The sequence below is a fragment of the Oncorhynchus keta genome, chromosome 25 (genome assembly GCF_023373465.1).
Source record: "Oncorhynchus keta strain PuntledgeMale-10-30-2019 chromosome 25, Oket_V2, whole genome shotgun sequence".
Lineage (NCBI taxonomy): Eukaryota > Metazoa > Chordata > Actinopteri > Salmoniformes > Salmonidae > Oncorhynchus > Oncorhynchus keta.
Window position 1 is genome coordinate 28,290,655 of NC_068445.1, and position 144,179 is coordinate 28,434,833.

General features: G+C 42.3%; 6 protein-coding genes and 1 non-coding gene across 16 annotated transcripts; 1 reads left to right on the plus strand and 6 right to left on the minus strand.

Moving 5' to 3' along the window:
* Window positions 1–947: 947 nt before the first annotated feature.
* On the minus strand, window positions 948–10,789 carry LOC118358485 (cytotoxic granule associated RNA binding protein TIA1-like). 2 transcript variants are annotated; one of them, XM_052479064.1, is made up of 12 exons: window positions 10,622–10,789; window positions 10,462–10,517; window positions 9,440–9,536; window positions 8,898–8,996; window positions 7,647–7,701; window positions 5,660–5,747; window positions 5,430–5,505; window positions 5,175–5,283; window positions 4,854–4,949; window positions 4,681–4,765; window positions 4,421–4,562; window positions 948–4,294 (listed from the first exon to the last, which is right to left on the minus strand). In XM_052479064.1, exons 2-12 carry the CDS (start codon window positions 10,497–10,499, stop codon window positions 4,139–4,141), a joined length of 1,041 nt encoding a protein of 346 aa, XP_052335024.1. In that variant the 5' UTR covers window positions 10,500–10,517; window positions 10,622–10,789; the 3' UTR covers window positions 948–4,138. The 2 variants fall into 2 exon arrangements, with proteins under 2 accessions (XP_052335024.1, XP_035592263.1); XM_035736370.2 differs by having other exon boundaries at window positions 948–4,297; window positions 10,622–10,787.
* Window positions 10,790–11,169: 380 nt separating this feature from the next.
* LOC118358486 (prominin-2-like) lies at window positions 11,170–29,639 on the minus strand. The gene is made up of 24 exons (XM_035736373.2): window positions 29,524–29,639; window positions 28,935–29,188; window positions 28,560–28,606; window positions 27,818–28,029; window positions 27,567–27,687; window positions 27,359–27,422; window positions 27,193–27,282; window positions 25,625–25,809; window positions 25,328–25,396; window positions 25,135–25,198; window positions 18,055–18,205; window positions 16,521–16,679; window positions 16,097–16,220; window positions 15,797–15,936; window positions 15,515–15,599; window positions 15,173–15,319; window positions 14,846–14,917; window positions 14,667–14,756; window positions 14,423–14,476; window positions 14,210–14,290; window positions 13,887–13,955; window positions 13,146–13,235; window positions 12,857–12,963; window positions 11,170–12,460 (listed from the first exon to the last, which is right to left on the minus strand). The coding sequence occupies exons 2-24, from the start codon at window positions 29,161–29,163 to the stop codon at window positions 12,310–12,312; spliced, it is 2,601 nt and encodes an 866-aa protein (XP_035592266.1). The 5' UTR covers window positions 29,164–29,188; window positions 29,524–29,639; the 3' UTR covers window positions 11,170–12,309.
* trnag-ccc (transfer RNA glycine (anticodon CCC)) lies at window positions 11,879–11,949 on the minus strand. The gene has a single exon. It is a non-coding gene; the product is annotated as a tRNA-Gly (tRNA).
* A 7,053-nt stretch (window positions 29,640–36,692) lies between the features above and the next one.
* Window positions 36,693–58,683, plus strand: LOC118358487 (transmembrane protein 150A-like). 4 transcript variants are annotated; one of them, XM_035736375.2, is made up of 8 exons: window positions 36,693–36,848; window positions 38,417–38,669; window positions 38,910–38,957; window positions 39,122–39,208; window positions 48,218–48,285; window positions 51,463–51,590; window positions 56,015–56,192; window positions 57,366–58,683. In XM_035736375.2, the coding sequence occupies exons 2-8, from the start codon at window positions 38,605–38,607 to the stop codon at window positions 57,662–57,664; spliced, it is 873 nt and encodes a 290-aa protein (XP_035592268.1). In that variant the 5' UTR covers window positions 36,693–36,848; window positions 38,417–38,604; the 3' UTR covers window positions 57,665–58,683. The 4 variants fall into 4 exon arrangements, with proteins under 4 accessions (XP_035592268.1, XP_035592270.1, XP_035592267.1 ...); XM_035736377.2 differs by having other exon boundaries at window positions 36,716–36,848; window positions 38,421–38,669; XM_035736374.2 differs by having other exon boundaries at window positions 36,734–36,876.
* Window positions 58,684–69,420: 10,737 nt separating this feature from the next.
* On the minus strand, window positions 69,421–81,339 carry rnf181 (ring finger protein 181). 3 transcript variants are annotated; one of them, XM_035736378.1, is made up of 7 exons: window positions 81,049–81,339; window positions 78,932–79,075; window positions 73,588–73,688; window positions 72,918–73,051; window positions 72,574–72,689; window positions 70,155–70,229; window positions 69,421–69,919 (listed from the first exon to the last, which is right to left on the minus strand). In XM_035736378.1, exons 1-7 carry the CDS (start codon window positions 81,049–81,051, stop codon window positions 69,860–69,862), a joined length of 633 nt encoding a protein of 210 aa, XP_035592271.1. In that variant the 5' UTR covers window positions 81,052–81,339; the 3' UTR covers window positions 69,421–69,859. The 3 variants fall into 3 exon arrangements, with proteins under 3 accessions (XP_035592271.1, XP_035592272.1, XP_035592274.1); XM_035736379.2 differs by lacking the exons at window positions 78,932–79,075; window positions 81,049–81,339 and adding an exon at window positions 73,997–74,151; XM_035736381.1 differs by lacking the exons at window positions 78,932–79,075; window positions 81,049–81,339 and adding an exon at window positions 73,812–73,990.
* Window positions 81,340–86,716: 5,377 nt separating this feature from the next.
* On the minus strand, window positions 86,717–91,224 carry LOC118358490 (vesicle-associated membrane protein 8-like). The gene is made up of 3 exons (XM_035736382.2): window positions 90,935–91,224; window positions 88,427–88,582; window positions 86,717–88,048 (listed from the first exon to the last, which is right to left on the minus strand). Exons 1-3 carry the CDS (start codon window positions 90,947–90,949, stop codon window positions 87,860–87,862), a joined length of 360 nt encoding a protein of 119 aa, XP_035592275.1. The 5' UTR covers window positions 90,950–91,224; the 3' UTR covers window positions 86,717–87,859.
* A 1,096-nt stretch (window positions 91,225–92,320) lies between these two features.
* LOC118358491 (condensin complex subunit 2-like) lies at window positions 92,321–115,526 on the minus strand. 4 transcript variants are annotated; one of them, XM_035736386.2, is made up of 18 exons: window positions 115,390–115,526; window positions 113,500–113,686; window positions 113,302–113,392; window positions 111,774–111,866; window positions 111,364–111,481; window positions 111,054–111,193; window positions 107,542–107,731; window positions 105,251–105,333; window positions 104,804–105,006; window positions 101,519–101,664; window positions 101,151–101,257; window positions 97,963–98,082; window positions 97,172–97,276; window positions 96,846–96,989; window positions 96,511–96,621; window positions 93,713–93,789; window positions 93,365–93,440; window positions 92,321–92,863 (listed from the first exon to the last, which is right to left on the minus strand). In XM_035736386.2, exons 2-18 carry the CDS (start codon window positions 113,679–113,681, stop codon window positions 92,804–92,806), a joined length of 2,046 nt encoding a protein of 681 aa, XP_035592279.1. In that variant the 5' UTR covers window positions 113,682–113,686; window positions 115,390–115,526; the 3' UTR covers window positions 92,321–92,803. The 4 variants fall into 4 exon arrangements, with proteins under 4 accessions (XP_035592279.1, XP_035592276.1, XP_035592278.1 ...); XM_035736383.2 differs by having other exon boundaries at window positions 93,713–93,792; window positions 111,054–111,196; XM_035736385.2 differs by lacking the exon at window positions 115,390–115,526 and having other exon boundaries at window positions 93,713–93,792.
* Between the last annotated feature and the right edge of the window lie 28,653 nt (window positions 115,527–144,179).

The window sequence follows — 144,179 nt, forward strand, 5'->3', positions numbered from 1 at the left end:
TGGGCCTCTGTATGCCTATTCCATTAAAAATCTGCTATTTCCAGCTACAATAGTCATTTACAACATTAATGTCTACACTGTATTTCTGATCAATTTGATGTTATTTTAATGGACAAAAACACATCAATAGGATCTCACTAGTTCATGCTTGGCTCTGCCCACCTCCTTGCATGTTCTGCCTACTATGATTAATTTACTCCCACATCAGGCTCTGGTCTATCTTGGGTTAGTTATAAAAAATATTTGGTACAACCAAGTATGCTCCTGAACAAGGCAGTTAACCCACTGTTCCTAGGCTGTCATTGTAAATAACAATTTGTTCTTAACTGACTTGCCAAGTTAAATAAAAAATTGTAGGCAGAACAAGCAAGGTGAGCAAGCAAGTTCCTATTGTCATGTACTTGTATATTTTCTTTTGGGAACGCTTTCTGTGTTCCTGTTGAATAACTAAATTTGCCCCTTGCACTCCTTGTAAACAATATTTTCAGAAACAACGGGTTATGTCTACAAAACTTCGTGCACTCTGTTAGAAACACATTTTAGTTGAGAACAGAAACCTGAAATCGGGATTTTCGTCGCTGACTAAATAAGCACGTCGTCAGCCCAGTTCCGTCTTGCTCCATTCTCTCCCACTGCCAGAACTGGGCTTCCTCCAATGATGCATATAAACCCAAATCAATGGCTCTCTTTCCTAACCATGTTTAGTGAGATGAATATACATTTCAACCTGATGCTTCAGATTTATACATCTGGTGAAACACATATCCTTGTTCTGTGGTACAACTACAAGAACCACAACAAAGGAAGCACATATTGAAGTTGTTTGTTGCCCCTTACACCCCTCAATGTGTGATTTGGTTGTAATGATCGTATCACACTTCAATCTCTATAATAAAACACATTTTTATAGGCACTTGGGATACTTGTTTGAATATTTTCCACTCTACTAATCACACAGGACAGAATTGTTTTTGCACATCAGCAATTTAATTGGACAAAGCAAGAACACATTGGTTATTACAGTAGCAGAAACATTATCAAACCCCAGAGTAAAACAGTTTTCAAAACGAAAGTTTTGAAAATGTCTGTAGGCACTGCCTAATCTTTAATGATATTGTGTCCATTAAAAGCAATTAACTCTAAGGCAACACAATGGGTCTGGTCCCTCTGGTATTAAAACATGTTCAAGGGGAAACAGCGCACATTTCAGATTCATTCAGGTTTTTCCATAAAAAAATACTGATCTTACTTCATAGAAAATGGCAGAAAACTCAATTTATGCACAGAATTACTATTCAAAGTAAAAATTGTATTCATTTTTGCACTGCATAGCAATGCTGTCTTTTCCCTTCCTGGATGCACATGTATCACTATGCCAGTTACCATGGATATGCATTTGATAATGCTGCTACTAATAATGTTTAATTTATTCAGTTATCGAAACAAAGAAAGCAAACAAGCTCCCTTAGTGAACATTTGGATTTTCCTTCATACAGCTTGAAATCAAGGTATGGTTATTTACACATTCAACAAATGTTGAGGCCATACAAAATATATAAAGGGGAAAGGTGGAATGCAAAAAGAAACCTCTTGGAAATCAAATTTGTAAAAACAAGAGAATACTGTGCAATATTTGTCTGCCCCTACAGAAAGAAAGCAGTGGCATCTATCCCTGCAATTGGCTGAATTGAAAACAAAATGCAAGAAAAAAATAATAATAAAGTTACCCATATTATTACTTCAAACCCCCAAAAAAGTGAAGGAGCCATTACTTTTGACATGATTCATTGCATCAAACTCTAAATGGATTATTATTCTTAAATCAAAAGCGATTTATTTAGACTTTAAGTCCTTATGAAAATGGGTTTGAGACACTGTAAACATACCAAAAATGGCGCAAATCCTAAAGTCTCTCCTTAAGTGATATTAATTTAAAATGGTACAGCACTGGCCATGTACAGTCCGTCTAACAAGGGCAGCATAATACGTGTGGCTTATTCCAGTCCTCCATGGCTCCCCTTAACCTCCTATGAAATCAGTTTCATGAGCCTAAGCAGAGGTAAACTTCCCCTTCAAATTTCATGTACCAACAAGTCTTAGAGGCAGGGATATAACACAGATCCAGTAGCATGTTGACTACACCCCCCGTGGATCCCATACTGGCCTGGTTTGCTAGCATACTCCCATTCAATCGCTGTGTAACTTCCATAACCCCACCATTACTGTGGGCACTCACACCTGTCCACCCAGCACTGGCCAGTAAGTGACTGCAAACAGGGGGGGGAAGGGATGAAAGAAAAACACCAGCAGGTTAAAGAGGCGAAAGCAAGACAGGCTTAATACCAAACGGCACCCTATTCCCTTTATAGTGTACTACTTTTGTCCAGGGCCCTGAAAAAGTAGTGCACTACATAGGGGAGCCATTTTGGACTCAAGCAGACTGCACACACAACAAAAACTGTGCCAGCTGAGGACAGAACGTGCAAGCCCACGAGGGTCAGGGTATGTCAGGGGATCAGCACAAAACTAAGACAGCAGAGAATATGGTAGGGAGAGAGAGAGAAAGGGATTTGATATTAAAAAGGGAAACAGAGCGAAGGATGGTATTTGTGAGTGTGGGCATGCAGACAGAGCATAGGCTCAGTGTATTAAATTAGTCATGATCAACTGGTTTAGCTTTACATAAAATATGTTTGCATGCGTCTTGACTCCTTGTATCCAACCCGAAGTTGCTGAAATGGGTCAATGAAAGGCTGAAGTGGGACTAGCTGCGTTTAAATTTGGCTTTGAAGTTGAATTTTAAACTTCTTCCCTGAATCCTGTAACACTGCAAATGAATAACAAAAATGTGACTGTTTCATGCCAAAACCCCATTCATGACTTGTTTTTCCTGATCAAATCTTTAGCAACATCCAGTATGAAACAAATACCTGAAGGGAAAAGTTAACATTTGAACGGTCAGTACATCTGGTATTGGCAACATTGACTGATGAGTTCAACGTAGTAAGAGTTGGGGAGCCTGTAGCTCAGACAGATTGACTTTAGGATTTAAAACAGTTTCAGAACAGCCCTTGTCAGGAGTTGTCAACTATAATTCCCAGGCATTATTACTTTGTAGCCTAATATTTCCTCATAAGAATATTTGCATGGACTCACAAAATTTTGGTGGGATGTTTACATACATTCTAGTTAAGTAACTCTGCAATTTCTATTTCCAAAACAGTAAGATTTAGGATTTCAGAAAATTATTCCAAGTTACTCAATTTTTTGGTTCTCTAGATTAGAGAAAAACAAGAACTAAAAAAAACTGTGGTAAACTCATTATCAATGTTTCTCCTGTTGTAAGAGCAGTTAACAGGATTTGTCAAACCCAATTCTACCAATTTGAGACAAGCAAATGACCAGTCATATGTCAAATGTAGCTATAATCTACCAACACAAATTCATACATCCCATTTCAAGTAGCAATGTCTTAACTCAGGAGAAAAAAAAACATATTCAACAAATTAAGGGCAAATTAAAGTTCCGAGTAAAAACAAGTGTGCATGAAGTAACAAAAGATGACATGGCACTTAAAATAATAATAACGTGGATGCGACACGTGCACACTAAGATGTATCCCTCTGCACTGGGAAGAGCTTCAGAGGGCAGGGCAGCAGGTCCCTTTCTGTGTATTCAACAATCCCAGTTTCCTCACTGTCTAGGACGATGTAGTTCATTGAGCGGACACTCACATCTGGCGACAAGTCCAATTAGACCCAGAATAGTGGCCATTTTGAAAGGCCAAAAAGGACATTAATTAATGCTCTTTATATATATAAAAAAAGAAAAAGGATCAAACTCAGATGGGGGAAAAAAGGATGAAATTGCTGTTATGTTGACCAATAAATCACAAATTAAATATTCGATTATATCTTTTTTTAAATGCGTTTTTTTTGTCTTTGTCCTCATAAGCTGGATATGGTGGCGAGAGTGAAGGTTGGAGGACATCTTTGGCTCCCTCCTTCCCCTGGCCAGAGCTGCAGGCGACTGGGCTGGAGCCAAGCTGTCCTTGGGAAGCCCAGCCAAAGACACTCAGACATTCAGCTGCAGCCTTGTTGCTGGAGGGGAGGGGAGCCCTGCAGATGTCCTTGTGCACTTACTGAAAACCCTGCTGGTTCCAGGCCTGGGCCTGGCCGTAAACGCCATAGGTGGGTACCTGCCACCCATTGGGGACATACTGGCCAATCTGCTGGGCATTGCCGTACCACTGGGCATACTGGCCATAGGGCTGGGCTGCAAAGCCCACTTTGTTCTGCTGCAGGGGAGAGAGGACAACAGTGTAAGAGTGTGTGCCTGTGTATGCATGCGTGCGTAAGCTGTGCATAAGCTGTGCATAAGCTATGCCGATGAGTGGAAGCCTCTGGCTCTTGCTTCATACCTGGGGAACTTGCTGAACCTGCTGCATAGAGCTAATCATGTCCGGAGTCTCTTTACCCCAGTAACACTTCACCATATGTCCCTCTATCGAAGTACCATTCACAGACACAATTGCATGGGCTGCTCCCTCGTGAGAGTTAAACCTGAACAGAGAGGAGTCAAAATATGGTGCTAGGTACTGAGAAACATTGGCAGAAAATTCTATTTCAATGATACTAAGTCTTTGTCAGAGGTTTATCAATTTTTCATCTCATGGCATACCTCACAAAGGAATATCCTTTGTCTGGGAACACACGGATTTCCATGATTTGTCCAAAGGGGGTGAAGGTCTGTCTCATCAATTGTTCTAGAAAACAGGAGGGAGGCATGTCAAAGACCCCTCTCTCTCACACACACACAACAGAAAGTAAACAGTTGAATGACAGACTACCAACCTGTTAGACCGGTGCTGACTCCCCCACAGTACACAGTGCAGTTACTGGGGCTTGACTGGTTCACTACCTCATCAAAGGCCAGGTGCTTGGTGTTGGCTATTGGGAACAGGAGAATGAAAGTTAATACATTACCATTCAACAAAATAAGAAGATCTTAGGGGCTCCATTGATCACACAATGGAGTAAAATGTATGACATTGTCCTCTGAACTCAACCAGTGTTAGAGGATAAAATAGAGAATATAGTTGTAAGATAAAAACCTAACATTTCTTCTCAATGACAAATGCGCTGGAAACCAATGACTATCTTGCCTGGACTCACTTTCATAGGTGGTTTTAGGGGCTGGGGGTTTTCTAGTGGCCCAGTTGGTCCTGATCTGTCTGCCACCTAGCCATTGGCCACCCATCTGCTGAATGGCATTCTCTGCATCCTGTGGGTAGTAAAAGAGATTCATCATATGACCCATCTACATACCCAAATACCAAATGATAATGTTGACTACATTTACAGGAAACTCTTCCATTATGAGTTATTATGACCCCCCCATAAGTGATTACGTCCATCTGTAACACTTACCCACTTGTTGAAGAAAGAGACAAAACCATAGCCTTTAGATTTCCCTGTGGCAATATCTTTGACCACACGAGCATCCCTGAGGAGAAACACACCATTCACTCAATAAGGAGTAATGTGACCATGTAAACAAATTACTGACTGATATCACACCAATTACTCTTCAGGACTTAAGCTATCCAATGTAACCCTGTGATAGAGCAGATAGACATTAATGTTTGTAAGGTACATACGATATCCTCCCAAAGGGGCCGAAGGCAGCTTTGACATCATCTGTTGTGATTTCGGGGCTGAGATCTCCAACAAAGACATGGAAATGATCTGTTGGGAGGACATGAGACAACAATTGTGACTCCTTGCTGGATGCAGCACATTGTGAAGAAATTGAGAGATGAGCAATGCCATGTTAACAGAATGATGCAGACTGATTTTTCCCTTTAAAATGTAAACTCAGCAAAAAAAGAAAATGTCCTTTTTTCAGGACCCTGTCTTTCAAAGACAATTTGTAAAAATCCAAATAACTTCACAGATCTTCATTGTAGAGGGTTTAAACACTGTTTCCCATGCTTGTTCAATGAACCATAATCAATTAATGAACACCACCTGTGGTGGTGGTGGGGGGGGGCAGGGTCCCTGCTCATCTGCAAGAACGTGCCTTAGGCACCCTACAAGGAGACATGAGAACTGCAGATGTGGCCAGGGCAATAAATTGCAATGTCCGTACTGTGAGACGTCTAAGACAGTGCTACAGGGAGACGGGACGGACAGCTGGTTGTCCTCGCAGTGGCAGACCACGTGTAACACCTGCACAGGATCGGTATATCCGAACACCACACCTGCGGGACAGGTACAGGATGGCAACAACTGCCCAAGTTACTCCAGGAAGGCACAATCCCTCCATCAGTGCTCAGACTGTGCGAAATAGGCTGAGAGAGGCTGGACTGAGGGCTTGTAAGCCTGTTGTAAGGCCTGTCATCACCAGACATCACCGGCAACAACATTGCCTATGGGCACAAACCCACCGTCGCTGGACCAGACAGGACTGGCAAAAAGTGCTCTTCACTGACGAGTTGCAGTTGTCTCACCGGGGTGATGGTCGGATTCGCGTTTATCTTTGAAGGAACGAGCATTACACCGAGGCCTGTACTCTGGAGCGGTTTGGAGTTGGAGGGTCCGTCATAGTCTGGGGCGGTGTGTCACAGCATCATCGGACTGAGCTTGTTGTCATTGCAGGCAATCTCAACGATGTGCATTACAGGGAAGACATCCTCCTCCCTCATGTGGTACCCATCCTGACATGACCCTCCAGCATGACAATGCCACCGGCCATACTGCTTGTTCTGTGCGTGATATTCTGCAAGACAGGAATGTCAGTATTCTGCCCGGACCTCAATTCCATTGAGCACTTCTGGGACCTGTTGGATCGGAGCGTGAGGGCTATGGCCATTCCCCCCCAGAAGTGTCTGGGAACTTGCAGGTGCCTTGGTGGAGAGTGGGGTAAAAGCTCACAGCAAGAACTGGCAGATCTGGTGCAGTCCACAAGGAGGAGATGCACTGCAGTACTTAATGCAGCTGGTGGCCTCACCAGATACTTACTGTTACTTTTGATCCCCCCTTTGTTCAGGCTCACATTATTCTATTTCTGTTAGTCACATATCTGTGGAACTTGTTCAGTTTGTCTCAGTTGTTGAATCTTATGTTCATACAAATATTTACATGTTAAGTTCTCTGAAAATAAATGCAATTGACAGTGAGAGGATGTTTCTTTTTTTGATGAGTTGACTGCAAAGTTAAAACCATACAACTCTATGCACAATGACTACATTTAACAATGATCACTGAACATTTTTCTAAAACACATTTACTTGAACAGTGCAGAAAGTAAGTAACAGAATGACAGAACAAACCACACAAATTGTAATTATCTTACCAAATGTTGCATCTGCACTGTTCAAGTAAATGTGTTTAGTAAAATCTTCAGCGGAAATTGTTCGAAGTAGTCCTTGTGCATAGAATTGTATGGTTTGTTTAACTTTGCAATAATTGTCTTTAGTTATACATATTTTAAAGTGAAAATTCTGAGTCTCTGCATCATTCTGTTACAGTGGAGTTGCCCATATAGAGATGTATTTGTATATCTATGGTGTGGAAGACCACATTTACAGAGAGAACCTCACTATTTTCCTATGGAACTAACTGATAAGGGAGCTGGGCACTTACTGCTTGTGTCTTTCTTCTGACTGCTTGGTGTTGTGGCCCAGTTGACTTTAACCTCCTAGAGAGAAAGAATTACCATATTAGAGACATTTCCCTCAGATTACAGACCAAAGAATTTGAAAACAAATCCAATTTTGATAAACACCCATATTTTCATTTAATTTCACTTTTCTTCATGATCTATTTCACTTGCTTTGGCAATGTAAACATATGTTTCCCATGCCAATAAAACCCCTTAAATTGAGAGTGCGATAGTGAGCAGGCTAGATGTTTATATAATTTAGATACAGTGGGCTATATTACTACCTCAATTTCTGTGGTGCAGTCTGTGAGAAACAAATGAGCCACCTGACCAAACGCAGAGTGAATCTCAATGCCGTGACAAGCAGAGAACAGAACATGGAAGAACTGTGCACTCCATAAACAAGTGGACTATAAACTACTGAGTAAAAGGTCCAAGTAACAAAGGACTTACAAACCAGTGACATTATCAACTTGTATTACTCCTCAAATGGTCCTTCATTACCTGCTGATAAAATAATTGGCACTGAATATATATTTCTCCTGAGGTTAGACCCTATATGTATTGTGAAGCTGTGAGTCTGGAAAAGGTAGTGAAATTGTTTTAGATTTATCACAACCGGCAGTGATCGGGAGTCCCATAGGGCGGCGCACAATTGGCCCAGCGTCATCCGGGTTAGGGGAGGATTTGGCTGAGGTAGGCCGTTATTGTAAATAAGAATTTGTTCATAACTGGCTTCCCTAGTTTATATTTAAAAATATATATATATATATATTTGAAGAAGAAAAAAGTATACCGATTGTTTTCTTTTACAAAACCAGCGATGGGACATTTTAATCTCTAATATATAGTCAATCAACCACTAAGACAGAAATGCACTTGATGTCCATACAACAGAACTAACCTAGCCCATATTTGGAGCAATAGGATCATATATATTATACACGAACATGCCTGGTAGTCAGCATTGGAACAAACTGTGGTGGTTAGGCCTATATTTGGAATCAGATCACATCTTTCAGTCTCATTTAATCTGGGGAATCAAAGTACTTACCTGTGGACGGAAAGTCGGAATAAGCCATTCTCACAAAGCAAATCAATTCATGACTTTGCCATTTCAACATTGTTGAGAAACTCACTGCCTGACACAGCTAATCCTCAGTTTTTGCCTACTGGTTGCTCAAAACCATAACTCACCCATCCCAACTCAACTTGTAGATACGATAGCTTACCTTACCCATAATTTTACGTCCATTCATGGCAGACAGCGAAGCAGCAGCATGCCTGTGTTCATAGAACTCCACAAAGCAGTATGGATCATTGCCTGCAGTCTGTAAGATAACAAGAGTTACAATGAGTATGTTTACATGCACACTAATAACACCATATTAAACTGATCATGGCAGTAGGCAGATTATGCAAGTCATAAACACATTACTCTGCTTATCTTAAATCAGCATAAGGTCAAAACCAAGTAAGCAAACCAGTATTTTTTTTAGCAATCTTTCAAATCATTAGGACATGTAAACACCTTAAATTCAGGATTCCTGCTGTGTTTGATCTGCGTATGTGCTTGCACCAGCCGAGCAAGCCTCCCTCTTTAGAGCGAGTGTGTTCAGCACAATTGAATACAAGAGTCTTACAAGTTTTCACATGCAAATATGCTTCCCAAAAAGAACATGAACATAATCAAGCAACTAACATATTAATCCAACTACCCACAATAATTACATTATTGTGTGCATGTAATTCTCTTGGGTCCAGGAATACTCACATCAAAAATCATTTTACAGCTCTTGCAGGGGCCGATCTGTGTGAAAACCTGTAGGATGAGGGGCTCAGTGACATCCCTAGACAGGTTCCCTACATACCTGGAGGGAAAAAACAAGCACGTGACTAGGAAGTTCTAAGCAAGTTTAGCTACTTCTTCCAGGGAAGCAAAATGTAGGGTACACTGCTGCACTTACAATTATCCAGAACAGTAGAGTTACTTCAGTGAGACAACTAACCTTATCTAGCCCTTGCGTTTGACGCAGATTTCGTTTAAAGCAACTTCTGGCCGTCCCCCCAAAAATCTGACTCTCGTTTACGTGGCTATCATTCCCAGCAGCCGGTAGAAAGGCATGCATTGCATGACGCTTGGAGTTGGGCCTCGCGCAGTCCCTTGCTTGTTGGAATGTGTGGATGTAAGCTAGTTAGCCAGCTAGCTATCATATTAAACTCAATAAATCCAGAACATAATTTTGGTTACCGATTAAATGTAATACTGGGCAAATTGTCTGACGCCAGGGCACAAATTAGTGGATGACACGCCTGTCTCTGCATATTTGCCACGAAAGTAAGGTTGTTAGCTGAAAGTTAGCCAATGATTGCTGCTTTGACAAGACGGTAACGTTAAAAGTAACAGTAGTAGCTCATTTCTGTTATGGACATATGAATAAAAACAATATCAAGTAACTAGCTAGTAGTTAGCTGGTTAGAACGGTATATATATATATATATAGCTAGTCTGTTGAGACGTAGGTAGCTAACGTTAGCTGGTTAGCTAACTATAACTAGTTTTCGTTTCGGTGAAAGCGAACGAGCAGCTAGCGAGCCAACTGTGTTCTGACAAATCTCGAGCCATAAGACTGGCCCGATTGAGTTACACCATCTACATCAATAATGGTCACACATTGACAGATAACAAGACATTAGTACATGGACATTTTTAAATGCTGGAACACACTTTATTATAGACACATGTAAAAGTAGCTAGCTACTGCTAGCCAGCCCGCGTTAATGTTAGTTACTTACAGGGTTTTGGGCTGTTCGTCGTCCATCATCATCATCATGTTTTCGTATGTCGCGCCCTGTGAGAGTAATCAGTGTATGGTATTTTGAGGGATACACACGCACTTTCTGATACAGTTCATGCAGACTTACAGGAGTATTTATAAAAAGGGGCACAAATCACCTCAGTCGCTGACTGTGGAAACCAGCCGTGATCAGCTTGTATGAACAATGGGTGCACAGCCGAAGTGGAAGATGGCGGAAAATAAGAGCGGATGTCCACGGTCGCATGCGCAATGAATGGACCAAATAATGTGTAACACACTTCAGCTGCAGGCGTCAGTAAAACCACTATTTCGAAACCATATCTGCTTGTAATCTTGCGTTTTATAATGACGACCTTTTAAGTGACATTACCAAGACACTGGTGATGAACAAATCCCGACATTGTCTGGGACAAAACTTGGTTGATGCCTTACAAATATTGTGCACTTTAAAATTCTACATAAGATATACGATATATCCATGTAATTATATGTGGCAATTGATGATATCTGCGTTTTCTGTGAAAAATGTGAAAATCTGACACACTTGTTCTATGAAAGTAAATCTGTGATAGATTTTTGGGAAAGCATTGCAGAATAGTTATTTACCATTTTGAACACCACCCATGTTTTTGACATGAAGGATATAATATGTTACTATTGCAATAATAACAAGACCATTGAAATGATTGTGATTTTTTTTATTGTTGTTGCCAAATACTTTATACACAAACAAAAATTCCAGAATTCTATACCAAAATTGAATTGAATTGAGACATTATCCCTAGTGAATAAGAAATATAATATAATCTTCCTGAATCATTATAATGCATTTTTTTCCCGAGTGAATACAATTGCACTATAATTGTTTTTTAAATTTATTTATATATTATTATTATTTTATTTAATATTTTCTTGTTTATACCTGTGTTGTGTTTTGTTAGACATGTTTGATGTAGCGATGTAAATAGTTTATTTTGTATTGTAAATAAAAAAAATATTTAAAAAATGGTGATGAACAAAAAATAACACACGTCTTGGAAACTCACGTGACTGATCACAACCAGCAACATTGTAGCTAACGTTAGCGTCAGAGATAGGGGTTGACAATGCAATAATTCTACAATAATAATTTCGTCGGTGCTTATATTTGTCTTATTACACACAAATATACAAGTGTGAATTGGGAATGTGTTTTTTTGCAAATCCAAACTTCCCTTGAGTGGGGCCAGGGTGGGTTTAGTAGTTGGACCTTTGGAAATCTTTGGTTCGCTCTCAAGTGAGATGAAAGCATCAAAATACATAGGTGACGGTGGATGTATTACTCAATATATAATTTGGTTTCTTCACAATACTTTTTGATTTGGAATTTGGCGAGAACAAATAAATAAAATTCGTGCGCCGCCCGGGAATCGAACCCGGGTCGAAAGAATGGGAATCTTCCATGATACCATTACACCAGCGGCGCTGATGACATAAGAGATAAATATAGTGATAATACTAATACGTTTTTTATTCATTATAACAATTTAGTAGAAAAAAACTAATAGGAACGAATAAACCAATTTATCAGATTTACATAGGCCTTCGCTTTTGATTAAATAGGCATGTGCTTCAGATGAATTATAGAGGCTGGTTTGCCCAGTTTAAATAAGAATAGATACCCGAGACCACATAGCGATAGATACCACAACTAACGTTGTCAGGATGTCAGAAGTTGTTACACAAATTATTTCTATAATCGACAAGATTAGATTCCATATGGGGTAACCCCACCATTTTGCTTTCAACATAGTATCATATTTTTTTGCATTTAATTTCAAGTGTCTTAGTCTTCACATTTCTTGCATTTGATGTATTCAGAAACCATGCTCATCTCATGGACTTCTTCTAAGCTCATGTAGTTGTTGGATGCAGCTTTCTCTGTATGGCAGTTCATATTCTCTGTCTTCTTCTCAGGCAAGATGAATGTATCCTTACTGCAGATATAAACAGCAATATATGATTAAAACGACAGTGCTATGTTGAACTACATTTATAGAGCAAGGGCGTATTATATTTTAGTAGCAGAGCTGACGAGTGACCCACGTGACTACACCGCGCGGTAAAGCTGGCGTCAACCATACTAGTATTAGAGCACAACGTATGAGCAAACATGGTTAGAGATTTGTCTCATGACGCAATTCAGTGGGAGACAATAAAGACAGTAGATAATTGCTAGGCGCACATGCCATGCAGTCAGGTTAACATGGACACTACTCATACATTGAGCTGAAAGGAGTACCACAAAACTAGAATAAGTTATATTCTAGTTCTATTCATTCTAGTTATATGAGGAGAACGTTGTATCAGTGTTCTGAGCAAGGTTCTCTCACCTAATGAAGGTGGGCTCTGGCTTCAATCGCCTGGCTGTATAGATGCTGAAGATCACTCCAGGGACCAGGAATGCACAACACCATCCCAGACACAGCCAGAATGCATTCTTCATGCAGAGAGAAACAAAAACACAGAGATGAAGAGAGACAGACAGACAGAGATGAGTAACATGCTCAGATTGATTGGAAGAGAAAGACAGAAAAAGAAAGGAAGAGAGGCAGCAGGAGAGAGAGAGTGAGATCAGATGGCATGGTATGTTTGGGATATAGTAATAGAGAAAACGCTCACCAATGGATCAACCACATTGAGACAGACTGCTGTATACACATTGTCCAGTGACACAGCAAGCCAATGGCAATCCAGGACATTATATAAGATCTGTACATGGGAAAATACAGTATCAATTATCGAGTAGGTCTAGTCTATGTTCTCCATGGAGACTAATGTGCATAGAAAAAGGATGTAATATATGCTGATGTTTTGTGTCCTGTATGTAGGCTACTGTACATATGTACATTGACAGTTATTGTATGGTTATGAAAGGAGCTATGATAACCAATCCATCAAAGCAATATGTTTCTTGTCATGTCACTTACTCAATGTACCCTCTTTAAAACCAAACACATGGGATGTCCTCACGTCTATTGACACCCTACCAGCATGACATTATGAAACAATATTCCACTGTTTCAAGAATCATGGTATAGAAACAATTGTCCCTTTGACCTTACTATTGCAAACACTTTGGGGAGAGATTATTCTGTAGTGGTATCCAAATGTAATGCTCAGAGGCAGCAACATGGTGCCTGCCAGTGAAATTATTTCTGTATGACATTTGTTGTGCTAGTAATAATTGCACAGTCCTGTACATCAACACCATAACAATGATGTACATTTTGAAAACATGGCCATAATAAAACAGTGACATGAGCAATTACCTACCCAAAGTAGCCATTCTGATTTACACGTTGTTGCTAAGTGCTATTATTATCTCTGTGTAATTCTATGGCATACTAGTACAGTACTTGCCGCATGGCGGACCCAATCTAGGTACCGAAGCAGGGATTGTTCTCCTTTCTCCATGATACACTGAGACACCTGCAGAGAAAAACCTCACCTCAGTCTAGAACCATTATAACTATGACCCCTGAAAAGTTTTGGCAGTGTCATTCATCATAACAGCAGCTCTACATTTAGCTCTGGTCCAGGGCGTTACATGTGGTAACGTGCCACACAAAACGTTCTGGACCAGAGCTATTCTATGTTCAACTTTCCTGTATACAATTAATTGTAATGTAGTCCTTGACCAAGTGCATAGAGAATAATGGAAAACAATTTCATTTTGGTCTTACATTTCCCACAATGTAAGGAAGCTGGTTGTGGAGTGCCACTTCTGTCTGGGTCAAACTTTCCAGAGCTTTGTCTACATTAGCCTAGAGTGAGATGAATTCGTTTTTAAGGGATTGATCACCACACTCAAATAATCACATTAAAACACACACAGACACAACTCAGTGGTTATTTTATCTCAAAGGGATCATCCACAGATAGTGACAGTACTCTACCTTGTAGACTGTGCTGATAGTCTTCAAGGCACTCACAATTTGGCTCATTTTTGCCTGAGTAGTGAAAACATTCAAATTTGAGGCAATAAAATACTTTGTAATGTTAGGACTGAGCGAATCTAAATAGTTCTGGGAAAAAAATCTACTTAGAGCTACAATTTCTATGTGCTTATTTTGGGGTGGAACATTATCACTTATAAATGCTTGTGGTTGGGATGACAATAAATGTCCAAATAAAACTCACTGCATTTGTCTGCTGTAGCTTAACGATGGTGTTCAGATATCTGGTTGTTTCTGCCTCTTTTTTCAATTCTTCCTTAATTTCACCATTTGCCTGATGTGAAGAAAATAATCATGCATTGCAATTTACATGGTCCATTGTGTTCTGAGGTTTATTTGTTACCTAAACCAAGACAGACTTACAGGAACTTCTGCCTTCTTATCCAGTTCATTGGCAAATACTCCAAGGTCTGTCTTCACAACTGGTGTGCTTAGCTACAGAGACAATAAATTGATAAATGGACAACATAAATATGGAGCTTTCTGACACACACATGCACACGCACGCACGCACGCGCGCACGCACACGCACACGCACACACACACACACACACACACACACACACACACACACACACACACACACACACACACACACACACACACACACACACACACACACACACACACACACACACACACACACACACACACACACACACACACACAATTTGCTGCTCCTGTGTATACCAGTAGTAATTGCTCATGGTAGTTGATGCTGTCTATTCCACACTGTTTAAAGCTCAGTAGGCCCTGTCTGCCATTGTCAGGTAGCAGTTTCAAGCCTTCCAGGTTGACTGACATATTCTGAGCAGTCTCATTGAATCCATCCAAGTACTACAACAAATGAGAGGAGAAACATCCAGGCACATATTCAATACCTGGCACAGACAGTATCATTATTATATGCCATTTCAAAATGTAAATATACTGTAATCAAAGGTTCAGTAGTAACAGTACCTTAGTCACACAGGGTGATATTTGAAAGAACAGAAAACAAATTAAATATGAAGATGACAAATTGAGCAACACCTTGCTGGCATTGAGGAAGTCCTCCAGATCAAAGTGCTGCTCCATGTGCATGCTGTGGAACAATGACTGTCCACTCTTACAGCCACTGAAACAAAGAGCACAGACAGAGAAAAGTATGACCAAACCCAGAAACAGAGGGTACAAAAGCTGTTATCCAGTTTAACGGTCTGAGACAATGTGATAGTGACTGAGCATCATTGTGAGGGGCAGTAGCTGCCCCATTGCGAGGGGCAGTAGCACATAAAAGGACAGATGCTCATTGAGCAACAATTGAGAGCTCACTGGTATATTGCTGAGGTGCTGGGCTGAATCTGTTGGGTCTCAGAGTTGGTCTCTTGACTGATATTGGGGCTTTGACTGGTGTTGAAGCTTTGACTGATGTTGTTTAGGCTGCCAAAAATATTATTCTGCTGGTCTAAGAACTGTGATAGAAATGACAACGGGGGAGAGAATCATTTTAATGAGTTGTGTATGTATTCATTTAAGTTAAATAAGTATAAGGTTTTTAAAATAGCTTTTTACACACAGATTATTCCCTATGCACATATATTTCCCATTTGCTCCATAGGGGCCCTCACTGACCCCAAAGAGCTGTCCATGGGTCCAGCTCCGGCAGCCCAGGGTGTGGGCATTCCCCCCGAAAAACAACACGATAAAGACCAAGAGGATGAAAAGCCAGGAAAACACGAAGCTCGCTACTGCAGCTCTGTGGAATGATGACAGAAAACAACATAATTAAAGAAAAACACAGTCAATACCATCAGTAGAAAACAGGTCCATGTCAGAAGAGGACAGGACTGGATCTGTAACCTGTGAGAAGATACAGGTATTCTTAAAACATCTCAGATAAGGACATTTTATCTAGGATCAGTTCTTGCTTTAACACCACAATGAATATGATTACATGGACAGGGTGGGCTTCATTTGATCCTAGATCAGCACTCCTGCTCTTTGGCGTTTTATGAATACTGGCCATGATATGCTAAATCGGGTATACTTCCCTTACGCTCTATACAGGCCAATTGCTGTGTGTTCCAGTCGAGCATCTTGGTATGTGGAGTAAATCGTAGGGTAGAAGAACACAGGCAGTCCCAGAGAGAGAGCAACCACCATCAGAACCACTATGACCAGCATCACCACGCAGAGTGTCAATGACACTGCCCACCTGTAGAGTGTGCCAGAGAACATACTGGCGTCAATCCACCTCAATGTCTTTCCGCAAAAAGTATGTCAACATGTCGTTATCTTATAAATAATGGAAAAATATGTGACCCTATAGGGGAAGACAAGGGGGACAGATGCATACAGAAGTCTGTGGGTAAACGCTATCAAATTTGTTTTTGTATGTCTTGAGATACTGTAAGTGACAGAGATAATCAAAATACTGTATCAGTCAGATGGAAAATAGTTTACAATACACTGATATGTGCCTAAGCTACTGACTGCTAAGGGAACCATGCCTGTAATGTGGTAGACAGGTTCATTATGCTTCTGTATGTGTATGGTATGACACCTTAGTATTAAAGTTCCAATGCAGCTGTTTTTTGTTCTCAATATCAAATACTTTCTGGATAACAATTAAGTACGTTATTGTAATTGTTTTCAATTAAATTGGTCAAAAATAAACAAAAATAGCTCCTTCTTAGCAAAAAGCTATATCTCTAGCAATAATTTTGCTAGGACTGTCAGGGAGTGGTTTAAGTGAGGGACCTAATTGGAGGATCTGAATGGGAGGAGCCTAATAGAGATATGTATCCTGAAAACAAGCTGTTATTGGCAGAGAGGCTTGAAACTCTCTTAGTTATTTGTCTATTCACTTCCTACCTCCTGGTGATGTCACCAAGCTGTCCAAATACCTACCCATGCAAAATAATCTTACATTTCAGGCGGCCTTTTCAAACAGCTCTTACACTAAAACAACATAACCATAATTTCACAATTTCAAAGCATTATTTCAACCTCATAGTGTGGAAATAAATATAAAACACAGGAAATTTGTATTTGACGGCTCTGGGCCTTTAACAAGTGACTAATCTTGATTAATCCAGAACAAAAATCTTACGTAATTGGTCAGATGCTCAATTAAATTGTGGGCCCATTCGGAGCGATAGTACGAGGTTAGGAACCGGAACAAAGAGCTCCACCCTTTCTCTCTGAACGTTACAGGCAAGTCTATGGGCCAGATTACCCTTAACTTTCAGATATTCGCAAGATGCTAACATCACATTGTGATTTGTCTGAATAACCAGTGATGAAAAACCAAAGCACTGGAACTAATGCTGCTGATCTCATGCATCCCGTTGTAACAGTACAAATCTATGGCACAATTTATGTTTACGTAGTCTGTCCACAAGAGATTAACAACTGACAGCATTGATATGATTTTATGACTCTGGTGATAAATGTTCCATGATAGTCATAGGCTGTATCACAAATGGCACCTTATCCCCTACATAGTGCAGAACTTGTGGGCCCTGGTCAAAAGTAGTTTACTATATAGACAATAGGGTACAATAGGGTACAAATTTGCAAAATGTTACCTGACAAAGTCGTAGTAATCTACTGGGTCTGCAAAGCGTCTCACAGTGGTTTTACAGTCAGACACAGCCTCAATGAGAGACTCCAGCGAGGGGAACTTATGGCTGGTGTTCAGCAACTCTTCTTGGGATTCATTCAGCACTGACATGAGAGCTACGTTAACCAGACACAGAGGGCAGAAGGATTCATAAATAGAGTAATGACAAGGAGAGAAGGAAAGCGAGAGAGAGACAGAGAGAGATAGAGAGAAAGAAAGAGAGACAGAGAGAGAGCGAGACAGAGAGAGACACACAGAGAGAGAGAGATTCTTCACATAGCCCATTCTCATTTTTTTATTTTTTATTTTTTTATTTCACCTTTATTTAACCAGGTAGGCTAGTTGAGAACAGGTTCTCATTTGCAACTGCGACCTGGCCAAGATAAAGCATAGCAGTGTGAACAGACAACACAGAGTTACACATGGAGTAAACAATTAACAAGTCAATAACACAGAGAAAAAAGGGGAGTCTATATACAATCTGTGCAAAAGGCATGAGGAGGTAGGCGAATAATTACAATATTGCAGATTAACACTGGAGTGATAAATGATCAGATGATCATGTACAGGTAGAGATATTGGTGTGCAAAAGAGCAGAAAAGTAAATAAATAAAAACTGTGGGGATGAGGTAGGTGAAAATGGGTGTGCTATTTACCAATAGATTATGTACAGCTGCAGAGATCGATTAGCTGCTCAGCTAGCTGATGTTTGAAGTTGGTGAGGGAGATAAAAGTCTCCAACTTCAGCGATTTTTGCAATTCGTTCCAGTCACAGGCAACAGAGTACTGGAACGAAAGGCGGCCGAATGAGGTGTTGGCTTTAGGGATGATCAATGAGATACACCTGCTGGAGCGCGTGCTACGGATGGGTGTTGCCATCGTGACCAGTGAGCTGAGATAAGGCGGAGCTTTGCCTAGCATGGCCTTGTAGATGACCTGAAGCCAGTGGGTCTGGCGACGAATATGTAGCGAGGGCCAGCCGACTAGAGCATACAAGTCGCAGTGGTGGGTAGTATAAGGTGCTTTAGCGACAAAACGGTTGGCACTGTGATAAACTGCATCCAGTTTGCTGAGTAGAGTGTTGGAAGCAATTTTGTAGATGACGTCGCCGAAGTCGAGGATCGGTAGGATAGTCAGTTTTACTAGGGTAAGCTTGGCAGCGTGAGTGAAGGAGGCTTTCTTGCGGAATAGAAAGCCGATTCTTGATTTGATTTTAGATTGGAGATGTTTGATATGGGTCTGGAAGGAGAGTTTGCAGTCTAGCCAGACACCTAGGTACTTATAGGTGTCCACATATTCAAGGTCGGAACCATCCAGTGTGGTGATGCTAGTCGGGCATGCGGGTGCAGGCAGCGATCGGTTGAAAAGCATGCATTTGGTTTTACTAGCGTTTAAGAGCAGTTGGAGGCCACGGAAGGAGTGTTGTATGGCATTGAAGCTCGATTGGAGGTTAGATAGCACAGTGTCCAATGACGGGCCGAAAGTGTATACAATGGTGTCGTCTGCGTAGAGGTGGATCAGGGAATCGCCCGCAGCAAGAGCAACATCATTGATATATACAGAGAAAAGAGTCAGCCCGAGAATTGAACCCTGTGGCACCCCCATAGAGACTGCCAGAGGACCGGACAACATGCCCTCCGATTTGACACACTGAACTCTGTCTGCAAAGTAATTGGTGAACCAGGCAAGGCAGTCATCCGAAAAACCGAGGCTACTGAGTCTGCCGATAAGAATATGGTGATTGACAGAGTCGAAAGCCTTGGCAAGGTCGATGAAGACGGCTGCACAGTACTGTCTTTTATCGATGGCGGTTATGATGTCGTTTAGTACCTTGAGTGTGGCTGAGGTGCACCCGTGACCGGCTCGGAAACCAGATTGCATAGCGGAGAAGGTACGGTGGGATTCGAGATGGTCAGTGACCTGTTTGTTGACTTGGCTTTCGAAGACCTTAGATAGGCAGGGCAGGATGGATATAGGTCTGTAACAGTTTGGGTCCAGGGTGTCTCCCCCTTTGAAGAGGGGGATGACTGCGGCAGCTTTCCAATCCTTGGGGATCTCAGACGATATGAAAGAGAGGTTGAACAGGCTGGTAATAGGGGTTGCGACAATGACGGCGGATAGTTTCAGAAATAGAGGGTCCAGATTGTCAAGCCCAGCTCCAGGTTTTGCAGCTCTTTCAGAACATCTGCTATCTGGATTTGGGTAAAGGAGAACCTGGAGAGGCTTGGGCGAGGAGCTGCGGGGGGGCCGGAGCTGTTGGCCGAGGTAGGAGTAGCCAGGCGGAAGGCATGGCCAGCTGTTGAGAAATGCTTGTTGAAGTTTTCGATAATCATGGATTTGTCGGTGGTGACCGTGTTCCCTAGCCTCAGTGCAGTGGGCAGCTGGGAGGAGGTGCTCTTGTTCTCCATGGACTTCACAGTGTCCCAGAACTTTTTGGAGTTGGAGCTACAGGATGCAAACTTCTGCCTGAAGAAGCTGGCCTTAGCTTTCCTGACTGACTGCGTGTATTGGTTCCTGACTTCCCTGAACAGTTGCATATCGCGGGGACTGTTCGATGCTATTGCAGTCCGCCACAGGATGTTTTTGTGCTGGTCGAGGGCAGTCAGGTCTGGAGTGAACCAAGGGCTGTATCTGTTCTTAGTTCTGCATTTTTGAACGGAGCATGCTTATCTAAAATGGTGAGGAAGTTACTCTTAAAGAATGACCAGGCATCCTCAACTGACGGGATGAGGTCAATGTCCTTCCAGGATACCCGGGCCAGGTCGATTAGAAAGGCCTGCTCACAGAAGTGTTTTAGGGAGCGTTTGACAGTGATGAGGGGTGGTCGTTTGACTGCGGCACCGTAGCGGATACAGGCAATGAGGCAGTGGTCGCTGAGATCCTGGTTGAAGACAGCGGAGGTGTATTTGGAGGGCCAGTTGGTCAGGATGACGTCTATGAGGGTGCCCTTGCTTACAGAGTTAGGGTTGTACCTGGTGGGTTCCTTGATGATTTGTGTGAGATTGAGGGCATCTAGCTTAGATTGTAGGACTGCCGGGGTGTTAAGCATATCCCAGTTTAGGTCACCTAACAGAACAAACTCTGAAGCTAGATGGGGGGGCAATCAATTCACAAATGGTGTCCAGGGCACAGCTGGGAGCTGAGGGCGGTCGGTAGCAGGCGGCAACAGTGAGAGACTTATTTCTGGTGAGAGTCATTTTCAGAATTAGTAGTTCGAACTGTTTGGGTATGGACCTGGAAAGTATGACATTACTTTGCAGGCTATCTCTGCAGTAGACTGCAACTCCTCCCCCTTTAGCAGTTCTATCTTGACGGAAGATGTTGTAGTTGGGTATGGAAATCTCAGAATTTTTGGTGGCCTTCCTGAGCCAGGATTCAGACACGGCAAGGACATCAGGGTTAGCAGAGTGTGCTAAAGCAGTGAGGAGTTAGTAACACTTCGCTGCACCTGCTATAACATCTACTAGACTGTGTACGCAACCAATAAACTTTGATTTGAGAGAGAGAGAGGTTTTGATAAATTGCACATTTATGCCTTGCAGCCATTTACTTGGTCATTAGACATAATAAAGTATCGCAAATCAATCAAATTAAATCAAACCAAACCAAATCAAATTGTATTTGTCACATACACATGGTTAGCAGATGTTAATGCGAGTGTAGCGAAATGCTTGCGCTTCTAGTTCCGACAATGCAGTGATAACCAACAAGTAATCTAAGTAACAATAAGGGGATAAAGAATATGTACATAAGGATATATGAATGAGTGATGGTACAGGGCAGCATACAGTAGATGGTATAGAGTACAGTATATACATATGAGATGAGTATGAAGACAAAGTAAACAAAGTGGCATAGTTAAAGTGGCTAGTGATACATGTATTACATAAGGATGCAGTCGATGACATAGAGTACAGTATATACGTATGCATATGAGAAGAATAATGTAGGGTAAGTAACATTATATAAGGTAGCATTGTTTAAAGTGGCTAGTGATATATTTACATAATTTCCCATCAATTCCCATTATTAAAGTTGCTGGAGTTGGGTCAGTGTCAATGACAGTGTGTTGGCAGCAGCCACTCAATGTTAGTGGTGGCTGTTTAACAGTCTGATGGCCTTGAGATAGAAGCTGTTTTTCAGTCTCTCGGTCCCAGCTTTGATGCACCTGTACTGACCTCGCCTTCTGGATGATAGCGGGGTGAACAGGCAGTGGCTCGGGTGGTTGATGTCCTTGATGATCTTTATGGCCTTCCTGTAACATCGGGTGGTGTAGGTGTCCTGGAGGGCAGGTAGTTTGCCCCCGGTGATGCGTTGTGCAGACCTCACTACCCTCTGGAGAGCCTTACGGTTGAGGGCGGAGCAGTTGCCGTACCAGGCGGTGATACAGCCCGCCATGATGCTCTCGATTGTGCATCTGTAGAAGTTTGTGAGTGCTTTTGGTGACAAGCCGAATTTCTTCAGCCTCCTGAGGTTGAAGAGGCGCTGCTGCGCCTTCTTCACGATGCTGTCAGTGTGAGTGGACCAATTCAGTTTGTCTGTGATGTGTATGCCGAGGAACTTAAAACTTGTTACCCTCTCCACTACTGTTCCATCGATGTGGATAGAGGGGTGTTCCCTCTGCTGTTTCCTGAAGTCCACAATCATCTCCTTAGTTTTGTTGACGTTGAGTGTGAGGTTATTTTCCTGACACCACACTCCGAGGGCCCTCACCTCCTCCCTGTAGGCCATCTCGTCGTTGTTGGTAATCAAGCCTACCACTGTTGTGTCGTCCGCAAACTTGATGATTGAGTTGGAGGCGTGCGTGGCCACGCAGTCGTGGGTGAACAGGGAGTACAGGAGAGGGCTCAGAACGCACCCTTGTGGGGCCACCGTGTTGAGGATCAGCGGGGAGGAGATGTTGTTGCCTACCCTCACCACCTGGGGGCGGCCCGTCAGGAAGTCCAGTACCCAGTTGCACAGGGCGGGGTCGAGACCCAGGGTCTCGAGCTTGATGACGAGCTTGGAGGGTACTATGGTGTTGAATGCCGAGCTGTAGTCAATGAACAGCATTCTCACATAGGTATTCCTCTTGTCCAGGTGGGTTAGGGCAGTGTGCAGTGTGGTTGAGATTGCATCGTCTGTGGACCTATTTGGGCGGTAAGCAAATTGGAGTGGGTCTAGGGTGTCAGGTAGGGTGGAGGTGATATGGTCCTTGACTAGTCTCTCAAAGCACTTCATGATGACGGAAGTGAGTGCTACGGGGCGGTAGTCGTTTAGCTCAGTTACCTTAGCTTTCTTGGGAACAGGAACAATGGTGGCCCTCTTGGAGCATGTGGGAACAGCAGACTGGTATAGGGATTGATTGAATATGTCCGTAAACACACCGGCCAGCTGGTCTGCGCAAACTCTGAGGGCGAGGCTGGGGATGCCGTCTGGGCCTGCAGCCTTGCGAGGGTTAACACGTTTAAATGTCTTACTCACCTCGGCTGCAGTGAAGGAGAGACCGCATGTTTTCGTAGCAGGCCGTGGCAGTGGCACTGTATTGTCCTCAAAGTGGGCAAAAAAGTTATTTAGTCTGCCTGGGAGCAAGACATCCTGGTCCGTGACTGGGCTGGGTTTCTTCTTGTAGTCCGTGATTGACTGTAGACCCTGCCACATGCCTCTTGTGTCTGAGCCGTTGAATTGAGATTCTACTTTGTCTCTGTACTGACGCTTAGCTTGTTTAATAGCCTTGCGGAGGGAATAGCTGCACTGTTTGTATTCGGTCATGTTACCAGACACCTTGCCCTGATTAAAAGCAGTGGTTCTCGCTTTCAGTTTCACGCCTGCCATCAATCCACGGTTTCTGGTTAGGGAATGTTTTTATCGTTGCTATGGGAACGACATCTTCAACGCACGTTCTAATGAACTCGCACACCGAGCGCATTCGTCAATATTTTTATCTGACGCAATGTGTCCCAGTCCACGTGATGGAAGCAGTCTTGGAGTGTGGAGTCAGCTTGGTCGGACCAGCGTTGGACAGACCTCAGCGTGGGAGCCTCTTGTTTAAGTTTCTGTCTGTAGGCAGGGATCAACAAAATGGAGTCGTGGTCAGCTTTTCCGAAAGGGGGCGGGGCAGGGCCTTATATGCGTCGCGGAAGTTAGAGTAACAATGATCCAAGGTTTTACCACCCCTGGTTGCGCAATCGATATGCTGATCAAATTTAGGGAGTCTTGTTTTCAGAATAGCTTTGTTAAAATCCCCAGCTACAATGAATGCAGCCTCCGGATAAATGGTTTCCAGTTTGCAAAGAGTTAAATAAAGTTCGTTCAGAGCCATCGATGTGTCTGCTTGGGGGGGGATATATACGGCTGTGATTATAATCAAAGAGAATTCTCTTGGTAGATAATGCGGTCTACATTTGATTGTGAGGAATTCTAAATCAGGTGAACAGAAGGATTTGAGTTCCTGTATGTTTCTTTCATCACACCATGTCTCGTTAGGCATGAGGCATACGCCCCCGCCACTCTTCTTACCAGAAAGATGTTTGTTTCTGTCGGCGCGATGCGTGGAGAAACCCGTTGGCTGCACCGCCCCGGATAGTGTCTTCCCAGTGAGCCATGTTTCCGTGAAGCAGGGAACGTTACAGTCTCTGATGTCCCTCTGGAATGCTACCCTTGCTCGGATTTCATCAACCTTGTTGTCAAGAGACTGGACATTGGCAAGAAGAATGCTAGGGAGTGGTGCGCGATGTGCCCGTGTCCGGAGTATGCATGGAATCAATTCCGTTGACCTGTTTGTAAGGCAGAACACAGGATCCGCGTCGCGGAAAACATATTCTTGGTCGTACTGATGGTGAGTTGACGCTGATCTTATATTCAGTAGTTCTTCTCGAATGTATGTAATGAAACCTAAGATGACCTGGGGTACTAATGTAAGAAATAACACGTAAAAAAACAAAAAACTGCATAGTTTCCTAGGAACGCGAAGCGAGGCGGCCATCTCTGTCGGCGCGAGGCGGCCATCTCTGTCGGCGCCGGAAGTCAATCAGATGAAGAACAAGAAGGCCGTCTTAAAATTCACCTGCTATTGTGGGAGCCACTTGCTCTGAGCACTTTTGTGGAATGGCATGGAAGGTTAGGTTCCCCTAGAAGACAGCCGATAAAAACATTATTTCAGTTTGATTTTCTCCAGTTCAATGCAACAACATATCAAGAATAGTTTTGCAAACATTTCCATTCTGATGTGATTAAATTAATCCTGTTTGTATGCCCACCTGTTCAATGAGGCCTGCGAGGCTGGATGCAGGAGGCATATCATTCAACTTGTCATCCACACTGGGGATCTACAATGACAAGCACAGAAGAGACACTGCAACATTATTCAGCACCAGACATATTATACAACATACACTGTGAAAATGTTATTTAAAAAAAAATCGATCTCCATCATATCCTTGGTTTTGACAGACAAGAAAACAACATTGGAGAAAGACACATTGAATTCCCTGTTCAAATGAGCCCTGTTCAAAAACTACTACACTAAATATAAAAAAGGGTACCATTTTTCATACCAGGTAGTAGTTAGCAACAGTAGTCAGGTTGCTAGGGTTGGGGACGTCACAGGTGGGGCATTTCCCCAGACTCTCCACTCGGCTCTGTAGTCCCTGGATGCCGTTCTGCAGGGTTGTGTGATTGGCCTGCAGGTCTGTCCTGGTCGTCTGATACAGCTGCAGGTTCTCAAAGGTTCCAATAGCATCTGTGTCCATACAAACAAACACACAGGCCCATTGGGAAGGAAATGAAAGTGAGATCCTGTACTTGAATAAAACATGAGAAACAATGTCTGATTAAGTACTGGGTGGCAGATACTGATTTTGACTGGTGGCCATGGCCTGTTTTTCGTAAAGTGTCTCAGAGCAGATCTAGGATCAGGTTCCCCCTCTTATTCATTATGATCTAAAAAAACAACAACATGATCCTAGATCAGCACTCCTACTCTAAGGTGCTTTATGAATACAGACCCTGGTTTTTGTGTCTGTTGAGAAGAGATGACTCAGGACTTTGTTTTGTGTATGTAATCGCATATCTTCTCTGGATGAGAGACAATGAATAGCTTTGTCTAACTGTGATCATGGTAGCTAAAGTATGCCAGAGTGCAAGCCAATGGCACTCCCTGGATTGTACTAACTCATCACTACAAAACATCTAACAGGTTTACATATGAACTGAATTTACCAATCATATCTGTCACAATAGTTGACAAGGTGTATTGCCTTGTCTTAAGTTAGGCGTAAGACAACGCATTTCAGCAAAATATTTAGCATTTGAATAGGATATGAATGGGTGTGTGTATGTCCGTGTGTGTGTGTGTGTGTGTGTGTGTGTGTGTGTGTGTGTGTGTGTGTGTGTGTGTGTGTGTGTGTGTGTGTGTGTGTGTGTGTGTGTGTGTGTGTGTGTGTGTGTGTGTGTGTGTGTGTGTGTATGTCCCGTATGTCCATGGGCATGTGTGTATACTTTCTTACAGGAATAAATGGTGACAAGAACAAGACAAGCTGCCACACTGATGTCCTGATGGTAGAGTTATGATGATAATGATGACTGAGTGTTGTTCACCTCTACCTTCCTGCTATGGAAAGACCTCCAAGCAAGAACTCCTCCAGCAACTACCATCAGGAGCAGGAAAAGGACAGTTTACCTGCTCCCCGAGGCAGAATTTTGTCACACTCTAGGTATATTGTCACGCTCTAGGCCCATCCAACTACGTCATCCCCATACTGTTATTTATTTTATTTATTTAGCTCCTTTGCACCCCAGTATCTCTACTTGCACACTCATCTTCTGCACATCTATCACTCCAGTGTTTAATTGCTATATTGTAATTATTTCGCCATGGCCTATTTATTGCCTTACCTCCCTTATCCTACCTCATGCACACACTATATATAGACCTTTTCTATTGTATTATTGACTGTACAGTATGTTTGTTTATTCCATGTGTTACTCTGTGTTGTTTGTGTCTCACTGCTTTGCTTTATCTTGGCCAGGTCGCAGTGGTAAATGAGAACTTGTTCTCAACTAGCCTACCGGGTTAAATAAAGGTGAAATAATATATATTTTTAAATATTGTAGCGAAACACACCTTCGATGGAGACAGATAAGTCTATGAGATATTCTTCGACATCAGTGTTGAAAGAGGAGATGATTGTTGCACCAATGATGTTGTCAGCATCTGTAAAGTACAGATTGTAAACATACTTACATTTTTTTTTTTAAATTGGCAACATTTTATTACCAACTTTATTTACCATTCATTTCCTTTGAGATTTCTGCTTTGGGAATGGAGTACTGTTCCATAATGACCTTAATTTTCTGTACAGAAAAAAGTAAGCAAAGCGAGTGCATTAGGGCTACAACTGTATATTTCCAAAATGCTAATTCCCAGAACAAACCAACTATCAAAAACGAATTCCAGGAAGACAGAGTGTTATGATGTGTTATGGTGGCCGGCCAGACCTGTGTAATGGAAGTTAGAGAGTCTTCAATGATCCTGGCGCTGGTCTCTACATGATACAGGCCTGGGTGCATGTTCTCACTGACTCGACTGTTCACGGTGAAAGCCAAGATCACCCCTGTCCTAAATACACATACCAAGGAAGAAATCACACGGCACACAATATCCACCTATACACTGTCATACACAGTAAGTATACAACTTCATACGTGTGCATGTGTGTGTGCATACGTGCGTGTGTATACTTTCTTACAGGAGTAAAATGGTGACAAGAACTAAACAAGCTGCCACACCGATGTCCTGATGGTAGAGGGATGCTAATGATGATGACTGAGTGTTGTTCACCTCTACCTTCCTGCTATGGAAAGACCTCCAAGCAAGAACTCCACCGGCAACTGGCATCACGAGCAGGTAAAGTACAGCCAAGAGCAAACACACTATGTATCCAGCCTCATACCGAATCAGCTGTTGAGAGTTGCGGAAACAAAACCGCCAAGATTACATCATAAGCAACAACCCTTTCAAATAGCAAATACTTCATAAAGTTCAGAATGGTGTTATCCATTGACGAAAATCTGATTGAGATAATAATCCCTTAGAGTAAGAGGTAGCCTAGCGGTTAAGCAGTTGGGCCAGCAACCAAAAGGTTCCTGGTTCAAATCCCTGAGCTCTGTAGCTGAAACATCTGTCGATGTGCCCTTGAACAAGGCACCTAACTGGAAGTCTCTCTGGATAAGAGTGTCTGCTAAAAAAACATGTATTACATAATGTTACCCCCACTGTAGGAGGAGGAAATCAGCTGCACAAACCAGTAATGTTACCAGTGTGGGACAGAGGATCTGAAATGATCTGTCGAGCTGATATGATTGTAAAGGCATAGCAGAATATCTTGTCCATGAATGTATAATATGCAACATATAAATCAGGAATATTTCTGGAACAGAAAGACATAAGGCCAGGGAACACCATAGAGACAGACCATAGGAAGCACATACCTGTGGAATATCTAGTTGTTCAGTCTTTAAAGCTGTAGAGATGATATCTGAAAATAGAAATCATACAGGTTTTGTTTTTGCACTAAGCCAAGGGAAACTGGTAGTTTTTAAGACATCTAACTATTGTTATATTGATTCTGTGTCACAACACTTCTTCTAAGTAGTATCATTTCAGGGTCAATAAAGGGAAGTAGCAGATGTTAACATCATATGGCTCTTCAGTATGTAGGACAGCTATTAGAATGCTTACAATAAGTCACTCACAGTGCAACGAACTCACAGTGTGTTCTAAGAATGTGGGCTTTCAAAATGTTGCTCCAATTCCCTGTGCAACAGACAGTGTAAGGTTAAGCCTCATTAATGTTCCTAGCTTACCTTCCGGGAAAGGATTTGGCTGTACTGAGTCAAGGAAAAGTTTGGCAAAGTTATACAAGGGCTTCAGGCAACCACCATCGCTTTCCACCCGCCAAGTCTGAGTTTGGGTCAAGGAGAGGAAAGGTTGTGTGTCACTGCTGCTGCTGAGGCAGTGGTAAGTGCAGTCTACAGCACCCAATAGGGACATGAACACCCACAGCCAACTGCCATGAGAGAGCCTCGGCCCCATGGTTCATCAGGCACTTGATGTCCTGCTGAGAGTCACAGATTCACAAACATATGATGATCATAATAATGATGATGACAGTGACAATGTGTCGAATGATTATGATGATAATATTAGCAGCAGTAGTAGTAGAAGTAGTAGTAGTAGTAGTAGTAGAAGTAGTTTTTGTTTAAATCAGGATTATGTTTTTAATTAGTTAATGTAATTATTCTAAGCTTTAGTGTTTGTATAGTGGTGCAGCAGTTCACAAATCTGATGATATACCAAGACCAAAAAATTGCAATCTTAATTTAGACTAATAGAATTATCTAACGAAAAGTCCCTTATTATCAGTCAATTGGCATAACTGAAATCTAGTATTACCTTCAATTGAATGAAGAGCGAGGTTCCTCCATAAACATGGAAACAGTGCGTCCTCTAAGTTTCTCTGATTGTGTTGTGGTTGTAATTGTGTTCGATGAGCTTGACATTAAAACAGCATACCTTCAGTAGGAAGGGTTTGAGAACCAGTTATACAGGGTGTTCTTTGTTTATTACATGACCAGGCCATATCTGAGTTCATTCATTGGGCCAATAAATCCATAGACATTATAATGCAGTATATACAGTACACCCATAGCATGGAATACTACGTGGATTCGGAGGTGGGGTGCCCTATATGATTGATTGAATTGATTATACTTTTCTTTATTAAATACATACATGTACATAAGGGGCGCTCCACATACAATTTAAGAGAATCATCAAGGATAACACGATAAAGCTTGAAAGCTTACTCTTCCTGGGGTCCAGCAAAATTAAGGCAGTTTATACAGTTTTACAAACATTACAATACATTCACAGATTTCACATCACACTGTGTGCCCTCAGGCCCCTACTCCACCACTACCACATATCTACAGTACAAAATCCATGTGTATGTGTGTGTATAGTGCGTATGTTATTGTGTGTGTGTATTGTGCGTATGTTATTGTGTGTGTGTAGTGCGTATGTTATTGTGTGTGTGTATAGTGCGTATGTTATTGTGTGTGTGTATAGTGTGTATGTTATTGTGTGTGTGTATAGTGTGTATGTTATTGTGTGTGTGTATAGTGCGTATGTTATTGTGTGTGTGTATAGTGTGTATGTTATTGTGTGTGTGTATAGTGCGTATGTTATTGTGTGTGTGTATAGTGTGTATGTTATTGTGTGTGTGTATAGTGTGTATGTTATTGTGTGTGTGTATAGTGTGTATGTTATTGTGTGTGTGTATAGTGTGTATGTTATTGTGTGTGTGTATAGTGTGTATGTTATTGTGTGTGTGTATAGTGTGTATGTTATTGTGTGTGTGTATAGTGTGTATGTTATTGTGTGTGTGTATAGTGTGTATGTTATTGTGTGTGTGTATAGTGTGTATGTTATTGTGTGTGTGTATAGTGTGTATGTTATTGTGTGTGTGTATAGTGTGTATGTTATTGTGTGTGTGTATAGTGCGTATGTTATTGTGTGTGTGTATAGTGTGTATGTTATTGTGTGTGTGTATAGTGTGTATGTTATTGTGTGTGTGTATTGTGTGTATGTTATTGTGTGTGTATAGTGTGTATGTTATTGTGTGTGTGTATAGTGTGTATGTTATTGTGTGTGTGTATAGTGTGTATGTTATTGTGTGTGTGTATTGTGCGTATGTTATTGTGTGTGTGTAGTGTGTATGTTATTGTGTGTGTGTATAGTGTGTATGTTATTGTGTGTGTGTATAGTGTGTATGTTATTGTGTGTGTGTATAGTGTGTATGTTATTGTGTGTGTGTATAGTGTGTATGTTATTGTGTGTGTGTATAGTGTGTATGTTATTGTGTGTGTGTATTGTGCGTATGTTATGTGTGTGTGTATGCATGTGTCTGTGCCTATGTTTGTGTTGCTTCCCAGTCCCTGCTGTTCCATGAGGTGTTTTTTTTTTTTTTTAAGTAAATCAAATTTGACTGCTTGCATCAGTTACTTGATGTGGAATAGAGTTCCATGTAGTCATGGCTTTATGTAGTACTGTGCGGCTCACATAGTCTGTTCTGGACTTGGGTACTGTGAAGAGACCTCTTGTGGCAGTGTCTCCTGACCCCTCCTGTCTCAGCCTCCAGTAGTTATGCTGCAGTAGTTTATGTGTTGGGGGGCTAGGATCAGTCTGTTATACAGTATCTGGAGTATTTCTCCTGTCTTATCCGGTGTCCTGTGTGAACTTAAGTATGCTCTCTCTAATTCTTTCTTTCTTTCTCTCTCAGAGGACCTGAGCCCTAGGACCATGCCTCAGGACTACCTGGCATGATGACTCCTTGCTGCCCCCAGTCCAACTGCTCCATTTTCAACTGTTCTGCCTGCGGCTATGGAACCCTGACCTGTTCACCGGACGTGCTACCTGTCCCAGACCTGCTGTTTTCAACTCTCTAGAGACAGCAGGAGCAGTAGAGATACTCTCAATGATCGACTATGAAAAGCCAACTGACATTTACTCCTGAGGTGCTGACTTGTTGCACCCTCGACAACTACTGTGATTATTATTATTTGACCATGTTGGTAATGTATGAACATTTGAACATATTGGCCATGTTCTGTTATAATCTCCACCCGGCACAGCCAGAAGAGGACTGGCCACCCCACATAGCCTGGTTCCTCTCAAGGTTTCTTCCTAGGTTTTGGCCTTTCTAGGGAGTTTTCCCTAGCCACTGTGCTTCTACACCTGCATTGCTTGCTGTTTGGGGTTTTAGGCTGTGTTTCTGTACAGCACTTTGATATATCAGATGATGTAAGAAGGGCTATATAAATACATTTGATTTGATTTTGTGGGGTATGCATGGGTGTCCAAGCTGTGCGCCAGTAGTTCAAACAGACAGCTCAGCACACTCAACATGTCAATACTTCTCATAAATACAAGTAGTGATGAAGTCAATCTCTCCTCCACTTTGAGTCAGGAAAGATTGACATGCATATTATTAATATTAGCTCTCTGTGTCCATCCAAGGGCCAGCCATGTTGCCCTGTTCTGAGCCAATTGCAATTTTCCAAGTCCCCTTATGTGGCATCTGACCACATGATTGAACAGTAGCCTAGATGCGACAAAACAAGGGCCTGTAGGGCCTTCCTTGTTGATAGTGCTGTCAAGAAGGCAGAGCAGTGCTTTATTAGGTACAGCATTCGAATACAACAGGTGTACAGTCGTGGCCAAAAGTTTTGAGAATGACACAAATATTCATTTTCACAAAGTTTGCTGCTTCAGTGTATTTTTGGCAGATGTTACTATGCAATACTGAAGTATAATTACAAGCATTTCCTAAGTGTCAAAGGCTATTATAGACAATTACATGAAGTTGATGCAAAGAGTCAATATTTGAAGTGTTAACCCTTCTTTTTCAAGACCTCAGTAATCCGCCCTGGCATGCTGTCAATTAACTTCTGGGCCACATCCTTTTGATTTATTTATTTATTTCACCTTTATTTAACCAGGTAGGCAAGTTGAGAACAAGTTCTCATTTACAATTGCGACCTGGCCAAGATAAAGCAAAGCAGTTCGACAGATACAACGACACAGAGTTACACATGGAGTAAAACAAACACACAGTCAATAATACAGTATAAACAAGTCTATATACAATGTGAGCAAATTAGGTGAGATAAGGGAGGTAAAGACAAAAAAGGCCATGGTGGCAAAGTAAATACAATATAGCAAGTAAAACACTGGAATGGTAGTTTTGCAATGGAAGAATGTGCAAAGTAGAAATAAAGATAATGGGGTGCAAAGGAGCAAAATAAATAAATAAATTAAATACAGTTGGGAAAGAGGTAGTTGTTTGGGCTAAATTATAGGTGGGCTATGTACAGGGCTGATGGCAGCCCATTCTGACTGATGGCAGCCCATTCTTGCATAATCAATGTTTGGAGTTTGTCAGAATTTGTGGGCTTTTGTTTGTCCACCCGCCTCTTGAGGATGTACAACAAGTTCTCAATGGGATTAAGGTCTGGGGAGTTTCCTGGCCGTGGACCCAAAATATTGATGCTTTGTTCCCCGAGCCACTTAGTTATCACTTTTGCCTTATGACAAGGCGCTCCATCATGCTGGAAAAGGCATTATTTGTCACCAAACTGTTCCTGGATGTGCTGGTACCATTATTTATTCATGGCTGTGTTCTTAGGCAAAATTGTGAGTGAGCCCACTCCCTTGGCTAAGAAGCAACCCCACACATGAATGGTCTCAGGATGCTTTACTGTTGGCATGACACAGGACTGATGGTAGTGCTCACCTTGTCTTCTCCAGACAAGCTTTTTCCGGACGCCCCAAACAATCGGAAAGGGGATTCATCAGAGAAAATGACTTTACCCAAGTCCTCAGCAGTCCAATCCCTGTACCTTTTTCAGAATATCAGTCTGTCCCTGATATTTTTCCTGGAGAGAAGTGGCTTCTTTGCTGCCCTTCTTGACACCAGGTCATCCTCCAAAAGTTTTTGCCTCACTGTACATGCAGATGCACTCACACCTGCCTGCTGCCATTCCTGAGCAAGCACAGTACTGGTGGTGCCCCGATCCCGCAGCTGAATCAACTTTAGGAGACGGTCCTGGCGCTTGCTGGACTTTCTTGGGTGCCCTGAAGCCTTCTTCAGAACAATTGAACCGCTCTCCTTAAAGTTCTTGATGATCTGATAAATGGTTGATTTAGGTGCAATCTTACTGGCAGCAATATCCTTGCCTGTGAAGCCCTTTTTGTGCAAAGCAATGATGACGGCACATGTTTCCATGCAGGTAACCATGACTGACAGAGGAAGAACAATGATTCCAAGCACCCCCCTCCTTTTGAAGCTTCCAGTCTGTTATTCAAACTTAATCAGCATGACAGAGTGATCTCCAGCCTTGTCCTCGTCAACACTCACACCTGTGTTAACGAGAGAATCACTGACATGATGTCAGCGGATCCTTTTTTTGATCCAGCTGATCCTTTTCTGGCAGGGCTGAAATGCAGTAGAAATGTTCAGGTCATTTGCATGGCAAAGAGGGAATTTGCAATGAATTGCAATTCATCTGATCTCTCTTCATAACTTTCTGGAGTATATGCAAATTGCCATCATATAAACTGAGGCAGCAGACTGTGAAAATGAATATTTGTGTCATTCTCAAAACTTTTGACCTTACAGTGAAATGCTTACTTATAGGCTCTAACCAACAGTGCAATAAAGGTATTAGGTGAACAATAGGTAAATAAAGAAATAAAAACAACAGTAAAAAGACAGTGAAAATAACAGTAGCGAGGTTATATACAGTAGCGAGGCTATAACAGTAGCGAGGCCACATACAGGCACCAGTTAGTCGGACTGATTGTCCGTGGGCACTGGTTGGTCGGGTAAATTGAGGTAGTATGTACATGAATGTATAGTTAAAGTGACTATGCATATATGATAAACAGAGAGTATCAGCAGTGTAAAAGAGGGGTTGGGGGGAGCACACAATGCAAATAGTCCGGGTAGCCATTTGATTACCTGTTCAGGAGTCTTATGGCTTGGGGGTAAAAACTGTTGAGAAGCCTTTTTGTCCTAGACTTGGCACTCCGGTACCGCTTGCCATGCGGTAGTAGCATTCTATGACTGGGTTGGCTGGGGTCTTTGACATTTCATCTTAGCTACTATTGTATCAATATGTTTTCACCATGACAGTTTACAATCCGGGGGAATCCGGGGGAATCCGGGGGAATCCGGGGGAATCCGGGGTGAATCCGGGGGAATCCGGGGTGAATCCGGGGGAATCCGGGGGAATCCGGGGGAATCCGGGGTTACTCCAAGCAGTTTAGTCACCTCAACTTGTTCAAATTCCACATTATTTAGTACAAGATTTAGTTGAGGATTAGGGTTTAGTGAATAATTTTTCCTAAATACAATGCTTTTAGTTTTAGAACAATTTAGACTCGTCCGTATACGTAGACACACTGGCTTAATTCCTGAAGTGATTGATGCACGTCGGATGAATCGTGTGGTGAATGAAGACAAAGTGAAGAGTCTACCTGTTCTTTTGTTTTTTGACATGAAGTCTCTCCCTACTCAAGCGCAGTTTGGTTATATTAACTACAGAGTAAGAGCAACTATCCCAAGATAAATGTTTCAAGTGTTTTCAGAAGGGAGAAGCCGAGATGTCCAAGTTGTGGAAAAAATCATATGTGTTATAAAAGTGATGAAAATGGGACATGTTGTAATTGTGGTGGGAACCATGAAGCCACTTCTTTCGAATGTCCCACAAGGGTGAAAGAGAATGAGGTGGCCAAAGTCAGGGCTATCCAGAGCAGCTGTTAAACGGGTTGAGGGTTTGAATGGTGCACTTGAAAAGTCCATGGTGTTGGATTTTAAGTTTGTCTGTGTTTATATCACAGACAAACTGAAATGGTCCACGCACACAGACAGTGTGGTGAAGAAGGCGCAACAGCGCCTCTTCAACCTCAGGAGGCTGAAAAAATGTGGCTTGTCACCGAAAACCTTCACTAACTTTTACAGGTTCACAATTGAGCACATTGTGTTGGGTTGTATCACCGCCTGGTACAGCAATTGCACCACCCACAACCACAAGGCTCTCTAGAGGATGGTGCAATCTGCACAACGCATCACCGGGGGCAAACTACCTGCCCTCCAGGACACCTACAACACCCGATGTCACAGGAAGGCCAAAAAGATCATCAAGGACAATAACCACCCGAGCCACTGCCTGTTCACCCCGCTTCCATCCACAGAATGCGAGGTCAGTACAGGTGCATCAAAGCTGGGACAGAGAGATTGAAAAACAGATTCTATCTCAAGGTCATCAGATTGTTAAACAGCCGTAAATGGTACACTAGTCACTTTAATAATGCCACTTTAAGAATGTTTACATATCTCGCATTACTCATCTCATATGTATTTAATGTATACTGCATCCTTCACTATCTATTCTTTACTATCTATTGCATCTTAGCCTCTCTGTCACTGCTCATCCATATATTTTATACTTATATATTCTTATCCCATTCCTTTAATAGATTGTGTGTATTAGGTTTTGTTGAGGAATTTGTAGATATTAGGTTTGTTGTGGAATTGTTAGATTTGACCTGTTAGATACTGCTACACTGTCGGATCTAGAAGCATAAGCATTTCGCTACACTCGCAATAACATCTGCTAACCATGTGTATGTGAACAATAAAAATGGGTTTGATTTGATTTGATAGGCCTTCACTGCAGGCTGCAGGATCCTGACATTTTTAATGGTTAGGAAGGTGGACTTTTGACCTTTATAGCTAGAGTGATAAATGGCTCTGCCAAGGTGGAGAGAAGAACCAGGAAGATAGAAATCATTGTGGAAGTGGCGGAGTGGTTACTGGGGCTGAAAGATTGATCTTTTACATGGAATATTGTCACAAACTGTACCACCTTCAGGTCCTCAAGCCCGAGAAGGTAGACATGGAGAATTGAAAGAAGGAAGAAGTGGGAGTTTGTTTTGTCAATGTACTATTTTTTATTTTGGAATTAAGTTAGTTTCACAATCACATATGGATCTTCTTTTTTTACCCTGTTTTGATTTCAACCCGTCCAGTTGGTGGCGGCAATACAACTTTTTAGGTAGTAGTCTGCCATAAAACCCACAGAAGAAGAAGAGGCAGACGAGTGGCACGCACGATTGAGTGGAGGGGCCCGTTTTAAAGGGAAACCAATGTTGAGGTTCGTGGAGGGAATAGTGGGATCTGGGGTATGTACATAGTGGTTTCATTATATGTGCTACTGTTGTGGACGTTTAACTTGTATGCGGGGTCAAAACTAGCCAAAACGAACCCCTCTATTTTGTTCAATTGTCCAGTCCGCCAGCTAGCTACTTGCTTTGGAGAAAGGGGATAATAATTATTTAGCCAGCATGAACCAGCTGTCTTGTCAGTGAACACACTTTACCCAGCGTTACCGGTACACAACCCCCGCTTTAACTTGTTAGCTAGTAGCAGTGTTGACTAGTTAGCTTACGTTCGTTTGCGTATGGACTGACGTTGGTTAGCGAAACAAGTTAATCGGATCAAACGTTAATCGGATCAAATGCATTAACTACTGTTGGTAGCTAGGTAATGCATTTGATCCTACTGTAGGTGGCTAGTTTACCTGTCACACTTGCAGGGTGTACTGTCAATCATTTGAGACTAGCTTTAATTAGCTAGCTAGCTAGCGGTTAGCTAAGGTTGGCTTGATAGCTGGCTAACAGCCGGTGTTCTGACAATGATTATCTGATCATCCATGCCAGCCACAGTGCAACAATGTATCATAGCTACTCAATTTCAACATCAGTCAGCTAGAAAACCCAATAATTGTTGCTTGCTGCAGTTGGACCTCAAATGAATTAGCCTAGCACGATAGAGAGGGACCCCTGCCCTAGCCAAGTCTGATGCTTCAGTAACAGTGGGGGTTGATAATTGTGAGACTTGAGAAGAGATCCAGCTAAATGGGGAAATTGATCAATCCTAGACAGGAAATATTCTCTCTACATTATCTCTCTCTTCCCTGTGTAAATGTATCAGGAAACAATGGCCTCTCATTTGTCACTGAGATGAGCTCTCAGTATCTCTACTGCCCCCCACATTGTATAAAATATACTGTATTTCAGTACTACTTGAGAACTAAACTACCCCTTTAACCTAAGTCTTAGTCTGTTTTCTAATGTGATCATGGAAAACCAAGAGCTTGTTTTTAGATACGGTGTGATCATAATTCGTTCATTCTAATCCCTGTGAGTCTGAGAGAAGGTTGAAACTGTACAGGCCTAAACTGCAAAATGACACTGCTTATAATGTCAGTCAACACACTAATTTTAGTATAGCAATGACAATCAGATTTTGTTTTCGTCTGTAGGTTATACTGACAAAGGGTGATTTTGACAGAGTGTTGGGCCAGTAATTGAAAGGTCGCTGGTTTGAATCCCTGAGCCGACTAGGTGAAAAATCTGTTGTGTTCTTGAGCAAGGCACTTAACCTTAAATGCTCCTTTAAGTTGCTCTGAATAAGAGTGTCTGCTAAATTAATACACTTTTAAATGTCATTGTGGTGTGATTTTCCTAGACCTAGGATACCTGATTTTAGACTTCCTGATGTCTGACATTTTTTTTCAGGCAACTAAAGAAAGTGAAGTCACCCTACTGAAAAATAAACTACAAATACTATGCCTAATTGTTCTTTCTCCCCTGCCCCTCTTCTTCTCTGCTCACATTTGGCCTTTTGTTCAACTCTCTCACTCCCTGCTCTGTGGTAAAGATAGCTGCAGGCATTGAGCGTCATAACACAAGCAGTGTGCCATCCCCCTGTCTTCCTTTCATGCCCCCCCCATGTCTGTCCTCCCTGCCTGTTAGTGTCCCCACCTTGTCCCCTCATTGTCTGCCTTGTCCAGCCTGAAGCCCTCCTCTCCCTCATGCTTTGAACAAAGACAGCACACTGCCAGTCCAATGACTGCCTGGATCGTCTTGCCTGTCAGCCTCTCTGCCTTCTCCATCACAGGAATATGGATAGTGTGAGTTCTCAAATACTAGGCTCCAGTTACATTTGTTTTCCTTACTAAGGGTGTACTACAAAGTGATTGACAGAGAAACATTGATATCTAGTTTCTTGGACACTGATTAAGCCCAGTTCTGGATTTTAAAAAGCATGCTTAATGGAGAATCTACATTTTTAGTCCAGGACTAGGCTTAATATATATCCAGTCCATAATGTTGTGATTTTAAGTCATTGATGTGTTTGTTTTCCCCCACAGCTACGCCATGGCTGTGATGAATCATCACGTTTGTCCTGTGGAGAACTGGTGAGTGACCCTTCAGTGAGTTTCATATAAACATTTATGGGAGTAAAGAAGACCCCGTTTTGTCTTTGGATTTATAGCCTACATTGACTTGATACTACAGTATATCATCTGCTTGACTGAACAAAGGGCTAATTCCATCCCAAAATGGTGTGTCTTGTGTGCAGGTCCTACAATGTGACATGTACAGAGGAGATGGCCAGGCCAGGCTTCCCTAAGACGTGCTGCACCATACAGGACATCCCCCTCATCAGGTCTCACATTCCTTTGTTCGCTTGCTCTCTCTCTCACCTTTCATGCTGACCACACCTGCTGCGTTTTGTGTGTGAGCATTGCAAAATAATGTACACGTGTTCAATCATTTCATCAAAACTGCATGTGCGCATCAATGAGTGTTAGCGTGGCTAGGCGCTAAAATAGACACTTGATGCACTGCAAGTCCTGCATCTCCCATCTCCTCATTGGTTTTTAGGAGCATATACATGTGGGTGATTGAAAGATGAACAAGGTCCACACCAGTCCGGTTGGTTGCAGTAGTACATCTTAAAGTTGGTTGCCAACCTAAACTAACTAGGTTTCCCCTTTTAATCTGTGGATTCATTGTCAGAGTATAAACACACAATGTTGTGACTCAAAATAGGCAGATATTCTACAACGATCTAGAAAAGACTGTACATTTCAGGTAAAATAACTAGCCAATATTTTTATCCCAGGACAAATTAGCTAGCTAGCTAAATGTCCATGAATGTTTAATTTGTTTTTTGACCCCAAATTAATAGTTGGTTCAGAGTTAATTTTGACATTTCAACCTGCGTGTCCTGATTGCGCCTGGTGGGGATAGACAAACTCAACCTGCACACGCACGGAGCTGGTTTGTTCATCATCTAACCGGTATGGGAGTTGATCAATGTTTTCAATTTCTTTGAGTCTGTGGGAAATATAGTGGGGCAAAAAAGTATTTAGTCAGCCACCAATTGTGCAAGTTCTCCCACTTCAAAAGATGAGAGGCCTGTAATTTTCATCATCGGTACACTTCAACTATGACAGACAATGAGAGGAAAGAAATCCAGGAAATCGCATTGTAGGATTTTTAATGAATGTATTTACAAATTATGGTGGGAAATAAGTATTTGGTCAATAACAAAAGTTTATCTCAATACTTTGTTATATACCCTTTGTTGGCAATGACAGCGGTCAAACCTTTTATGTAAGTCTTCACAAGGTTTTCACACACTGTTGCTGGTATTTTGGACCATTCCTCCATGCATATCTCTTCTAGAGCAGTGATGTTTTGAGGCTGTTGCTGGGCAACACAGACTTTCAACTCCCTCCAAAGATTTTCTATGGGGTTGAGATCTGGAGACTGGCTAGGCCACTCCAGGACCTTGAAGTCCTTCTTACGAAGCCACTTCTTCGTTGCCTGGGCGGTGTGTTTGGGATCATTGTCATGCTGAAAGACCCAGCCACGTTTCATCTTCAATGCCCTTGCTGATGGAGGTTTTCACTCAAAATCTCACGATACATGGCCCCATTCATTCTTTCCTTTACACGGATCAGTCGTCCTGGTCCCTTTGCAGAAAAACAGCCCCAAAGCACCCCCATGCTTCACAGTAGGTATGGTGTTCTTTGGATGCAACTCAGCATTCTTTGTCCTCCAAACACGACGAGTTGAGTTTTTACCAAAAGTTATATTTTGGTTTCATCTGACCATATGACATTCTCCCAATCTTCTTCTGGATCATCCAAATGCTCTCTAGCAAACTTCAGACGGGTCTGGACATGTACTGGCTTAAGCAGGGGGACACGTCTGGCACTGCAGGATTTTAGTGCCTGGTGGCGTAGTGTGTTACTGTTCTTGTGATAATTTTGACCTCACGGGGTGAGATCTTGCGTGGAGCCCCAGATCGAGGGAGATTATCAGTGGTCTTGTATGTCTTCCATTTCCTAATAATTGCTCCCACAGTTGATTTCCTCAAACCAAGCTGCTTACCTATTGCAGATTCAGTCTTCACAGCCTGGTGCAGGTCTACAATTTTGTTTCTGGTGTCCTTTGACAGCTCTTTGGTCTTGGCCATAGTGGAGTTTGGAGTGTGACTGTTTGAGGTTGTGGACAGGTGTCTTTTATACTGATAACAAGTTCAAACAGGTGCCATTAATACAGGTAACAAGTGGAGGACAGAGGAGCCTCTTAAAGAAGAAGTTACAGGTCTTTGAGAGCCAGAAATCTTGCTTGTTTGTAGGTGACCAAATACTTATTTTCCACCATAATTTGCAAATAAATAAATAGAAAATCCTACAATGTGATTTTTCTGGATTTTTTTCTTCTAATTTTGTCTGTCATTGTTGATGTGTACCTATGATAAATTACAGGCCTCATCTTTTTAAGTGGGAGAACTTGCACAATTGGTGGCTGACTAAATACTTTTTTGCCCCACTGTATGTATCTCTAATGTGGTTATGCATTTGGTAGGAGGTTAGGAAGTGCAGCTCAGTGTCCACCTCATTTTGTGGGCACAGAGGCAGACCTGGCTCTGTAGAGAAGACGGGCAATGGCGGCTTCTCTCAATAGCAAGGCTATGCTCACTTGAGTCTGTACATAGTCAATATTTCTATTTTGTCAGTCAGTTGTCAGGTACTGTGTATTCTGTTTAGAGCCAAATAGCATTAGTTAGCTCTGTTTCTTTGGTTATTTCCAGTTGGTCATAGTTTTCTTTTTGCATTCTTATAATTCCGTTGGGTCTAATTGTGTTGTTGTCCTGGAGCTTTGTGGGGTCTGTCTGTGTTTTTAAACAGAGCCCCAGAACCAGTTGGCTGAGGGGACTCTTCTCTAGGTTCATCTCTCTGTAGGTGATGGCTTTGTCATAGGATGTGTGAGCATCGCTTCCTTTTAGATGGTTGTAGAATTAAAGATATATTTTCTGGATTTTGTTAACTAGTGGGTGAAGTCCTAATTCTGCTCTGTATACATTGTTTGCGTTGTACACAAATTATATTTTTGTAGTCTCAATTGGGTGTTGGTGCCATTTTGTGAATTATTTGTTGGAGAGTGGACCACAACCTCACAACCATAGAGGGCATATAGAGAGTGATGTGTCCTATAAGGAGCATTGGAGGCAAATCAGATGGCCTAAAGTTAAAGAACATCTAGCCGCTCGAGAGCACCCTTACTTGCCGATCTATACATTACGTCTCTGTATTCTAGTATGGGTAGGATGGTCATCTTTATCAGGGTTAGTTTAACAGCTGGGGTGAAAGAGAAGCAGTTATGATAGAGGAAACCAAGTCCAGATTTTAACTTTAGCCTGCAGCTTTAATATGTGCTGCGAGAAGAACAGTGTACCATCTCGCCATCCTCCCAAGTACTTGTATGAGTTGACGATCTCAAGCTCTAAACCCTTAGAGGTAGTAATAACACCTGTGGGAAGAGGGACATTGTTCTTACCAAACCACATAACACATCCAAAATATAGGTAAAGGGCAGAGAAAGCTTGTTGGACGCTAAAAGCTTTGTCGTAGAGCGTTTAACACAAAATCCGGGGAGGGGCCAGCTGAGTATGACTGTCATCTGCATATAAATGGATGAGAGAACTTCCTACTGCCTGAGCTATGTTGTTTATGTAAATTGAGAAGAGCGTGGGGCCTAGGATTGAGCCTTGGGGTACACCCTTGGTGACAGGCAGTGGCTGAGACAGCAGATGTTCTGACTTTATGCACTGCACTCTTTGAGAGCAGTAGTTAGCAAACCAGGCCAAAGACCCCTCAGAGACATCAAAAGCTTTGGCCAAGTCAATAAAAATAGCAGCATAACATTGCTTAGAATCAAGGGCAATGGTGACATAATTGAGGACCTTTAAGGTTGCAGTGACACATCCATAACCTGAGCGGAAACTAGATTGCATACCAGAGAACTGTAGACATCAAGAAAGCCAGTCTGATAAACAGGGCAATATAGAAATAAGCCTATAACAGTTAGGATCAGCTTGATCTCCCCCTTTTTTAAATATAGGATGAACCATGGTTGCCTTCCAAGCAATGGGAACCTCCCCAGAAAGGAGAGACAGTCTTAGCAATGATAGGGGCAGCAACCTTAAAGAAGGGTCTAAACCATCTGACCCAGATGTTTTTTTGGGGGGGTCAAGTTAAAGGAGCTCCTTTAGCACTTCGGACTCAGTGACCATCTGCAGGGAGAAACTTTGTAGCGGGGAAGGGGGGAAAAAAGGGAGAAGCATCGGGTCTAGTCGAATTAGAAGGGGTGGGCGATGAGGAAATGTTGGACGGGCAAGGAGGCATGGCTGAGTCAAATAGGAATCCTGACTTAATGACGTGGTGATTATTAAAGAGCTCAGCCATGTGCTTCTTGTTAGTAACAACCACATCTACGTTAAGGGACATGGGCAGCTGTGAGGAGCATGGCTTATTCTCCTGGTTTTTAACCGTTTACCAGAACTTATTGGGGTTAGACCCACAGAGAGAGACCTTCTCCTTTAAGTCACCAACTTTTGCCTTCTGTATAGCCTGAGTGCACTTATTACTCATTTCCCTGAACGATTGCCAGTCAGCCTGGGTATGCGTATGCCAAGCCTTTCGCTAAATGCAATTCTTGAGGTGGAGTACCTCTGCAAGATCACGGTCAAACCAGAGGCTGAACCGGTTTTTCATTTTCTTTATGTGGGTGTGCTTGTTAACAATACCACTGAAAATTGTTGTCCTGGCTACTGGACCTTTTTTGGTACACCATTATTTTTGTCTTCCTGAGATTTACTGTCAGGGCCAGAATCTGTGCAGAAGCTTAGGTGCTGCTGTAGGCCCTTCTTGGTTAGGGACCGACACACCAGATATTCTGCAGACAGACATTTGATTTCCAGGTCCAGTAGGGTAAGGCTGCAGTAGGGTAAGGCTGTTCTAGTGTTTTCGACAATTCATTGATATACAGTGCATTCGGAAAGTATTTAGACCCATTTTGTTAGGTTAGTCTTATTCTAAAATGGATTAAATCGTTTCCCCTCTCAATCTACACACACTACCCCATAATGAAGAAGCAAAAACTGGTTCTAAGATATGTGATGTTTTTTATTTAATATATAAGTATTCAGACTCTTTACTCAGTATTTTGTTGAAGCACCTTTGGCAGCGATTACAGCCTCGAGTTTTCTTGGGTATGACACTACAAGCTTGGCACACTTTTATTTGGAGTTTCTCCCATTCTTCTCTGCAGGTCCGCTCAACCTCTGTCAGGTTGGATGGGAGTGTCACTGCACAACTGTTTTCAGGTCTCTTCAGAGATGTTCTGTCTGGGCCACTCAAGGACATTCAGAGATTTGTCCTGAAGCCACTCCTGCATTGTCTTGGCTGTGTGCTTTGGGTCGTTGTCCTGTTGAAAGGTGAACCTTTGACCCAGTCTGAGGTCCTGAGCACTTTGGAGCAGGTTTTCATCAAGGATCTCTGTACTTTCCCTCGATCCTGACTAATCTCCCAGTCCCTGCCGCTGAAAAACATCCCCACGGCATGATGCTGCCATCATCATGCTTCACTGTAGGGATGGTGTCAGGTTTCCTCCAGATGTGACGTTTGGCATTCAGGCCAAAGAGTTCAATCTTGGTTTCATCAGACCAGTGAATCTAGGTTGTCATGGTCTGAGTCTTTAGGTTCCTTTTGGCAAACTCCAAAGGGGGCTGTCATGTGCCTTTTACTGAGGAGTGGCTTCAGTCTGGCTGCTCTACCATAAAATGGTGGAGTGCTACAGAGATGGTTGTACTTCTGGAAGGTTCTCCCCTCTCTATAGAGGAACTCTGGAGCTCTGTCAGTGACCATCGGGTTCTTGGTCACCTCCCCAAGGCCTTTCTCCCCTGATTGCTCAGTTTGGCTGAGTGGCCAGCTCTAGGGAGAGTCTTGCTGGTTTCAAACTTATCCATTTAATGATTTATTCTTGGGGACCTTCAATTCTTCTCAAAAAGATCTGTGCCTCAAACAATCCTGTCTCTTAGCGCTATGGACAATTCCTTTGACCTCGTGGATTGGTTTTTGTTCTGACATGCATTGTCAATTGTGGGACCTTTTTATATAGACAGGTGTGTGCCTATCCAAATCATGTCCAATCAATTGAATTTACCACAGGTGGACTCTATTACCACAAGTTCTCGAAACATCTCAAGGATGATCAATGTGAACAGGATGCACCAGAGCACAATTTCAAGTCTCCTGTGGATGTATTTCAAGGTCTACCTTCAAACTCATTGCCTCTTTGCTTGACATCATGGGAAAATGAAATCAGGCAAGACCTCAGAAAAAATTTGTAGACCTCCAAGTCTGGTTCTTCCTTGGGAGCAGTTTCCAAACGCCTGAAGGTACCACATTCATCTGTACAAACAATAGTACGCAAGTATAAACACCATGAGACCACGCAGCCGTCATACCACTCAGGAAGGAGACTCGTTCTGTATCCTAGTGATGAACGTATTTGGTGTGAAAAGTGCAAATCAATCCCAGAACAACAGCAAAGAACCTTGTGAAGATGCTGAAGGAAACAGTTACGAAAGTATCTATATCCACAGTAAAACGAGTCCTATATTGACATAACCTGAAAGGCCTCTCAGCAAGGAAGAAGCCACTGCTCCAAAACCGCCATAAAAAAGCCAGACTACGGTTTGCAGCTCTACATGGGGACAAAGATTGTACTTTTTGGAGAAATGTCCTTTGGTCTGATGAAACAAAAATAGAACTATTTGGCCATAATGACCATTGTTATGTTTGGAGGAAAAAGGGGGAGGCTTGCAAGCTGAAGAATACCATCCCAACCATGAAGCATGAAAGTGGCAGCATCATGTTGTGGGTGTGCTTTGCTGCAGGAGGGACTGGTGCACTTCACAAAATAGATGGCATCACAAAGAATAAATTACGTGGATATATTGAAGCAATATCTCAAGACATCAAGTTAAAACTTGGTCGCAAATGGGTCTTGCAAATGAACAATGACCCCAAGCATACCTCCAAAGTTGTGGCAAAATGGCTTAAGGACAACAATGTCAAGGTATTGGAGTGGCCATCACAAAGCCCTGACTTCAATCCCATAGAAAATTTGTGGGCAGAACTGAAAAAGCATGTGGGAGCAAGGAGGCCTACAAACCTGACTGTTACACCAGCTCTGTCAGGAGGAATGGGCCAAAATTCACCCAACTTATTGTGGGAAGCTTGTGGAAGGCTACTTGACACGTTTGACCCAAGTTCAACAATTTTAAAGGCAATGCTACCAAATACTAATTGTGTATGTAAATTTCTGACCCACTGGGAATGTGATGAAAGAAGTACAAGCTGAAATAAATCTCTCTCTACTATTATACTGACATTTCACATTCTTAAAATAAAGTGGTGATCCTAACTGACCTAAGACAGGGAATTTTGACTAGGATTAAATGTCAGGAATTGTGAAAGTTTAAATGTATTTGGCTAAGGTGTATGTAAACCTCCGACTTCAACTGTAAGTCAATGTACCCAGAGGATGGAAACTAGCTATCCTCCGGCTACACCATGGTGCTACCCTACAGAGTGCTGTTGAGGTTACGAAGACGTACATTACGAAACAGTTTTTTTTAAATGAATTATTTAGTGACATGACTATATATTTAGTTCAAAATAAATCACTAAAATGTTTCTGAAATTCACTGAGGAGGATGGTCCTCCCCTTTTCTTCTGTGAGGAGCCTCTGGTGTAGATGAATGGGAGGAGATGGGTTAAATAAAGATTTTTAAGTATTGAGACATGGGTTGTGTATGTGCGCCATTTAGATGGTGAATGAGCAAGACAAAAGATTTAAGTTCCTTTTTGAATGAGGTATAGTAGTAGGTGCCAAGTGCACCGGTTTGTGTCAAGAACTGCAACGCTGCTGGTTTTTTTTTCACGCTCAATAGTTTCCCATGTGTATCAAGAATGTTCCATGACCCAAAGGACACACAGGCAACTTGACAAAACTGTAGGAAGCAATGGAGTCAACTAGAGGTCGACCGATTATGATTTTGACAATTTCATGACAATACTGAATGAACACTTATTTTAACTTAATACATCAATAAAATAAATTTGGCCTCAAATAAATAATGAAACATGTTCAATTTGGTTTAAATAATGCAAAAACAAAGTGTTGGAGAAGAAAGTAAAAGTGTAATATGTGCCACATGAGTCTTCAATAATCCCAGGTAAGAAGTTTTAGGTTGTAGTTGTTATTATAGGACTATTTCTCTCTATACGATTTGTATTTCATATACCTTTTGACTATTGGATGTTCTTATAAGCACTTTAGTATTGCCAGTGTAACAGTATAGCTTCCGTCCCTCTCCTCGCTCCTACCTGGGCTCGAACCAGGAACACATTGACAACAGCCACCCTCAAAGCAGCGTTACACATGCAGAGCAAGGGGAACTACCACTCCAAGTCTCGGAGCGAGTGACTTTTGAAACGCTATTAGCGCACACCCCACTAACTAGCTAGCCATTTCACATTTCACAACAGCCTAATCTCGGGAGTTGATAGGCTTGAAGTCATAAACAGGGCAATGCTTGAAGTACAATGGAAGAGCTGAAAAAAATAGGCAAAATCGGTGTCCAAAAATACAGATTTCCGATTGTTATGAAAACTTAATCGGCTCTATTTCTTCGGCCATTACGATTAATCGGTCGACCTCTAGAGTCAACATGGGCCGTATCCCTATGGAACACTTTCGACACCTTGTATTCCATGCCGCGATGAATTGAGGCTGTTCTGAGGGCAAAAGGGGGTGCAACTCAATGTTAGGTAGGTGTTCCTAATGTTTTGTACACTCAGTGTTAGAGGGTGGGGCTCAAGCTACATCCCTGTCTCACCCCCTGGCCCTGAAGATGTGTTTATTGCCAATTTTAACTGCACACTTGTTTGTGTACATGGATGTTATAATGCCATGTTTTCCACCCAACACTGCTTTCCATCAATTTGTATAGCAGACACTCATGCCAAATTGAGTCCAAAGCTTTTTTTAAAAATCAACCAAGCATGAGAAGACTGCTTTTGTTTGTCAATTAGGGTCTCGCTCTTTCTCTCTCGCTCTCGAATAATACGTTCATCTACAGTCTTGTAACCGTACCAGAAGAGAAATGATGAAATAGTAACAACCTTGTCATGCATGCCTTTTCCTAACATTTGAATCATGGTCATAATATAGGCCTAGTCAACTTGTGAGTGGATTCCTTATGCGTTTTGAGTGACATGTTGTTTCCTCCCTCTTGTGTCTCGTACAGTAAATGTGGCTCCTTCCCTCCTGAGAGCTGTCTGTTCAGTCTGATCGGGAACGTCGGAGGCTTCATGGGTAAGAAGAGCCTCTTCTCCATCCCAAATGGCAAACTATTCACGATTTAGAGTACTATTTTTGACCTGGGCCCATAGGTCTCTGTTCAAAAGTAGTGCACTATGTAGGGATTAATAGGGTGTCATTTGGGATGCAGCCCTCTTCTGTCATCACTCATACTGACAATAAGCTGTGCCCTTTGTATCACTCATCAGTGATGTATTGGAGGTCAAAGCCACTCATTCCTTTAATTTAGTGTTAAATAACACTTTTTTGCGGGGGGCAAACAAATGTTTCATTTTGCCGTTATAATAAGGTTGGTAGTAAAATCGTTGTGATAATCTGTAACAGCTCAAGTCTACTACAAAATCCACAATGCAATGGTTGCTCTATACACACTGTGTATAAGACAGTAGTTTTGGAATTGTTAGTTAGATTACTTGTTGGTTATCACTGCATTGTCGGAACTAGAAGCACAAGCATTTCGCTACACTCGCATTAACATCTGCTAACCATGTGTATGTGACAAATAAAATTTGATTTCTATGGGCTGGCTGGCTAGGTAGGTAGCTAGCTAACTAACGTAGCTTCACGCAATAAAACCAAAGACCTTATCAGCCTGTAACGTAGCTAGTTAGTGCAGTTTGACTTTACCGCTATCAATTTAGGCGTCTACAATCTCACCATGTTCAACCTGCGGATTGATGTGCCTCAGAGTGGAGTCTAACATTCAGAACGGCAGATATACTTTTGAGGATGGGGGAAACTTTGCCCATGCTATGTCAATGTGCGCTAGCTCAAAACCCCAACATTAGCAAGAATTTCGGCAACAAGAAGTACAACATTTCAAATCTTTTCTCAGATGTGAGATAATTAACTTGCCATCTGGATGGTCTTCAGAGATTAGATTTGAGGGTAGCTGAAGGATGGGATTAAAAACAAAAAATGACTTGTAAAATGTATGTAGAAAGTGTTGTCCATTAGTTTACTCCAATTAGGGGAGGGATGGTAGGGTTAGGAGAAAATTATACAAAAAAAAGTGTATATACAGTACCAGTCAAAATTTGGGACACCTTCTCATTCAAGGGTTTTTCTCGTTTTACTATTTTCTGCATTGTAGAATAATAGGGAAGACCTATGATCTATGAAATCAGGTAATAACCAAAAAAGTGATTTTGTCGAGGCTAGGTTATCTGATGCAGCACGCCATCACTCTCCTTCTTGGTCAAATAGCCTTTACACAACCTGGAGGTGTGTTGTGTCATTGTCCTGTTGAAAAACAGAGTCCCACTAAGCGCAAACCAGAAGGGATGGCGTATCACTGCAGAATGCTGTGGTAGCCATGCTGGTTAAGTGTGACTTGAAATCTAAATAAATCACTGATGGTGTGGGGATGCTTTGCTAGTGACACTATCTAACCTCCATGCTTCACGGTGGGAACCACACATGGGGAGATCATCCATTCACCTACTCTGCGTTTCAAAGACACGGCTGTTGGAACCAAAAATCTCAGATTTGGACTCATCAAACCAAAGGACAGATTTCCACCAGTCTAATGTCCATTGCTCATATTTCTTGGCCCAAGTAGTCTCTTCTTATTGGTGTCCTTTAGTAGTGGTTTCTTTGCAGCAATTTGACCATGAAGGCCTGATTCACGCAGTCTCCTCTGAACAGTTGATGTTGAGATGTGTCTGTTGAACTCTGAAGCATTTATTTGGGCTGCAATTTCTGAGGCTGGTAACTCTAATGAACTTATCCTCTGCAGCAGAGGTAACTCTGGGTCTTCCTCTCCTGTAATGTTCTTCATGAGAGCCAGTTTCATCATAGCGCTTGAGGGTTTTTGCTACTGCACTTGAAGAAACTATCAAAGTTCTTAATTTTCGAATTGACTGACCTTCATGTCTTGAAGTAATGATGGACTGTCGTTTCTTCTCTTTGCTTATTTGAGCTGTTCTTGCCATAATATGAACTTGGTCTTAGCCCTATTTGGTAAATCTTCTGTATACCACCCCTACCTTGTCACAGCACAACTGATTGGCTCAAACACATTAAGAAGGAAAGCAATTCCACAAATTAACTTTTACAAGGCACACCTGTTAATTCAAATGCATTCCAGGTGACTACCTCATGAAGCTGGTTGAGAGAATGCCAAGAGTGTGCAAAGCTAGGGGCATAGGGGGGACTACTTTGAAGAATCTCAAATATAAAATATTTAGATTTGTATAACACTTTCAATATATGTGTCATATCTTTGGCATCTTCACTATTCTACAATGTAAAAAATGAAGAGAAACTCTTGAATATGAGTGTCCAAACTGGTACTGTGTATGGGGGATTTTAAATTATGCAGACAATTACATTGCAGATATATTTATAGTTTACATCAATATTAAAGCTGATCTAGAAAAAATGACTTGCCATCTGTAGTATCATATAGCTTTCGAATCGTGACATTACGTACTTTCAAGGAAAATAGGCATGTTTTTGACATGAACACTGACTTTGAGAAGGGATTGCATGATGATTAGCTTAGCAACCGCATGCCGCAGCATGACAACCATAAACGCGATTGGTCGACAGTCTGCTGGGTGGGCATAATAAAAACATTATCTCAGTAGAAATATCGGCCAAATATGATCATTGGCTCATTCGAGAGGTTAGTTGTTTGTGAAACAGTACAGATAATACTTTTGCTGTGTCATGGTGATAATGATCTGAAGGTGGTGATTAAATACCTATACTTGCTATCATTTTTTACATTTTTTTCCCCCAAAGGAGATTATATCACCTCACATAATCCCCTTTTTAGTACTGTAGTCATTATCACCATGACACAGGAAACTGGTGCTGAATCCACAGGTATAATGTGAACATTTATCAAAACCAAATATTTAAAAGAATTTCCTATATAGGCCTAACTGATCTAGTCTGCCTGTCTAGATGAATTTACATAGCAAATCGGTGTATGCCACTAGTCAGCAGTCGGTGTATGCCACTAGTCAGCAGTATGTGCAGAAGGGCTTGAAATGGGCTCTGGTCTTTAATCAATAATGCATTTGGCCTTTCCTCCATTATTGCCCCCCTTTAATCATCCATGACCCTTCTCCATTACTTCCTGTTCTGTCTTATTTATCACCACTCACTCTGCTTCCTTTGTCTGTGCTCCTCTTCATCCCATCTCTCTTGCTCTCCCCCCAGTGGTGATGGTGTGCCTTCTGCGCTATGCCCAGGTGATTGAGCACAGCCACGGTTGCTGGATTAACACCAATGCCCTGTTGTCTGGCTGCACCAATGCTGTAGGACTGGTCATGGTGGGAAACTTCCAGGTGATTCATGTCAATTCTTCTCTAGACATACAGTACACCTTGATTCCATAACTCTGCTACCAGTCCCTCTCCAGTTGTGACTATATTATCCCAATGACTTGATGTCAATTAAACCCCACCATTTTTCAGCAGACACTCCTAACCAGAGCAACTTAAAGTTTTGTCAATTATCAAGTGGTGGCTATATTCTCCTTCTGATTCCCTGTTTTGTCTATTTGTCTATTGGTTAAAAACAAGCGGTGTGAGTAGGTAGAAGTGGGTGTTACAGGCTTTGTTTTTTTTATGTTTTAAGATTGGACTTTAGCACGTATAGCTGGTTAGCACTTGGTGTCACCTCATCAGTCAGTATGTTACACCTGTGCTGGTTGCTATCCCATTAGTGGGAAGGTGTTTCACCTGTGTTGGCCCAGGTGCTATTTAGGAGTTTGTTTTATTTCACCTTCTCATTTACAATTGCGACCTGGCCAAGATAAAGCAAAGCAGTTCGACACATACAACAACACAGAGTTACACGTAAAACAAACATACAGTAGAAAAGTAAGTCTGTATACGATGTGAGCAAATGAGGTGAGATAAGGGAGGTAAAGGCAAAGAAAAAAAAAAGGCCATGGTGGCAAAGTAAATACAATATAGCCAGTAAAACACTGGAATGGTAGATTTGCAGTAGAAGAATGTGCAAGGTAGAGATGCAAAGGAGCTAAATAAATACAGTAGGGGGAGGTAGTTTGGGCTAAATTATAGATGGGCTATGTACAGGTGCAGTAATCTGTGAGCTGCTCTGACAGCTGGTGCTTAAAGATAGTGAGGGAGATAAGTGTTTCCAGTTTGAGATTTTTTGTAGTTAGTTCCAGTCATTGGCAGCAGAGAACTGGAAGGAGAGGCGGCCAAAGAAAGAATTGGTTTTGGGGGTGACCAGAGATTTACCTGCTGGAGCGCGTGCTACAAGTGGGTGCTGCTATGGTGACCAGCGAGCTAAGGGGGGACTTTACCTTGCAGGGTCTTGTAGCCAGTGGGTTTGGCGACGAGTATGAAGCGAGGGCCAGCAAACGGGAGAGTACAGGTCGCAGTGGTGGGTAGTACATGGGGCTTTGGTGACAAAACGGATTGCACTGTGGTAGACTGCATCAAATTTATTGAGTAGGGTATTGGAGGCTATTTTGTAAATGACATCGCCGAGGATCGGTAGGATAGTCAGCTTTACAAGGGTATGTTTGGCAGCATGAGTGAATGATGCTTTGTTGTGAAATAGGAACCCAATTCTAGATTTAACTTTGGATTGGAGATGTTTGATGTGAGTCTGGAAGGAGAGTTTACAGGCTAACCAGGCACCTAGAATATGTGGACAACTACAAATACCTAAGTCAGAACCGTCCAGAGTAGTGATGTTGGACGGGCGTGCAGGTGCAGGCAGCGATCGGTTGAAGAGCATGCATTTAATTTTACTTGTATTTAAGAGCAATTGGAGGCCATTGGAAGGAGAGATGTATGGCATTGAAGCTCGTCTCAAGGGTTGTTAAGTGTCCAAAGAAGGGCCAGAAGTATACAGAATGGTGTCGTCTGCGTAGAGGTGGATCAGAGACTAACCAGCAGCAAGAGCGACATCATTGATGTATACAGAGGAGAGTCGGCCCAAGAATTGAACCCTGTGGCACCCCCATAGAGACTGCCAGAGGGCCGGACAACAGGCCCTCCGATTTGACACACTGAACTCCATCAGAGAAGTAGTTGGTGAACCAGGCGAGGCAATCATTTGAGAAACCAAGGCTATCGAGTCTGCCGATGAGGATGTGGTGATTGACATAGTCGAAAGCCTTGGCCAGGTCAATGAATACGGCTGCACAGTATTGTTTCTTATCGATGGCGGTTAAGATATCGTTCAAGACCTTGAGCGTGGCTGAGGTGCACCCATGACCAGCTCTGAAACCAGATTGCATAGCGGAGAAGGTATGGTTGGATTCGAAATGGTTGGTAATCTGTTGACTTGGCTTTCGAAGACCTTGGAAAGGCAGGGTAGGATAGATATAGGTCTGTAGCAGTTTGGGTCAAGAGTGTCCCCCCCCCTTTGAAAAGCAGCTGCGGTCATCCCCCTCTTCAATCTTTGGGAATCTCAGATGACACAAAAGAGGAACAGGCAAGTAATAGGGGTTGCAACAACTTCTGCAGATAATATTTTAGAAAGAGAGGGTCCAGATTGTCTAGCCCGGCTGATTTGTAGGGGTCCAGATCTTGCAGCTCTTTCAGAACATCAGCTGATTGGATTTGGGAGAAATGGGGAAGGCTTGGGCGAGTTGCTGTGGGGGGTGCAGTGCTGTTGACCGGGGTAGGGGTAGCCAGGTAGAAAGCATGGCCAGCCGTAGAAAAATGCTTATTGAAATTCTCAATTATAGTGGATTTAATCGGTGGTGACAGTGTTTCCTATCCTCAGTGCAGTGGGCAGCTGGGAGGAGGTGTTCTTATTCTCCATGGACTTTACAGTGTCCCAGAACTTTTTTGAGTTTGTGTTGCAGGAAGCAAATTTCTGCTTGAGAAAAACTACCTTGGCTTCCGGGTTGGCAGAGTGTGCTAAAGCAGTGAATAAAAAAAACAGAGAAGCCTCCTCCCTAATGTTAACATCAAAAGAGGGCGCCTGGGGAATAGGAGTGGAGCTAGGCACTGCAGGGCTTGGATTCACCTCTACATCACCAGAGGAACAGAGTAGGATAAGGGTACGGCTAAAAGCTATGAGAATTGGTCGTCTAGAACATCCGGAACAGAGTAAAAGAAGGTTTCTGGGGGCGATAAAATAGCTTCAAGGTATAATGTACAGACAAAGGTATGGGAGGATGTGAATACAGTGGAGGTAAACCTAGGTATTGAGTGATGAGAGATATTGTCTCTAGAAACATCATTGAAACCAGGTGATGTAATCGCAAGTGTGGGTGGTGGAACTGAAAGGTTGGATAAGGTGTAATGAGCAGCGCTAGCGGCTCTACAGTGAAATATGCCAATAAACACGAACCAGAACAGCAATGGACAAGGCATATTGACATTAAGGAGAGGCATGCTTAGTCGAGTAATCATAAGGGTCCGTTGAGTAGTGAGGTTGATTGGGTTCACAGCGTTTCAGACAGCTGGCCGGGCCATCTTTAGCAAGCTAGCATAGGATGGAGGTCTGTTTTTAGCCACCTCGTGAGTTTCCGTCGGTAGATTAGTGGGGTTCCGTGTGGAAGATGGGATCAATGCAGTTGGTGATATAGTTATAGTGATCCAAGAAAAATAGTCCGATAGACCTATTCAGATAGCAGCCGATAAGACGGCTAATGATTAGCGGGCCGCAGATGGGCGTTCAGGTAACGTCGCGACGGAGGGGCCAGTTGGATAACTCCCTTGGGCAGATAATGTCGGTATTCCAGTCGTGAAGGCCCGGTGGAGCTCCGCGTCCGCAGTAAAACGGGTCTGGATAGGTGATTGTAGCCCAGGAGTGGCTGATGGAACTCTTCAGCTGGCTAGCTCCGGAATAATTGATGTTTGCTCCGGGATCGACGTAAGCCAATAGTCACACAGATAGCAGCTAGCTAGCTAGCTGCGAGATCCATGTGTAAATGTCCAGAACTTGTGGTTGAAATCCGGGGATATGGAGAGAAAAATAGGTCCGGTATGTTCTGGTGTGAGTCGCGTTGTACAAAACTGGCGATAGCTTTTCGAGTTAAAGGATAGCTGATGACCACAAACCGTTAGTCAGTAAACTGGCTAGCTTCTATTGTGGATTTCACATTTGAGGTGACTAATACTTTTTTAAATTGGTGAGACGGGTTGCAGGAGTGTTTTTGGAAAAGAAAATATATAAAAGATATGCGAAGAAAGATGTAAATATATATACACGGGACAAGACGAGGACAAAAGACGTCTGACTGCTATGCCATCTAGGTAAGTGTAGTGGCTGGCCCTGTGCTCCGGGCGAGCTTGAGAGATGTTGGTGAGAGCTACACTTCATGTAAACTGAGGTGTGATTTTGAACGAGGCCTGAGTTTTGGTGTTTCTCCTGGTTTTTGTTGTTGTTTATTTTGCTCCATATTCTTTTTACTCCCTATCCCGTTTTATTTAGTTTTTCTTTTTGGAGGCAAACCTAGTGGACATCCATGGTGGGTGTCTTATTTTTTTTTATAACCCCTTACTAGTGGCTTTGCCAACTTTCAATGTACACCCACATAGGTGCCTTTCAGAACCCCTTTTGAATCCCTTTCTGTTTTGGTTGTTAAAGGGATTTTCTTTGTTAGCTCCCTTTTGTTGTGAGTGACGTTTTTGAGTTTGTCTTGTGGGCGGGTTCAGGGGGACAGTCCATGGAATTTGGGTATTCGGAGCAGCTTCACTTGTATATTAAAATGTATGTTTTCAATCTCAATTTAAAAAATGGATTAACCTGTTTACCCCCCCTCCCTGAGCAGGTTGACCATGCGAAGTCTCTGCACTACGTTGGCGCGGGCGTGGCATTCCCTGCAGGTCTGCTCTTCGTGTGCTTGCAGTGTGTTCTCACTTACCGGATGGCCATCACCGCCCTTGACTACTGGATGGCACACGTCCGTGTAGCGCTGGCCGCAGGAGCCCTGGTCTCACTTGTCCTTAATATCCTTCCTGACTCGCTGGGATTGGTGGTGGGGTTAGGTTATTAGATATTGGTCATGATGGATTACACCATTTAATAAAAGGTGACTGATCATGTCTCCATAGGGTCATGTAATTTAAATCAAGCACAGTTCATGTGTAATTTCTCTTCTCTATTGAAACCTTGCAATGGCTAGTCTGTGAAACCGCATAAGCGGTCGTCTAGTTCCGGTCTGTGATGAATGGGGCTCTGGACAAAAGTAGTGCACTGCATAGTGTCGTGACTTTAATTAATGGGATGACCGTTGATTCGACAAATAACAATGTTTTAATTGTTACCCAATATTAAATTGATCGTGTAACTATTAACTCGTTAGGAATTTGGAGCACCACGGAGGAAGTTGTTTATAGCGTTATCATCTCCCGACAAACTCAATTTCTGTTTTTCGATAACTGTTATTAATCATTACTTCATATTAGTCTCATTCTGAACGTCGCAGACTTCTTGAAACTGTACAAACCCGAGTCTTGGTGATCATTCCGTACCACACACATTGATTTGATTACTTGCTAACTAAATGATAACACAGGATATACACACACGGTATAGGTTATTGATTAGAAACTTAATACGATGAAAATGGATACCTAGCAGACTAACACAATATGACACTTGTTAAAAAAGATGGAGAGTCAAGGAGCGACAACACTTGGATTTATTTGGGACCTACGCTCACAGTAATCCTAATACCTTACCCTGGGTCCAACAGAGACAAAACGAAGGAAGACCTTCAACACGTAAATACATGCATTACTTCTTACCCAAAACGGGTGGCAGTTAGAGCCTTACACTTACAAACTAAGGAGAAGACACAATTTTTGTTATATCACTTTTGTACCTTTTAATGATAGACATTAATTTCCCATATTCCATCTCATCATTCCCCACATTCAGATGTTGAAATGTATTGTCCCAGTGCTCACTTTTGGACGTTAAGAGTTTTTGGGTGTCCCTGTAACAAAGAGATATTCCAATCCCCCATACTAGAGACCAAAAAGAGTCATCTGCTGCATACAATTTACGATTTGGTGTGAGGTGTCCCCTCCCCTCTGCGGGTGATGTGTCCCATAGATTTATTGATGTGGCCTTCCTCCATCGATGGGGCTGTTGCGTCTCCTTAACTCTTTCCCCAGGTGGTATCTTCTTCATCCACGAGAGCTTTGTTCTCCAGCACGCAGCAGCCATCTGCGAGTGGGTCTTCACCGTGGACATCCTTGTCTTCTACGGCACCTTCACCTATGAGTTTGGCACGGTCACCAACGACACCATGATGGTCGGCCTGCAGCAGACCCACCACCACTCTGGGGTCATGATGGGCGGCACGGCCGGGGCCATGTCGCTGGGCATGGGAGCCAAGGGTCTAAAGTCCCCTGGAGGAAGCAGCACATCCACCCATCTCAACTGCACCCCAGAGAGCATAGCCATGTTGTAGCTCTGCAGGGGCCAAGGAGATCACCACACTGCTGCAGAGGGGAACCACCACACAGGCAGCTGGAGTCGATGATGACACTGGCCAGCCAGAGGGAGGAGACAAGACATTGAAAATCACAAGATATGATTGACGCACCGGGTCGGTATTGCTGTATTGGGTTTTTGTGTTTTAATAAGCCATCCGCTTCTCCACTACGGTCGAATTTCTGTCGCTTCATCAGCAGAAAGGAACACTTACACAAAGAATACATATCTGGGATGATGAGGGGCGATGATGCTGTGACTGTTTCCAAGATGGCTACTGGCCTCTCTGCACTCTGACATGATACCTTCTTTCTTAAAGATCAGTGTTTGAACAGTCACTGAGGCTTTTGCCAGTGTTCATCCTTGTCATGTTGGGATGACAGATACAAAATAAGGTTTATTTTATATGCCAACTTTTGTTTTCTGCCACATTTGACAGACTTCCTCTACCTGGCCATGGCTTGTGGTGGGGCCCGGTCTCATGCAATTCAACTCTGCACGCTACAATTTGAATGAGAGAGTAGAGTGTGTCGTTGGATTGACCAGACTGAGTTTTTTATTTATTTTGTCTGTACTCTGCCAATGTTAATGCATCGTAATAGAAAATATTGAATGTTTGAGAAGTGGAACTATAGATTGTATACTGTTATGTACATGACAGTTCAGCCTGGCCTCAGAGCAATACGAAATGTACTAAATGTATTTCTGAGCACCTCCAAGACATATGATACCTACTAATGGTTTAGTTACTTGACACAAACTAAAGTAGGGAGGTTGGTCAAAGAGGATGGGTGGGTGTAACCCGTGACAGACCAGCAAGCCAAAGGTTGCATGTTTTAGAAACGTAAGGGACAACTATAGCATTTTAGCTAACCCTGATTGTAAATGTAACCAAATCCACCTAACCTTTGTCATTCGTTCCCCTAACTGCCAATGTTAATTATCCTTTTATGGTGCAACAAGCAACCTGGTCTCAAATAAAGATGTGCAATACTATACGTCCTCCAAGATAAGTTATGTCTTCCAATTCGTATGTTATTGTACGACCGGGTAACACGTATGATACTATAGGTCCTCTAATTTGTATCATACTGTACGACTGCTATTCCATTCATAATGTAACTTAACATAATTGATGTCTCAGATTTACATACAGAATAATACGATTAGTCCTGAGACCAAGTTGAACAGGTTGTACGCACACCGTTTTATTGATCAATCAAGTATAAATGAACTGCAGAAGGATTTGTGAAATTAGCAATGTCATTTAACAAAAACATTTACACATTTTGTGCACAATACCTGCCCAAGACTTCTAAATAGCGGCCTCAAAAGGGCAAGTGATATGACTTGATTTTCTTATTGTTTAAAATTATATCTCTGTTTAGTGATTATATTAGTTATTCCCTAGATAGATGTACATAGCATTTCATACATCTATAAAATGCTATCTAGCTGACAGAATGCTCACACAAACTTGCTGGTCTTTTCTGCCCCTCTTTTACTGGGTCAACCTCTGCGTCTCAATCACTCTTGCTTGATTTGTTTTATATTGCCTATTCATGTTGCCTCTGAATTTCTCTCACTTGTTACCTACTGGTTACATGGCTTGTTTTTTTTTTTAGGTCACCTTACTGTTTTCAATCTTTGTTTGGTATGGTAATGGCCCTTTCATCCGCCAAAGTGTATCCCAGAGTAGTGGAGTTCTGCATTTTGCCAGGTGTTTAACTATTCATAGAAAGGTCTCACACATTGCTCTTCATTTCTGATCTGCAGTTTTAGCTATAGTACAACATGTAATGTACACAATTTATAACTCAACTGGTTGGCTATAATCACAGGTTGGTGGCACCTTAATTGGCGCGGACGGGCTCGTGGTAATGGCTTGAGTGGAATGGTATCAAACATTGTTTCCAGGAGTTTGCCATTCCATGACTTCCGTTCCAGCCATTATGAGCCAGGCTCCACTGGCTACAATCCATTTTAAAAGGTGCAAATTTGACTAATTTAACTGTCTTATTTGGAAGAAAAAAAAAAAAAAAAAAAAAAAATATATATATATATATACACACACATCTCCCTAATAAATAAAATAAAAAAAATATATATCTACTATTTCAAGTCAAATGTTATGTCACATGCGTTGTGAACAACCGGTGTAGACTAACAGTGAAATGCTTACCTACAGGCCCTTCCCAACAATGCAGAGAGAAAGAAAATGGATCGATTCTAGGCTGGTTCCTTGGAAGTCTTATTTGGATACTGTGAGAAATACAATCTCTGTAAGAGACTAAGAGACTTCTCAAAGTCTGTTATTAATGTGCTGAGTGAGATACTGTACATGTTGAGATCAGGGCATGTATTTATAGAGCGTCTCAAGAGGTCGACCGATTTTATAATTTTTAAACGTCGATACCGATTTTTATTTTATTTTTATTACTTTTTTTGGGGGGGGGGGGGTCAAAGTCAGTACCAAGGTTTATTTCTTTAACATTTTTAAATGTGTATATATATATATATATACACACACACACACACACACACACACACACACACAGTGGGGGGAAAAAAGTATTTAGTCAGCCACCAATTGTGCAAGTTCTCCCACTTAAGATGAGAGGCCTGTAGTAATGTTCATCATAGGTACACTTCAACTATGACAGAATGAGATAAAAAATCCAGAAAATCACATTGTAGGATTTTTTAATAAATTTATTTGCAAATTATGGTGGAAAATAAGTATTTGGTCAATAACAAAAGTTTATGTCAATACTTTGTTATATACCCTTTGTTGGCAATGACAGAGGTCAAATGTTTTCTGTAAGTCTTTACAAGGTTTTCACACACTTGCTGGTATTTTGGCCCATTCCTCCATGCAGATCTCCTCTAGAGCAGTGATGTTTTGGGGCTGTTGCTGGGTAACACTGACTTTCAACTCCCTCCAAAGATTTTCTATGGGGTTGAGATCTGGAGACTGGCTAGGCCACTCCAGGACCTTGAAATGCTTCTTGCGAAGCCACTCCTTTGTTGCCCGGTGTTTGGGATCTTTGTCATGCTGAAAGACCCAGCCACATTTCATCTTCAATGCCCTTGCTGATGTAAGGTTTTCACTCAAAATCTCACAATACATGGCCCTATTCTCTTTCCTTTACACAGATCAGTCGTCCTGGTCCCTTTGCAGAAAAACGGCCCCAAAGAATGATGTTTCTACCCCCATGCTTCACAGTAGGTATGGTGTTCTTTGGATCCAACTCAGCATTCTTTGTCCCCCAAACACGACGAGTTGAGTTTTTACCAAAAAGTTATATTTTGGTTTCATCTGACCATATGACATTCTCCCAATCTTCTTCTGGATCATCCAAATGCTCTCTTGCAAACTTCAGATGGGCCTGGACATGTACTGGCTTAAGCAGGGGGACACGTCTGGCACTGCAGGATTTGAGTCCCTGGCGGGGTAGTGTGTTACTGATGGTAGGCTTTGTTACTTTGGTCCCAGCTCTCTGCAGGTCATTCACTAGGTCCCCCCGTGTGGTTCTGGGATTTTTGCTCACCGTTCTTGTGATCATTTTGACCCCACGGGGTGAGATCTTGCGTGGAGCCCCAGATCGAGGGAGATTATTAGTGGTCTTGTATGTCTTCCATTTTCTAATAATTGCTCCCACAGTTGATTTCTTCAAACCAAGCTGCTTACCTATTGCAGATTGTCTTGCCAGCCTGGTGCAGGTCTACAATTTTGTTTCTGGTGTCCTTTGACAGCTCTTTGGTCTTGGCCATAGTGGATTTTGGAGTGTGACTGTTTGAGGTTGTGGACAGGTGTCTTTTATACTGATAACAACTTCAAACAGGTGCCATTAATACAGGTAACGAGTGGAGGACAGAGGAGCCTCTTAAAGAAGTTACAGGTCTGTGAGAGCCAGAAATCTTGCTTGTTTGTAGGTGACCAAATACTTATTTTTCCACCATTATTTGCAAATAAATTCATTAAAAATCCTACAATGTGATTTTATGGATTTTTTTTCTTCTCATTTTGTCTGTCATAGTTGAAGTGTACCTATGATATAAATTACAGGCCTCATCTTTTTAAGTGGGAGAACTTGCACAATTGGTGGCTGACTAAATACTTTACAACAATACTGAATGAACAATGAACAATGAACACTTCTATTTTAACTTCATATAATACATAAAATCTATTTAGTCTCAAATAAATAATGAAACATGCTCAATTTGGTTTAAATAATACAAAAACCGTGTTTGAGAAGAAAGTAAAAGTGCAATATGTGCCATGTAAAAATAAAAAATGCTAAAGTTCCTTGCTCAGAACATGAGAAAGCTGGTGGTTCAATATTTCCAGTTAAGAAGTTTTAGGTTGTGGTTATTATAGGAATTAATACGCGTCGACTATTTCTCTCTATACCATTTGTATTTCATATACCTTTGACTATTGGGTGTTCTAATAGACCCTAGTATTGCCAGCCTAATCTCAGGAGTTGATAGGCTTGAAGTCATAAACAGCGCTGTGAAGCAAGCATTGCTAAGAGCTGCTGGCAAGTTTGAATGAATGCTTACGAGCCTGCTGCAACCTACCACCGCTCAGTCAGACTGCTCTATCAATTCATAGACTTAATTATAATGTAATAAACACAGAAATACAAGCCGTTGGTCATTTAATATGGTCAAATCCAGAAACTATCATTTCGAAAACAAAACGCTTATTCTTTCAGCGAAATACAGAACCGTTCCTTATTTTACCGAACAGGCGGCAACCCTAAGTCTAAATATTGCTGTTCCATTGCACAACCTTCAATGTTATGTCATAATTATGTTAAATTCTGCCAAATTAGTTAGCAACGAGCCAGGCGGCCCAAACTGTTGCATGTACCCTGACCCTCTGCAATGAACGAGAAGTGACACAATGTCCCTAGTTAATGCTAACATGAATTTCTTAACTAAATATGCAGGTTTAAAAAATATATACTTATGTGTATTGATTTTAAGAAAGGCATTGATGTTTATGGTTAGGTACATTTCGTGAAACGATTGTGCTTTTTTCACGAATGTGCTTTTGTTAAATCATCCCGTTTGGGTTAGTAGGCTGCGATTCGATGATAAATTAACAGGCACCGCATTGATTATATGCAACGCAGGACAAGCTAGTTCACCTAGTAATATCATCAACCATGTGTAGTTAACTAGTGATAATGTGAAGATTGGTTGTTTTTTTATAAGATAAGTTTGATGCTAGCTAGGAACTTAACTTACACAGTTTCCTCGTGGAATGCAATGTAATCGGCGTCCAAAAATGCCGATTACCAATTGTTATGAAAACTTGAAATTGGCCCTAATTAATCGGTCGACCTTTAGTCTGAGTAGGAGTGCTGCTCTAGGATCTAGGATCAGGTTCCTCTTTCAATATAACCTTATGTATTTCTCATTGCCAAACATCTAAGTGTAATGAGTTGAAATGGTTCAGAATAAAACTCAACTTTGACTGACTAACAAACAAATATGCCCCAGGAGAGAACTTATTTCTGTAATTAACCAGTGCCACCTTGAGGCCAATGATTGTCTCCGTAGAGAGAAATCAAATGCAAGTCATAACAAAATCCCTGGGGCCTATGTTTAAGGGGTTTCAATTGAAATGGGCCCTAACTGCCCAGGGGCTTCACTGGCAGATTTCTTTACGCAAATGTATAAAGAACTTTATATGCCTATGTATTTCCTGAAATTAAAAAAGTACTTTTTTAGGGGGTAGGCCTCTATAACATTATCACTAACCCAGTATTTTCTGTTGGGCCATTGTGTGTCTGGTATATTTTCAACTGTACAATACAATCACTGAATGGTGTTTCAGCCAACAAAACTATTTTAAATGTTTTGTTTTCTTCATGTCAGCTACCTCTGTGATTGTGAGTGGACTTGTTTTTCCAAGGCAGATGCTGAGCAGATGCGTAGCTGGTATTTCCTATCCTTCTTTCCAAAAAAAGATAGGAATCTACACTGGAATTTGGTGGGTTGGCTATGTTATAAAACAGCCAGGCCACACAGAAAATACCAAATGAACGCATACTGGTAGTTTCTGATGTAAAAATTCTATAGCTCCGGTGTAAGTTCTCGGTTTGATTCTGTTGGCTTTTTCCCCCCTCATTCTCTACCAGCCAAAAAGTTTTTTTCAAATATTTCACTTCAAATAACCTTATTTTGTGATGTATTTCACCTTACTGTAACTTAGTATCAAGGTTAGACTTCAACCGGCAGCTTTGACAAAAATGTACCTTCACGGGATTGGAACTATTATGTGTGAACATTTCTCTTTATTGTAGACAAGGCCAAAACATGATGAAATGGTATTTAAGTACTTTTTTGTTCCAATTCCTGCACTTACTGTAACTTTTTTTAGTTGTGCATTTTGTGTGACAGAATACCAATTCCAGTTGCAAAAGACTAACAGCAATGCAGATCAAATGTCTTGAAAGATATAATAGTTTTCAAAGATTATAAAATGACTATGTAAAACATGTATTTTACTAAATTCTTCTCTATAATGGGAGGAAAGATGATTACCCCCCCCCCCTCCCAAAAAAAGCAAACAAAGCATTTTCTTTTATGAATTGTTTCTAAAGGTGTATGCTTATCTGTCATTTGCCAATTTTATTTTGTCAGATTTATATTCAAATATGAAATAAAATGTAATTATAAGCAAATGATCTGCTCTTGTATGTTTTATTCTTGGGCGCAAGATTAGTAAATGGTTTGTTTCGACATGACTGATCTGGGATGAGTATCAGCTGCATCTTCTCAGAAAAATCAGTTGGATGGCTTGGCAGACTACCCACTGAAACTGTCTATTTAATCAATATTGCATAAGTTCACTCAACTCTTTATTGCATTGTAGCTACCAAGAGTCACCCTTGTACGTCAGAACACTTGGCACGGTTGAAGAGGCTGGGTCTGACAACTACAGGCAAATCAACGTTAGGTCTTCCCTTGAGCCCAGAACATCAACTCCTCGAAAATTACTGCTCCTCTCCTCTAGCCTTGTGAAACCAGACTAACTGCAATGTGTGATATTGCAAGATCACTCAGGTTTTGAGGCTACCTTTCCTAAATAATTTGACTTATGTTCTCTACAAGACATCCCTTCGAAATATGGCAGAACAATTAACCCTGCCTTGAAATAGTTGAGTACCGTTAGCATTTCAGAGCAACTGTCTTTTTTCAGGACTCAATCACAGGAGTCAACAGTTAGAGGTTATTTTGTCATATGCTTACGAATGGACATGAAGCATAAACCAGTTTGGCCAACCAGACCAACATGCTTTATAACCACACACTGGACTTTGTGTGCAAAAAAAAGCTGGATCATTATCTTCTTTGGGGTTAATATAACATGACAATATCAAACGTTTTAATATTTGAGGAAATGAGATTGAGTGGTTTACAGTTCGGCTCAAGAGGACCTGAGAAAAACCACAGCTGTAAGATTGGTCCTTAATCTATACTGAATACAAATATAAATGCAACATGTAAAGTGTTGGTCCCATGTGATGATACAAAATGTTCCATACGCACAAAAAGCTTATTTCCGTCAAAGTTTGCACAAATGTATTTACAGTGCATTCGGAAAGTATTCAGACCCCTTGACTTTTTCCACTTGTTACGTTACAGCCTTATTCTAAAATTGATTACATTTTTTATTTAATCAATCTGCACACAGTACCCTATAATGACAAAGCAAAAACAGGTTGAGACGTTTTTGCAAACTTGTGACAACTTATACCTTATTTACGTAAGCATTCAGACCCTTTGCTATGAGACTTCAAATTGAGATCAGGTGCATCCTGTTTCTACAACTTGATTGGAGTCCACCTGTAGTAAATTAAAATGATTGGACATGATTTGGAAAGGCACACAAAATCAAATCAAACGTTATAAGTCACATGCGCTGAATACAATAGATGTAGACCTTACAGTGAAATGCTTAATTACGAGCCCTTCACCAACAATGCAGTTTAAAATAAATAAGAAATAAAAGCAACCAGTAATTAAAGAGCAGCAGTAAAATAACAATAGCGAGACTACATACAGGGGGGGTACCGGTACAGAGTCAATGTGTGGGGGCGCCGGTTAGTTGAGGTAATATGTACATGTAGGTAGAGTTATTAAAGTGACTATGCATAGATGACAACAACAGAGTAGGTGTAAAGGAGGGGGGCAATGCAAATAGTCTGGGTGGACATTTAATTAGATGTTCAGGAGTCTTATGGCTTGTGGGTAGAAGCTGTTTCAAAGCCTCTTGGACCAAGACTTGGCGCTCCGGTACCGCTTGCCGTGCGTTAGCAGAGAGAACAGTCTACGACTAGGCTGGCTGGAGTCTTTGACAATTTTTAGGGCCTTCCTCTGACACTGCCTGGTGTAGAGGTCCTGGATGGCAGGAAGCTTGGCACCAGTGATGTACTGGGCCGTACGCACTACCCTCTGTAGTGCCTTGCGGTCAGATGCTATACCAGGTAGTGGTTCAACCAGTCACAATGCTCTCTGGTGCAGCTGTAGAACCTTTTGAGGATCTGAGGACCCATGCTACACCTGTCTATGTAAGGTCCCACAGTTGACAGTGCATGTCAGAGCAAAAACCAAGCCATGAGGTTCGAAGAAATTGTCTGTAGAGCTCTGAGACAGGCTTGTGTCGAGGCACAGATCTAGGGAAGTGTACCAAAACATTTCTGCAGCATTGAAGGTCCCCAAGAACACAGTGGCCTCCATCATTCTTAAATGGAAGAAGTTTGGAACCATCAAGACTCTTCCTAGAAAATCAAATCAAATTTATTTGTCACATACACATGGTTAGCAGATGTTAATGCAAGTGTAGCGAAATGCTTGTGCTTCTAGTTCCGACAATGCAGTAATAACCAACGAGTAATCTAACCTAACAATTCCAAAACTACTACCTTATACACACAAGTGTAAAGGGATAAAGAAAATGTACATGGGCGCCTCGTCGAACTGAGCAATCGGGGGAGAAAGGCCTTGGTCAGTGAGGTGACCAAGAACCCGATGGTCACTCTGACAGAGCTCCAGAGTTCCTCTGTGGAGATGGTTGTGCTTCTGGAAGTTTCTCCCATCTCTGCAGCACTCTACCAATCAGGCCTTTTATGGTAGAGTGGCCAGACTGAAGCCACTCCTCAGTAAAATGCACATGACATCCCGCTTAGAGTTTTCCGAAAGGAACCTAAAGGTCTGTCAGACCATGAGAAACAAGATTATCTGGTCTGATTAAACCAAGATTGAACTCTTTGGCCTGAATGCCAAGCATCACATCTTTAGGAAACCTGGCACCCTCCCTACGGTGAAGCATGGTGGTGGCAGCATCATGCTGTGGGGATGTTTTTCAGCGGCAGAGACTGGGAGACTTGTCAGGATCGAGGGAAAGATGAACGGAGCAAAGTACAGAGAGATTCTTGATGAAAACCTGCTCCAGAGTGCTCAGGACCTCAGACTGGTGTGAAGGTTCACCTTCCAACAGGACAACGCAGGAGTGGCTTTGGGACAAATCTCTGAGTGGCCATCCAGACTTGAACCTGATCGAACATCACTGGAGACCTGGAAATAGATTTGCAGTGACGCTCCCCATCCAACCTGACAGAGCTTGAGAGGATCTGCAGAGAAGAAAAGGGAGAAACTCCCCAAATACAGGTTTTCCAAGCTTGTAGCGTCATACCCAAGAAAACTTGAGGCTGTAATCGCTGCCAAAGGTGCTTCAACAAAGGGTCTGAATAGTTGTGCAAATGTGATATTTCACCTTTTGTATTTTTTATTAATTTGCAAACATTTCTAAAAACCTGTTTTTGCTTTGTCATTATGGAGTATTGTGTTTATATTGATGAGTGGAAAAAACAATTACAGCCTTATTCTAAATTGGATTAATCAAAATGTGGAAAATGTTGAGGGTTCTGAATACTTCCCGAATGCACTGTACATCCCTATTAGTGAGTTTCTCCTTTACCAAGATAATCCATCCACCTGACAGGTGTGGCATAATCAAGAAGCTGATTAAACAGCATGATAATTACACAGGTGCACTTTAATGCTGGGGACGATAAAGGGCCACTCTAAAATGTGCAGTTTTGTCACATAATATAGTGTCACAGATGTCTCAAGTTCTGGGGGAGCGTGAAATTGGCATGCTGACTGCAGGAATGTCCACCAGAGCTTGTTGCCAGATAATGTAATGTTAATTTCTTTACTGTAAACCTCCTCCAACACTGTTTTAGAGGATTTAGCAGTACGTCCAACCAGCCTCACAACCGCAGACCACATGTAACCATGCCAACCCAGGACCTCCACATCTGGCTTCTTCACATGCGGGATTGCCTGAGACCAGCCAACAGAAGAATTTCTGCACAGTCAGAACCCATCTCAGGGAAGCTCATCTGTGTGCTCATCGTCCTGACCAGGGTCTTGACCTGACTGCAGTTTGTCATTGTAACCGACTTCAGTGGGCAAATGCTCATCTTTGATGGCCACTGGCACGCTGGAGATGTGTGTTTTAACGAATGAATCCCGGTTTCAACTGTACCGGGCAGATGGCGGACAGCATGTATTTGAGCGAGCGGCTTGCTGATGTCAACTTTGTGAACAGAGAGCCCCGTGGTGGTGGGGTTATGGTATGGACAGACATAAGCTACGGACAATGAACACAATTGCATTTTGTTGATGGCAATTTGAATGCAGAGATACCGCAATGAAATCCTGAGGCCCATTGTCATGCCATTCATTCGCCGCCATTACCTCATATTTCAGCTGGATAATGCACGGCCCCAAGTCTCAACGATCGCTACACAGGTCCTGTAAACTGAAAATGTCCTAGTTCTTCCATGGTCTGCATACTCACACATGTCACCCATTGAGCATGTTTGGGATGAACTGGATCGATGTGTACGCAGCATGTTCCAGTTCCCGCCAATATCAAGCAACTTCGCACAGCCATTGAAGAGTGGGACAACATTCCACAGGCCACAATCAACAGCCTAATCAACTATATGTGAAGGAGACGTGTCGTGCTGCATGAGGCAAATAGTGGTTACACCAGAAACTGACTAGTTTTCTGATCCACCCCACTATTTTTCTTTATGGTATCTTACCAAAAGATGCCTGTCTGTTTTTCAATCAACTGAAATCCATAGATTAGGGCCTAATAGATTTATTTCAATTGACTGATGTCCTTATATAAACTGTTACTCAGTAAAATCGTTGCATGCTGTGTTTATATTTTTGTTCAGTGTATTTTCACAGGTAGTGTGTACTGAGTGGTGTTCATTAAGCTTTCTTCAATACCCTATACCAGGGTAGGGTGTTAAAGGCCCAATGCAGCCATTTTTATATCAATTAAGTACCTTACTGTTATAGAGGTCACATTAAAAATCAACCAAAATAGTTTAAGCAAACAAGAAATTTGCTAGGACTGTCTGGAATTGGTCTAAGTGGGGAGGGGAAAACTGAAAACTAGCAGTTATTTAAATTGAGGTTTGGAACTCTTAGTTATTGGTCTATTATCCAATTTACCGCATGGTGATGTCACCATGGAAAACAAACTCCTGCCCATACAAACCTGCTGATTAGAAAGTCCTGTGTATAATGTATTTTTAACCAGTAACACTGATAAAAATAAAATAAAAACACATTTTTAGTGTGTTTCATCAGCTGTTGTACAAAATGATACAAAACACAGGAAAACAGAATTGACTGCACTGGGCCTTTATTGATGATGCCAAAGCAAGCATCACTATAAACAGATTGAATTTAAAGTCTGATAAATATTGTGAGGCCAACAAAACATATGCCGTGAAAAGCCATTTAATCACCTGTTTTGGTCAATGTATTGCATCTTGGGGAAAAGGAAGAAATGCTATGATGTGTTAAGGCAGTGAATGTAGAGAGTTCAAACAGACTCAACTGTCTCAGTATTCCTTTCATTGTAGAATGATCATCCATAATTTGAATCACAAAATGTGTCTTTGTACAATTGACTGTATTTAAAACTGACATATTTACAGTACATACGATAAAACATAATAGCTACATAATATTATTTGCAGCTTTGGTCAATTCTTAATTCTATTGCGACCCAACGCTAGAAAGGGGAAATCAGCAATAAGCAGTGTGCTCTGAGCCGTTATGTGTACATGGCCCCATGCAGATCTTCCAGTCTGTTTTCCCTCTGTTTTCTCCTGTCCTGTAACAGACAGAAATGCTCCATTTAGTAACGGGTTGACGCTGACCATTCCTGTGTCCCAAATGGCACCCTATTCCCTATCCAGTTCACTATTTATTTTGACCATGGCCTATAGACCACTGCATATTTAATAGGGTGCCATTTGGGACACATGCCAAGTTTCAACTCTAAAATGGAAATGCACTTTGAATTCGATTTCCCAGGATAATGACTGATGCCCTAGTTTCACACCCACCTTGTCCTTCTTGAACTCTTCATACTCTGGATTGTCGGTTGGTAGCTCGAGACGGCATAGCGGGCAAGAATTTGTCTGTGATGATAGCAAGAGTTAGAGGGAATCTGCAAAGGTTATAGCCTAGTGGCTATAAGCTTTGGGCCAGTAATCGAAAGGTAACTGGTTCGAATCCCCAAGCTGACTAGGTGAAAAATCTGTTGAAGTGCCCTTGAGTAAGGCACTTAACCCCAATTGCTCCTGTAAATTGCTCTGGATAAGAGCGTCTGCTAAAAGACAAAATTGTAAATGTTATACAGTGTAGAAAACATGAACTCTTTCCATGACAGATTATCCAGGTGAAAGCTATGATCCCTTATTGATGTCACTTGTTAACCCCATAAGATCCACGCCCTGCTGAGATCTAAATAAACATAATGAAACAATCCCCATACAAATCTGCCAGTTTAAGCAAGAGATGTTTTTTTGCATTGGATGCATCTCAGTCCACAGTCCACCCCACCACATCCGCCAGAGTCGCACTTCCCCATCTGCAGTGAAAGTTGACAAGATATAGAGCGGTGTTTGTCAGACCATGAGATTTCCCGAAAATCCTTCTCACAAAATCATCTGTAGCATCAGAACGGTTAGGCGAAGTATTATGACCCATCTATGGAAAGAGACTCACGAAGACAGGGTTTTCTCCGTTTTGATCTATAATCCCCACAAGCGTCTTGAGACTCGTCTGAAGTTGGTACAGCCGATCTGCCAACTTCTGCCTGTAGCGTCCTAACACTAATATGACCCCTCTGTGGAAAGGTGAGACTCGCATGAACATGTCTGTTGTTTTGCGCTAGGACACCCTCACAAGACTTGTCTGACGGTCCCCCGGTACCAGTTGATTTTTGTTAATGGGAGTACACTATACGATGCAATCGGAATGTATTCAGACCCCTTCCCCTTTTCCACATTTTGTTACGTTACAGCCTTAAGCTAAAACAAAAATGTTGCAAATTAATTTTAAAAAATAACACTGAAATATGACATACATAAGTATTCAGACCCTTTGCTACGAGACTCAAAATTGAGCTCAGGTACTCCAATCCAATTATAGGAATCAATGGAAACAGGATGCACAACTGTGGTAAATTCAATTGATTGGACATGATTTGGAAAGGCACACCTGTCTATATAAAGGTCCCACAGTAGACAGTGCATGTCAGAGCAAAAGCCAAGCCATGAGGTCGAAGAAATTGTCCGTAGAGCTCCAAGAAAGGATTGTGGCACGGCACAGATCTGGGGAAGGGTACCAAAACATTTCTGCAGAATTGAAGGTCCAAGAACACAGTGGCTTCCATCATTCTTAAATGGAAGAAGTTTGGAATCACCAAGACTTCCTAAAGCTGTTCGCCCAACCAAACTGAGCAATCAGGGGAGAAGGGTCTTGGTCAGTGAGGTGAGGTGACCAAGAACCTGATGGTCACTAACAGAGCTCCAGTGGTGGCAGCATCATGCTGTGGGGATGTTTTTCAGCGGCAGGGACCGGGACTCAAATGGAGCGAGGGAAAGATGAACGGAGCAAAGTACAGAGAGATTCTTGATTAAAACCTGCTCCAGAGTACTCAGGACCTCAGACTGGGGCAAAGGTTCACCTTCCAAAAGGACACCATCTCTAGGACAATGACCCACAGCCAAGACAACACAGGAGTGGCTTTGAGACAAGTCTCAAAGTACTTGAGTGGCCCAGCGAGAGCCCGGACTTGAACCCGTTCAAACATCCCTAGAGAGACCTGAAAATAGCTGTGCAGCAACGCTCCCCATCCAACCTGACAGAGCTTGAGGATCTGCAGAGATGAATGGAAGAAACTCCCCAAAAACACAGCCTGTAAGGCTGTAGTCACTGCCAAAGGTGCTCAACTAAGTACTGATTAAAGGGTCTGAATACTTATGTAAATGTGATATATAAATAGATGTTTAAAAAAACACAAAAAAAAAAGTTTTGCTTTGTCATTATGGGGTATTGTGTGTAGATTGAAGGGAAAAAACAATTTCATACATTTTAGATTAAGGCTGTAACGTAACAAAATGTGGGAAAAAATCAAGGGGTCTGAATACCTTCCGAATGCACTGTATATATGTAGACTGTTTAGTGACATACATAAGGGGTTAAATACATAGAAATAATCATGTTTCCTGATCTTTCAGATATAGGACAGACACTTCAGAACAAACTTCCGTGAGATTTTTTTTTTTGGGGGGGTGATTGTTCCATGTAGTGAATCTGTTATTAAATGCATTTGTATGGGCTATTCTTTATGTTTAGTGCACTGTGTTCAGGTAATTAGTACATTAATTTGTACATACCATCAAACCTATATGTGAAAATGTATCCGTGTGTGTGTGTGTGTGTGTGTGTGTGACTAGTCAGTGGACAAGCCCTCACCTTCCCTAACCAGGGCAGGATACAACCAGAGTGAAAGAGGTGTTTGCAGGGCATCTCCCTCACTGTCTCCTGCTCCTCAAACTCCAGCAGACACACAGGACACTTCAGCCCTTTGTCTAGATGAGGGGGGGAGAGAGCGAGTTCAATCCCATAGTCTGAAACATCCACAGACAATTGACTACACTTGCAGACTACAGAGGAAGTCGTGCTTGCAATTATAATGATTTAAAATTAAATTTGGTACCACGTGAGACAGCATAGCATTTTCATAGTAGCATATAATTCCCAAATGTTTCTCACAGGTAATTAGCTAGAGGGTAGCTTATTCGTGCAGCAGGACTCACCTGCTTGCTCTGGGGATATGACTACCACAGGTAAGGTTTGGACAGCTGTTTTAGCAGCTGGGGGAGGAAGACGCTGGTCCCAGTCCGACAGGTCAAACGCTCCCGAGTCAATGTCGAGGCCCTGCATCAAAGACCTACACAGAGGTCAACAGGCAATGAAACAGTAGGTGGTGGTAATGCACAATAACGTTGGATGCCAACCACCGATAAACCCCACCGAAGAAAAAGAACAGGCAATATCAGCACAGATATTTCACTGGATGTATAAATGTGAAGCATCCGCTTGGCATTTCCCCTCATTACCAAATATTGTAGTGAGAAGAAGCCCAATGCCCGGCAGAAGATGGAACAAGATAGATTTTAGCCGACATTCTGCTAATTTTCTCATCAATGAAAATAATTGATCTCAAAGTTCTGTTCCCTAAACTAATATCTGTTATGAACAGAGTGGATTAAGTTTTGTAGACTTTACACTTTGCAAAAGTTCGTGATTGGCTCTGCCTCTATTGCTTGTTCTGTACACTATGACTAATTTGTTCCCATTGGAAACGGCAGGCTGTGGTCTATCTTCAATATAAGTCTCTCAGTGGCAGACAGTTAATGTAGGATATTATAAAATACAGAATGGATTGCGTTGCATCACTTGGGTTGTTAGCTAGTTAGATCTCACCTGGCCAGTTCTAGTAGTGCATTCTGACGGTACTGTTCTTCGGGATTCGTTGGTTCACAGTCATGCTCATCAAAATAAGAAGCCATCTTCAGAATACCAATCTGTGGAGCGTCAATCAAACCATTTTCCTTAGTCACATTAGCTAACCATGAAGCTAATTTAATTTGACTATTTGAATTTACTAAAAAGAGATTGAGCAAAATGACACTCAAATCCAAAACTACCTTCCGACCTCGAGTAGATTCGATAACGTTAGCAAGCGAGCTACACAGTTAGCTAGTTAGCTAATTCATTTAGCTAACGCCTATACTGCTCAACCACTCTCTCATTGAGCTGTTTTAGCCAACTTGTCGAATACACGGTGCTATACTGCGACATCAAATTAAAGTCACACAAAAGTTGACTTTACCTGTGTTTTGTCATAACCTGAAATGTGCAGCAGCTAGCTACACCACACTGTCTACCGGGTATGACAATGCACCATCACGTGACTTTTATCCGTCCTATCACACATTATGTGTGGGTGGGTGGGGTTCAGGATCTCTTTCTCTCGATTCAATTCAAAGGGCTTTATTGGCATGGGAGACATGTTTACATCGTCAAAGCAAGTCAAATATATAATAAATAAAAGTGAAATAAAATAATACAAAATTAACACTAAACATTACACACACAAAAGTTCCAAAGGAATAGAGACATATCAAATGGCATATTATGGCTATGTACATTGTAACGACTTGCAAATAGTTACAGTAAAAAAGGGAAAATACATAAACATTAATATGGGTTGTATTTACAATGGTGTTTGTGCTTCACCGTTTTCCCTTTTCTTGTGGCAACAAGTCACAAATCGTGTTGCTGTGATGTCACACTGTGGTATTTCACACAGTAGACATGGGAGTTTATCAAAATTGGATTGTTTTCTAATTCTTTGTGAGTCTGTGTAATCTGAGGGAAAAATGTGTCTTTAAAATGGTAATATATTTGGCACAAGGTTAGGAAGTGCCGCTCAGTTTCCACCTCATTTTGTTGCACATAGCTTGTCTTCTCCTGAGAGCCAGGTCTTCCTACGGCGGCCTCCCTCAGTAGCAAGGCCATGATCACTGAATCTGTACATAGTCAAAGCTTTTCTTAATTTTGGGTCAGCCACAGGGGTCAGGTATTCTGCCACTGTGTACTTTCTGTTTAGGGCCAAATAGCATTCTAGTTTGATCTTTTCTTTTGTTAATTGTTTCAAGTAATTATCTTTATGTTTTCTCGTGATTTTGTTGGGTCTAGTTGTGTTGCTGTCCTGGGATTATGTGGGGGCTGTTTGTGTTTGTGAACAGAGCCCTAGGACCAGATTGCATAGGGGACTATTCTCTAGGTTCTCAGTCTCTCAGTTGGTGATGGCTTTGATAATTAGCGGGTATCGGCCTAATTCTGCATGCATTATTTGGTGTTTTACGTTCTTCATGGAGGATGTTTTTGCAGAATTCTGCATGCAGAGTCCCTTCTTGCCTTGTCTCATATCGTTCACAGCTTTGTGGACGTTACCTGTGGTGCTGATTTTTAGGCTGAGGTATGCATAGTTTTTGTGTGTCTAGATGGAATTTGTAGTCCTGCTAACTGGACCTTTTTCGGAATCTCTCTCTCTCTCAAATAAAAAGTAACTTTATGGTGTACAACTGTCAGTTGTACATGTAACGGATGTGAAATGGCTAGCTAGTTAGCGGTGGTGCGCGCTAATAGCATTTCAATCGGTGACGTCACTCGCTTTGAGACCTTGAAGTAGTGGTTCCCCTTGCTCTACAAGGACCGCGGCTTTTGTGGAGCGATGGGTAACAATGCTTCGAGGGTGACTGTTGACGTGTGCAAAGCATCCCTGGTTCGAGCCCAGGTCGGGGCGAGGGGACGGACGTAAAGTCTATACTGTTACATACACACAGTTCAAAATAAAGATTCTCTGCAGATATATCTGGTCAATTCCTTTTATTTTACAATGCACTACAGTTTTACATATATATTTCAAATACTAGTATGTCAAGAGTAAACAACAAAAGGGCAAGGGAAGTCTGTAACAAATATAAAATACAAAAAACAGATAACTGAAGATATGTGATTTCTCAGCACTGTTTTTTTGATACTGTACACATTGATTACCTGTAAGACAATGAATGAAAAATTAAATATAAATATTCACACTGCATTGCCCAAATTGGCCTCAAACACAACCGCGTTTTATGTACAAAATTATGTGCATTTTCATATATTTCTTTGGACTGTAAAAACAAAGAATGAAATTATGAGAAGAAATTACTCAAAACTTTTAATGAGAAATATAATTATGTGATGTCCCCTTACAGCTTAATTGGAATACTTTGAAACGATCACACAATTCATCCAATGGGTATTTTTTACATTCCAAAGGCACAATATGTTTAATTTGAATTGACAAACCATTCACCTATACCAAATCTTATGGTTCGGCTGAAGCATTTCTGAGTATGAATGTGAAACCAGTGAGCCTGACCAACTAGGGCCAGTTGAAGATGATGCCGAATGGGGAAGCAGCTGAGCTGGTGATGGTACCATTTCATTCAACGACCTACACACAGATCACAGAGCCTGAAATGCCTCTAAAAACAAACAATATCACAGATTGCATAGTTCAGAAAAGTCAACCCACAAAACCTAGTTTGAGCTTAGGTGGAAAACCTACAGCCTGAGTGCCAGTCTGTTTGTGCCATCATCATGCCAACTCCTTGTCACTCATTATCATGCCAAATGTTTGGCTTGACAATGACAGCAATGTATTTGACAAAAGCACAAACAGATCTGGGACCAGGCTAGAAAACCTCACTCTTTATCTTCCACCACTATTTCTGTCTTGACTGACTCCTTATTTCCTCTGAGGTCTCGCCTGCCCCTGTGTCTATCTCCATCCTCCATCTTCATTTCTTCCATGTCTTTTGCTCTGACAGACAGTCTTGGATCCTAAGGCCCTGAGGTGGGTTGCCCTGCAGCAGGTTGCTCTCCGTTGTCAGGTCCAGATGCTGACCATACAATAATCCCAATGATGATGGCTGCCATGACGACCCCTACGCCAGTCAGCAACACTTTCATCTTCATGTGTTCCCACCACTTCTGCTGTTTCACTTTCCGAGCAGACTTTGAGAAAGCTTTACTCTGAAATCACATCATCATAAGATGTTAAAAGTTAGTCCGATGTTCATGCCAAGACCCTATGCCCCCCGTCTTGAATATGGAGTGTATTCTATATACTGTGCCTTGCGAAAGTATTCGGCCCCCTTGAACTTTGCGACCTTTTGCCACATTTCAGGCTTCAAACATAAAGATATAAAACTGTATTTTTTTGTGAAGAATCAACAACAAGTGGGACACAATAATTTACATTTACATTTACATTTAAGTCATTTAGCAGACGCTCTTATCCAGAGCGACTTACAAATTGGTGCATTCACCTTATGACATCCAGTGAAACAGCCACTTTACAATAGTGCATCTAGATCTTTTAGGGGGGGGTGAGAAGGATGACTTATCCTATCCTAGGTATTCCTTAAAGAGGTGGTGTTTCAGGTGTCTCCGGAAGGTGGTGGGGGATCATGAAGTGGAACGACATTTATTGGATATTTCAAACTTTTTTTAACAAATTTTAACAAATCAAAAACTGAAGAATTGGGCGTGCAGAATTATTGAGTGTTCTGGACCAGACTTTCATCAAAGATCTCTCTGTACATTTCTCCGTTCATCATTCCCTTGATCTTTTTCATGGTCTGAGAGTCCTTTATATTCCTTTTTGCAAAATCCAAACGGGCTGTCATGTGCATTTTACTGAGGAGTGTCTTCTGTCTGGCCACTCTACCATAAAGTCCTGACTGGTAAAGTGCTGCAGAGATGGTTTTCCTTCTGGAAGGTTCTCCCATCACCACAGAGGAACTCTGGAGCTCTGTCAGAGTGACCATCGGGTTCTTGGTCATCTCCCTGAACAAGGCCCTTCTTTCCCAATTGCTCAGTTTGGCCGGGCAGTCAGCTCTAGAGAGAGTCTTGATGGTTCCAAACTTATTCCATTGAAAAATGGAGGCCACTGTGTTCTTGGGGACCTTCAATGTTGAAGACATTTTTTGGTACCCTTCCCCAGATCTGTGCATCGACACAATCCTGTCTCGGAGCTCTACGGACAATTGCTTCAACGTCATGGCTTGGTTTTTGGTCTGAGATGCTCTGTCAACTGTGGGACATAATATAGACGTGTGTGCCTTTCCAAATCATGTCCAATTAATTGAATTTACAGGTGGACTCCAATCAAGTTGTAGAAACATCTCAAAGATGATCAATGGAAACAGGATGCACCTGAGCTCAATTTCAAATCTCATAGCAAAGGGTCTGAATACTTAAATAAGGTATTTCTAAAAATCTGTTTTTGCTTTGTCATTATGAGGTATTGTGCGTAGATTGATGAGATTAAAAAAGTAATTATATTTTAGAATAAGGCTGTAACATAACATAACACATAACTCCCCAGCCGGCCTGGCTGGGGAGTGATGTGGGAACGCTGCGACCTGGTTGGTTGACCCCAGGGTTGACCAGGACGGACATGTGCCCTGTGGCATGTCCTGGACACCCCTCTCATAATACAGAGGGAGACCAGTGGGTTTCATTAATCTTACAACAATAGGAAATACCTTTCTAAAAATATCACTGCAAACCACAATCAGGATGTAAATTGTCCATTATTTTTCGCCTCCAACTCCACCTAACGTGTATTTATAGACAGCAATATGACATTTCCTGGCTATTCCCTGGACTCGTATGGAACATTGGAAAACTACCATGAGACACACCAAAGAAGAATTCCAAAGGAGAAACCTTTTGTGCTATTGTGTCTCTCTGAAACCCACCTAAGGTTTTACCGGTATTATAGCATTGCAATCATCAAAGTACGGCCTTCAAAGTCAGTATCTTAAAATTATGTTTGTGTTTTATATTAAATAATAATAATAATAATAATAATATGCCATTTAGCAGACGCTTTTATCCAAAGCGACTTACAGTCATGTGTGCATACATTCTACGTATGGGTGGTCCCGGGGATCGAACCCACTACCCTGGCGTTACAAGCGCCATGCTCTACCAACTGAGCTACAGAAGGACCAAATCATGATTTGGTTCCATTAAGACGTCTCTTATTACACCTTTTAATTTAGGGTACGTCCCAAATGGCACCTTATTCCCGATGTAGTGCACTTCTTTTGACCAGAGCCCTATAGGCCCTGTTCAAAGGTAGTAGACTATCGAGGAATACAGTGCCATTTGGGGAGTACCCATAAACTACAACAATCACCTTCTCCAGAAGTTCGTCTGCCCTGTTATCAAGATCTCCCAGCTTGCCTGACCTCTCGGCAGCCTTGTTGAGGTTATCTAGCATGATCACCTTCACCTCCTCCACCTCATCCTGGGCCTGCTGCAGGCGGTTCTTCCCATTCTCCTGAACACACAACAAACAAGTTGAGGTTAATGGAAGATACATCCTGGTAAGGCCACATGACTTAGTTGGAACGACTTCTGATTTTGTGCATATTTGATGTATGATTTACAAGTATTTGAATAGGGGTAGGTACGGACACATTGATTGACACAATGAATAGCTCACATACATTTTTTCAACATCTGTCCCCGTCTTTGTGTTACCATGTTAAAGGTGATATTTTATATAATTAACAACAGCGCATTGTTCACATTAACATTAATTATTAGTCATAATGGCTGAGAGATTAAGCTTCCATAGGGGGAAAACAGGACAGAACAGGAAGATGACGGCCAACAACTGATCTGGGGCAGGTGAGCCTGGACATCTGGATGACTTGGACGGTTCTGTTTACTGTAAGCTCTGACTTTCTGATAGAACATGGTGGCACGCTACAGCTTTACAAACAAATAACCACTTTAGCCTGGGGGAACAAAGGTTGGGCAACCCACTGTGACAATGACACTCTTGCGTGCCACCAAAATCTACTATAGCAGCCACATCCTAACCGTGAGATGTGCACGCTTCACTTAACTTTCAGGGAAATACATTGATTGATATCAACGGATGGCTTGAACGAAGACTCACAAATCTCAAGATAGGATTCAGGCCTACATGTACTGTAGGTGAATAAGAAGGCCTACTTAAAACAGGATATTTAGGCAGTATAATAATAGACTGAACATAACATAATTTATATCCTGACGGGACTATCCCTGCCTTTTTTTCCCTCTGTGCCGGACAGGGAAGTGAGTGTTTCAGCAGTCAAGGATGCTGACTGCGCTGACACTTACAGGAAACCAAGAGAACAAACAAAACAAGTACAATCTCAGTGACTCCATATCTCACTGTCAATAACACCCTTTCAGACTCACAGAACCGGAATGAGATATGGCCAGGTTAGAACACTAGTTCAGTGCCCTCGTAGAGACAAGTTAGGACTAGCTGTTATACATTACCGGTCAATACATCATGAGTTATACAAGCTTTAATGAAAGGTGCATTTCTTTCCCATTTGTATTTACTATTACAGCTGTCATATGGTGAATAGGCTACTGGGTTGCTTTGGTTAAATTGGATTGAAACATACATTTTGAGGAAATGCGTTTCACTGTTTTAGTTCGGCCCCCACCAATTAAGTTTTCATAGCTGAGGAATAGTCTGTGTTTAAAAATCAACCGGCGACAAAATCTTAACACAGGAACTGCTGCCTTTTCCAGTTCTCCTCCTTGCTTCCTTCCTCCCTTCACTCCCTTCCTCACTCACTCACTCCAGCCTCAACAGAGTACCTAGCATTTAGCTAGGAAACCCCCTCTTGCAAATCGACAATATGTATTTTTACATGTCTCGTTCAATCAAGCGGACAGGGATAGTCTGCTCATGGACTTTACAGATATGTATAGGATAGACTAACAGACCTGGGTCTATAACTGTTATCCACAGAATACACATTGTAATTTCATCAACTAGCATAATAGAACATATCTAACCATTTAAGTTTGGTTGATTGAGTGCTACTCTAACTTATTAACCTGACCCTCTAATGACACTTACAAACCATTTTCAGAAAAACTCACATGGGTCTGTATAAAATAATCTATTTGCATGAATTTGTTTGAATTGTGTATGATCTCTCATAAATTAAAACCAAAACTAAAATAAAAAAGGCAATATTATGACTGTAGCAAACGGCCTTTAAATAAGGTGTATTTGACATAAAATCAGTTAAGTTCAAAGTGGGAAAACGGTCTAATGTAATTCAACGCAAGGCTGTAGCTTAATGTAGTGACAGTCACAACAACAACAAACGCTTCTGAGCCTACGGGTACCGTGTGTGCAATAGGTGCAGAAACTCAATTATGAAAACATAAACATATTAATATACTATTTTTTATTCTTTAATTTGCTGAAAATAAAAATATATATCAACTTACCATTGTTCTCCCGTCACTATCTCTATTCCTGTCCAAAACTGTCACCGAAACCAATGCATTGAGAGGAGCGTCTTGGCATAAACCTTTGTGTCAGAACAAACGTTGCGTTTAACCAAGGTGGCTTTCAGATATCGCAAAGTTGATTTTCACCCTCTCTCATTTGTAGTTGATTATAGTTAGTTTCTATCTTTCTTTTAGTCGATATTCTTTCTTTTTCCTGGTCTGGTCTCTCACGCTTTCACTGCAGTCTGCTGGTCGGGTCGGGTGACACTTTCCCACACTACCCCTATCTGGAAGTCAACAGAACAGACCCTTTGACGTCGGGGCCTTACGTCACTGTATTTGAATGATGGGTATTTGATCATGGATCAGACTTCCTAGGTGAAAGGGAAAAACGTACACCTCGCCTATACCATTTAATCTTCTACTACTCTATTGTAGAGTCTTGTAAATTATATATTTATACTCAGCCATTTACTTTGACTTTTCATTCACCACAGCCTACTATGACAGTAGCTAGTCTAATGAGTATATGACCATAGTCAGCATTTTGATTAAGCATCAAACGCATAGAAGGGATTGAAAAAATAAAACACAATGTAATGAAATTAAACATTTTAGGACAATTTGGTAGCCATTCAACAGGCTCCAAAACTCAAACAATTGGGTCCCAGTCTGTGTTCACTGTCACCAATGATCAGTATATGGTGGCTCTCAGTGGTGGAAAAAGTACTCAATTGTCATACTTGAGTAAAAGTAAAGACACCTTAATAGAAAATGACGAAAGTAAAAGTGAAAGTCACCCAGTAAAATACTACTTGAGTAAAAGTCTAAAAGTATTTGGTTTTAAATATACCTAAGTATTAAAAGTAAACGGAATTGTTCAAATGTACTTAAGTATCAAAAGTAAAAGTATAGACCATTTCAAAATTCATTATATTAAGCAAAACAGATTGCACAATTTTCTTATATTTTTATTGATGGATATCCAGGGGCACACTCCAACACTCAGACATAATTTAGAAACAAACCATTTGTGTTTAGTGAGCACCAGATTAGAGTCAGTAGGGATGACTATGTATGTTCTCTTGATAAGTGTGTGAATTCGACCATTTTACTGTCAAAATATAACAAGTACTTTTAGGTGTCAGGAAAAATTTAAGAAGGAAAAAGTACATTATTTTTCTTTAGGAATGTAGTGAAGTAAAAGTAAAAGTTGGTAAAAAAAATATAAATAGTAAAGTACAGATAGCCAAAAAAACTACTTAAGTAAAAATACTTAAAAGTACTACTTAAGTACTTTACACCACTGGTGGCTCTGAAAACATGGTGTTATAGGCAACCAACTTACATCCAAAATTCGTTGTTCTTCTAGTGTCCACCCTGTTCTGTTAATACTATTCTAGCTGAACCCAAAAAGCTGAACCCAAAAAGGTCAATGTGTGGTTTCCTTACTCTGTTATACTTCAGTTATAATACATAACAAATAGCGCTAGCCATAATACTTATAGTTGATGAAAACCTACATTCCATACAGTAACAGAGTCATAATATTACACTTTCAAACAGGACATATAAGAGAGGAAGCGAGGAGTGGAGTTAGAGATCACAAACCACACTTGAAAAAATAAACATGAAATTGAAAGTGAAGTAATAACAGTAAGAGGAAGTAGAGCTTTTCTCACAGTTAAACAAACAACAAAAAATGTATATTCCATTTGCTAGCGACTGCCCAACATTGCAGTAGGGACTTGCAGTCAGAGTAATTTGATCACTGAGTTGAATGCATATTATTTCATGACTTCAACATAACAACTATTCCCCTGTCAGGATTGTGAGACATAAAACCAAAACAGGAACACGAATGTGAACGGAAACCACGCTTTTTGTCAGATTGCACTATACATGTATATGCTTGGTATGTTTGTAATCAAGGTCATGCAAGACGTCTGTGGTCCTCCAATATGACATTAATTAAAGCAACACTAACATTAGGTTTTCATATATGTTCATTAACTGTCCTTTAATTGAAATTACACTAAAGAAAAAATAAATAGGTTACCTAAGGAGGCAGGATTTTCTCTGGATCGCCGCCATCTGTCAACATTGACTTAATGGTAAACATGAATAAGAGCTATAACCCTGGCTGCCTTCCATGGCTTTATCAGAGCAGAGGAGTGCGTGGCCACGCAGTCATGGGTAAACAGGGAGTACAGGAGGGGGCTGAGCATGCACCCTTGTGGGGCCCCCGTGTTGAGGATCAGCTAAGTGGAGGTGTTGTTTCTGACCTTCATCACCTGGGGGCGGCCCGTCAGAAAATCCAGGACCCAGCTGCACAGGGCGGGGTTCAGACCCAGGGCCCCGAGCTTAATAATGAGCTTGGAGGGTACTAAACTCAGCAAAAAAAGAAACGTCCCTTGTTTAAGACCCTGTCTTTCAAAGATAATTCATAAAAATCCAATTAACTTCACTGTAAAGGGTTTAAACACTGTTTCCCATGCTTGTTCAATGAACCATTAACAATTAAAAAACATGCACCTATGGAACGGTCATTAAGACACTAACAGCTTACAGACGGTAGGCAATTAAGGTCACAGTTATGAAAACTTAGGACACTAAAGAGGCCTTTCTACTGACTCTGAAAAACACCAAAATAAATATGTCCAGTATCCCTACTCATCTGCGTGAACATGCCTTAGGCATGCTGCAAGGAGGCATGAGGGCTGCAGATGTGGCCAGGGCAATGAATTGCAATGTCCATACTGTGAGATGTCTAAGACAGCGCTACAGGGAGACGGGACGGACAGCTGATCATCCTCGCAGTGACAGACCACGTGTAACAACACTTGCACAGGATCAGTGCATCACACCTGCGGGACAGGTACAGGATGGCAACAACTGCCCGAGTTACACCAGGAACGCACAATCTCTCCATCAGTGCTCAGACTGTCTGCAATAGGCTGAGAGAGGCTGGACTGAGAGCTTGTAGGCTTGTTTTAAGGCAGGTCCTCACCAGACATCAACAATATCGCTTATGGGCACAAACCCACCGTCGCTGGACCAGACAGGACTGGCAAGAAGTGCTCTTCACTGACGAGTCACGTTTTTGTTTCAACAGGGGTGATGGTCGGATTCACGTTTATCGTCGAAGGAATGAGCGTTACACCGAAGCCTGTACTCTGGAATGGGATCGATTGGAGGTGGAGGGTCTGTCATGGTCTGGGGCGGTGTGTCACAGCATCATCGGACTGAGCTTGTTGTCATTGCAGGCAATCTCAACGCTTTGCGTTACAGGAAAGACATCCTCCTCCCTCATGTGGTATCTTTCCTGCAGGCTCATCCTGATATGACCCTCCAGCATGAGAATGCCACCAGCCATACCGCTCGTTCTGTGCGTGATTTCCTGCAAGATAGGAATGTCAGTGTTCTGCCATGGCCAGCGAAGAGCCCGTCTCTCAATCCCATTGAGCACGTCTGGGACCTGTTGGATCGGAGGGTGAGGGCTAGGGCCATTCCCCCCAGAACTGGTAACTTGCAGGTGCCTTGGTGGAAGAGTGGGGTAACATCTCACAGCAAGAACTGGCAAATCTGGTTCAGTCCATGAGGAGAAGATGCACTGCAGTACTTAATGCAGCTGGTGGCCACACCAGATACTGACTGTTACGTTTGACTGTTACTTTGTTCAGGGACACGTTATTCCATTTCTGTTAGTTACATATCTGTGGAACTTGCTCAGTTTATGTCTCAGTTGTTGGGTCTTATGTTAATACAAATATTTACATGTTAAGTTTTCTGAAAATAAACTCAGTTGACAGCGAGAGGACGTTTATGATATTGAATGTGGAGCTATAATCAATGAACAGAATTCTTACATACCTGTAAGTATTCCTCTCGTGCAGATGGGAGAGAGCAAATGCTTTCAGTTTTGCGCAAATGCTGCCATCTATCCATGGTTTCTGGTTAAGGTAGGTTTTAATGGTCACAGTGGGTACAACATATCCTATACACTTCCTGAAAACCTCACCTTATCCGTCCGTCTATGTTATTCTTAGAGGCTACCCGGAACATATCTGTGCTTTGTTAAAGACCCTCAAATTCATTGTTGGAAATAAACAAGAGTAGAGAGGATGTCAAAATTGAATCAGTGCTATTGTGAAAAATAATGTGTCATCAGATTTCCAACTGCTGTGATCCATCATACAGTACAACACTTGAGACATTGTGATTAAAGATGACATTGTAGATCACATCCAAGCAACCTCATCCCTCTTCCCGTCTGAGATCTGTGCTGTGAGATATCACACATTGATGGAGATTTGGAGAGGTCTATGCATGGTGAGTAAAAATCCTAAAAGTAAGCACCCACTGGAAAATCCAATACACTGCTCAAAGAATAAAGGGAACACTTAAACAACACAATGTAATTCCAAGTCAATCACACTTCTGTGAAATCAAACTGTCCACTTAGGAAGCAACACTGATTGACAATAAATTTCACATGCTGTTGTGCAAATGGAGTAGACAACAGGTGGAAATTATAGGTAATTAGCAAGACACCCCCAATAAAGGAGTGGTTCTGCAGGTAGTGACCACAGACCACTTCTCAGTTCCTATGCTTCCTGGCTGATGTTTTGGTCACTTTTGAATGCTGGCGGTGCTTTCACTCTAGTGGTAGCATGAGACGGAGTCTACAACCCACACAATTGGCCATTAGGTACCGAGATGAGATCCTCAGACCCCTTGTGAGACCATATGCTGGTGCGTTTGGCCCTGGGTTCCTCCTAATGCAAGACAATGCTAGATCTCATGTGGCTGGAGTGTGTCCGCAGGTCCTGCAAGAGGAAGGCATTGATGCTATGGACTGGCCCACCCGTTCCCCAGACCTGAATCCAATTGAGCACTTCTGGGACATCATGTCTCGCTCCATCCACCAACGCCACGTTGCACCACAGACTGTCCAGGAGTTGGCAGATGCTTTAGTCCAGGTCTGGGAGGAGATCCCTCAGGAGACCATCCGCCACCTCATCAGGAGCATGCCCAGGCGTTGTAGGGAGGTCATACAGGCACGTGGAGGCCACACACACTACTGAGCCTCATTTTGACTTGTTTTAAGGACATTACATCAAAGTTGGACCAGCCTGTAGTGTGGTTTTCCACTTTAATTTTGAGTGTCACTCCAAATCCCGACCTCCATGGGTTGATAAATTTGATTTCCATTGATAATTCGTGTGATTTTGTTGTCAGCACATTCAACTATGTAAAGAAAAAAGTGTTTAATAAGAACATTTCGTTAATTCAGATGTAGGATGTGTTATTTTAGTGTTCCCTTTATTTTTTTGAGCAGTGTATATAGTCCAAGAAAATACTGTTACGGATTCCACCAAAGATATTAAATATTAGTTTAAAAACTCTTGTAACACTGACTGTTGTGGTAATGGCTCAACTATTCTGTTCTGTCAACTCAAAGAAAGCTCTTCTTCAAGACTTCCTAGTTTCCGCTTAGCTTATTAAGTGATCCTAGTCGTAAGAACACAGTAAAAACAATTAAGGAATTTCCCATGGTGCATTCAACAACTGTACCAACCTCTGTGTTAGTTTTACTGTGTCTTCCTCTTGTGACCCTATGATCAGGCAGAAACCATTTGAGATAACAGAATAATTAACAAAATCACAGTGGAAATAAATGCTATTTATTCTATAATTAAATCAGATAACATGATTGAACTCCATCAATGAATGAAAAACAAAATAATATAATTCTATAGCAATTGAAACTGGCCCAAATTCCCAATACATCCTACTTGTCTAAAATACAATTATAGCTCTAAACCACAGATCTACTGATAGGACTCTGGGTGGGGGGGGGTCCATATCATTTTCTTTAATTGGTTTTGTTGATTAAAAACATTAATACAGTCATATGAAAAACAAAAAAGATGTTCAGTAGGGATGAGAAAAATATAACAATAAATAGCCTCAAATTCACCTCTGTTACACTACTGGAATGGTTTAGGGCCCCATGTGGGTGCTTTACAAATGTATATACAGGTATGATAACTATATACAAGCATGGGAGTTAACAGCCAGAAGAGGACTGGCCACCCCACATAGCCCGGTTCCTCTCTAGGTTTCTTCCTAGGTTTTGGCCTTTCTAGGGAGTTTTTCCTAGCCACCGTGCTTTTACACCTGCATTGTTTGCTGTTTGGGGGTTTTAGGCTGGGTTTCTGTACAGCACTTTGAGATATCAGCTGATGTACAAAGGGCTATATAAATAAATTTGATTTGATTTGATTTGAACTCCTTGACCTCCCCAAAGCATGGCTGGTATTGTAACATTGGAGTGGACAGTGAGAAGAGTTAAAACCCACAAGTAGTTAAAGAATACAGGTGGGCCTACCAAAAGCTACTATGCAAAGCTATGAGATGGCTGACAGTAGTCCTAGGAGCTTGAGACACTCGTTTGGATCAGCAAGGGGAGTTGTTAGCTGTTCAATTCCACCTCTCTCACAACAGGTTGTCTGGAGTTAGCCAGAGTTTCCAAGGCCTGAGTACATGGACCATGAGAACCCACATTAAGTCATGACATGAGTTCCCGCAGTTTGTGTATGATGGAGTATCAGGTCATGGATAGAGGTCAAAAGGCTCTCATGCTTCTTCAGACTCTCCATTCCCTCTCTCAATTCCCCCTTTCTTTCACTATACCATTGCAGCTAAGTTTTCCCCATCTTTCAAAACAAAAAAAACCCACTGACATCCTCTCTAGCAACCAGCTCAGCTAAAACACATTGAAACACAGTGGGGAAAAACATGACTAGTTTGGTCTTTTAGTAGGTTTGGGAAGTGGGGGAACAGGGGAGCTGGTTGGGATGACGCCAGTGCTGAGCAGTACGATGATGAGGATTATGACGAGGACAATGACCACGATCACCACCCACAGCTTCATGTTCTTCCACCAGTAGGAGCGAGCCACCTTCTGGGACGTGTGCTTGAAGTCCTCAGCCTGAGGGAGAGATGGGACGCTACTAGGAACACGCTCACAGAAGTTCTACCATTTGCAACGTTTTGCAGTAATCGATGCTTTGTAAACCGCAGATATGTAGTCTACACATTTCAGAGAGTTTGTGGCCTGCAATTTGATTTAAAAAAATAAATCTATATATATATTTTTTTTTAAATGTACACCTTGAACAAACCCACATCATGGTTCACTCTTTAGGTCCATTAAATACTTTCGGTATCAATAATTGGAAGTACTATGACGTTATAGTAGATGTTAAGTCAGGACAAATGAATGCAGTGAGGAGCACATGATGAGGAGAGAGACAATGTAGAACAGAGATGTATAGAGATGTGGAGCAGTGTTGCAGGACTGACTGACCCCAGCCTGCAGGTCCTCCGACTTGCCCATCAAGTCGTCCAGCCTCTCTCCCCGGGCCAGGATCCGGTCCACGTTCTGGGTCATGATGTCCTTCACTCCCTCCACCTGAGACTGCAGGGTCCTCACCTTGTCCTGCTCCACCACCTCTCCCTGCTCCTGGAGATCGACAGACAGAGACAGACAGAGGCGAGAGAGGTCAATGACGAAAATACACTTCAGCAGTCATCCAGCACGTGTTTTCATAAACTGAGGATATCTGTGTGAAATATAGACCATCAAGACAATAGTAAAGGACTCAAATGCTGCTAGTGGGCTGACTGGGGTTATGGTGTAGATTATTCCTACAAAGCTTTATCAACAATCCATTAACAGTAGTAAGAGAACCATGTGGGGAAGTTTTACACCTGTATCACTTCTCAAATAACCTTTTACGGTCTAGTCAGAATAATGTCCATATCTTTATGTCATAGCTGCCTTTGAATGATCATGTAAGACCTGCACAAAAATAACAGTTGCACGCACACAAGATCCAATGAAAATCTATGTCAGGAATATATATTTTAAATAGGCACATTTAAATTGACAGTACATGTCTGAAGGTCCCTGTAAGCCAGGAAATGCTATTTTTGACATCCAGAGTCAGTTAGTTTTCTGAGGAACTTCACTACACTCAAAAGTGCAAAAGAATCGATTAGACGTTGCTGACGTGTTAGGCTTTGTATGCGAGACAAAGAGAAAGGAGTGAGTGTGCATGTTGCAATTATTTTTTTCTTTCTCCAAACCCCATGAGCAGGCTCACCGGCCTAAAAAAACACAGGCGTCTCCAGGAAACGGTAAGCTTTGCTGCGTCACAACCTGGCTCCCTCCCCCTCCGTCCTCAGTCTCCTCCCTCGTTCCTTCACAACCTGCTTTCCCCTGACACAGGGCTTTGCCTGTATGAGGCCCACTAAATGGTCGACTGCTATCAAATGACAAGTCCCACCAAGAGAGAAACATTACATACTGACAAAGGAAGTTCACTGGCGTTAGAGAGTTTAGCAGACTACACATAGTATCTTATTCAAATACTTGAGAAACAGGCCTTTTGAAGCATTGAAAGTCCATCAACTGGTTAGAGATCCAAACTCACAACACTACCTCGGCATGACGGCTGTCCTTGACAGAGATACATCAAACAGATGTTCGCTGACATAAATGATAAAATCATGTAGATGAATTATGGATCTTTGGTCAGTAAATAAGTGCCAGTCTGTTTGTGATATGACAACTCCTTGGCATGCCAAACATGTTGAACAGGGGTTAAGCACTTGATTTGTGTTCCACTTTGCTCTAAAATGTACTTGTAAATACCAAGTCATTTCCCTCACATTTTGGTCAGTTACAATATGCAAATGAAAATGTATCAGGTTTTAATTTTTGTTCTAAAGTGCATCTCATGGATATTGTGGACAGACTCATGAATCAGACATTTATGTTTAAGTCATCTCTGAACCTCAACCCAGAACCAAACTCTTCGGGACACGCTGGCCTGTGTCTAGCTAATGGATTTTGGATAAACTAATGCCCAAGAGCCTATCAAGTAGTCTGTCTACAATCTACCCTCCAAGACCATACAACCCAGGCAACTGACACCAGGCAAGCAATATTAGGCATACCAACCTGCCCACTTCCTTGTGAATGGTCTAAACTCAGCTCTAGCTCAGAAGTAGAAAATAGCCTAGGTTCCATCCTATAAGTTTCTTCATTTGGAGAGTATGATCAGTCAACAGGCTGACGAATTACCAAACAAATAAACCATTTACTGTAATAACTGGTTTCATGTTAACAGAGATGAAGGGAACGAACAATCCAGGTACAGGCAAGAAAGGCCAAATGTATGTTTGTGTTAGTTTAGCTGAAGTCCCCCTTGTAGTGGCAATTCAAAACTTGACATCCTCTCCTGATGGGAAAGTACAGTACAGTAATCCACACTAAATTCATTACGGGTTTCTCCAAGTATTCCCCCATAGAGCCAATAAAAAGTAAGGTGTAGTATTTGAGTTTGGTATATTTGACTATCCTATATTTTACAGCTGACGACTCAAGCGAAAATCGTTGAAGTGTTACATAATGACTCTTTATATGCTCTGACAGGGGTATACTTTCACCAATTGTTGTCGTTGTGGAATAGATAGGCTACAATTAGTGGTGATTATCAAAACAAACACCCAAAGTAACAATTGGTGCACAGGCGCCATGTCAAATACACAAAACGTTACAATTTAAATAATTCAAACGCAATCTTCCGCAAAAGCGATACTGCCAGCGACCTCTTGGTCAGATACAATGTGCGCAATGAATGAAGGTAAAACAGAACATTTTCACAAACTAAGTAAGCAAAACAGGCGACTGTTGACCTGTTACATGTATTCTCAAGTGAGAAAGCTAGGCTATTAATGTGTAGATTCTTTTGAGACTGGTTCAACAACACATCAGAAAAGAACAGACCGTTCCATGATCGGCACCTACCAAATCATTATCCATTGTCTTCGATCTTGGTTTATCGTAACCGGAGAGTTTATTATTTAAAATCCCGATGCATCCAATTAGTATAACTGTTCTTTATGGATAATGCGAGTTTGATGTTCTTGCTGAACAGCCTACGTTGACTCCTACTGCTCATGGACTTTTTTTTCTTCCTTAAAGTAAAGTCCTTCGCCTTGACCCACCTCTTCGGGTCTTCTGTTTCCACTTCGCATCCTCACGAGGGCGTTGGAGCACGCCGTTCTCTGGTGCACCTGCAGCAGGTTAGATAATGGACCCAAATCAGAATGTCGTTGTGCTGGTTATCCCACAAACTTTCACATCAGGATTCTTGATCATCGTTGGTATGTGCTGGGTGCTACAGTAAGGAACGGTTTCCCTTTTATCTGTAACTTCTGTGTGCAAGAACTGTATAAAATACAGCAGGTCGATTGACGTCAGCACCTCTATCTGCAGTCTGGACCGATGCCGCGTTCATAACTGGGAACTCGGACATCTCCGACTTCAGTACGTTCAAAACAACTGGGAACTCAAGGAAAAAAACGAGGTAAAATCACGACGTCAGCGATCTTCAGGTCGGAGCTCTGAAATGCTGTCCTACATTTTCCGACTTGGAATTCAGAGTTAGATGACTATTAAACTACTTTTTCCCAGTCGGAACAGAGTTAACTGTTGTCTTGAATGCCCTGAGTCAGGGATTTCCTAGTCGTTTTGAACACAGAATAATGTCCCAGTGATAAAGATGGATCTTGTCTAAAAGGACTGATCTCACATGCTGACAGATACTACATATCTGATGCAGTTCAGTCTCAGACATGCCTTTAGGTCGACAGTATTGTGTGGTTGCTTGTAGGTAGTTTGCTGTAAGCTTTTGATGCCAAAATACAGTAGGCCTATATTATATATAATGCTGGGAGTGGACCTCTGGAAAAAAATTATCTGCTTTACATTCCAAATGTAGTGTGTCATTCAAGATAGGGAGGGGTGAGAGTGAGGCAGTGTAACAACATACAATACATTCTCAGACAAGTCAGGCTGTATTAAGATGCAAACCTCCCTCTACAGCCACCAGATCAATAAGTGAGTGACTCCACCCATCCCAGCAGCTCCTGTTCTACCACTCATGCTGATGCGGTATCAACCAGCCCGCACACAGTTAACCTTGACCAACTGTTTTGGCCTGCATCTGTATCCCAAATGGGACCCATTCCCTTAGCGCTCTGGTAAAAATGAGAGCAGTTTGGGACATTTGTTACAAGGCTGCAGGGAGTACACTCCAATGACGCCAGTTGAATGTATAAGAAGGTAGAGCATAAATAGCCATGACCTAAAAATAGCTACCTTGTAGTTAGCTTGTACCGGATTCCTGTGTAATGTAGAAAAACAAACTTTTATTTATTTTTGGTATGTACACATTACAGTCTTGAGGGAGGCATTTATATGATTTACCAGTGGAGCCTCCTGAGGAGAGGACGACTCATAATAAATGGCTGGAATGGAATGGTGTCAAGCACATGGTTTTCATGCGTTTGATACCATTCCAGACATTATTATGAGCCGTCCTCCCCTCAGCAGCCTCCAGTTATTTACACACAATAGATGTAGAACAAAAAAAGGACAGGTTCTACTGAATGTACAGGTAAATATGTTAACACTTCAGCTAATAAACAGATGAGTCATTTTTAAAAAGGGACACTTACTATACATTTCCTAGAAATAACATTTCACCTAAACGTGATGGCGCCTTTGACACAAATGGCCGGGAATTCATCATATACATAGAAAAAGGGAGAATAAGCAGTTTGAGGAGAAAAGGAAACAAGTCTCTGTTTAAATCCCATTGTTTAGCCCTTTTCATTGACCTTGCTTGATGAGGATATCTGACATGTCGTCCACCTTCACGAGCTCCAAATTCTTTTGAAAGAAAACAGACAATGAATGACAAGAACTTGAGTGGCGTGGTTAACTCTTCATTCACACTCAACTACCAAGTGGAAGATTCATAGAGTTTATATTTAACACAAACAAAATAAATTGTGCAGATTAAAAGGGTTTGAACCCTTCCAGACACCCACTCAATTAATAAAAGCTCTAAATGTATTGAGTTAATAATGTAGATATTTATTTTATTTGACCTTTATTTTACTAGGCAAGATCAGTTAAGAACAAATTCTTATTTTCAATGACGGTCTAGGAACAGTGGGTTAACTGCCTGTTCAGGGGCAGAACGACAGATTTGTACCTTGTCAGCTCGGGGGTTTGAACTTTCAACCTTCCGGTTACTAGTCCAACGCTCTAACCACTAGGCTACCCTGCCGCCCCATATACCACTACATGCCAACATAATAGCCATGTCGAGAACCAACTTATTTTAGTAATGACATGGTGCAATAGGTCAGAGAAGTAGCTACTCACCTTCTCATTGGCCAGGTGCAGCAGGGCGACAAACACCAGGGGCACAGACAGGTTCTGAGCCATGGTGGGAGGCAGGCTGAAGTGACAGGAGAACAAGACATGGCTTTTATTACATTATTTATCAGCACGTATGTCCCATCCACATCCCTTTTAGCAAATGAATGTTTGGACCATCACCATCCAAAGTCCCTCAGTTGGCAGTAATGTCTAAATAAATGACGCATGTCTATCTCGCTACTAGTTTAATGAAAAGAAGAAGCAAAACAACTAGAATTCTCTTCAATGGCAGCTGAGAAAACACTATAGCCTTTTAAGAATGGGCCCAGTGGTGATACTAAGGTTTGGTACCTTTGAATCAGGGTCTTTGTGGTCTGACTGAAGACTTTCTCCCCAGACACCTCTGAAGTCTCAGCATTCTCCACCTCCTGCTGAGAACAAAACATAACACTGTCAACCACAAGGATGCAGTCCTGGGTTCAAATACGATTTGAAATCATTTAAAATTTAATTTGTGGTAAATTTAGCTTCGCTGTTGGAATGGAACCAATCGAAAAGTGCAAACCTTGCAGACCTGGGACTCCTGGCAGACCTAAGCAAACGCTCAAAGTATTTGAAAGATTTTGAATACTATTTGAACCCAGGGAAGATTCTCAATGGCGAAAGGTGCATAAAGATGGAGGAATTCAGATTAAGTTATTGTTTTAGCAATACCCACAGTTTAAAAAAACTACGGCACACGACATGGTTCAATGTGCCAATAAATCTGTACAATCTACTTTTTCGCTTTTTAAAATGGTCTTGGATCAAGAATCGGGATCAAGTTTACTGTGCTAATGCAGATACAATACAAGAGTAAATGGGGAGCACTGTATAACACAGTGAAAGTAGGCATTTGTAGTAAGTACAGTGGGGCACAAAAGTATTTAGTCAGCCACCAATTGTGCAAGTTTTCCCACTTACAAAGATGAGGCCTGTACATTTTCATCATAGGTACACTTCAACTAGGACAGACAAAATGAGAAAAAGAAAACCAGAAAATCACATTGTAGGATTTTTAATGAATTTATTTGCAAATTATGGTGGAAAATAAGTATTTGGTCAATAACAAAAGTTTATGTCAATACTTTGTTATATACCCTTTTTTGGCAATGACAGAGGTCAAATGTTTTCTGTAAGTCTTCACAAGGTTCACACACTGTTGCTGGTATTTTGGCCCATTCCTCCATGCAGATCTCCTCTAGAGCAGTGATGTTTTGGGGCTGTTGCTGAGCAACACGGACTTTCAACTCCCTCCAAAGATTTTCTATGGGGTTGAGATCTGGAGACTGGCTAGGCCACTCCAGGACCTTGAAATGCTTCTTATGAAGCCACTCCTTCGTTGCCTGGGATCATTGTCATGCTGAAAGACGCAGCCACGTTTCATCTTCAATGCCCTTGCTGATGGAAGGAGATTTTCACTCAAAATCTCATGATACATGGCCCCATTCATTCTTTCCTTTACACGGATCAGTCGTCCTGGTCCCTTTGCAGAAAAACAGCCCCAAAAGCATGATGTTTCCACCCCCATGCTTCACAGTAGGTATGGTGTTCTTTGGATGAAACTCAGCATTCTTTGTCCTCCAAACACGACGAGTTGAATTTTTACCAAAAGGTTCTATTTTGGTTTCATCTGACCATATGACATTCTCCCAATCTTCTTCTGGATCATCCAAATGCTCTCTAGCAAACTTCAGACAGGCCTGGACATGTACTGGCTTAAGCAGGGGCACACGTCTGGCACTGCAGGATTTGAGTCCCTGCGGCGTAGTGTGTTACTGATGGTAGGCTTTGTTACTTTGGTCCCAGCTCTCTGCAAGTCATTCTCTAAGTCCCCCCGTGTGGTTCTGGCATTTTTGCTCAACGTTCTTGTGATCATTTTGACCCCACGGGGTGAGATCTTGCGTGGAGCCCCAGATCGAGGGAGATGATCAGTGGTCTTGTATGTCTTCCATTTCCTAATAATTGCTCCCACAGTTGATTTCTTCAAACCAAGCTGCTTACCTATTGCAGATTCAGTCTTCCCAGCCTGGTGCAGGTCTACAATTTTGTTTCTGGTGTCCTTTGACAGCTCTTTGGTCTTGGCCATAGTGGAGTTTGGAGTGTGACTGTTTGAGGTTGTGGACAGGTGTCTTTTATACTGATAACAAGTTCAAACAGGTGCCATTAATACAGGCAACGAGTAGAGGACAGAGGAGCCTCTTAAAGAAGAAGTTACAGGTCTGTGAGTGCCAGAAATCTTGCTTGTTTGTAGGTGACCAAATACTTATTTTCCACTATAATTTGCAAATAAATTCATTAAAAATCCTACAATGTGATTGTCTGGATTTTTTCCCTCATTTTGTCTGTCATAGTTGAAGTGTACCTATGATGAAAATTACAGGCCTCTCTCATCTTTTGAAGTGGGAGAACTTGCACAATTGGTGGCTGACTAAATACTTTTTTTGCCCCACTGTACCTTGGGGGGGGGGGGTCGCCATCTTTATGCATGTCAGCTATTGGGCAAGTCTGTCCACTCCTCCATGACCTGGAAACTCCATGGTCAAGGAGTGGGTCAAATTGTTAGTAGGCGAACAGAGGAGTGCTTACCTAATATAATAATATATTACCTCCTTGATTAACTACTTCAGCAGAGGATGCACAAGAGTATCCTTTCAGCTTCTATCACGGAAGTGTTTTAAAATCTGCCACACCCCCATTGAATCAGCTGTTCTCATATGAGAAAAGCATGCACACATTTAAAAACTATATGCTACTCATCCCTTTATCTATAAAATGTCTTTCACATCTAGCCACATTTGATTTTATCACAACACATTTATTTTGGCATTCCACCCCTGTATACGCAATTTGCCGGATGAAACGTGATTGGAGGAGTCTCACTTCATACAAGAACATTTGTTTCTTCTCCTTGACTACCTTTGACCTTTTTCAAGAGCAGGTGAGGAGAGGACAGAAGTGATAGGAGTAGAGCAAAACCTATTGATATTCTACCCAGGTCTGCAAGGAAGAGGCACGGAGGAAAAAAAACAACATATTAGCCAACCATAGAAGTCAGTCAATGAGACCTCGGAGGGGAAAGAGAGGCATGAAAACACTTTAAAATTGACCGTGGCTGTTTTTTCCAGACTGTCAGTCAGAAGATTCCACATGATGTTCTTGAGCCTCTTCATGTCCATCTTCTTGGCTGTTTTGGCATAGTTTATCTCAATCTTGTTCACCTGAAATGAAAGGCAAAGCTGGGCTTTAACAACATTTCAAACATGATGCTGCCATTTCAGAGCATTTATACCCTGAAGGGGGCACTGGGTCCCAGTGTCGGGGCAGGCCAGGGCAGAAGTTGGCTGTGTCGTTGGCATTGTTGCAGTCTTTAATCCTTTCTACACACATTTTAGAGCATGACACTTGCTGAACACTGGCTCCCCATAACCATTCCCCTTCCCACCCGGTGTGGTTCTGGCACCAGGTTGTCCTCCCCATAGGTGGACACGTCTTCATGGTCTTGTGAGGAGGCGAGGTTACTGTCTGCGGAAGGCTGGGTGTCATCTGCACCTCTACTGAAACCTTCACCATCATCACTGTCCCCACCCTATAGAGAGGACGAGAAAGAGATTAGCCAAATAATTACAAAACCAGCTACTAACAAAATAGGGCTGAAGCTATAGAATTAGTGGGGGTAATGATACACTGGAAAGTTCGATATCTCTGTAGTGGTCTTATTGACACATAATGGAAACTGTATAAGACTGACACAGGAGTTACAATACAGACCTGCAGGCCAGGGCAGAAGTTGGCTGTGTCGTTGGCGTTGTTGTAGTCGTAGTCTCCGATGCCTTCCAGCTCTCCAGACAACCTCTTCTGGCCTGCTTTACACAACTGACATGGAGCGCACACACACACGTTTACTGACATGGAGCGCACACACACACACACGTTTACTGACATGGAGCACACACACGCTTACTGACATGGAGCACACACACGTTTACTGACATGGAGCACACACACGCACACGTTTACTGACATGGAGCACACACACGCACACGTTTACTGACATGGAGCACACACACGCACACGTTTACTGACATGGAGCACACACACGTTTACTGACATGGAGCACACACACGCACACGTTTACTGACATGGAGCACACACACGCACACGTTTACTGACATGGAGCACACACACGCACACTGACATGGAGCACACACACACACACTGACATGGAGCACACACACTGACATGGAGCACACACACACACACACACACACACACACGCACACGTTTACTGACATGGAGCACACACACACACACACACACACACACACACACACACGTGGCATCACAATCTTCACTTTATCAGTTGCACCAGCATATCAGTTCCATTCAACTACGGTTATGAAGCCTGACTGTATCTGGTGGCGGCCGCACATTGTTTTAGCACACCACTGTCCCCTGGTATCACCATGGAGACGCAGGACAGGGTCAACTAGTGTGTGTTACATTCATGTCACCCAAAATGTGTTTATTCCATGCTGGTTGTTGTGTACAGAAGGTCTTACTGTGCTGGCAGGTTTGAGGCTGAGTTGGGACAGGGTCTTAAGGGGGAACTGGAAGTCTGCAGCTAGAGTGGTTTTCTTGTTGCTGGTACTGAGGGCGGACTTGATGATAGTGGTAGCAGCCTGGGAGAACACATTAAGCAGAGGTGAGAGAAAGGTTTGAATCAATGTGTGAGTGGTGAGGAAACTCGTATAGCCACTAAAACCACATTTCCTCAGGTGCAGAAATTGCATAGCTCTCTTATACATAGGCAGGGATTGTCAAGACACTTGACCCCTGTATTAGGGATCAAAAGTGATTTACAGAAGTGACTACCACTGTTTTGTCATCGGCAAACTTAATGATGGTATTGGGGTCATGCCTGGCAGTGCAGCCATGAGTGAACAGGCAGTACAGTAGGGGACAGAGCACACACCCCCGAGGGCCCTGTGTTGAGGATCAGTGTGTTGGATGTGTTGTTACCTACCCTTACCACCTGGGGGCAGCCCGTCAGGAAGTCCAGGATCCAGTTGCAGAGGGAGGTGTTTTGTCCCAGGGTCGTTAGCTTATTGATGAGCTTTGAGGGCACTATGGTGTTGAACGCTGAGCTGTAGTCAATGAATAGGATTCTCACATAGGTGTTCCTTTTGTCCAGGTGGGAAAGGGCAGTGTGGAGTGCAATAGAGATTGCATCATCTGTGGATCTGTCAGGGCGGTATGCAAATTGGAGTGGGCCTAGGGTTTCTGGGATAATGGTGTTGATATGAGCCATGACCAGCCTTTCAAAGCACTTCATGGCTACAGACCTGAGTGCTACGGGTCGGTAGTCATTTAGGCAGGTTACCTTAGGGTTCTTGAGCACAGGGACTATGGTGGTCTGCTTAAAACATGTTGGTATTACAGACTCGGACAGGAAGAGGTTGAAAATGTCAGTTAAGACACCTGCCAGTTGGTCAGCGTATGCTCGCAGTGCATGTCCTGGTAATCAGTCTGTGAATGTTGATCTTAAGGACCCACCCCTTTTTTTCAATTTTCACCTAAAAAGACATACTCAAATCTAACTGCCTGTAGCTCAGGCCCTGAAGCAAGGATATGCATATTCTTGGTACCATTTGAAAGGAAACACTTTGAAGTTTGTGGAAATGTGAAAGGAATGTAGGAGAATAACACACTAGATTTGGTAAAAGATAATACAAAGAAAAAAAACAAGTGTTCTTTTGTACCATCATCTTTGAAATCCATAATGTATTATTCCAGCCTAGGTGCAATTAAGATATTGGCCACTAGATGGTAGCAATGTATGTGCAACATTTTAGACAGATCCAATGAACCATTGCATTTATGTTCAAAATGTTGTATCAAGACAGCTCAAATGTGCCTAATTTGTTTATTAATAACTTTTCATGTTCAAAATTGTGCACCTCTCCTCACTCTTTCACTGTAATAGCTACTGTAAATTGGACAGTGCAGTTAGCTTAAATTCTTGTTAATCTTCCTGACTATCAGATATCTAAATTATGTTCTGGGAAATTTTATTGTACTTAGAACCTCATGCTAATCGAATTAGCCTGTGTCAGCTCAACCATCCCATGGAAGGGACACTGATCCCAAATAAGTTTTAAAGGTCTTACTCACATCGGCTGCGGTGAGCATGATCAGTCTTCCGGAACAGCTGGTGCTCTCATGCATGTTTCAGTGTTATTTGCCTCAAAGCGAGCATAGAAGTACTTTAGCTCATCTGGTAGGCTCATGTCACTGGGCAGATCTCGGCTGTGTTTCTTTGTAGTCTGTAATGGTTTGCAAGCCCTGTCACATCCGACGAACATCAGAGCCGACGAACATCCATTGATGCTTTGATGGTTCGTCGGTGGGCATAGCGGGATTTCTTATAAGCTTCCGGGTTAGAATCATGCTCCTTGAAAGTGGCAGCTCTGGCCTTTAGCTCAGTGCGGATGTTGCCTGTAATCCATGGCTTCTGGTTGGGGTATGTACGTATGGTCACTGTGGGGACGACGTCATCGATGCACTTATTGATGAAGCCAATGACTGATGTTGTGTACTCCCCAATGCCATCGGAGAAATCCCGGAACATATTCCAGTCTGTGCTAGCGAAACAATCCTGTAGCTTAGCATTTGTTTCATCTGTCCACTTTTTTATTGATCTTGTCACAGGTGCTTCCTGCTTTATTTTTCCTTGCAAGCAGGAATCAGGAGGATAGAATTATGGTCAGATTTGCCAAATGGAGGACAAGCTTTGTATGCGGAGTAAAAGGTGGTTCAGAGTTTTTCCCCTCTGGTTGCACATTTAACATGCTGATAGAAATTTGGTAAAACTGATTTAAGTTTCCCTGCATTAAAGTCCCCGGCTACTAAGTGCACTGCCTCTGGGTGAGTGTTTTCCTGTTTGCTTATGGTGGAATACAGAACATTCAGTTATGTCTTAGTGCCAGCATCAGTCTGCGGTGGGATGTAGACAGCTATGAAAAATACAGCTGAAAAGTCTCTAGGTAGATAGAGTATCTCATGATAAGCTGTAGACCACACTACCTCATGTGAGCAAAACCTTGAGAATTCCTTAGATATTATTTACAAAAATACTCCGCCGCCCCTTGTCTTACCAGACGCCCCTGTTCTGTCCTGCCGATACAGTGTATAACCAGCCAGCTGTATGTTGATGTCATCATTCAGTTTTGAATGACCCGTTGAGAGTATAATCTTCCGCATAGTTCATCGATTTTATTTTCCAAAGATTGCACGTTTGCTAGCAGAATGGAAGGAAGTTGGGGTTTAGTCGATTGCCTACAAGTGCTCAGAAGGCAGCCCGCCCTCAAGCCCCGTCTTTGCCTTCTCTTCACGCAAATGACAGGGATCTGGGCCTGTTTCCGGGGAAACCGTATATATCATTCAATTTGGGCTTCTCGGGACTAGTTAAATGAAAAAAAAAAGGATTCTGCCAGTCAGTGTTGAGTAATCGCAGTTCTGATGCCCAGAAGTTATTTTTGTTCATAAGAGACGGAAGCAGCAACATTATGTACAAAATAAGTTCAAAATAAAGTTACAAACAAAGCAAAGAAACAAACAAAAAACACAATTGGTTTGGAATACGTAAAACGTCATCCTTGTTCTCCGGGCGCCATCTTATTTCCAGTTAATGCTCTTGGGTGCAGCTCAAACAATAATCAGAGAACTGGGGGGGTTACCAAGGGCTTACTCTAGTGGTGCAGAAGTGGGTTTCAAAGTTGACATGGTTGTTAAAGTCAATTTCAAAGGCATTTTTAGACTTCCTCTTGCGACCCTCCTTCTCAGGCATGTTGTCCTCTACACACACACACACACACACACACACACACACACACACACACACACACACACACACACACACACACACACACACACACACACACACACACACACACACACACACACACACACACACACACACACACACACACACACACACACACACACACACACACGAATGAACAGGTGATATTTAGTGGCCAATGCTGTTAAGGAATTCTCCCAAACACAGATAAACTACATATACAACATGAATTTGTCCTTACAACCACCACTCACTCTTGTGCAGAGGTTTGAAGCGCCAGTAGCCAGGACCTGCCCAGGTAGCCATGGTCCTAGGGCTGAAGTAGGAGTACTCTCTGGGCTGGTTGGACAGCTGCAGACACATGGTGGCTATGTCCCCCCCTCCAATGGGAATCACATCCCTGTGGACAGTCAACCACACCACAGAATGACATTAAAATATATGGCCAGCAGCATATCACCCTGCATCCCACTGCTGGCTTGCCTTTGAAGCTAAGGGTTGGTTCTGGTCGGTCCATAGATGTGAGACCAGATGCTGCTGGAAGTGGTGTTGGAGGGCCAGTAGGAGGCCCTCTTTCCTCTGATAAAAATAAATAAAAGACAATTCCCCTGTGCAGTGATTGGGGACATTACCCTGTGTATGGTACCATCATTCAGATAGGACGTTAAATGAGTGTCCTGACTGTGGTCACTAAAGATCCCATGGCATTTATTGTACGAGTAGGGGTATTAACCCCGGTGTCCTTGCTAAATTCCCAATCTGGCCCGCATACTATCATGGCCACCTAATTGTCTAATTGGCTCATCCATCTCCCCTGTAACTATTGCCCAAGATGGAAAAAAACATCAGTTTCATTTTTAAGCCTAGACTGGGAAAAATATGGATTTAATAAACACATCTTCAGTTAATCCAATTACTTTTGCTAGGATAAGTAACTCATTCTAAAGCCTGCCTGGACCTAAGATAAGGAGGTCATTAGTAGAGCTTTTTCTGTTGAGTCAAATTGTTTCCCTTCATTCATCCAGACATCTAAACTGGATATTTAAAGGGTTTGGGTGTGTTACCGTCATAACAGTTTTGAAACACTCAGGACATCATGGTACACACAACAACAACAAAACAGAACAAGAGACAGAACAAGGTCAATTAAAACTACCGGACAGGTTTCCTTGTGGGATAACGTTCCTCATGAAACATCTCTGGGATCCTCTATGGCAAGTATTCCCAAACTGGGGTATGCATAATGCTGTCGGGTGTGTGTGTGTGTATATACAAAATATAAATTGGCTGTTTGAAAATGTGTACACACGCACATAAAAATCTTCACATTTTCAAAACAGCCAATTTATATTTTCGAAAGGGGCTATACATTTAGGTGAGGTTTTTCCCCCCTCGTTTAAGTAGCCTCATTTCACTGCCAAAAAAATCTAATGAAACCATCTAGGGTTCAGCGAAATAACAAACGTCAAATGTCAAATACAGGTAGCCTAGTCAGAAAATGTACATACAATCACATTAACCGTCACTCTTGCGCAGATATTTAGAAACAAAACATGCCAATTTGAAAAATACACCACAGGAGTTTGAGCGAAAATTAACATGACTTTCGAGTAGTAATACGTGTATAAAAGCAACAGATACCATTAAGAAGAAGGGGCTAGAAGCGTCTTATATGGTGAGCTACAGAGTGGCTAGGACAGGCAAGACCCATGCTATTGTGGAGGACTACATTCTTCCTGCTGCCGTGGATATGGCTGGGGCAATATTGGGGGAAAAGGCAAATAAAACTATACAGACAATGCCTTCATCCAACAACACTGTTTCATGACACATTAGTAACATGGATGGAGATGTTTTGAAACAATTACTGCTTCGGCATACAAGCCAGTGAATTCTAAGCGTTACAGCTAGATGAGTCAACAGACATGGCGGGCCTGGCACAGCTTCTGGCATATGTCCGTTACGTTGACGGGGGGTCAATTAAGGAAGACATCCTCTTCTGCAAACCAGGACAACAGGAGAGGATATTTTTAAAGTACTGGATAGCTTTGTGACATCAAATGGACTTGTGATCAAGATGTGTTGGCATCTGTACTGATGGCGCAAAAGCCATGACAGGGATACATAGTGGCGTGGTAACACGCGTGCAAGCAGTTGCTCCCGATGTCAGTTGGGTACACTGCAGTATCCACCGAGAGGCTCTTGCTGCCAAGGGAATGCCTGACAGCTTGAAATAACTTTTGGACACAACAGTGAAAATGAATGAAATGCAAGGCCCCTGAACTCTTGTGTATTTTCTGCATTATGCAATGATATGGGCAGCGACCATGTAACGCTTTTACAACATACAGAAGTGTGCTGGTTATCAAGGGGCAAAGTATTGTCCCGTTTAAAAAAAAATAAATAAATTGAGAGACGAGCTTAAAGTTCTCTTTACTGACCATAATTTTCACTTGTCTGACCACTTGCATGATGACCAGTTTCTCACAACTGGCCTATCTGGGTGATGTTTTTTCTTGCCTGAATGATCTGAATCTAGGATTACAGGGACTCTCTGTAACTATATTCAATGTGCAGGACAAAATTGAGGCTATGATTAAGAAGTTGGAGCTCTTCTCTGTCTGCATTAACAAGGACAACACACAGGTATTTCCATCATTGTATGATTTTTTTTGTGTGCAAATGAACTCAAGCTTACGGACAATGTCAAATAGCGAGGCACCTGAGTGAGCTGGGTGCGCAATTATGCAGGTACTTTCCCGAAATGGACGACACAAACAACTGGATTCATTATCCCTTTCATGCCCTGTCTCCAGTCCACTTACAGTTATCTGAACAAGAGCCTCATCGAAATTGCAGCAAGCTGAAAATTGATTTTAATCAATCATAAGCCACTGCAGATTTATGGATTGGGCTGCGCTCAGAGTATCCTGTCTTGGCAAATCGCGCGGTTAAGACACCGATGCCCTTTGCAATCACTCACTTGTGAGAGTGGATGCTCGGCCCTCACTAGCATGAAAAGTAAATACAGGCACAGACTGTGTGTGGAAAATAATTTAAGAGTGAGACTCTCTCCAATTCAACATTGCAGAGTTATGTGCTTCCTTTCAAGCACACCCTTCATTAACCCGTGGTGAGTTATTCACCATTTTTGATGAACAAATATGTATGTTTTTATATGCAAGATGGCTAAATAAAGAGCAAAATGATTGATTATTATTACATAATTATTTGTGCCCTGGTCCTATAAGAGCTCTTTGTCACTTCCCACGAGCCGGGTTGTGACCAAAACTCACACTCATTCTTATGTTTAATAAATGTATCGTATAGTGTGTGTGTGTGTGGTAGGCTTACAATGATGGCAAAAAACAACATTTGAGAATGTGCTGACCCTGATGCTACTGGAGGTTGAATGTTTGAAGGGGTACGGGACTATAAAGAGTTTGGGAACCACTGCTCTACAGGTATAAACAAGCAGAGTACCAACAAACACCCCCAGGTTGTTACCACCCTGTAACAAACACCCTCAGTACACTCACCTTCCTCTCCCCGGCCCTCCAGCATTACAGCCATCCTTGTGTTCCTTGGAGCCCTCTCCACCATAATCCCTCTGACCCTCCTCATAGTCTCCATCAAAATTATCCCCAAAATCCTGACACTCCTCCTCATCCGGCTCCGCCTCAGCGTTCCGGTCAAACACGTGATCCCCCTGCTTCATCTTCTCCAGCATCTGGGTCATGGTCTGTAATAGAAGAACGATTTATATAGGGCTATATGACTACTGCATCAAAACAATACCTCCAATCTGTATAATTTCCAAACTAAAATAAAGACGTGTGCTTCCCAAATGACACCATATTCCTTATACTGTGCACTATATTTGACCAGGGCCAATAGAGTCCTGGTCAAAAGTAGTGCACTATATAGGAAATAGGGTGCCATTTGGAATGGAAGCTGTGTATATTGCAAGTGTATGTTGCGCTCACCTGGTCAGGGTTCCAACTGGTGAAAGAGAAGTCTGCCAGGGAGGGGCAGATGGAGCTCTTCTCCTGGGTCTGCTGGAGACCACCTGTCCAATCACACAATCATTTCATGAATGATACCATTAAATCGGAATATGTAGGCCAAGTGTCAATAATTTACAGCATCGTTTCTTAATCCTGGTTCTGGGTGGGTGCACATTTTTGTTTTGTCCTCGCACTACATACCCGATTCCACTAACAGACTCATCATCATACCTTAGATTAGTAAAATCAGGAGTGTAGTGCTAGGGCAAAACAAAAATGTGAACCGTTTTGGGTCCCCAGGACCAGGATTGAGAAACACTGCCTTACAGCATCACTCAACAATCAACACAACCAGGCTTTGAGAAAATCTAGAGATTCTATGCCAGACTACAGCAAAAACAGCCCAGGGGTCATATGTATTCATGTGTCTCAGAGTAGGAGCAGTGCTTCATTTAATCTGGATTCTGCTGCAACAGGATCTGGCACTTCACCGTTTTGTTTCAGAACCTATTTGCCGGGATTCAGTACCTGTCGTGGCATGAAAAATGATTTTCACTGTTTTCGATGTAAAAATTAAAGTTGACTCCACCAGATTTATTCTGCCCCCTAACATATGTGATGTGAAAACATGCCTGATATTCTATGAATTGATTTGTGTGGGCCAGCCTGGGTTTTTGCGCAACATTGTAGCCTATATAGACCAACGCTGTGGTGAGAGAAAGAAACACGCCTGTATCTTGCACTACATTATTTATTTCCTTATAGAACCATAGCCACAAGAATTGTGCTGGAGGTGCCGTAGCACCCCTGATAAATGTCCATATATTTACCAAAGTTATGGAAGCATTGCCGTCCGTTCAGAAATAATTTAGCCACAGAGGATCAATAACTTTTTGTTTGTTTAATAGCCTAGCTGTGGATTGTGCGTACCCCAATCACAACTCAAGCCAAAAGACTGCGGAACAGTTCATCAAATGGCTATCCGGACTATTTACATTGACCATTTTATTTATTCATCTTAATTGTTTTGCACCGGCTCTATGCACACTCTCTAGACTCTACCCACACACGTTCACATGCATATTTATGCCACACACCCACACACGCTGCTGCTACTCTGTTTATTATATATCCTGATTGCCTAGTCACTTTTACCTCTACCCACATGTACATACTGTATTACATCAACTACCTCGTACCCCTGCACATTGGCACGGTACCGGTACTCCTTGTACATAGCCCTTTTGTTGTTACTATTTTCTTTTTATTTAGAACATACTTTTTCAGTTTTGCATTGCTGGGAATGGGCTTTTAAAGTAAGCATTTCACTGTAATGTCTACACCTGTTGTATTCGGCGCATGTGACCAATAAAATGTGATTTGATGCCTACAGTCGGGAACCAGCAGTAAATCTGTAGGTGAACAGCATGCAGCCAAAAACAGGCCTTTAGCAATCATTTCAAATACAATCTCAGGAAAACACAGGTTGGAAAGCAAATGGATCCTGCTGAAAAGACTAATATGTCTACCAAGTTATCAACTTCCAAATGGACCTATTGAGTGAACTTCATTGTTTTACAAAGTAAAACGAGAGAGATAAGCTTTTGGCACGAGCACATCAACCATCACTGGTGAGTGAGCTGCACATCATTGGGTGAGTCAGTGAAACTGGAAAGCTTTTTAAAGACTCATTTCCTTTTCATATTGTCATATTCATATTGTACAATACGTTTGTCTCCACACACCTAGGCCAAAGTTCATGATGGATTCAAGACAGGGCATTTTTATTGATTCTTAGTTTGTCAGTGTCAAAGTATCCAGAAATTCAGATAACTTGTTGGGTATTAAAAAAGATTCTGCTAAAGTCTCGAGTCATCTAAAATGATATAGAATTGCATGAAATTAGTTTATGCAAGACCAAATTTTCCTCGGATCCCAGGCTACAAAACTTCTACAAATCGCCTCTGCGCTATGCCAGTACGCAAAAGCGATAATGCATCCGATGCTTTATTATGTAGGTGAAAGCATTTTTTATACGCTCTGGTACCTCAGAGCCCCCCAGGTCACCCCTCTCTCAGGCTCACTTTGTTCAGGCACCTCCCAATTGACAAATTAAGCACTGAGTAGGAGTGCTGTTCTAGGATCAGAATCATATACATTGTGATCTAAATGGCAAAGCTGATCCTAAATCAGAACTTCTACTCTGGGGTACTTGCTACATATGTCCCGGGTCAAAAAGTGTGATGCTGACGTGACCCAGTCAGTGTTACCTGTGAAGGGCAGCGAAGGGACGTGCTGCAGAGGAGACTGGGAGCAGGAGTGAGTGGAGTGCAGCAAGGTCATGTGGGAGGGGAAGAGCAGCTCACAGCTACTGTCTTCACTGAACAGCACCGACAGGAATATGCCTGCTGTGCTGCTCTCATCGAAGGACGACGCCATGCGCTGGAACATGGGGTCGACCTGGAGTTGGAGGGGTGGGATGATAACGAGGAGAATATTGGTGAGTTTACCATGTGTGAGCTTTGTAGGAATTGTCGGATCCATACTCTCAGTAAATATCATAATAAGTCCTCTGGCTTTGTATTTATTATGGATCCCCATAAGCTGCTACCAATGCAGCAGCTACTCTTCCTGGGGTCTGGCAAAAGGCAGTTATACAATTTTAACAACATTACATTCATAACAGATTACACAAATCAAATTTCATTGGTCACATACACATGGTTAGCAGATGCGAGTGTAGCGAAATGCTTGTGCTTCTAGTTCCGACAGACTACTTGTTAGATATTCGTGCACTAACAATTAAACAACAACTAGCTAATACACACAAATCTAAAGGGATGGAATAAGAATATGTACATATAAATATATGGATGAGCGATGACCGAGCAGCATAGGCAAGAAGCAATAGATTGTATAAGATACAGTATATACACATGCGTTGACTTATGTAAGATAATGTAAACATTCAAGTGGCATTATTTAAAGTGACTAGTGATCCATTTGTTAAAGTGGCCAATGATTTGAGTCTATGTAGGCAGCAGCCACTGTGTGGCTGTTTAGCAGTCTGATGGCCTTGAGATAGCGGTTTTTCAGTCTCTCAGTCCCAGCTTTGATGCACCTATACTGACATCACCTTCTGGATGGTAGCGGGGTGAACAGGCAGTGGCTCGGGTTGTTGTTGTCCTTGATGACCCTCTAGAGAGCCTTGCAGTTAAGGGCGGTGCAGTTGCCGTACCAGGCGGGGTTACAGCCCGAAAGGATGCTCTCAATTGCCCATCATTAAAAGTTTGCCAGTGTTTTAGGTGACAAGCCAAATTTCTTCTGAGGTTGAAGATGCACTGTTGCGCCTTCTTCACCACACAGTGTGTGTGGGTGGACCATTTCAGTTAGTCTGTGATGTGAACACTGAGGAAATTAAAAACTTTCCACCTTCTCCACTGCTGTCCCGTCGATGTGGATAGAGAGGTGCTACCTCTGCTGTTTCCTGAAGTCCACGATCATCTCCTTTGTTTTGTTGACATTGAATGAGGTTGTTTTCCTGACACCACACTCCGAGTGCCCTTACCTCCTCCCTGTAGGCTGTCTCGCCGTTGTTGGTAATCAAGCCCACTGCTGTTGTGTCGTCTGCAAACTTGATGATTGAGTTGGAGGCATGCATGGTCACGCAGGTAAGGTGGAGGTGATCCTTGACTAGTCTCTCAAAGCACTTCATGATGACAGAAGTGAGTGCTACGATAGTCATTTAGTTCAATTATCTTTGCCTTCCTGGGTACAGGAATAATGGTGGACATCTTGAAGCATGTGGGGACAGCAGACTGGGATAGGGAGCGATTGAATATGTCCGTAAGAACACTAGCCAGCTGGTCTGCGTATGCGGCTAGGGATGCTGTCTGGGCCAGCAGCCCTGCGAGGGTTTACACGTTAAAATGTTTTACGTCAGCCACGGAGAAAGAGAGGCCCTTGGTAGCGGGCCGCGTCGGTGGTGCTGTATTATCCTCAACGCGGGGAAAGAAGGTGTTTCGTTTGTCTGGAAGCAAGACGTTGTCCGTGACGTAGCTGGTTTTCTTTTTGTAGTCCGTAACTGCCTGTAGACCCTGCCACATAAGTCTTGTGTCTGAGCTGTTGAATTGCGACTCCACTTTTTCCCTATAACAACATGTCGGTTGTTTGATTGCCTTGGAGGGAATAAATACACGGTTTATATTCAGCCATATTCCCAGTCATCTTTCAGACAGCAGCTCACAACACACCTAGTCTGTGCCCTCAGGCCCCTACTCCACTACCACATATCTACAACACTAAATCCATGTGTATGTGTGTGTATGTGTGTGTATAGTGTGTATGTTATTGTGTGTGTGTATAGTGCGTATGTTATGTGTGTGTGTATAGTGCGTATGTTATGTGTGTGTGTATAGTGTGTATGTTATGTGTGTGTATAGTGTGTATGTTATGTGTGTGTATGCATGTGTCTGTGTCTATGTTTGTGCTGCTTCACAGTCCCCGCTGTTCCATAAGGTGTATTTTTATCTCTTTTTTAAAATCTGATTCTACTGCTTGCATCAGTTACCTGATGTGGAATAGAGTTCCATGTAGCCATAGTCAGTTCTGGACTGGGACAGTGAAGAGACCTCTGGTGGCATGTCTTGTTGGGTATGCATGGGAGTCTGAGCTGTGTGCTAGTCATTTAAACAAACAGCTCGGTGCTTTCAACATGTCAATACCTCCCACAAATACAATTAGTGATCAAGTCAATCTCTCCTCCACTTTGAGCCAGGAGAGGTTCATGTTTGCTCTCTGTGTACATCCAAGGGCCAACCATGCTGCCCTGTTCTGAGCCAATTGCATTTTTTTTTTTAACTCCCTCTCCGTGGCTCCTGACCACACGACTGAACAGTGCGACAAAACTAGGGCCTGTAGGACCTGCCTTGTTGATAGCGTTGTTAAGGTAGAGCAGCTCTTTATTATGGACAGACTTCTCCCCATCTTAGCTACTGTTGTATCAATATGTGACAGTTTTACAATCCAGGGTTACTCCAAGCAGTTTAGTCACCTCAACGTGCTCATTTTCCAGTGGCATGTCGTTAGTAAAGATTGAAAAAAGTAAGGGGCCTAGACAGCTGCCTCTGGAATTCCTGATTCTACCTGGATTATGTTGGTGAGGCTTCTGTTGAAGAACACACTCCATGTTCTGTTAGCCAGGTAACTGTTTATCCACAATATTTCATTGGGTGCAAAGCCATAACACATAGGTTTTTCCAGTAGCAGACTATGATCAATAATGTCAAAAGCCCACTGAAGTCTAACAAAGCAGCCCCCACAATATTTATCATTAATTTCTCTCAGCCAATCATTTGTGTAAGTGGTGTGCTTGTTGAATGTCCTTTCCTATAAGTGCTGAAAGTCTGTTGTCAATTTGTTTACTGTAAAATAGCATTGTATCTGGTCAAACACTATTTTTTCCCAAAACTTTATTAAGGGTTGGTAAAGAGGCTGATTGGGTGGCTATTTGAGCCAGTCATTCCTCTATTCTTAGGTGGCGGAATTACTTTAGCTTCCCTCCAGGCCTGAGGGCATACACTTTCTAGTAATACAATAACAACAATTATTTCACCTATTCCACACTCACTTTACACAATTCAAAAGGCTTTCTGCACCAATTCCATTTATATTCAGAGTTTGGCTATGTGTCTCATGTCCAGGTGACTCCACATCAAACCTCACAGGCATAGCCTGGTCCTTTACCTCAGGCTATTCCCGGAGCAGGAAAACCATCACTTACCTCACACTTCCTCTCCGACTCAGAGCTGTCGATGTTGCTCAGGTTCTGCTCCACAGTCTTTTTGGGAGGCCTCTTCTTCTTCACCACCTGCTTGGCAGCCAGCTCTCCTGCAGCACCCTCCGCCATCTCTCCCCAAGCTCCTGCTCCATGCGCATAGGAAAAGGTCAGAGCCTGATTATCTTTTATTGACAACAATTATTATTATTATTATTTTTTTACAACAGAGCAAGTCACAGTATGGCACCATAGAATAGTTTGCCATTTGGGACACACAGACAGTGTATGGATGTTATAGTTAAGAGGCTCTCACCTTCCCCAGGCTTGGTCTCAGCACCCAGTCCTCCCAGTACTCTGTAGGCATCAGCATGGACAGCATCCACTCGGACTGCGTAAATCTTGGTGCTGGCGTCCAAGGTACCTGCTGCCACCTTGGCAATGAGAGAGAAAAACACATCATCTCATACAGCCAACAGACGCAAGGCCCATAAAGTGAAATGACCAGTCTGTCATCAATATACTCCATTCGTTTGGAATAAGCCTATTAAAACAAACAACGTATATCTTAAGTGGTTGCGCTACAAACTTATTTCTTCATTAGTAGATTACACTTGAATCTCCTCAATAGTAGTGGAATTCTGAAGAGAGTTTTGTGATGAGTAAATTTAAGATATAAGAAACAGAAACTACAATAAAAGGAATAATTAATGTATCAAGCCATACCTTGAAATTTGTGAGCTCAGAATCCTTCTGTTTGAGGATGTCAGCCATGTAGTCAATCAGGTGGAGACCAAAGGCATTTTTGGTGGTAATTTTCTACAAAAATAGGACAAGGCTTTGTGAATCTGAGACGCCAGTTTCCAATAACCTGCATGGCTGGAGATACAGTGCCTTCAGAAATTATTCACACCCCTTGACTTTCCCCCACATTTCGTTCTGTTATAGCCTGAATGTAAAATGGATTAAAATTGAGATTGTGTGTCACTGGCATGCCTACAGACAATACCACACAATGTCAAAGTGTTTTTATTTTTTGCAAATTAATAACAAAAATTACAGCTGAAATGTCTTGAGTCAATAAGTATTCAACCCCTTTGTTATGGCAAGCCCAATGAAGTTCAGGAGTAAGAATTTGCTTAACCAGTCACATAATAAGTTGCATGGACTGTGTGCAATAGTGTTTAACATGACTTTTGAACGACTACCTCAATCTCTGTACCCCACACATACAGATGACTGTACGGTCCTTCAACCAAGCAGTGAATTTCAACCAAAGACCAGGGAGTTTTTCCAATGCCTTGCAAAGAAGGGCATTTATTGGTAGATGGGTAAAAAATTTAATTAAAAGCAGACATTGAATATCCCTTTGAGCATGGTGAAGTTATTAATTACACTTTGGATGGTGTATCAATACACCCAATCACTACAAAGATACATAAGTCCTTCCTAACTCAGTTCCCGAAGAGGAAGGAAACCACTCAGGGATTTCAACATGAGGCCAAAAGTGACATTAAAACAGTTAGAGTTAAATGGCTGTGATAGGACAAAACTGAGGATAGATCAACAACATTGTAGTTACTCCGCAAACACTAACCTAATTGACAAAGTGAAAAGAAGGATACCTGCACAGAATAATATTCCTAAACATGCATCCTGTTTGCAACAAGGTACAACTGCAAAATATTTGGCAAAGAAAATAACTTTATGTCCTGAATATAAAGTGTTTTGTTTGGGACACATTGAACACAACATATCACTGAGGAGCACTCTTTTTTTCAAGGCTGTATCATGTTATGGGTATGCTTGTCATTGGCAAGGACTATGAAGCTTTTTAGGATAAAAAGAAACAGAAGAACTAAGCACAGGCAAAATCATAAAGGAACAGAGCTGAAAAATAATAATGTGCAAATGTTGTACAATCCAGGTTTAAATTCTTAGAGATTCTTCCAGAAAAAGACACAGCTAAAATTGCTTCCAAATGTGATTGTAACATGTACTGACACAGGGGTGTCATTAAAAAAAAACATGTTTCCACTTTGTCATTATGAGAGTGTGTAAATGGGTGAGAATTTTTTTTATGTTATTTATTTTGAATTCAGGCTGTAACAAAATGTGGAATAAGTCAAGGGGTATTAATACCTTCTGAAGGAAACGCATGATGCCATAAGCGATGACTCGGAGCAAGAACATATTCTGCCCCTCTTAGAAGAGTGCCTTTTAACGGCAGTATATGCATGCACATGCTGCTTACATTTTCAGTGGAGAGCTTGATGCAGGTGGAGTAATGCTCTGAGATCTGTGCATTTGACAGTTTGGGCACAGCAGCAGGGGTCCCCTTGGTGCTGAACACAAACACAATGATTGTCTCTTACAAAGGTCTAAATCAACAGAATACCTGTCAAGATGTAGTACTAAAGGAGATTACTGGCAGAGAGAGGGCTTGTCCTACCTATGAGAGGTAGATTCATTAAATGAGGAGTCAGCAGCAGCTTGCAGGCCAATGACCCGGGATCTGCGCCTCTGACGCCGCTCTAGCTCATCATCGTTTCCCTCGAATGATGCGAAGAGCTGGGTGCTGCTCGCGACAGGAGAGGCACCCCTGGGCTTCAGGGATGAGGACGATGAGCTCATCGTGACTGCCAGTGGGGAGAGGGGGACACAGATGCACATTAAGTTCTTTATTCCTCTCTGCTTCCTAAAGTTACATTTATTCAAATGAGTTATACTGTCGGTAGCTAACAGTAAAGTTAGCTGTTGGATATTTGATCATAGGAGCATAGCTAACGTTACCAAAGCAAAGGCGGCTTGATTTTTTTCAAAGCAATCCTAAATTAACACAACGTTTTTGTTATTGGCCACCTGTAAACAAAGTAATTTTAGTTGGCACTTGGGCTGGCAAAGCTAAACCTAGCTAGCCTAAATACAGGAAGGTATCGTTTGATTGTTGGTAGCTGTGATACTAACGTTACCTAGTTAGCCAACTTTTTAGCTAGCTAAAAACACAACTGGATTAGATAACTTGCTACTCTAGTTAACTATATCTGATATCAATAAACTAGTTAAGTTAGCTAAAGTTGGGAGGGTATGATTTGTGTAACGTTCCAACAGGAATCCGTTCCAAAAACTTCGTAAATAACAAGGATGCCAACAACAAACGCCCACCCAACCTTCACTAACTTTAGCTAACTTAACTAGTTTATTGATATCAGGATCTTTCTTTCTCTCTCTCTCGGCGGACCTGAGCCCTAGGACCATGCCTCAGGACTACCTGGCATGATGACTTCTTGCTGTCCCCAGTCCACCTGGCCGTGCTGCTGCTCCAGTTTCAACTGTTCTGCCTGTGATTATTATTATTTGACCATGCTGGTCATTTATGAACATCTTGGCCATGTTCTGTTATAATCTCCACCCGGCACAGCCAGAAGAGCCAGAAGAGGACTGGCCACTCCTCATAGCCTGGTTCCTCTCTAGGTTTCTTCCTAGGTTTTGGCCTTTCTAGGGAGTTTTTCCTAGCCACCGTGCTTCTACACCTGCATTGCTTGCTATTTCAAATCAAATCAAATTTATTTATATAGCCCTTCGTACATCAGCTGATATCTCAAAGTGCTGTACAGAAACCCAGCCTAAAACCCCAAACAGCAAACAATGCAGGTGTAAAAGCACGGTGGCTAGGAAAAACTCCCTAGAAAGGCCAAAACCTAGGAAGAAACCTAGAGAGGAACCGGGCTATGTGGGGTGGCCAGTCCTCTTCTGGCTGTGCCGGGTAGAGATTATAACAGAACATGACCAAGATGTTCAAATGTTCATAAATGACCAGCATGGTCGAATAATAATAAGGCAGAACAGTTGAAACTGGAGCAGCAGCACAGTCAGGTGGACTGGGGACAGCAAGGAGCCTTCATGTCAGGTAGTCCTGGGGCACGGTCCTAGGGCTCAGTTCAGTTGAAACTGGAGCAGGAGCATGGCCAGGTGGACTGGGGACAGCAAGGAGTCCTCATGTCAGGTAGTCCTGGGACATGGTCCTAGGGCTTAGGTCCTCCGAGAGAGAGAAAGAAAGAGAGAAGGAGAGAATTAGAGAACGCACACTTAGATTCACACAGGACACCGAATAGGACAGGAGAAGTACTCCAGATAATATTTGGGATAATATTTGGGGTTTTAGGCTGGGTTTCTGTACAGCACTTTGAGATATCAGCTGATGTATGAAGGGCTATATAAAGTAATTTGATTTGAATTAAAGGTTAACTAAAATGTGCTAATTTACCATCCCCAGATTTTGTTTATGCTAGCTAACGAGTATGAAAACAAAAGCTGTAAATAGATTGAATTCGTACATTACCTCGATTATTTCCAAAGCTTCTGGAAGAGTGAACTGTTTCCTTATATGTAGCTACATTAAAATGAAAACAAAACGTATTTTGCTTTGTATGAATGCACTTTTGTTCCTGATCAGATTTGAAAATGTGCGCCGAAGGGTTTACGTAATGACAGTGGGCGTTACCATGTTGAATCGACACTCGACTCCGCCCCATTGAGATAGCTCCGCCCATACCACATTTTGTGTTTAGACACCCGATTAGCCACCAATCACCCCATTAAAAGGTGGAAACATTTTCTCTGGTGTTTTGTCTCCAGAGTGGGTGACCCACCTGCGGTGCAGAGTCCTCTCTCTAATTAAAATATTTGACCAAGTTGTGTCCCAAATGGCACCAAATTCCAGAGCATATTCACCCTTTAAACAGAAGAGATAAGGTCTTTCAAATCAAAATAAAATTGTATTGGTCACATACACGTGATTAGCAGATGTTATTGCGGTGTAGCGAAATGCTTATGTGATTGTGACACGTCTGTTTATATTTGGCTTGGCTAGCTAGCTATCTTGCTCATTGTGATTTGAATGATGCAGCAACACCAGATAAAGAGCATCTGCTTTTTGGCCCCCTTCCCCAGTTTCTCGAGGGAAGTGGACTGCGTTGAGGAGATGCAGAGGCTTGCTTCGGCTCTTCTGGACCGCTGCTGATGTGTACTACCACTTTCTCTCTCCTCTCAATATAGTACCTTTCTCAACTGCTTATCATCTAAAGCTGTGCAAGATCATCGCCCAAGAACTGCCATATTCCTACATTTGTTTTTTTTGTTTATTTTATTTTTGAAGCGACTTTGAGATTCTACTTGTAAAGAAAGCGCTATATTTAAATAAATGTATTACTTATTTTTAAATAATTTAGAAAAGATCGATTCAGAAAAGATCGATTTAGAAAAGATAAAGGCCCCTGGTTTAGGCCAGAACCTTATCATTGTAATTGAATTTAGGTTTGCATATTGAAATATTACCCTATTTCCGTCATAAAAAACATTGGTGACCTATGAAAGAATTGCTAGACTTATTCAAACATTTTCAAATACAGTACTGATGATTTATCCATAAATGACACTAGATGGCAGTAAATAGGTCTAGAAGAGAACAGAATCATTGCATTGGGTAGGTTTGTGGCCTTTCCAATACAAGTATTTTATAGTTCTTTATCAAACGGTGATCAGGACTATGTATTATGATGTAGTAATAGTTAGTGAAATTGTGTGCACAGATATTTGGTTTTAACATTTCACCCCTTATGAATAAACACACAGTCATTGCACATGTGTACTCTTTCAACAAACCCTATTTCCTATCAATGGGTCTCACCATATGTAGTCTATTTGTCTATTCCATTTTATCTATGCTACTCTAGTGCCAATTATCTCTCCATCAGCATATAATCTCTCTATGTTGTTTTTCTCAGCCAAAGCCTACCTATTCCTGGAATACCTGCATTGAGGAAGCATTAACGCCTTCATTGTTTACTCCCACATTCAGTCTAAATGCCCTGGCTTGCACTACTCCCTTCCCTCCGTCCTCCTGGAGAGATGTGATGTATAATCTGGCTAATGCATCTGCAGAGAAGTGCCCCAATGATATATGGTTATGGTCTATAGAGGAAACTGGAAAATAAACACACACACACCATGAGTATAAAGCGGATAGAGTGCCTGGGAGGATGGGAGAAAAAGAGGCCATTTATCTTTCCAACGGATATTTGAATCCACCACCATTCTTATTATTGCGTGTTGATGTTCTTTGAGAGTTCATATAGTGATTACATGTACTGATAGTTAAGTCTACCATCCTCATCTGTGTACACCGCTGTCATTAGTTCACTATATCAGCAGTCATCGGCTGACTATCTCCCAAACAGGGCAACCAGAAGCAATGGGGATACTGGCACTTTACTCCCAATAAAATTGCAAAACTGGCTGGTACGATGTATTGGTAAGGACTTTTCTATTGTCTATGTATGTATTGTAAATTGAAGGTCTGGGAGGTGTAGTGAGGCTGGTCCTACGAGCAAGGGCTTGCATCCCTATATCAATTTCTCTCATTCTCCTGCCATCATTTCATCTGTAATAAACTACCTGTGGGACACTCCAATCACCTGCTTGGGCACTTTGTTGACCTTATAAAAGGTCGACACACAGATATTATTCTGTATTTTTGGTAAGCTCATCCTGCTGTTCCATTGGCCATCAGAGAAAGGCCTTTGGAAAAGGACAATGTTGGTGAGTGTAGGTTATATAAAATCTTATAGCCTATGAAAACATTTGTTTCAAACATACTGTATATACAGCAGACTATCTTAAGATATGTTCTTCCATATTTTAAGAGGGATACTATTCATTACACATACAGCAAGAGTAAAGAGAGACATCTTAAAAAATATGAGAAGCTATATCATTGTAGTAAGGAGCTCCGTACCCACAGGGCAGCCTTTACTTGGCAGGAGCTTGCATCCATGGAAATGTAAATTGCTTACATTTAATGCATAAAATCCTTTATACTGTTATACTGTTATTTACCAAAGGGAAAGTTAAATCAGGTAGTCACTGCTAAATTGCCCAGCAGTGTTGCCACACCAACATTTTGAATTTCATTGTGGCAAATATATGAATACTGATAGCAATTACTGAGAAGGTGGGACTTATTTGTTTCATTGACTTTTTCTTGGACAAATTCAGTAAAAAAATGTGTGATTAGCAAGACTGATTTACTATGGGAGCCCAGGAGAGCCCATAGGATCTTCTTAATGGACTAGCTACAGGCCAGAAGATATGGGCTTGGCCTTCAGGGTGTGAGACTTGTTGATTTTTTGACAGACGTATGATAGAAATCAATACTCTATATTGGATATTAAGCCTGTCTGTGTAAGGGTAAATACTCTTGTAGACAAAATGTTACCAACGTTGATTGCTTTCATTCAGTAGACTGCTCCATTCACACTGACGTGTTTAGGTTCTCATTTGATGTTGTCATGTGAACAGTCACGTAGTATCAAAGATAAACTGCTGGTCCACTTAATACGAATATAGCCTTGCTGTCCGTCCACTGTATGTAGCTTTGCTAAGACCAAAATTGCACACTTGGAATCTGACTCCCTTACCAGTTGGTTTTGGAATTTAACAGTGACGGAATATATTTCACACCTGAAGAGGTGAATGAAGAGAGGGATGCCCCCCGGGACTATGTAAAGGGTTTGTCAAAAACTAAAGGTGGGAGTGAGAGAAGGGGAGAGAGAGAGAGAGCGAGAGAGAGAGAGAGAGAGAGAGAGAGAGCGAGAGAGAGAGAGAGAGAGAGAGAGAGAGAGGTACAGGTAACTTCCACAAAGGTGTGAACGATCTGAGAGACAAGGCAAGAAGGGCATTCTATGCCATCAAAAGAAACATAAATTTCAACATACCAATTAGGATTTGGCTAAAAATACTTGAATCAGTCATAGAGCCCATTGCCCTTTATGGTTGTGAGGTCTGGGGTCCGCTCACCAACCAAGACTTCACAAAATGGGACAAACACCAAATTGAGACTCTGCACGCAGAATTCTGCAAAAATATCCTCCGTGTACAACGTAAAACACCAAATAATGCATGCAGAGCAGAATTAGGCCGATACCCACTAATTATCAAAATCCAGAAAAGAGCCATTAAATTCTACAACCACCTAAAAGGAAGCGATTCACAAACCTTCCATAACAAAGCCATCACAAACAGAGAGATGAACCTGGAGAAGAGTCCCCTAAGCAAACTGGTCCTGGGGCTCTGTTCACAAACACAAACACACCCTACAGAGCCCCAGGACAACAGCACAATTAGACCCAACCAAATCATGAGAAAACAAAAAGATAATTACTTAACACATTGGAAAGAATTAACAAAAAAACAGAGCAAACTAGAATGCTATTTGGCCCTACACAGAGAGTACACAGCGGCAGAATACCTGACCACTGTGACTGACCCAAAATTAAGGAAAGCTTTGACTATGTACAGACTCAGTGAGCATAGCCTTGCTATTGAGAAAGGCCGCCGTAGGCAGACATGGCTCTCAAGAGAAGACAGGCTATGTGCTCACTGCCCACAAAATGAGGTGGAAACTGAGCTGCACTTCCTAACCTCCTGCCCAATGTATGACCATATTAGAGAGACATATTTCCCCAGATCACACAGATCCACAAAGAATTCGAAAACATATCCAATTTTGAAAAACTCCCATACCTACTGGGTGAAATTCCACAGTGTGCCATCACAGCAGCAAGATTTGTGACCTGTTGCCACGAGAAAAGGGCAACCAGTGAAGAACAAACACCATTGTAAATACAACCCATATTTATGCTTATTTATTTTATCTTGTGTCCTTTAATTATTTGTACATTGTGTATGTGTATGTATATGTATATATATATATATATATATATATATATATATATATATATATATATATATATATATATATATATATATATATATATATATGTGTGTGTATGTATATATATATATATGTGTGTATATATATATATATATATATATATATATATATATAATATGACATTTGTAATGTCTTTACTGTTTTGAAACTGTTGTATGTGTAATGTTTACTGTTAATTTTTGTTGTTTTTCACTTTATATATTCACTTTGTATGTTGTCTACCTCACTTGCTTTGGCAATGTTAACACATGTTTCCCATGCCAATAAAGCCCTTGAATTTAATTGAATTGAATTGAGAGAGAGAAAGAGAGAGAGAGAGAGAGAGAAGGAGGAGATAAGGTTGAGAGAGATACAGAGAGCGAGAGAAAAAGGGAAAGAGAGGAACGGAATGGAACAGGTGGCTTGTGTGGAGCCACAACCACAGACATAAACAATGCCTTTGTCTCATTCAGCAGAGAGCTGTTTTAATTCACCACAGGGCTTGCATGCATTGTTGTGTTGCTGACATTACATATTTTCTCTGGTGATTTATATGCCCAGAGTGGGGTGATCCACCTGCGGTGCAGTATTCTCTCTAAATTAAAAGATTTGACTACATTTTTGTCCCAAATGGCACCGTATTCCCTACAGGACCCATAGGATAGTAGTAGTACACTATATAGGGAATAGGGTGCAATTTGGGACGCTGATAATTTAATGGCCAAAAAAAATGAAGACTGTTGATTAAGAGAAGTATTCATTAGACTGCTGCTGCACTGGTGGTCTGTGTGTTGATTGGTATGGTATTATGCCTGCCTCCTTCGTGTGTGTGCCTCCCTCCGTGGCGATTTTAGTATGTAAATATTGGTGGGGCAATGTTATTTTTTTTAGATGCATGTAGTGATGGAAAAAGTACACAATTGTCATACTTGAGTAAAAGTAAAGATACCTTAATAGAAAATGACTCAAGTAAAAGTGAAAGTTACCCAGAAAAATACTACTTGAGTAATTCCATACAGTATTCTATACTATTCTACGGTATCTTAGTCACTTAATGTTTACATATCTGGCATTACTCATCTCATATGTATATACTGTTTTCTATACTCTTCTACGGTATCTAATTAACTTCATAATGTTTACATAGCTTGCATTACTCCTCTCATATGTATATACTGTATTCTATACTATTCTACTGTATCTTAGTCCTTTCCGCTCTGACATCGATCTTCCATATGTATATAGTCTTAATTCATTCCTACTTGGATTTGTGTGTATATGTTGTGTAATTTGTTAGATATTAGTTGTTAGATACTACCGCACTGTCGGAGCTAGAAGCACAAGCATTTTGCTACACCCACAATAACATCTGCTAATCACGAGTATGTGACCAATACAATTTGATTTGATTTGAAGAGTTACAGGGTGTGTTAAGTGGTGGTGTCCCATCCTTTCCGGTTGTTGGTCTGAAATAGGACTAAATATATTTAAGTAGTGGAGTATGGCAAGCGGTACCGGGGTGCCAAGTCTTGGACAAAAAGGCTTCTCAACAGTTTTTACCCCCAAGCCATAAGACTCCTGAACAGGTAACCAAATGGTTACCCGGACTATTTGCATTGTGTGTCCCCCCCAACCCCTCTTTTATGCTGCTGCTACTCTCTGTTTATCGTATATGCATAGTCACTTTAACTATACATTCATGTATACTATGTATACCTAAATGGCCCGACCAACGAGTGCTCCCGTACATTGGCTAACCAGGCTATCTGCATTGTGTCCCACCACCCGCCAACCCCTCTTTTTACACTTCTGCTACTCTCTGTTCATCATATATGCAGTCACTTTAACGATACCTACATGTACATACTACCTCAATAAGCCTGACTAACAGGTGTCTGTATATAGCTTGCTACTCTTTTTTCAAATGTCTTTTTACTGTTGTTTTATTTATTTAGAATAGTATAGAATACAGTATATACATATGACCATTATGGATTTGTTTTCCTTGAGAAAGCCCTAAAGGCTGAGCTTTTGGTGCTAGTCAGGGAGGGTTTAGTGAGAGAACGAATTCTCTCATTGCAAGGAGAGGAGACGGGTAGACCTACCGATGCCAAGTCGGAGGACAGGGCGGAGGAAGGGGTTGCTCCGATTCAATCCTTTATCTTCTGCTTCAGGTCGTTCAGACGGGACAGCTAGGCTGAAGGTGAGGCTGGCCCGTTTAGAAATGGAGCAAAAAGATAAAGAGAGACCGATGAACAGTTCCTCAGGTAAGCCGGTCCAGCACGCCGTCTCCAGTGTGCATGCAGTGGAGCTGAAGCCTGGCTGGGAACTAGAGGAGGATAAGGAAGACAGGTTGGAGTTACGCCATACGTTATAGCAGTGTGAATGCTTATTTTATTCGGAGATGCTGAAAAAGTTACCCTCTCAAACGTAACATTTGGATACCGATCAAACTAAGGATCTTATCCTATTGATAAACAGTTTTCTCAATGTGTTTCAGGACGTTCCAAGTCGCACGTCCATCTTGGAACATGACGTGGATGTGGGCAACGCTGTTCCTATACGTCAGCATCCGTACCGAGATAATGCAAAGAAAAGGGAGGTAATGAAAAGTGAGGTAGCTTATTTATTACAGAATGACATGGCAAAACCCAGTAACAGCTCCTGGAGTTCCCCATGTATTATTTTTCCTAAGCCTGACGGTACGTCCTGCTTATGTACGAACTATATTCGAGTAAATGAAGTTACAAAGTCGGATTATTTTCCTCTACCTCGCTTAGATGACTGCATTGATAGACTTGGCTCTGCTGCTTATGTTAGTAAGTTAGATTTGCTTAAAGGTTATTGGCAGGTGCCTCTGACCTCTCGAGCCTGATAACTTTGTACAATACACTGTGATGCCCTTTGGCATGTGTAATGCACCTGCTACTTTTCAGCGGCTAGTTAACATTGTGTTTGCCAGTTGCGCAGATTCCTAGGGATGGTAGAGTACTATCGTACGTTCTGTAAGAATTTCTCGACGGTAGTAGCTCCCCTTTCATCTCTGCTTAGTCCCAAGGTACCATTTAAGTGGTCCAAGGACTGTAACTATGCTTTTGAGTCTGCTAAAGCACTGCCTCAGTGCTTGCCGCCCCCAACTTTGACAAACCTTTTAAGTTGGAGGTAGATACTAGTATAGTGGGGGTGGGTGCGGTTCTCTTACAGGAAGATGAAGACAGAGTGGATCGGCCCGTCAGTTTCTTCTCCCGTAAGTTCAACTCGTGTCAGCCAAGGTACTCCACTATTGAACAAGAGACGCTGGCTTTATTGCTAGCCTTACAGTTCTTTGAGGTATATGTGGGCTCCAGTGCCTTGCCTGTAATGGTCTTCACGGCCTACATATACCTCTAATATGCATATGGTGTTTTGAATTAATCCTCACCTTAGAAAACACTGTCCATTTCATTGTGTTAAGCTTTGAAACAACACCACAACAATCAGGTTTTACACTCTTTAAAAACGGCTGTTGAACTTGTTTCTTTAAATTGATCATCACAGTGAGGTGAGTTTTAAAATTATGATAGGCCTGGAGCCACATACAGTGCCATGCGAAAGTATTCGGGCCGCCTTGAACTTTGCTACCTTTTGCCACATTTCAGGCTTCAAACATAAAGATATAAAACTGTATTTTTCTGTGAAGAATCATCAACAAGTGGGACACAATCATGAAGTGGAACGACATTTATTGGATATTTCAAACTTTTTTAACAAATCAATAACTGAAAAATTGGGCGTGCAAAATTATTCAGCCCCTTAAGTTAATACTTTGTAGCGCCACCTTTTGCTGCGATTACAGCTGTAAGTCGCTTGGGGTATGTATCTATCAGTTTTGCACATCGAGAGACTGACATTTTTTCCCATTCCTCCTTGCAAAACAGCTCGAGCTCAGTGAGGTTGGATGGAGAGCATTTGTGAACAGCAGTTTTCAGTTCTTTCCACAGATTCTCGATTGGATTCAGGTCTGGACTTTGACTTGGCCATTCTAACACCTGGATATGTTTACTTTTGAACCATCCCATTGTAGATTTTGCTTTATATTTTGGATCATTGTCTTGTTGGAAGACAAATCTCCGTCCCAGTCTCAGGTCTTTTGCAGACTCCATCAGGTTTTCTTCCAGAATGGTCCTGTATTTGGCTCCATCCATCTTCCCATCAATTTGAACCGTCTTCCCTGTCCCTGCTGAAGAAAAGCAGGCCCAAATCATGATGCTGCCATCACCATGTTTGACAGTGGGGATGGTGTGTTCAGGGTGATGAGCTGTGTTACTTTTACGCCAAACATAACATTTTGCATTGTTGCCAAAAAGTTCAATTTTGGTTTCATCTGACCAGAGCACCTTCTTCCACATGTTTGGTGTGTCTCCCAGGTGGCTTGTGGCAAACTTTAAACAACACTTTTTATGGATATCTTTAAGAAATTGCTTTCTTCTTGCCACTCTTCCATAAAGGCCAGATTTGTGCAATATACTACTGATTGTTGTCCTATGGACAGAGTCTCCCACCTCAGCTGTAGATCTCTGCAGTTCATCCAGAGTGATCATGGGCCTCTTGGCTGCATCTCTGATCATTCTTCTCCTTGTATGAGCTGAAAGTTTAGAGGGACGGCCAGGTCTTGGTAGATTTGCAGTGGTCTGATACTCCTTCCATTTCAATATTATCGCTTGCACAGTGCTCCTTGGGATGTTTAAAGCTTGGGAAATCTTTTTGTATCCAAATCCGGCTTTAAACTTCTTCACAACAGTATCTCGGACCTGCCTGGTGTGTTCCTTGTTCTTCATGATGCTCTCTGCGCTTTTAACGGACCTCTGAGACTATCACAGTGCAGGTGCATTTATACGGAGACTTGATTACACACAGGTGGATTGTATTTATCATCATTAGTCATTTAGGTCAACATTGGATCATTCAGAGATCCTCACTGAACTTCTGGAGAGAGTTTGCTGCACTGAAAGTAAAGGGGCTGAATAATTTTGCACGCCCAATTTTTCAGTTTTTGATTAGTTAAAAAAGTTTGAAATATCCAATAAATGTCGTTCCACTTCATGACTGTGTCCCACTTGTTGTTGATTTTTCCTCAAAAAATACAGTTTTGTATCTCTATATGTTTGAAGCCTGAAATGTGGCAAAAGGTCTCAAAGTTCAAGGGGGCCGTATACTTTCGCAAGGCACTGTATACCATATTAGAGGTATATGTGGCCTCCAGTGCCTTGCCTGTAATGGTCTTCACGGACCATAATCCATTGGTGTTCTTGAAGCAAATGTACAATCAGAACCGCCGCCTTATGCGGTGGGCTCTGATTGTCCAAGGATATAATGTACAGATCGCTTATGTAAAGGGCTCGGCGAATGTGGTTGCCGACGCTCTATCACGGGTTTACTAACTGGGGATGTGTTGGTTTTTGTTATTACAAATTGTATGTTTGCAATTTTTGTGGTGGCCGTGTTACGTTCACCAGTTTCTGTGTTGTAGTTTGTGTATTTGAGTGTGTGTTTCAGGAGATGGCTTCCTGAAATCCCCCAAGCAGCTGATTGGTCGACTCCACGGCTAATTGGAGCTGACCCCGCCCCCTCGTCAAGTTACAATTGTATCCCTTTAGACTCCTTCTTCAGTTATAAAAGCCAGAGTTCTGTTGTTCAGGAGAGAGATCATTTCTGGGAGGTCCTTGCTGAGAGATGATTGCTGAGAGATGATTGCTGAGAGATGATTGCTGAGAGATGATTGCTGAGAGATGATTGCTGAGAGCTGATTGCTGAGAGATGATTGCTGAGAGATGATTGCTGAGAGATGATTGCTGAGAGATGATTGCTGAGAGATGATTGCTGAGAGATGATTGCTGAGAGATGATTGCTGAGAGATGATTGCTGAGAGTTGATTGTTGAGAGTTGATTGTTGAGAGATGAGTGCTGAGAGACGAGGCTGATGGTTATAGCATATGTTGGTTGTTTCATAGGCAGTTGGTATGTACTGTTAGTTATAGATGGGAGCAGCTTTTGTATGTTCCATGTGTGTTTGTTGCTCAGTCAGAGCCTATTTTATGTACTGTGTTTCTCAGTGTGTTTGTGACATTGTTAATAATATTCTGTTTCATTTGTTCCCAGGGGGTAAGGGGAAGGCACCTAGGGGGTGCTTAGGCAAGAGGCCCGCGGGGACCATCCCCTGTATTTTGGTTAGGGCAACAGGTGGTTCTAAATTAGGTAAGTAGGTAAGTAGTGGTTAGGCAGGTAAGATAGGAGAGGGGGCTTTGATATTTACTTTCTTTGCTTTGGTTCCGTCCAGCCCCTTTTCCCCATATTACCATGTGATGGAATAAATTCCTAGTAAACGGTAAATTCTCTGCCTTTTGTCATCCTTACTCGCACCGATCTCTTTTGCTTCACGGAGAGTTGAGCTGTAGCAGGGTGTTTCGTTCCCTCTACACACACACCTTTTTTTCCGCACCATTGGCTAGAGCCTGTAAGTAAGCATTTCACTGTAAGGTCTACACCTGTTGTATTCGGCGCACGTGACAAATAAACTTTGATTTGGTGGTGTGAGTGTAGTGTTAGATTTTAGGGTATTTGTATATTTTTAAGCAAAGTGTAAAGAGTTATACTGCAGTCTAGTATGTGGCGGTAATGCAACATTTATTGGATGCCAACCGCAGTTAAAAATCATTGAAGAAGCTTTCTTTTCAGCAATGCTACACTTGGCTATCAGCGGAGCTCTGTCTGGCAGTGAAACAGTTCATTCAGCCTCATTTACTGCCTTTCAAAAAAAGCATAGCCGATATGGCTGACTTGCTTCAACAAATGTGGTTTCTACTGACAATTGAGATGTACAAACTATTGTATATTTCATTTTAAAATGTAACCTTTTTAACTAGGCATTTAATAGGACGATGAGCAGATACGAGGCAATCCGTAATCGATTAAGACATTAATGAGCGAGCTAGGACCGACATAGTCAATATAACTATTTGTTCAGCACTTTGGAAATGTACAGCGACAGAATTCAGAACATGGGCCATTCTTACAGTGTTATCTCTGTACACCAAGTCAGAACCATAGGATAAATAAACCATAGGATAAATAAGCAGACAATGAAAGCTCTTGCAATATTCTATGATTACATTTATCTAAAACAGGCTATAGGCTGCATGGGCAACACCAAGTCATAATAGTAGGCTAAGTTATGAGGGGGAAAGGGACCAAATTATTAGGGTGAGGCACATCGGCTACTAACAGCTTACTACACAACATAGTTAGTATGAATTTCTTAGCAACAGTATACATATCTCGCAGGCATATTACATAGTTTATGCAGCAGTATACAATACATTTTTGGAATCACCTTCTGCTGTGCTCACTTGAACAGGAAGGTGGTGCGGCGGTCCTTCGTGGGCAAATTTTGTCATTAAACGTCATCAGTCGTGGAATACCGAGTTGGATGACCATTCAAAACTTATTTTCATAGTTGGAGCTCTTTTTTTAATTCATTGTCTTGAACTCACTGAAGTCTGAGATTTTGCAGTTGTTTTGAACGCGGCAAAAGTCATGCTGGATTGGCAGCATCGCAAATGTATACAATCTTTTATAGCCCATGGTGTTGAATTTCATCCTTTTAAGCTTGAAAAAGAGACCCTTAAACCCAGACTTGAACACCACACCCACTCCACTGAATAGCAGGATAGTGATTGCTTGCAGTTAGCCACTGAGTCCTTTCAAACCACTGATTGTTGAATTTGCGATTTCCAACTTGTGTAATGTTTATGTCCAATGGCCGATGAGCACCGATACACTTTATCTATAATTTCTCTTTATATGACAAGGATTGAAAAGGATTTGCCAGTAGATTGTCTACTTGATTCATGATGATGATTGCTAGCTTGTTAGCTAAGATTTCAAAAGTATGTCATATTAAAGCTACGGTAGATATAACGTGATTTGACGTAATTTTATCTGTGGGCAATGACCTTGAGCCTTCTTGGATGGGCACTTCTAATGTAACTCTATGGCAGCACCCAAAGTGCTTGAATTTTCGGGCTCTACCCGTACATTTTGCAGTGATGTAGGCTCTGCCCTACCTGCCCTGAAAGACTGGTCGCCACTGCCCTCCCATTTCCCCATGGATTCCCAGTGTTAATCCGTTAGAGCTGGTGTTTCTGGAGGAAGACAACATACTGGCTGTGACTGGGGCTGTTGCAGTGACCTTACCACCACACCAGTCATGACCGCAGTAAAATCATAATTTCATCATTTTATCATAATTTTAAAACTCACCTCACTGTGATGATCAATTTAAAGAAACAAGTTCAACAGCCGTTTGAAACCTGATTGTTGTGGTGTTGTTTCAAAGCTTAACACAATGAAATGGACAGTGTTTTCTAAGGTGAGGATTCATTCAAAACACCATATGCATATTAGAGCTTATGCATATCCATACATAATTGGTCTAGCCTATACTCCAAAATTAAACTAATTTGAGTAATAGTTTTTGAGTGTGGACTGTATTATTATGCATACTGGATGGACTGGTTAGCTTATGCTACACTCCAACATGTGTATCCATAAATCTGGGAGAGAACGTATAGCCTTAGGCGATGCTGTTGTAGCCTAATAATATGGAATTGTTAATATTTTCATAATGAAATGGGTGACACATTACCACCAGTGCTGGCACCACGCCCCAGGCCTCCAGTGCGCCTCTAGGGTCCAGTACGCCCTGTTCCTCCTCCCCGCACTCACCCTGAGGTGCATGTCCTCAGCCCGGTACCACCAGTTCCGGCACCACGCACCAGGCATATAGTGCGCCTTGGCAGTCCAGTACGCCCTGTTCCTGCTCCTCGCACTCGCCCTGAGGTGCGTGTCCCCAGCCCGGTACCACCAGTGCCGGCACCACGCACCAGGCCTACAGTGTGCCTCGGCAGTCCAGAGCGTCCGACGATGGTACCCAGTCTAGAGCGTCCGGCGACAGTACCCAGTCCAGAGCGTCTGGCGACAGTACCCAGTCCGGGGTCTCCAGCGACGGTTCCCAGTCCAGAACATCCGGCGATGATCCACGCAGCGAGGGTCCCTAGCCAGGGGCCTACGGCGAAGATCCGCAGTCCAGAGCCTTCGACGATGATCCAGGGGTCAGTGCTACAAGAGCGGACTCAGGGTAAAGAAGGGGGGCGGCGTCCAGAACCAGAGCCGCCACCGAGGTTAGATGCCCTCCCAGACCCTCCCACCTTTGGGGGGGTACTGTCACGCCCTGACCTTAGTTATCTTTGTTTTGTTTATTATTTTGGTTAGGTCAGGGTGTGATGAGGGTGGTATGTGTATTTTTGTCTTGTCTAGGGTTTTTTGTAATTCTATGGGGTTTTGGTATGTCTAGGTATATGTAGGTCTATGGTGGCCTGAATTGGTTCCCAATCAGAGACAGCTGTTTATCATTGTCTCTGATTGGGGATCCTATTTTTTTGGGGAGCCATTTTTCCATTTTGGTTTTGTGGGTTATTGTTTATGTGTAGTTGCCTGTCAGTACTCGTGTCGCATAGCTTCACGGTCGTTTTGTTGTTTTGTATAGTTTGTTCAGTGTTTATTCTTCATTAAAAGAAGTATGTATTCTTATCACGCTGCTCCTTGGTCTTCTCGTTATGACGAACGTGACACTATGGCATGGAGCTTAGCCAGATAACTAACATACAGTAGGCCAACTCATATTCTGATCTCCTGAAATACATTTTCTTAATATCATTTCGTTAGACCTGACTAAAATAAATGATGGATTTATTGTGATAAATGATGGATTTATTGTATATTAAATTTATTTATTAGACATTTTTTTAAACGTAGGTGTCCCAAAGGCATGCATCACTGGCTTGTATGCCTGGAGATGCTAAACATGTTTATGTTAATTAACCGTCAATTACCGTGAGGCCGGCTGCCAAAATGTCATTGCTGCTACAGCCATAGCTGTGAATTTTAGGGGAGATCAGATGGTAGGAGGCAGCAAATAAGAGGTCTCTTAGGGAGAGAGAAAGGACAGAAGAGGGGAAACAGTGAAAAGGACAGAGTGAGATAGCAGTAATGACATTAACCTTGTATCTTTATTGATCAGATTTATAGTTTTGTCTCTATGCACATCCACTTGACCCTGCACACTCACACACATACTCACTCCATCTGCTCACTCCAGTGGCGGTTAGTGCAGTTCAATTTTTCTTGATGAGCATGGCTTTATTTCTATTACAACATATTGGATGACTGTCATTCATATTCCATTCACCCAGTTCAATGTAACAGCGACAGGTTTAGGCTGCTACATGATACTACAATTTTCCCTGTACCCATAAGGTTGCTACAACCTAGTACCGCCTTGCATCTAGCTGATATAGGATGTAATCATTAGTCCAACAGTTGCAAACAAGAGTTTCTATTGGACAAATTAAAGTATGTTTATCCCCGTTTTGTTCCATTTGCTTCCGTTTATGAAACGTTTTTCAACAGAATCGGTGGATTGAATACACCCATGACCACGTGTAAACACACAGCCACGTTGTATTCCTTGCATCCATGCACTCTCCTCTCACGTCTTCCCTCCGCTTGTGGATTTCAATGCATAACAAAACAGCTGTATGTGACAAGTCGATAAAACCTTTCCAAGCCAAACCGCTACACACAGCCTACATCGTGGTTACCATATTAGCTAAAGTAATGTCATAGTCAGCATAGCTAATATAACTTATTAATAGTTTTATTTAAAAAGGATAACTTTTTTGATGTTTTACAATTTTTGTTTTTATGAAATCCACTGAGGAGGATGATCCTCCCCTTCCTCATCTGAGGAGCCTCCATTGGCTCCTTCACACATAATATGCACATACATTACTGACTCAACACACATATTTGAAAACATTTCTAAAAACCTGTTTTCGCTTTATCATTATGGTATTGTGTGTAGATTGTTGAAGAAAAACAACAATTTGATAAATTTGAGAAGAAGGTTGTAATGTAGCAAAATATGGAAAATGTCAAGGGGTGTGAATACTTTCCGAATGCACTTTACCTCCATCACTCCAGTATCCCTGAACATTACAATATGTTATTGGAACTGACCCTGTATATAGTATGCTTACCCACCTAGGCCTACTTATTGTGTTCTTCATGTTTCTTCTTATTTCTTGTGTGTTTTTTTCTAGTATTACATTTCTATTCATCATTGTATTGTTGGATTTTGAGTTTGCAAGAAAGGCATTTCACTGGACTTGTGCATGTGACATTAAAACTTGAAACTTAAGGGGGAATAAATAAATGGCTGATGTTAAAAGGATGTTGTTGGTGGGTGTCGTGTCATTATCGTTGTTATGGTGTTGATGGTACACATTTGTGTGTCCAGTTACCCGGGAAGATATACCCAAAGGCTCCAAAGGGAGTTTGTGGCCATGCAGTTGTGATTTACACCCAGAGATTGACAGTGGTAGTTTAAGCGTGTGTGTGGTTAAGTGTGTGTGTGCTTACTCAATCATGGCTTCCTGAATGGTAGAGGCAGTTTAAACCAACATGAAAACACACGAGAACACGTCAGTCAGCATGACTGAGCTGCAAACTAATTTGTTGTAAAATACATGGCATGTTATCTGTCATTTTAAAGGCACCAATTGGTGTGGTAATGGTGCAAACGGGGGGATATTTGAAATAAGGTATGTTTGACCAATAAATAAATGCTTTGGCTGAGAGTTTAATTTTGTGAGGGTGGATCGTGTAAACTCCCAATTTCTAACATGTACAGATCCAGAAGTTAATCACGCAGCTGGCCAAATTATGCAAGATTTTACTTCATTTTTCGACAAAAAGGACGTACCCAAATCTAACTGCTTGTAGCTCAGGCCCCGAAGCAAGGATATGCATATTTAGCATAGTTTGTGGAAATGTGAAAGGAATGTTGGAAAATATAACACAATAGATCTGGTAAAAGATAATACAAAGAACAAAACAACCATTCTTTTGTATTTTTTTTTGTAGCATCGTCTTTGAAATGCAAGAGAAAGGCCATAATGTATTATTCCAGCCCAGGTGCAATTTAGATTTTGGCTACTAGATGGCAGCAATGTATGTGCAAAGGTTTAGACTAATCAAACAAACCATTGCATTTCTGTTCAAAATTTTGTATCAAGACTGCCCAAATGTGCCTAATTTGTTTATTAATAACTTTTCATGTTCAACATGTACCAGGCCCTGTGTATGCAGATAAAGTGACTGTAACACTTCCTTTCAAGGGATCCTTATTACATTTTAATTACACTGTAACAAGTATTATAAATAACTGTAACAACTCTATTTCTAAGCATAGTACATGTAATGTTTGCCTAAGTACTGTAACGTCGTTCTTCGTTTGTAGAAAGAGAGTCGGACCGAAATGCAGCGTGGTGGTTACTCATGACTTTAATGAAAAAAGCGACACATGAAATAACTATACAAATACAAAACAACAAACAGAACGTGAAACCTAATTACAGCCTATCTGGTGAAACTACACAGAGACAGGAACAATCACCCACGAAATACACAGTGAAACCCCGGCTACCTAAATACGGTTCCCAATCAGAGACAACGAGAATCACCTGACTCTGATTGAGAACCGCCTCAGGCAGCCAAGCCTATACAACACCCCTACTCAGCCGCAATCCCAAATACTACAAACCCCAATACGACAATACAATAAACCCATGTCACACCCTAGCCTGAACAAATAATTAAAGAAAACACAAAATACTAAGACCAAGGCGTGACAGAACCCCCCGTAAGGTACGGACTCCCGGACGCACCTCAAAACCATAGGGAGGGTCCGGGTGGGCGTCTGTCCATGGTGGCGGTTCCGGCTCGGGACGTGGACCCCACTCCATTAATATCCTAGTTCCTCCCCTTCGCGTCCTGGGATAATCCACCCTCGCCGCCGACCATGGCCTAATAGTCCTCACCCAGAACCCCACTGAACTGAGGAGCAGCTCGTGACTGAGGAGCAGCTCGTGACTGAGGGGCAGCTCGGGACTGAGGGACAGCTCGGGACTGAGGGACAGCTCGGGACTGAGGGGCAGCTCGGGACTGAGGGGCAGCTCGGGACTGAGGCAGCTCGGGACTGAGGGGAAGCTCGGGACTGAGGGGCAGCTCGGGACTGAGGGGCAGCTCGAGACTGAGGGGCAGCTCGAGACTGAGGGGCAGCCCGGAACTGAGGGGCAGCCCGGGACTGAGGGGCAGCCCGGAACTGAGGGGAAGCCCAGTACTGAGAGAAAGCCCAGTACTGAGAGGAAGCCCAGTACTGAGATGAAGCTCAGGCAGGTAGTAGGCTCCGGTAGATCCTGGCTGGCTGGCGGATCTGGAAGATTCTGGTTGACTAGCAGATCTGGAAGAGACTGGTTGACTGGCAGATCTGGAAGAGACTGGTTGACTGGCAGATCTGGAAGAGACTGGTTCACTGGCAGATCTGGAAGAGACTGGTTGACTGGCTGATCTGGAAGAATCTGGTTGACTGGCAGATCTAGAAGACTGACAGCTCTGGCCGCTTCATGCAGACTGACAGCTCTGGCTGCTTCATGCAGACTGACAGCTCAGGCTGCTCCATGCAGACTGACAACTCAGGCTGCTCCGAACAGGCAGGAGGCTCCGGCAGCGCTGTAGAGGAGGAAGGCTCTGATAGCGCTGAACAGGCGGGAGACTCCAACAGCGCAGGAGGGAAGGAAGGCTCTGATAGCGCTGAACAGACAGGAGACTCCGGTAGCGCAGGAGAGGAGAAAGGCTCCGACAGCGCTGGAGAGGTGGGAGACTCCGACAGCACAGGAGAGGCGAGGCGCACTGTAGGCCTGATGCGTGGTGCTGACACTGGTGATACTGGAGCGAGGACACGCACAGGAAGCCTGGTGCGGGGAGCTGCTACCGGAGGACTGGTGTGTGGAGGTGGCTCTGGATAGACCGGACAGTGCAGGCGCACTGGAGGTCTTGAGCACCGAGCCTGCCCAACCTTACCTGGCTCGATGCCCACTCTAGCCCGGCCAATACGAAGGACTGGAATGAACCGCACCGGGCTATGCACCCGCACTGGAAACACCGTGCGCTCCATAGCATAACACGGTGCCTGCCCGGTCTCTCTAGCCCACCGGTAAGCACAGGGAGTTTGCACAGGTCTCCTACCTGGCATAGCCATACTCCCTTTAAGTCCCCCCCCCCCAATTTTTTTTTAAATTGGGCTGCTTTTCGGGCTTCCATCCGCGTCGCCGTGCTGCCTCCTCATACCAGCGCCTCTCCGCTTTAGCCGCCTCTAGTTCCTCCTTGGGGCGGCGATATTCACCAGGCTGAGCCCAGGGTCCTTTTCCGTCTAATATCTCCTCCCAAGTCCAGAAGTCCTTTGATCGCTGCTCCTCACAATTAACAGGTAGAGTAGGCTCAGGTCTGACTCCTGACTCTGCTACTCTCTCCCTGAGCCCTCCCCCAATAAATATTTGGGGGTTACTTTCGGGTTTCGCTCTGCGCCGCCGTGTATTTCTTTTCGACTCCATTCGCCTATAGCCCTCTTCGCACTGCTCCAGCGAATCCCAGGCGGGCTCCGGCAATCTCTCTGGGTCGGCCGCCCACCTGTCTATTTCTTCCCACGTCGTATACTCCATGCCTCTGCTGTCCATAACGTCCTCCCTTCGCTGCTGCCTGTTAACACGCTGCTCGGTCCGAGTGTGGTGGGTGATTCTGTAATGTCGTTCTTCATTTGTAGAAAGAGAGTCGGCTACCTAAACCCGGCTACCTAAATACGGTTCCCAATCAGAGACAACGATAATCACCTGACTCTGATTGAGAACCGCCTCAGGCAGCCAAGCCAATACAACACCCCTACTCAGCCGCAATCCCAAATACTACAAACCCCAATATGACAATACAATAAACCCATGTCACACCCTGGCCTGAACAAATAATTAAAGAAAACACAAAATACTAAGACCAAGGCGTGACAAGTACAATGTAATTACTAGTTTTAACACAGGATTCAGCTAATTAAAGTGTATCTTGCAGGGTACTTACATGTAACTAATGTGTACTTATACAGTACATTACCCACCCTGACAACCTGGCCCTCATTTTTTAAGTTTCTGGAAGTGCCATCCAAGTGGGAGAATAAACACATTAGGACACCTCAGAGTACATGTTTTTATTGATTTATTTATCCGTTATTTTACCAGGTAAGTTGACTGAGAACACATTCTCATTTGCAGCAACGACCTGGGGAATAGTTACAGGGGAGAGGAGGGGGATGAATGAGCCAATTGTAAACTGGGGATTATTAGGTGACCGTGATGGTTTGAGGGCCAGATTGGGAATTTAGTCAGGACACCGGGGTTAACACCCCTACTCTTAAGATATGTGCCATGGGATCTTTAATGACCTCAGAGAGTCAGGACACCGGTTTAACGTCCCATCCGAAAGACGGCACCCTACACAGGGCAGTGTCCCCAATCACTGCCCTGGGGCATTGGGATATTTTTTTAGACCAGAGGAAAGAGTTCCTCCTACTGGCCCTCCAACACCACTTCTAGCAGCATCTGGTCTCCCATCCAGGAACTGACCAGGACCAACCCTGCTTAGCTTCAGAAGCAAGCCAGCAGTGGTATGCAGGGTGGTATGCTGCATGTAATATTTGCATAAATTTAATGTAATTACTAGTTGTCACAGAGTATTTAGCTAGGTAAAATGAAGTGTATCTTGAGGGGGACTCACTTGTTATTATAGTGTACTTACAAAGTACGTTACACACCCTGACAATCTAACCGTTAGCTTCTGAAAGCGCCATCCAAGTGAAAAATAAACACACGAATGCACCACAGAGTACATATAATATCTGCATAAGTAATTACTAGGTGTTACACAGGATTTATCTAGTTAAAATGAAGTATAGCTTGAAGGGTACTGACTTGTAATTATAGAGTACCTACCTGTAAAGTACGTTACCCATCCTGACAATCTAATCGTCAGCTTCTGAAAGCGCCATCCACGTGAAAAATATACACACTAATGCACCACAGAGTGCATGTAATATTTGCACAAGTACAATGCACACAGTATTTAGCTAGTTAAAATAAACTGTATCTTGAGAAGTACTTGTAATTATAGTGTTCCTACAAAGTCTGTTACCCATCCTGGCAATCTAATCATCAGATTCTGAATGTGCCATCCAAGTGAGAAATACACACTCTAGTAGAATGGAAATCAACAACTCTGTTTCTGTCTTCATGTGTTTCTTTCTTGTAAGCATTTTCCATCCTGGAGTCTGAGACCTTGTGGAAATCTGTAGTATAGAAGAAGAATATATGACAATTTAGCCTTAGACACTACATTAGTCTATACTAGTTATCATCATCATGCTTTCTATAGTTTAGGCCTAGTGATAGCTAGGCCTAACTAGCTACCTAGCTAGTATAGGTAGGCAACCGACGGTTTGATGTTTTGTCTGCCATCCATCCTGTGTAGCCTATGTGCTTTGTCCGCTTTTCTGTCATTCAGTTAGAAGGAGGAAGTATTTGAAGCCTAGTATTAATATAGGCTCTTTGAAGTCCCTTCTCTCACCTCCAGAGGAAATCAGAAGAAATCCTTCATACAGAGAGGTCTGTTGTTTAAAGTCTGAGAGAGAATAAGGATGTGATGTTCTTGTAAGGACCGACGCTGGAGTATAGGAGCAGGTACGAGGAGTCAAACATTTAATTGGAACAGAGATGGAACAAGACAGGAACAGTGTCAGCACACGGGTATACAAGGACATATGACAATCAATGCTGAAGTAGGGAACACAGAGGTGGAACAGACAGATATAGGGGAGGTAATGACAGAGATGATTGAGTCCAGGTGAGTCCAATAATCACTGATGCGCGTGACGGGGAAGGCAGGTGTGCGTACTGATGGTGGCAGGAGTGCGTAATGCTGGAGAGCCTGGTGTCCTCAAGCGCTAGGGGGGAAGAGCGGGAGCAGGCGTGACAGTTCGAGCTTCTTTACCTCTATAAGAGTTGATAATCTCAATGAATGAAGAGCTGTCAGTCTAGACACTACTCAGAAATTACAGTAAATGTCATAGTTTTAAAACCTTTATTGTCTCAGCTCCTTTACCTCTCAGAGAGATCTGTTGTGACCAAAATGGCATCCAGAATAGCACATTTTTACCTGGTCAGCTCTGGGATTTGATCTTGCAACCTTTTGGTTACTAGTCCAAAGCTTTAAATAGTAGGCTACCTGCCGCCCCAAAAATGGTTGTTGCTATATACACTACTCAAAAAAATAAAGGGAACACTAAAATAACACATCCTAGATCTGAATGAAATAAATATTCTTATTAAATACTTTTTTCATTACATAGTTGAATGTGCTGACAACAAAATCACACAAACATTCTCAATGGAAATCAAATGTATCTACCCATGGAGGTCTGGATTTGGAGTCACACTCACAATTAAAGTAGAAAACCACACTACAGGCTGATCCAACTTTGATGTAATGTCCTTAAAACAAGTCAAAATGAGGCTCAGTAGTGTGTGTGGCCTCCACGTGCCTGTATGACCTCCCTACAACGCCTGGGCATGCTCCTGATGAGGTGACGGATGGTCTCCTGAGGGATCTCCTCCCAGACCTGGACTAAAGCATCTGCCAACTCCTGGACAGTCTGTGGTGCAACGTGGCGTTGGTGGATGGAGCGAGACATGATGTCCCAGAAGTGCTCAATTGGATTCAGGTCTGGGGAACGGGCGGGCCAGTACATACCATCAATGCCTTCCTCTTGCAGGAACTGCTGACACACTCCAGCCAAATGAGGTCTAGCATTGTCTTGCATTAGGAGGAACCCAGGGCCAACCGCACCAGCATATGGCCTCACAAGGGGTCTGAGGATCTCATCTTGGTACCTAATGGCAGTCAGGCTACCTCTGGCGAGCACATGGAGGGCTGTGCGACCCCCCAAAGAAATGGCACCCCACACCATGACTGACCCACCGTCAAACCGGAGGATGTTGCAGGCAGCAGAACGTTCTCCACGGCGTCTCCAGACTCTGTCACGTCTGTCACGTGCTCAGTGTGAACCTGCTTTCATCTATGAAGACCACAGGGCGCCAGTGACGAATTTGCCAATCTTGGTGTTCTCTGGCAAATACCAAACGTGCTGCACGGTGTTGGGCTGTAAGCACAACCCCCACCTGTGGACATCGGGCCCTCATACCACCCTCATGGAGTCTGTTTCTGACCGTTTGAGCAGACACATGCACATTTGTGGCCTGCTGGAGGTCATTTTGCAGGGCTCTGGCAGTGCTCCTCCTTGCACAAAGGCGGAGGTAGCGGTCCTGCTGCTGGGTTGTTGCCCTCCTACGGCCTCCTCCACGTCTCCTGATGTACTGGCCTGTCTCCTGGTAGCGCCTCCATGCTCTGGACACTACGCTGACAGACACAGCAAACCTTCTTGCCACAGCTCGCATTGATGTGCCATCCTGGATGAGCTGCACTACCTGAGCCACTTGTGTGGATTGTAGACTCCGTCTCATGCTACCACTAGAGTGAAAGCACTGCCAGCATTCAAAAGTGACCAAAACATCAGCCAGGAAGCATAGGAACCGAGAAGTGGTCTGTGGTCCCCACCTGCAGAACCACTCCTTTATTGGGGGCATCATGCTAATTGCCTATAATTTACACCTGTTGTCTATTCCATTTGCACAACAGTATGTGAAATTTATTGTCAATCAGTGTTGCTTCCTAAGTGGACAGTTTGATTTCCCAGAAGTGTGATGGATTTGGAGTTACAATGCGTTGTTTAGGTGTTCCCTTAATTTTTTTGAGCAGTGTATTTGGAGTTTGAATGGACAAAATATTGTGCTTTCAAGGTGCAAATACACAACTTTATATCTGCCACAATATTTTAATGAAAATTGAATAGCTCAGTTTCAGTCTAACAAGTTTGTGCACATTTCTCAAAATGTCAAATTTCAAAGTTGCTCCAAATGTCAAATTTTGAAGTGTTTTTGACACCCTGGGATGAATCCTCCTGCTCAGCATCTTTCAATTTCTCCAAACGTCAAATTTAGAAGTTAAGGGTTAAGGTTTTAGATAGGGTTAAAACATTAAGGTTAAGCATTCATTCGGAATGGTTAAGTTAAGGTATAAGGTTTGGTATAGATAAAAAACAAAACAAATTAAAGTGAGTGTGAACAACTGGGATTGAACATGTGAATTTCTGATCTGGAGTCATGAGATTATGGAATCATGGGATTACACCCATCCACCATCCCCGTCCACAACGTCCTAGCAAAACCCAAGCCTACTTGATGTTAACAGCGCTCACTGTTGCCCCTAGTGGGCGATTTTGAAGGTAGTTCCCAACATTTTTAGGACATGGACAGACGCCCAAATTCAAAGCCAATCTTGAATGATCTGCCTGTTTGTCCAGCCTTCTTACTTTATTCAAATAAAATTCATCCCTTTTTCTCTGTCATGTAGCTTTTGAATTTCCTTTTCTGTTAAAAAGGGTGACATATTGATACTTGCAACATGTTTCTCATCATTTGCTGACGAGTTGTTTTAACATAAGCGATATTTGGTTGGAGGGCCCCCCCATCAAGCGGGCATATTTGTTTTGCAGCCCCCCTCTTGAAGGCGCAAAGAAAAATGTTAGTATCCTGCAATTCTACCCATTTTGCCATTGGGTAGAGAGACTTTTGCAGTTTTAAAGCTAATTTTCTGCAATTCTAGACCTTGCTATGCCATATTACAGTTTTTCTCAGTCGCTTTGGTTCATTTTTCACATCATCCCTAACATATGCAATATAATAAGTGCATTTCTCAGAACAATTTGTACAAACTGCAATATACAATAGATATGTTTCTAAAGCTAGTCAGTCACTAAAAATCCTTAGTACATCTGTCAAAAGTAAATATTCATGCCAATGATCATGTCAGTGTCATCAGAATGATAAGTCATTGAGTCATTGTTCACGAACATGTTGTCAATGTAACTGTGTACTTTGACAGTATTACCTGATGTAAACTTAGGCTACAGTTTGGATGACAGTTACTGTATTGAAAATGCACAAGGCTGCACTTCTATGGCATATATCAATTTCAACAGTACTATTTACATATTACTATATGTGGGTTATTGATTGAAAGAGACTGGACAACCCAAGGGGCACAAAGGAAAAAAAACTAAATTAGAAAGAAACACAGGAAACCACCCCTAAGGCACAACTTTGCCCGCAGCATTGTTGTGCTGTCTCTACACATCCAGACGTTCCTGTCTGTCGGCCCACATATTCTCATTCACATCACACCGGATATTTTCCCTTCCAATGCAACGTGGAAAGAATCTTTTGGAATGCCTTATCCATCCTCTGCAGGCGTCTACTGTGATGTCCTCACATGCTGCATCCATTGCAGCCAGCAGGGTCATCTGTGTGTGTGGCTGACCTTCCACCTCCATGCTGAAAATAACTCCTCAATTGGGTTAAGGAATGGTGAATAAGGTGGGAGGAATTCTATGAGCATCCTCGGGTGGGTCACAAACCATTGCCTTATGATGTTTAATCGATGGAAACTCACATTATCACAAATGACCACATACTTTGGCAAATCCTCTCTAAACAGACCCCTCTCATCATCAGGGATGAGAGCCCTGTAGAGAGTCTCTAAGAAATTGAGTAGATGCTGGGTGTTGTATGGCCCTATAATGGGGATATGGGTTAGGACACCATGCTCCGAAATAGCAGCACACATGGTGATATTTCCTCCCCGTTGGCCTGGCAAATCCACAGTAGCTCTGTGACCGATGATATTCCGACCCCGCCTTCTGCATTTGGTCAGGTTGAAGCCAGCCTCATCCACGTATACAAAGTTGTGAGAGGGTTTACTTGATTCCAACTCCATTATACGCTATATCCCAGAACACACAGTTGAATTTGTTTTGGTAAGGAAGAGTGACATAAAATGTACATATATTGTATGTTCCTTCCACAGCAATGGAAATGTGTGCAGTTTATGCTTACTGTACTATGTATCACTATAAAATGTTGCTGTAAAGTAGTTACATAGATATATGTTTTACCTGTACATACTGGTACCGTAGCTCCTTAACTCTGTCCTCATTCCTTTGGAATGGTACACGGTACAGCTGTTTCATACTCATCTGGTTTCTATGCAGCACCCTGTCGATGGTTGAGATGCTAAACGTATGGATGTTTTCAAAGACATCGTTGTCTTCTATAATGGTCCTTTGTATTTCCCTGAGTCTCATGGCATTGTTTGCTCGGACCATGGTGCAAATAGCCTCCTCCCGTTGAGGTGTGAAAAGGCGTCCTCTGCCACCGGTTTGAGGTAATCTTGCAGTCCTATGTGGGGAAAAATGCAGTGATGCATCGCACACTTTCACATAGACAAAAACTATGCGAACACACATTTTACTGTAAAACATATAGGTGGGTGCATGTAAGGTGCAGTATGTATCTGTATAGAATATATGTATGTATGCTGTGAAATACAAGTGGACTACTGTAATATGAAGCATTGTAGGAAGTATACAGTATACTGCTTATATACAGTAACAGTGCACTGTACATTGGTGGACATACGTGTTCTCTCTTCGAAACGTTTGAACTATTGAGGACACGTTTGATCTCCCAATATTCGGCTGTACCCTTCGACCCGCCTCAGCCATTGTAAGGCCATGATTGACAACATGCTCTACAATAGTGGCCCTTATGTCATCAGATATGCGCCTATGTCCTCTTCTGCCTCTTCCTCTGTTTTGCCTTCCACCATGCATCCTTGCTCCTCTTCTTCCTCCTCTTGGCTGTTGACCCTGTTCATTTCCTGGTCCATCCATTATTGGAAAATTGCAACTCTGTGTTGTGGTCTGTCTATATATGCTTGCCAATTAATTCTTCATGAGATGCACCTTTGAGCAATTTAGACAATTTAGATTGTTGGTTGAACTAACACTTTATACATTCCTTCATGAGTGAGGGTCAATTTCACCTGCACGATTCATCAATTCACGTTTTTGTACAAAAGGTCTAATAGAAATGTGTAAAACTATGCTTGACAGTTTATGACAAATAGTTCAACAATTTTGCATGTAATGGCTTATGCAAGGAACTAATGCCTAGATGTTTTGAGGGGTAAGACTATTCAACAGGGAACCATCTACTATATTTTGATCAACATGACATGAGCAATTGATAATGTGGAAAAAAGCTGACACTTGTACATTATCAATTGCAATTATTTCAAAGGAATAAGAAATGGCTTTAATGATGTGCACAAGTGACTAGATGATTTGGAAGTAGTATCAAGAATTGCACTTTTGATCTAAGAAATGCACCAAAGCGACTGAGAAAAACAGTAATGATTTCTGAGTGAGAGTGACAAACAAAATCAATTGAGGCCCCCTGGAGGTCAGGGCCCCTGGGCACATGCCTTGCGTGCCCAGTTGATATTTGGCTATGATTACTACAAGTTTACATAACTTTCTAGACTAACTTGCCAATCAAAAAATGTTAGCCTACATTGCTATTTGAGTGATTATCATTGACTGACAAAACAAGAGAAAAACTGCTGATGCACAACAAAATTTCGAACTTACACCTTGTGTATTCTACTATTCTGTAAGTCGAGACCCGACTGAGTTCCTAAAAAACTTGGGGGGCCCACTAGTGGCGGGGGGTTATAACTGGAGCCGGCCCTGTTGGTGGAGAAAATGTTTTATGCATCTCTCATTTTCTTTGCTAGCAAGCAGGGTGTAATTTGTGTCAATCATCCCCTCTCTGTTAATAATAATGAATACTCTGGAGTTGGTTGGAGGACAGCTGCTGCTCTGTGCTCTTTGAAACATTAATCTCTGCTTTCTCCTCACACACACTATGTCTCCGTCTCCACCTTTGTTTCCCAAATGGCACCCTATTCCCTATGTAGTGGACTAGATAGGCAGTAGGGTGCTATTTGGGACATATCCCATACCCGCTAGTGTGGTTTGCTTTCCAGTGGTGCCTGGTGGGGAGCTTTTCCAATGCTCTTTGATTACATGGGTGTACGACCAGGCTTCTCACCTCAATCACACTCAGAGTCAGACGTGTGAGCGAGGTGAGTGGCAGAGCAGATGTTAGGTAGAAAACAGTCATGCACGCACCCGTCAAACTCTCCCTGCTGCTGCACTTACCAATCGATTCGATTTTTGTATGCAATTCTTGAACCTTGGCGTGGAGGGAGCACATGTAGAAAACAAGTAAAGGAACATAGACGTCCTGCATCAAAGCTGCATGAGAGGCTACTCTTAGCTACTCAGTGGAGGGCAATGAACTCCAGAGAACAGGAGTCATGAGAGATGTGATTATAAAGAGTGGGGGCTTGTACGAGTGATGAAAGATGTGGTTATAGAGAGTGGGGGCTTGTACAAGTGATGAGAGATGTGGTTATAGAGAGTGGAGGCTTGTACGAGTGATGAGAGATGTGGTTATAGAGAGTGGAGGCTTGTACGAGTGATGAGAGATGTCATTATAAAGAGTGGGGGCTTGTACGAGTGATGAAAGATGTGGTTATAGAGAGTGGGGGCTTGTACAAGTGATGAGAGATGTGGTTATAGAGAGTGGAGGCTTGTACGAGTGATGAGAGATGTGGTTATAGAGAGTGGGGGCTTGTACGAGTGATGAAAGATGTGGTTATAGAGAGTGGGGGCTTGGACAAGTGATGAGAGATGTGGTTATAGAGAGTGGAGGCTTGTACGAGTGATGAGAGATGTGGTTATAGAGAGTGGAGGCTTGTACGAGTGATGAGAGATGTGATTATAGAGAGTGGGGGCTTGTACGAGTGATGAGAGATGTGATTATAAAGAGTGGGGGCTTGTACGAGTGATGAAAGATGTGGTTATAGAGAGTGGAGGCTTGTACGAGTGATGAGAGATGTGGTTATAGAGAGTGGGGGCTTGTACGAGTGATGAGAGATGTGATTATAGAGAGTGGGGGCTTGTACGAGTGATGAGAGATGTGATTATAAAGAGTGGGGGCTTGTACGAGTGATGAAAGATGTGGTTATAGAGAGTGGAGGCTTGTACGAGTGATGAGAGATGTGGTTATAGAGAGTGGGGGCTTGTACGAGTGATGAGAGATGTGATTATAAAGTGTGGGGGCTTGTACGAGTGATGAAAGATGTGGTTATAGAGAGTGGGGGCTTGTACAAGTGATGAGAGATGTGGTTATAGAGAGTGGGGGCTTGTACGAGTGATGAGAGATGTGATTATAAAGAGTGGGGGCTTGTACGAGTGATGAGAGATGTGGTTATAGAGAGTGGGGGCTTGTACGAGGGATGAG

Coding starts and splice junctions, on each gene's coding strand:
- LOC118358485 (XM_035736370.2), bottom strand. CDS start 10,499: ATGATGATGATGATGGACGACGAACAGCCCAAAACCCT. Junction 5,748..7,646: donor TCAGAAGAAAGACACAAGCA/GTAAGTGCCCAG, acceptor TCCTCCCAACAG/ATCATTTCCATGTCTTTGTT. Junction 4,950..5,174: donor CCCTAAAACCACCTATGAAA/GTGAGTCCAGGC, acceptor TGTTCCCAATAG/CCAACACCAAGCACCTGGCC.
- LOC118358486 (XM_035736373.2), bottom strand. CDS start 29,163: ATGGGGCCGAGGCTCTCTCATGGCAGTTGGCTGTGGGTGTTCATGTCC. Junction 27,688..27,817: donor CTTGTCACCATTTTACTCCT/GTAAGAAAGTAT, acceptor ATGTGTATTTAG/GACAGGGGTGATCTTGGCTT. Junction 25,397..25,624: donor CTGTTGCTAACTACTACCTG/GTATGAAAAATG, acceptor TTGTCATTGTAG/ATCCCCAGTGTGGATGACAA.
- LOC118358487 (XM_035736375.2), top strand. CDS start 38,605: ATGACTGCCTGGATCGTCTTGCCTGTCAGCCTCTCTGCCTTCTCCATC. Junction 39,209..48,217: donor CAGGACATCCCCCTCATCAG/GTCTCACATTCC, acceptor TGTCTCGTACAG/TAAATGTGGCTCCTTCCCTC. Junction 56,193..57,365: donor CCTGGTCTCACTTGTCCTTA/ATATCCTTCCTG, acceptor CTCTTTCCCCAG/GTGGTATCTTCTTCATCCAC.
- rnf181 (XM_035736378.1), bottom strand. Junction 73,052..73,587: donor GCACTACTAGAACTGGCCAG/GTGAGATCTAAC, acceptor ACCTCTGTGTAG/GTCTTTGATGCAGGGCCTCG. Junction 69,920..70,154: donor AAGAGTTCAAGAAGGACAAG/GTGGGTGTGAAA, acceptor TGTCTGTTACAG/GACAGGAGAAAACAGAGGGA.
- LOC118358490 (XM_035736382.2), bottom strand. Junction 88,049..88,426: donor CGGAGGACCTGCAGGCTGGG/GTCAGTCAGTCC, acceptor TCTCTCCCTCAG/GCTGAGGACTTCAAGCACAC.
- LOC118358491 (XM_035736383.2), bottom strand. CDS start 113,681: ATGAGCTCATCGTCCTCATCCCTGAAGCCCAGGGGTGCCTCTCCTGTC. Junction 113,393..113,499: donor AATGAATCTACCTCTCATAG/GTAGGACAAGCC, acceptor GTTTGTGTTCAG/CACCAAGGGGACCCCTGCTG. Junction 96,990..97,171: donor ACTTCTGCCCTGGCCTGCAG/GTCTGTATTGTA, acceptor TCCTCTCTATAG/GGTGGGGACAGTGATGATGG.